The sequence below is a fragment of the Macaca mulatta genome, chromosome 10 (genome assembly GCF_049350105.2).
Source record: "Macaca mulatta isolate MMU2019108-1 chromosome 10, T2T-MMU8v2.0, whole genome shotgun sequence".
NCBI lineage: Eukaryota > Metazoa > Chordata > Mammalia > Primates > Cercopithecidae > Macaca > Macaca mulatta.
This window is the reverse complement of record NC_133415.1, coordinates 113683436-113827614: the sequence shown is the minus strand read 5'-3', so window position 1 is coordinate 113827614 and position 144179 is coordinate 113683436.

Sequence of the window (144179 nt, the reverse complement as noted above, 5' to 3'; positions counted from 1 at the left end):
ACCTGTCCCCTGCACAGTGACTTTAACAGGTGATTGACCTGGTGGGCCAAGCTGCCATCTTTCAAAAAAAAAATAAAAATAAATAAATAAATAAAAGTCGTGGCTTTCTTTTGCAGAGTGAGAAAGATTGAACTCCTTTCCCCACTTATTGAAACTGTTTTGACCCAGTCATTAAGTCTCATAGTTGATCCATCTTCTCAGCAAACGTTTTGTACGGGCTGAAAATGTTTGTGTTGCTAGGAGCTCAGCTAGTTGTTACTCTTAATACAAAAGGAAAACAGTCCTTCAATGTGTGTCAATAAACCTTTCTTGTCAACGAGAGACTTGCCTTTTTAAAAAGAGGCACACAGCTGGCTGTCACACCCCGCACCCTTGGAAAGCTGCACATTCATAAATAAAGCCTGAAATAGAATTGGAGCATGAACTGCCTTAACCAAGGTGTGAAACACTTAGTGCTAAACAAATCCTCTCTCTCGTAACTGTTACCATAAACAATGTGATTAAATAGAGCAAGGGATATAGAAAGAGCTGGGGAGGAACCCAGGAAGCAGCTTGAAGATTTGGTGAATCCAGCACTCTTGGCGCTTCTGCTCAGCCTCCTCCGCAGACGGCCCTTCTCAAATACGGCATGTGGGTTTTCTTCTCTTTGCTTGAACTCAGAAAAACACAATGACAAACACAGTTTGATAGGTGCATTTACTAGGGTCAAATCTAAGCTTCCTTTGCCTTTAGTGTGAAAACGAGAATGGCAACAGGAGACTGGGGATGTCTTGGTGACTCAGGGAGGTGTTGGACGAGCCCCCTGAGGTCTGTCTGTGGGCACCCCCTCCCAAAGTGGCATAAACCCCGAAAGGCTTCTATTGCAGATGTTCCATAACACTGGCAAAACAAACAAACCAAAGACTGTAGGAAACATCCTACTTAGTTCTATGCAGAATTAAATCATATGCTTATTATTTGGGGGTGGGCGCAGGAAAGAAAGAGAGAGAGAAGAAAAGAGAGAGAGGAGAGAGAGAGAGAGGCTAGCTGACGTTCAAAGGCCTGGCTTAGATTTGAATTTCCTTACTTTCCCATAAATAACTTTTATGCAAGTTGTGTTTTTTTTTTTTTAATAGCAAAGGAATAAATTTACACTTCGGCTTTTTAACACATTGATTCTCTCTGAAAATTCATCTCCATAAAAGAGTAAGAATGTGTATAATATTAAAGCATGTGATGAAAAGGTATTTAGAATTGCCATTTTAATCCCAAAGGCTTGCCAGACATCTTGCCTGCACTCACCCTCGCAAATAGCCTAAAAAGTCATGCTCTCCTCACTGCCATCGTCCCTCCCGCCACCGGCTGCCAGGCCCATTGAGAATTTTATTACATGCCAAGTCAGAAAGCATAATTTGCTAACATTCAGTTCTTTTGTGTTGCATCCAAGTTTCACATTAAGCAGTTTGCACCTCAGAAAGCATTATTGAGTTTACGTTTCTGGAAGTATTTTTCATTATTCATATTTAAATTATGTTCCTTTGAGGAGGAGATAAAAGCTGGAAATTTTTATCAAGAGACGAATAATGTAGGTAGTGAAAAATCTTAGCCTTTCATTATTGAAAGTATAAAATGTTCCAACAGGAGCTAAAATACTTAAAGAGCATAAGGTTTGAGTATAACCTTTAATGATGGAAGTGGTTGGCGGGAGAGGTTACGTGTCAGGAAGCAATGATTTTAAGGCATTCTTATTGAAGCAGCTGGACAGAGGGTTGACGCTGAGTCTACAGGTCTACGAGCCTGTCTGCTCTGAGCCTTTGGAGGCAATACTCTTTGGGTGTGCTTCAGTCTGGCAAAGGGCATATCATCTGCCCAGCACAGACCCAAACCCAGGGCTTATCGAGGGAATTATGATTTTCTTCCCTGAAAATAATTCCCCTGTGTAAAGAAACACAACACCAGGCAATGGCACCATTACTAAAAATGTATTTTTAACTTGGATAGTATTTAATTTTTAAAAAGGATTATTTTTTTCTTTTTTTTAGTCTCATAAAGGTGGTAACTCAGAAGAAACTCTTTTGAAAAGAGAACTTTTAAAAGTAGTTGCACAATGATTTATATTCCTTTGGGTATATAAATCAATCCCAGGAATGAGATTGCTGGGTCAGATGGTATCTGAGGAGTCACCACACCGAGTGTGTTCATTGCAGCACTATTCACAACAGCAAAGACATGGAACAACGCAAATGCCCATCAATGATAGATTAGATAAAGAAAATGTGGCATATATACACCATGGAATACTATACAGCCATGAAAAGGAACAAGATCATGTCCTTTGTAGTGACATCGATGGAGCTGGAAACCATTATCCTCAGAAAACTAACAGAGGAACAGAAAACCAAATACGATATGTTCTCACTTGTAAGCGGGAGGTGAACAATGAGAACACATGGAGAAAGGGGAACCATGCACACTGAGGCCTGTTGGTGGGAAGAGGGAGGGAGAGAATCAGGATAAATAGCTAATGCATGTGAGGTGTAATACCTAGAGGATGGGTTGATAGGTGCAGCAAACCACCATGGCACACATTTGCCTATGTAACAAACCTGCACGTCCTGCACATGTACTCCAGAACTTAAAAATTAAAATAAAAAAATCGTACAAATATCCAGCCCTAAGAACTAAAAACAAGCTATGTGTGGAAGAAAAAGTCGTTGCGCTTGTTACCACAAAAATAAATGGAAATCATAGTGTGAAAAACCCATGCCCATGAGCTTCACAGAGAAGTCGAGATGCTTGAGGTGTGATTCTGGAACCCCTCCTGGAACTGCCATGTGGGCAGTAGCTACAGATGTGTCTGAGTGTTACCTAGGTACCTGGCACGCTGTTAGAAGGCAGGGACCCTCACATGTGGGTGTGCACAGAAATCACCCGAGATTTTGTGAAAATGCGCCTTCTGAGTCGATCGTCTGGGGCCAGCTGAGAGGCTGAGTTCCTAACAAGCTCCCAGGGAAGGAAGAATGTTCTGGGGCTTTATTGACACACAGCCTTGCTCATGAAACTCATTCGACTCCTTGAGGAGGGTACCGTTATTACTCTCACTTTTGAAATGCAGAGACGGAGGCTGAGTATGGTACAGCAGCCCCCTGCCGTGGGCTGAATGGTGGCCACCACCCACCACCCAAATTATAAGTTCATCCAGAGCCTGTGGAAGTGAATTTTTAAAGCAAACTAAATATGGCCTGAGAAGGACTCTGTACTTCTATATTTGAGTGCAGCCTCACTTAGTGGGTAGAGAAGATGGAAGCCCTAACTTAGGAGTAGGCACCGGTAACAGTGGCTGAGTCTTGGCTAATCCCAGCAGCCTCTCATAGACTGCTGAGTGTTCGAACTGTGTTCAAATAAGGCAAACGCCAACCTGTAACCCGTCCAGGTGTTTCTGTACCTCAGTGTCATCTCTGTACGTCATTTCCCTTTTCTGTCTATCAATTTGTTCTGACCACAAGGCGCCCCAGAGTCTCCTTGAATCTGCTGCGATTCTAGGGCTGCCCCCAATTCACGAATCGTTCATTGCTCCATTAACTCCTTTAAATGTAATTCGCCTGAAGTTTTTCTTTTAACAGACTTTATTTGGAAAAAAAGATCTTTACAGATGTAATTAGGGATCTCGAGGTGAAATCTTCAGGGATGATCCACGTGGACCCCAAATCCAATGACTCTGTCCTTAGAAGGGAAGACAGAGGCAGAGCCTGGGCAGATGCAGTCACACAAGCTGTGGACGCCAGGGACTGGCAGCAGCCAACGGAGGCTCTGAGAGGCAAGGAGGAGCCTCCCCGAGGGCCTGTGTGTCCCTGTGGTGGAGGGAGGTGGCCTGGCTCACACCTTGAGTCTTGACTTCATTGTTCTAAGCTCTGCCTGGTTTGTGGTCACTACTGGAGTGACTCATGAAGGTACCAGGCTTGCAAATAATGGGGTGACTGTCTGCGTGCCAGCCTGGGCTCTGTCTGCACTCCCTCTTGTCTAGGTGGGACTCCCCGACTCTTCCTGGGTCCAGTCAGGAGTCCTCTGGCCCGCATGAGCCTGTGTCCTCACCATCGCCTCTGTGGGCAGGTCTCTCTGCTGCCACCGTCTCCTTTTCGCAGCAGCCTGGACTGCAGCCTCCTCCAGGCCCTCTCACTCTGGGGTCTGTGTGGCCCTGTGGCTGGGTCGGGGGAGGAAAGGGGCGGCTTGTCTTCACTCCTGAAAGGACATTGTTGCCTCCTGTGGTTTCTGAGTTCCTAGTCTTCTTCCTAAAAGGCTGCTCCTCAGATTTGAATCATTGGGAAGATCAGATCATTCGAAATGGGGGAAAACACCAGAGACGTTTCACTGACCCACACCTTGTCTCCCAGCTCGGAGCAGTTCCGACAAGGTGGTGTGTCTGTGAGGGTGGGGGGCTCCTGTGAGTGACTGTGAGGGTGGGGGGCTCCTGCGAGTGGCCATGAGGGTGGGGGGGCTCCTGCGAGTGGCCGTGAGGGTGGGGGGCTTCTGTGAGTGACTGTGTGGGTGGGGGGCTCCTGTGAGTGACTGTGAGGGTGGGGGGTTCCTGTGAGTGACTGTGAGGGTGGGGGCTCTTGTGAGTGACTGTGAGGGTGGGGGGTTCCTGTGAGTGACTGTGAGGGTGGGGGGTTCTGTGAGTGACTGTGAGGGTGGGGGCTCTTGTGAGTGACTGTGAGGGTGGGGGGTTCCTGTGAGTGACTGTGAGGGTGGGGGGTTCTGTGAGTGACTGTGAGGGTGGGGGTTCCTGTGAGTGACTGTGAGGGTGAGGGTTCCTGTGAGTGACTGTGAGGGTGGGGGGTTCCTGTGAGTGACTGTGAGGGTGGGGGGTTCTGTGAGTGGCCGTGAGGGTGGGGGGTTCCTGTGAGTGACTGTGAGGGTGAGGGTTCCTGTGAGTGACTGTGAGGGTGGGGGGTTCTGTGAGTGACTGTGAGGGTGGGGGGTTCCTGTGAGTGACTGTGAGGGTGGGGGGTTCTGTGAGTGACTGTGAGGGTGGGGGCTCCTGTGAGTGGCCGTGAGGGTGGGGGCTCCTGTGAGTGGCCGTGAGGGTGGGGGCTCCTGTGAGTGACTGTGAGGGTGGGGGGTTCCTGTGAGTGACTGTGAGGGTGGGGGGTTCCTGTGAGTGACTGTGAGGGTGGGGGGCTCTTGTGAGTGACTGAGGGTGGGGGCTCCTGTGAGTGACTGTGAGGGTGGGGGCTCCTGCGAGTGACTGTGAGGGTGGGGGCTCCTGCGAGTGACTGTGAGGGTGGGGGCTCCTGTGAGTGGCCGTGAGGGTGGGGGCTCCTGTGAGTGACTGTGAGGGTGGGGTGTTCTGTGAGTGACTGTGAGGGTGGGGGGTTCCTGTGAGTGACTGTGAGGGTGGGGGGTTCTGTGAGTGACTGTGAGGGTGGGGGGTTCCTGTGAGTGACTGTGAGGGTGGGGGGTTCTGTGAGTGACTGTGAGGGTGGGGGGTTCTGTGAGTGACTGTGAGGGTGGGGGGTTCTGTGAGTGACTGTGAGGGTGGGGGGTTCTGTGAGTGACTGTGAGGGTGGGGGCTCCTGCGAGTGACTGTGAGGGTCAGGGCTCCTGCGAGTGACTGTGAGGGTGGGGGCTCCTGTGAGTGGCCGTGAGGGTGGGGGTTCCTGTGAGTGACTGTGAGGGTGGGGGCTCTTGTGAGTGACTGAGGGTGGGGGCTCCTGTGAGTGACTGTGAGGGTGGGGGCTCCTGTGAGTGGCCGTGAGGGTGGGGGGCTCCTGTGAGTGACTGTGAGGGTGGGGGGTTCTGTGAGTGACTGTGAGGGTGGGGGGTTCTGTGAGTGACTGTGAGGGTGGGGGGTTCCTGTGAGTGACTGTGAGGGTGGGGGGTTCTGTGAGTGACTGTGAGGGTGGGGGGCTCTGTGAGTGACTGTGAGGGTGGAGGCTCCTGTGAGTGACTGTGAGGGTGGGGGGTTCCTGTGAGTGACTGTGAGGGTGGGGGTTCCTGTGAGTGACTGTGAGGGTGGGGGTTCCTGTGACTGACTGTGAGGGTGGGGGCTCTTGTGAGTGACTGAGGGTGGGGGCTTCTGTGAGTGACTGTGAGGGTGGGGGCTCCTGCGAGTGACTGTGAGGGTGGGGGCTCCTGTGAGTGACTGTGAGGGTGGGGTGTTCTGTGAGTGACTGTGAGGGTGGGGTGTTCTGTGAGTGACTGTGAGGGTGAGGGGTTCTGTGAGTGACTGTGAGGGTGGGGGGTTCCTGTGAGTGACTGTGAGGGTGGGGGGTTCTGTGAGTGACTGTGAGGGTGGGGGGTTCTGTGAGTGGCCGTGAGGGTGGGGTGTTCCTGTGAGTGACTGTGAGGGTGAGGATTCCTGTGAGTGACTGTGAGGGTGAGGGTTCCTGTGAGTGACTGTGAGGGTGGGGGGTTCTGTGAGTGACTGTGAGGGTGGGGGGTTCCTGTGAGTGACTGTGAGGGTGGGGGGTTCTGTGAGTGACTGTGAGGGTGGGGGGTTCTGTGAGTGACTGTGAGGGTGGGGGCTCCTGTGAGTGGCCGTGAGGGTGGGGGGTTCCTGTGAGTGACTGTGAGGGTGGGGGTTCCTGTGAGTGACTGTGAGGGTGGGGGGTTCTGTGAGTGACTGTGAGGGTGGGGGGTTCCTGTGAGTGACTGTGAGGGTGGGGGGTTCTGTGAGTGACTGTGAGGGTGGGGGTTCCTGTGAGTGACTGTGAGGGTGGGGGCTTCCTGTGAGTGACTGTGAGGGTGGGGGCTCCTGTGAGTGACTGTGAGGGTGGGGGCTCCTGTGAGTGACTGTGAGGGTGGGGGCTCCTACGAGTGACTGTGAGGGTGGGGGCTCTTGTGAGTGACTGAGGGTGGGGGCTCTTGTGAGTGACTGAGGGTGGGGGCTCCTGTGAGTGACTGTGAGGGTAGGGGCTCCTGTGAGTGGCCGTGAGGGTGGGGGGCTCCTGTGAGTGACTGTGAGGGTGGGGGGTTCTGTGAGTGACTGTGAGGGTGGGGGCTCCTGTGAGTGGCCGTGAGGGTGGGGGGTTCCTGTGAGTGACTGTGAGGGTGAGGGTTCCTGTGAGTGACTGTGAGGGTGGGGGGTTCTGTGAGTGACTGTGAGGGTGGGGGGTTCCTGTGAGTGACTGTGAGGGTGGGGGGTTCTGTGAGTGACTGTGAGGGTGGGGGGCTCTGTGAGTGACTGTGAGGGTGGGGGCTCCTGTGAGTGACTGTGAGGGTGGGGGGTTCCTGTGAGTGACTGTGAGGGTGGGGGTTCCTGTGAGTGACTGTGAGGGTGGGGGTTCCTGTGAGTGACTGTGAGGGTGGGGGCTCTTGTGAGTGACTGAGGGTGGGGGCTTCTGTGAGTGACTGTGAGGGTGGGGGCTCCTGCGAGTGACTGTGAGGGTGGGGGCTCCTGTGAGTGACCGTGAGGGTGGGGTGTTCTGTGAGTGACTGTGAGGGTGGGGTGTTCTGTGAGTGACTGTGAGGGTGAGGGGTTCTGTGAGTGACTGTGAGGGTGGGGGGTTCCTGTGAGTGACTGTGAGGGCGGGGGGTTCCTGTGAGTGACTGTGAGGGTGGGGGGTTCTGTGAGTGACTGTGAGGGTTGGGGGTTCCTGTGAGTGACTGTGAGGGTGGGGGGTTCTGTGAGTGACTGTGAGGGTGGGGGGTTCTGTGAGTGACTGTTAGGGTGGGGGCTCCTGTGAGTGACTGTGAGGGTGGGGGGTTCTGTGAGTGACTGTGAGGGTGGGGGGTTCCTGTGAGTGACTGTGAGGGTGGGGGGTTCTGTGAGTGACTGTGAGGGTGGGGGGCTCTGTGAGTGACTGTGAGGGTGGGGGCTCCTGTGAGTGACTGTGAGGGTGGGGGGTTCCTGTGAGTGACTGTGAGGGTGGGGGTTCCTGTGAGTGACTGTGAGGGTGGGGGTTCCTGTGAGTGACTGTGAGGGTGGGGGCTCTTGTGAGTGACTGAGGGTGGGGGCTTCTGTGAGTGACTGTGAGGGTGGGGGCTCCTGCGAGTGACTGTGAGGGTGGGCGCTCCTGTGAGTGACCGTGAGGGTGGGGTGTTCTGTGAGTGACTGTGAGGGTGGGGTGTTCTGTGAGTGACTGTGAGGGTGAGGGGTTCTGTGAGTGACTGTGAGGGTGGGGGGTTCCTGTGAGTGACTGTGAGGGCGGGGGGTTCCTGTGAGTGACTGTGAGGGTGGGGGGTTCTGTGAGTGACTGTGAGGGTGGGGGGTTCTGTGAGTGGCCGTGAGGGTGGGGTGTTCCTCTGAGTGACTGTGAGGGTGAGGGTTCCTGTGAGTGACTGTGAGGGTGAGGGGTTCTGTGAGTGACTGTGAGGGTGGGGGGTTCCTGTGAGTGACTGTGAGGGTGGGGGGTTCTGTGAGTGACTGTGAGGGTGGGGGGTTCTGTGAGTGACTGTTAGGGTGGGGGCTCCTGTGAGTGACTGTGAGGGTGGGGGGTTCTGTGAGTGACTGTGAGGGTGGGGGGTTCTGTGAGTGACTGTGAGGGTGGGGGGCTCTGTGAGTGACTGTGAGGGTGGGGGCTCCTGTGAGTGACTGTGAGGGTGGGGGGTTCCTGTGAGTGACTGTGAGGGTGGGGGGCTCTGTGAGTGACTGTGAGGGTGGGGTGTTCCTGTGAGTGACTGTGAGGGTGAGGATTCCTGTGAGTGACTGTGAGGGTGGGGGGTTCCTGTGAGTGACCGTGAGGGTGGGGGTTCCTGTGAGTGACTGTGAGGGTGGGGGCTCTTGTGAGTGACTGAGGGTGGGGGCTTCTGTGAGTGACTGTGAGGGTGGGGGCTCCTGCGAGTGACTGTGAGGGTGGGGGCTCCTGTGAGTGACCGTGAGGGTGGGGTGTTCTGTGAGTGACTGTGAGGGTGGGGTGTTCTGTGAGTGACTGTGAGGGTGAGGGGTTCTGTGAGTGACTGTGAGGGTGGGGGGTTCCTGTGAGTGACTGTGAGGGCGGGGGGTTCCTGTGAGTGACTGTGAGGGTGGGGGGTTCTGTGAGTGACTGTGAGGGTGGGGGGTTCTGTGAGTGGCCGTGAGGGTGGGGTGTTCCTGTGAGTGACTGTGAGGGTGAGGGTTCCTGTGAGTGACTGTGAGGGTGAGGGTTCCTGTGAGTGACTGTGAGGGTGAGGGGTTCTGTGAGTGACTGTGAGGGTGGGGGGTTCCTGTGAGTGACTGTGAGGGTGGGGGGTTCCTGTGATGACTGTGAGGGTGGGGGGTTCTGTGAGTGACTGTGAGGGTGGGGGGTTCTGTGAGTGACTGTTAGGGTGGGGGCTCCTGTGAGTGACTGTGAGGGTGGGGGGTTCCTGTGAGTGACTGTGAGGGTGGGGGTTCCTGCGAGTGACCGTGAGGGTGGGGGGTTCTGTGATTTTCCTCAGAGGAAGCTCAATTTGTTCCTCCCTTGTCAGAAGCTGCTGTTAGCTCTGGGCTGCAAAGTCCCCTCAAACATCACGACTTCGAGCCAGGAGCCTGCAAAGGGTCCCAGTGTTTGGGGACGCCGCTTGGTGCCCTCTGCCCTCTGGCTGGTGAGGGGTCCTCCTGTGGGTAAATACCAGTGCCTAAGTGCCTATTGTAGTGCCTTCAGGGGCTCACAGGAAGAGCCCTGTGACTTTGAATGTCTTGATTTTGCAGCCCCATCTATGCTGCAAAGCTTTGAGAACATCACACTGACTGATGCCAACAGCTCTGCCAAGTGCCCTTCAATTCGCGTCTCTTTTAATCTTCATTACAGTGACCCTGAGTGCTGTATCATAATACCCATTTCACAGATGGATAAACTGAGGCTCGGGGAGGCTACATCACCTGTCAAAGTATTTCACCGCTGGCAAGGGGAGGCATCAGGATTTAAACCTGTGTGGTTGGCCACCGAGCTCATGGTCTGACCCCACACAAGGAAGCCTTCCGAAGGTTTGCTGATGTGTGTGATGTCTGCATGACTGTCTCCAGGGCTGGAGCAGCTTCCATGGCCTTTGTGGATAACCTTTTCATGCTCCAGGGCTTGATCCCAACAGGTGCACAGTGAATGTTCACCAGTGACAATTCAGTAAGTGGCAGGTGAAAAATATTTTTATTAGTGACATAAAATAGACCAGACAAGTTCCTGTCAGAGTGGCTTAGACCAGAGCTACTCAGAGATTCAGTGACCAACTGACCATCTCCATCAGACCTGGGAGCTGGTTGACAAGGCCCCACCCATGCTTGCTGGAGCTATAGGACTTCCCTGCGAATGCAGCCAAGATGTCTGTATTTAGCATGGTCCCCGTCAACGCTGAGGCCACTGCCTCATTCTCATTGTTGTCCTCTGGAGGCAGAGAGTGACCCTGGCCTCCATGAGGGAAAGGATTGCACCTCATGAATTGGCAAAATCAAAGCCAGGGACAAGAGGCACCCAGATTTCCAGAAGATGATGAGCCACCCTAGGGTGGAAGCTGACATCTCTTTGAAATAGCATTTAGCCACAGAGTGCGAATAAAAAGCAAATTGATCTGGGAGTGGGGTGTGCTAGCAGGGGCTCCTTGAAAAAGCTACAAGCAGTTCTAGGCCAGCCTCCTTGGACCACTTTTCCTGCGAGGAAGCTATAGTGGCAGATAAATAACCCCTCCAAGGTAATAGATCAAAGCCCTTAAGTGCAGATAAAAGGGTGAAATGCTTCTGAAATTCCTTGTTACGGGCTTTGGCGGGGAGATGAGAGGAGGACGAATAGCACAAAGTTAAATTTTTTAAAAAAAGAAACGGAGAGGAAAAGAAAGAAAGAAAGAAATGATGTAGCATTGACCAGTAAATAACACAGCAGCCTCTGAGAACAGGTGTCCCTGTATTATGGGATGTTTTCTTTGAATTTGAAGCAAAGCCAGGAACAACACAAGGGTGAAATGTGCGTGAATTTGACATCACAGGGGCAGAGGACATGAAATTCTATGGAATGAGCCTGTGAAATTTCCCGCTTTACAGGTGGAAACATGGCACGTCCTGTGGTATCCCCATGGTAAGGGCAGACTGGGGCCTGTACATAGGTCGTGGGGCATGGGAAGGAATGCAGAGAGCGGTGTCAAACAGAAATTGGGCCTTGCTGCTTGGCAGTGGGCGTCGGTTAGGTTGTCTTCATATCCCTTCGTCACTGCTCATCACCCACCCACCCTGTGGTCCAATATCCAACAACAAGAGGGCCCATCAGATGAGTTTTCAAAGCCCTGGGTTTTAACCTCCCCTCTTCTGGGTCTTGACTGCTGACCCTGCAATGCAGATTCCTTGGAGTCCTGGATCTGCAACGTGGGCTCTCAGCTGGCATCTTGGCTGGTCTCAGGGAATCACATGAAGCGGGATCTTTGTGTGGATTTTGGCCACTGGCTCCTTAAATTTGTTCTGATATGAGAATCAAAGCACTCATCAAACCACCATTCTGTTAAAGACAGACTCGTCCATGCTGCTGGGAGAGTCCCAGATCTTGTTGCCTTAAATCTCCTTCCTGACTTCCTACTGCCTGGACTAACTCCAGGGGACCCAGAGCTGCACAGATGAGTCCTCAAAAGCAGCCTTCGAGAAGGGGAGAAGCCCGGTGTCCACGCTCCTCTGAGCAAACTGTTTTGTTCCCGACTGGTCTTTTGTCCAAGTGATTTGTCTGCCTGTTTCCCTGTCTGTAAATGGGGATGCTAACAGAACCTCAGAGCACTGTTTTGAGAATTGAGGCCCATCAGGCTAAGGTTAAAGAGTAAGACACGGGTCTACGGTCTAAGTCTGATAGCAGAAGGGATTTTCTGGTGTGTGTGTGTGTGTGTGTTTCTGATAATTTAGACCCAGATTCCTTGTCTACCATGCCCCAGACAGATCTGAGAATTGAGCCATCAGTTGCTTGCAAAAATGTTGAATTTTATTTTCATTAAAAAATGAGTCGACTTTGATATAGTCTGAAAAATAGATTGTGCAAATGAATAAAGCAAGTGTAAAATGATTAAAAATTGTTTATTTTTGAAAACCATCAGAGCAGACTCAGGTCAAGGAGCGTAGCCATAAAACTGGCCTGTAAGTCTTTGTAAAACATACACAACAAAAAGGCACCTACCTTCCATCTAAAGAGGAGCTGCGTAGACACCCCACAGAGCCAGCCATTCCTCCACATGCCACCATGTGTCTTTTTAGTTTAATTTAATTTTGTTTTTGAGACAGAGTCTCACTCTGTCGCCCTGACTGGAGTACACTGGTGCAACCTCGGCTCACTGCAACCTCCACCCACCTGGTTCAAGCGATTTTCCTGCCTCAGCCTTCCAAGTAGCTAGGATTGCAGGTGGCCACCACTATGCCTAGCTAATTTTTGTATTTTTAATAGAGACGGGGTTTCACCATGTTGGCTAGGCAGGTCTTGAACTCTTGCCCTCAGGTGATCCACCCACCTCGGCCTCCCACAGTGCTAGGATTGCAGGCATGAACCACTGTGCCCAGCTGTCTTTTTAATTGTAAACTTTGCTTTAGAACACACTCCTCATTAAGAACCAACTTAGTGTCAAAAACGAGCCAGTCTCTTCGCCTGAAGGGAGGCATCACTGTTGTGCTGGGAGATGGATCTACAAGGGTTTTCATCACAGTGCCGCTTACAGTGGAGATAAACAGAAAACAACTTGTGGGTCCAACAAAGTGGACTGGGTGTGTGAGGGGCACCCTGACTCCATGGTTCCAAAATAGTATGTGCAACTCACTTTTGCTTAATTAAAAATACTCATCCATCTGAGAGATGAGGAGAAGCACGCAAGATGTTAATAATGGTAATCTTCAGTTTCACATTTCATGCTTGTCTTTTCACTTCAATTTTGAGGTAATTACAGATTCACATGCAGTTCTAGGAAATATTGCAGAGAGATCCTCTGTGCCCATCACCCCATCTCCCCAAAGGTAACATCTTGCAAAATTATAATACAATATCACACCAGGATTTGGGTGTTGCCAGGTTTTCATGCACTCGTGTGCGTGCATGTGTATGTGTGTGTGCATACATGTGTGTGCATGTGTGTCCGTGTGTGTGCGTGTGGTGCATATGTGTGTGTTTGCATGTGTGTGTGGGTGCATGTGTGTGCATGCACGTGTGTGTATGCATGTGGAGTGTGTGTGCACGTGTGTGCATGCGTCCATGTGTGTGTACATGTGCGTGTGTATGCACGTACATGTGTGTGCATGTGTGTGCATGCATGTGCATGTGTGTGTGCAATGTGTGTACATGCATGCATGTGTATGTGCGTGTGTATGTGCGTGTGTGCATGTACATGTGTGCATGCATATGCGTGCATGTGTGCACATGTGTGTACATGTGTGCATGTGTATGTGTGCATGCGTGTGTGTACACGTGTGCATGCACATGTGTGCATGCATGTGTGTGCATGTGTGCATGTGTGCGTGTGTGCATGTGTGCATGTGTTACTTCTCTGCAGTTCTATCATATGTGTAGGTTCCTTTGATCACACATGGTCAAGACACAGGACAGTCCCACAAGGATTTCTTTGCTGCTCTTTTAAGGCCACATCCATCTCCCTCCCTCTTCCATAATCCTGAGCAAAGACTAACCTATTCTGCATCTCTCATTTTGTCACTTCCAGAAGACTGTACATATGTATAGAATCATACAGTACGCAACCTTTTGGGATTGACATTTTTCACTCAGCTGAATTCTCTTGCACACCATCCCAGTCACTGCCTGTGTTCATAACATGCTCCTTTTCATTGCTGTGTAGTATTCCACAGCCTGCATCCAGGTACTCACAGTTTGTTTAGCGATTTACATGCTGAAGGGTATTTGGGTTGTTTTCAGTTTGGGACCATTATGACTTTAAAGCTGCTTTGGAAATGTATGGGTAGATATTTGGGTGAATGTTGTTTTCATTTCTCTGGGATAAATGCCTGAGAGTGAATCTGCTGTGTCCTGGGGTAAGCACGTGTTTACTGTTGTAAGAAATGACAAACTGTTTTCCATAGTGGTTGTGCTATTTGACATTCCCATCGGCTATGTATTAGTGATTCAGCTTTTCCGCATCCTCAACAACATTTGATGTTATTATATTCAAAAAAACCTTAGCCTTTCTGATACATATGTAGTAATATCTGGTGGTTTGCATTTGTGGTTCCCTAATGGATAATGATGTTGAACGTTGTTTCTGATGCTCACTGGCCATCTGAATATCTCCCTCAGTGAAATGTCCCTTTATGCCTTTTGGCTATTTTCTAACAGATTTTTTTTTTTGTTTTATGCTTGAGCTTTGAGTTATTTGTATATTCTAGATTCGAGTCCTTTGTTAGATATGTGGTTTGCAAAACTTTTCTCCCCGTCTGTAGCTTGTCTTTTCATCCTCTTAATAGGGTCTTCTTGAAAGCAAAAGTTTTACATTTTGTTGAGGTCCAAGTTGTCATTTTCCGAGTGTTGCTCTTGGTGTCAAGTCTAAAAACTTTCCACTGAGCGCAGGCCCTAAAGATTTTCTCCTTTTTTTTCTTTTCTTTTCGAAACGTCTTATAGTTTGATGTTTTTAAGTCAATGGTCCATTTTGAGTTGATTTTTGTATAAGTTAGAAGGTGTAGGGTAAAGTTCACTTTTGCCCATGGAGTCAATTGCTCTAGCACCAATTGTTAGAAAGGCTGTTCTTCCTCCATTAAATTATTTTTGTACCTTTTTCAAACTCCTCGGACATATTTGGGTGGGTCTGTTTCTAGCTTCTCTATTCTGTTCCATCGACCTATGTCTATCATTCCTCCAGAACCACACTATTTTAACTGCTGTGGCTTTATAGTACGTGTTAACATCGGGTAGCACGGTTCCTCCCATTTTATTCTTTTTTTTCAAGATAGTTTTAGCTATTATAGGTTCTGCATTTCATGTTTTTTAAATGATGAAAAGTTTTGGCTAGCATGAAAAAGGTGTTACAAAAAATCAAAGGAAACTTCTGTGTCTCCCCAAAAAGTCCTCAGCATGTAGTGGTATTGGTGGGAAAATGAGGGAAATTCTTCGATGCCAGAAATTATGATAGTAAATTAATCCTAAGAGGTAAGTGAGGTGGTGCTACTCTCTAGAGCCAGGATGGGAGGGGTCCCCAAAGGAGGAAATGTGGGCCACTCTTGGGCCCAGAGAAATGGAGCTGTAAACGGGGAAACGCTGGCCTGAAGTTGGTACCCCGGCAGACAGCATCCTCAGCGAGGAAACTAGATGAATAAAGAATCAGGTCACCAGGCCGGGCGTGGTGGCTCACACCTGTAATCTCAGCACTTTGGGAGGCTGAGGCAGGCGGATCACTTGAGGCCAGAAGTTCAAGATCAGCCTGGCTAACATGGTGAAACCCCATATCTGCTAAAAATACAAAAATTAGCCAGGTGTGGTAGTGGCACGCCCTAGTAATCCCAGCTACTTGGGAGGCTGAGGCACGAGAATCACTTGAACACGAGAGGCAGAGACTGTAGTGACCTGAGATTGACCACACCCCTGCACTCCAGGCTGGGTAACAGAGCGAGACTGTCAACAGCAACAACAACAACAAAACTCATTTGACTCACTTCACCGAAGGAGGCGCCGCGGAGTTGCTCGTCCTGGTCTTGGCACTGGATGGAGGGAAATTCCGGGAAGGGGAACCCTGACAGTCCCAACACTAAATTCACCATTAGGTACCTTTGGGGCTCAGCTGTATTGGCGCGAGGTTATTGTACTTTTTTCTTATTAACCCTTCAATTTATATTTCTAGTTCTTTCTTCTGTTTTATTTTTAATATTGTTAATCATTTGATTGCCTCTGTCAATCTTAAGGTCTTTTCACAGGACAAAGTGGGTTTTTTTTTTTTTTTGTAAGTTTTATCTTTCTTGAAATCCTAAACCATGGAAAAATGCCTAGAAAAGTATCTGTTACTAAAAACTGAATTTTAAAAAAGTGCAAAGCAAGACTGCAGTAAAACACGATTTCTCATCCTTGTCCCCAACTGACAGTGATTAGTGACTGATTATTTTGTCCAGGCTTTGCAGCAAGTGGTTCTCTCAAGCAATCTTGGTGGGAATGGAAACTGGAGCAACCCCTTTGAAAACAGCTTTGCAGGGCTTGGTAAAGTAGAAACACCTACCTGTGACTCAGCGATCCCTTCCTAGGGGAATGCTTAGAGCACACCGTGCTTGTGCACAGCAGAAGACAGGCACCCACGTGGATAACCACACTGCTCGTAATAGCAAGATACAAGGATGACCCAAATATTCAGCAGCAAGGTTAATGGATGCACTGTGGGGTCCACAGTGTAAATGAATGGACCACAGCTCCACCCAGCAGCACAGATGCCTGATTGGAGGAGATCGGTGAGTGCAATGAGTCAGTTTCAGAAGAGACAGACAGTATGGTTCTTTGAAACAGAAATTTCATAACACATAATGCTCCATAAACATTGGGGAGCCCATGTAGACATAGTAAAATGAAAAAGTCAAAGAAGAGAATGAGAAACATACATTTTAGACTGGTGGTTCCTTCTGGGAGGAGGCTTGGGAGAGAGAGGGGCACACAGGGAGTTTCCAACAACGTTCACTTCTTTATGATGGGTGGGTGCTCATGGGTGTCTTATGATGGTTACTGCTTAGGTGGTGCCTATATAGTACACATAACCTTAAACACAAGGAGGGAATAAGTCTCCTCCCTCTTCAGTGGAAAAGCTGGGGGCTAGTGAGCCAGGAATAATTTTGAAGGACTCTGTGAGTTTGCCATCGGGTCCTTGGGCCTCTGCTCCATGTAGGGTTGCAATATTATCACTGGGAAAGTCTTTGCCATTCACCTGAAACTCAGACTTAACTGGGCACTGGCATTTTAAGTTGCTGAGCTTGGCGAGCCTGGCTCCAAGGTGGTTTCATTGAACCCTGCCAAGTAGATGCCAGATTCAGGAGGCGACTTTCCTGCTTTCTCCAAAGCCTCATGTTCTCACAAAATACAAGTGACCACCCTCAGGACCGCAGGTTGGGGTATGAATAACTTATAACATAAAGGAAACTCAGGATGACATGTGATCAGACCAAGTGAACTGTCTTTGCAGCTGTCGAGTGGTGGCCAATAAGCAATTTCCTTCCACTGATATTTTTCTTACAACACATCTTTGAGGGGCAGCATCTGCCTGCAAGCTGTGGACACATAGGTTGGTGATAAAGGCTGTGGGGTTCTAACTAGGGGACTGCCAGAATTGTAAAGTATTTAAAAGGCAGGTGCCATTCAAGGTTATCCCTCTGATAAGGAACATAGCTCTTGGAAGATGCAAATCACTAACTTCTCATAAAAATGATTCTGCCAGCAGGGGATTGTTGCATTCCTGCTGATCTGGCCTGGAAGAGGCTCTGGGATACCTAGAATTTTGAAACCACCATGGGGGCAGGAGAGCTGGCCTGCACAGAGCTGTGAAGTGATGGCTGAGGCTGCAGAGAAACCCAGTTTTGGATGCTAGCTTGCTACTGTGGCTACATGTTGCAGGTCTCCTGAGCAATCCCTTCTTTGGAAGACTTCATTTGTCTCGCTTACAAGGACACTTCTAGTAGAGAGAACACTGCTCACAGGGCCTCTGGGGATCAACTTTAAAGTTTCCGCCAGTTGGTGAGCGTGTGTTCACACATGGGAGGCATTGGTGCGAATATGCAAAAAAGTAAGCACATTCTAGGAAGGTGCTGCCAGACCTACATTGCCACCTAATTTTTGCAAGGAAACGATTAACCCCTGGCTGCTAAGCCCTTGATAGACTTGCATTTGCATGATTTTCAAAGATAGCGAGAAAGCACGTCAGACAGAATATTCTTCCTGGAGAATGTAGCTGGTGCCTGAGTGTTTTAGGTGCAAAGAAATGGCTTCAGCCTGTGATTTGAAAGCTGGCTGGTTCTGTTTTCAGAGCACACCTATACTAATGAGTCAGTCATTGCCTTAAAAAACAAAAGCCAAGATGGAAAAAGATGGTATTGTCAACACGAGGACTACCATCTGTCAAAGAGAATTATTGTCCAGTGGTTCTTACCGGGGGTGGTTCTTGCTCCCTGTAAATTTGGAATTGGCTTCAAGGAGGCTCGGGGATGCTACTGCTATGCCCAGCCTGGAGGCAGGTGACAGCAGAGAATGGTAAGCACCCTGTAACGCCCACAGGGAGAATCATCCCATCCCCAGTACTCCTAGGGTTGCGGTTACAAAGCCCTGAGAGCAGCAGAGGAAAATGAACATGTTCTGCTGCTTTGTTGAGCCTCTAGTTCAGTCCCAGCTGGCTCTCAGAGGAAAAGCTTTTGTCTTGACCACGGACTGCTTGTAAATTAAAATACATTGGGGATTTTGATGTGTATTCTTCATTCATTGATCCTATATTTTACAATAGGAAGGCAGTGTCTCTGGAGAAGGCAAAAATTTTCATTTAAATAGCAGCAGGAAAGAAACTTAGGTGCAAATGGGAAGGAAGTTCATTAATGAGATTTTCCTGCTAGGCTAATAGGAGAGAAGGAGGAACCAAAAGCTCTGGACTTCAGCTACAACTTCCCGGCCCTTTAGCCCAGCAAATTTGAAAACGTCTTTTCTCTCAATGAATTCGTTTGCCACCTGTCCTGCTGAGCATGGAAACTGTTAAAGGCAAATGAGATAATGAATGTGAAACATCTCCAACAACTCACGGAGGTATCCAAATGCAAGGTAAGGGCAACAGCGCTAACATATCTCAAAGCAGAGACCGTCAGTGTCTCCTAATCAAAGAGATGTTGGAAGGTGATATGGTTTGGCTCTGTGTCCCCACCCAAATTTCATGTCAGATTGTAATCTCCATGTGTTGGGGGAGGGGCTGGGTGGGAGGTGATTGAATCATGGGGGCGGACTTCCCCCTTGCTGTTCTGGTGATACAGTTCTCATGACAGCTGGTCGTTTGAAAGCATGTAGCGATTACCCCTTTGCTCTCTCTCTCCTACTCCTCCATGGTAAGGCATACTTGCTTTCCCTTAGTCTTCCACCATGATTGTAAGTTTCCCGAAGCCTTCCAGCCATGCTTCCTGTACAGCCTGTGGAACTGTGAGTCAATTAAACCACTTTTCTTCAAAAATTACCCAGTCTCAGGTATTTCTTTATAGCAGCGTGAGAACAGACGAACAGAGCAGGAAGGACAAAAATTTAACCCTAGTAGGTGAACTTCTGGATCTATTTAGTAACTAATAATTATACTAATACTAATTACAATGACAGTAAGAGCAAAAATCACCATTAAGTACCTGCTATGTGTGCTACACCATAGGTTCTTGTTTTGTTTCTTACAAAGGTAATGTAATTGAGTCCCTACAAAAACCCATGGAAGTTGGAATTAACGTCTTCATTTTAAGATGAGGAAACTGAGACTCAGAGAGGTTAATTTGCTTTCCCAAGGTCGCCCAAATGTGAAGTGTCAAAGCAAGGATTCAGGCTCCTAATCTCACATTCCACAGCTATGCTCCCCATGAGCCCACTGAGAAGAGCCCAAGAGCGTCCTGTGGGTTCATAGCCTGGCTTTCATTTTTACATATTCAATCTTCAGTGTATCAGAGCAAAAAAAGATGTGGTCAGAAAGGGACAACACTCCATCATTCTCTAAAAACTCATTTGGTTTGGTTCCTGGGCTCAAGCAAACTGGGTGAGAGCCCTGCTTCAAGCAGACGGATGAAAAAGTCTGGTTTCCTGTGATGCCTGCCTATGGAGATGAGCATCTGTCTCCGGCTCAGCAGCAGGTGCAGAGACATTTATTTTCACAGTAGAAGAAACCACTTTGTGGCTGATATTTAGACATAGTAGAAATGGATGGAGCATTTGTACTCCTCAGCAGTAGGTCATAGCATTGAAACAAATGCTTAGATGTCTCTTTTCAAGTGGAAAAAAAAACCCAAAACATTTGGAGTATGTGTATTTTTCTTTTCTCGTATTAGTGATACGGAAGCAGAGGCTATCAAAACCCCTAGTTTACAGATTTTAAAAACTCCAAGATCTTAAGCTGAGAGTTAAATAACTAACTTGACTAGTGTCTTAGTAAAGGTTCTGAAGAGAAACAGAGCCAACAGAAGATTTAAAAATATAGACATGTATGTTTTATAAATATAAGCTCCTAGATTTACAATGAAGTTATATTCCAATAAACTCATTTAAGTTGGAAATATTGTAAGTCCAAAATGCATTTAATATACCTAACCTACCAAATATCATAACTTGGCTTAGCCCACCTTAAACATGTTTGGAATATTTGGATTAGCCTACAGTTGGGCAAAACCATCTAACGCACATCCTACTTTATAATAAAGTGTTGAATATCTCATGTAATTTACTGAATCCTGAAAGTAAAAAAACAGAATGGTTATATAGGTACTCACAGTATGGTTTCTACGGAATGTCTGTCACTTTCACACCATTGCAAAATTGAAAAATCTGAAGTTGAACCATGGTAAGTGGGGGACTGTTTATATATATGAAGAGATTTATTATGAGGAATTGACTCTCATGACCATGGAGGCTGGGAAATCCCGTGGTCTGCACCTGCAGGCCTGGAGAAATGCGATGTAAGTTCTAGTCTGAATCCAGAGACCTGAGAACCAGGAGCATTGATGCTGGAAATTTCAGCCCAAGAGCAGGAGAAGAAGACTAATGTCCCGGCTAAGCAGCCAGGCAGAGGGGGCAAGTTCTGCCTTCTTCTGCTTCTTTGTTCCACTCAGGCCTTCAATAGCTTGCAGGAGGCTCACCCTTTCTGAGGAGGGTAATCTACTTTACTCAGTCTGCTGATTCAAATGCAAACCTCCTCTGGACACACTCACAGACATGCCCCCAAATAGTGTGCAACCAATTACCTGGGCACCCTGTGGCCTGGTCAAGTCGACACATGAAATTAACCATCACAAGTAGCATTCTGGATTAGACTAAATTCATGTCAAGATTATTTATTTAACAAATGTGTTTTGAGTGCCTCATATGTGCTTGGCATTGAGCCAAGCCCTGGCAAAATAAAAATGAGCCCATGGGCAGCCTCCTTATAATCCTGAGGCTTTCGGTTGACTCGAGTCAATTGCTAATCAGACAGTCATACAAATGATGAAACACTGGACACTTCCCCTCTAATATCAGGGACAAATTCAGGGTGCCCTCTTATCACTTCCATCCATCATTGTACCAAATGTCCCAGCCAGCACAATGAGGCAGGAAAGAGGCATACTGGACACACAGAGAGAAAACAAAGGAGTAAAAGTGTTGCTGTTAGCAACTGACATGGGTGTGTACAGCAAAAACGGTATGGAGTCTGCAAAAACAACTACTAGAAATAAAAAATGAGTTTAACAAGAGCCCAGCATACAAGGTCAATGTGGTAGCCTGTTCTAATATTCTATCAATGTCGTTCCTCCCTATGTGTGTATGAATTGCCCCCATTGAGAGGTGAAGTCTATTGCTCTCAACCTCCTGAATCTGGGCTGACCTTTGTGATTTGCTTTACCAATAGAATGAGGTGAAAACGATATCCTAGGGCTATTAAATCTAGGTCATAAGAGGCACATTCTTTCTAGGGATCAGGCACCATGTGAAACGTCCAAGTACTCCAAGGCCACCATGCTGTGAGAAGCCCATGCCATATGGAAAGACATTAGAGGATGAGGTGCTATAGAGAGAGAGAGAGGAGAAGGGGTGCCAAGGAGCCCCCAAACCCCAGGCATGGGAGTAAGGAAGTCTGCACTAACACTCTGTGGATCAAAGAAGAACCACCCCAGTTAGCCCCTCCTGAAATGCAAGGGTTGTTTTAAGCCACCAGGTTTTGGGCAGTAGGACTCAGTCACATGTGGTAGTGGCTACCATGCTGGATAGCATCGTCCTAAAAGAAAATATTGGAGAATATCTTTAGGCCATCGAGTGGGCAAAGAGTCTTTTAAATAAAATGCAAAAAGCACTGGCCATAAAAGATAAAGTTGAATTTTTTTCATTTTATTGAAATGAAAAAATTTGCTTATTAAGTGATCCTGTTAAGAGAACAAATAGGCAAATCACAAACAAGGAGGAAACATTCAGTGCATACACCTCACAAAGGACTCCTGTCCAGACTATACAAAGGACTCTTACAAATCAACAATGGAGCGAAAAACAACCCCATAGAAACAGGCAAAACACTTTAACAGACACTTCGTGGAAGAAGCTTTATAAATGGTTAATAAGCAAGGAAAAAGTTGCTCATTAGTCATTAGGAAAATGCAAGTTAAAATCACAATGAGGGGCTTGGAGTGGTGGCTTATGCCTGTAATCCCAGAACTTTGGGAAGCTGAGGCGGGCAGATCCCTTAAGCTCAGGAGTTTGAAACTAGTCTGGGCAACATAGCAAGACCCTGTCCCTATAAAAAATACACACACACCAAAAATTAACCAAGCATGGTGGTATGTGCCTGTAGTCCCAGCCACTTGGGAGGTTGAGGTAGGAGGATCACTTGAGGCTAAGAGGTTGAGGCTGTAGTGAGCTCTAATCACACCACTACACTAGAGCCTTGGCTACAGAGCAAGACCCTGTCTCAAAAAAAAAAAAAAAAAACCCAAACACACAATGAGATACCATTTCACATTCGCTTGAATGGTTAATGTAAAAAGATGGACAAGGCGAGTTGTTGGAGTGGATGTGGAGCGAATGGAAGTCTCATACATGGCTGGTACAAGGAAATGCAAACTTGTACAGCCTTTTAAATAATCACTTGAGAGTTTCTTGTCAAGTTAAAGATACATTTACCTTATGACCCAGCAGGTATTTATCCAAGAAGAATGAAAACATATGTCCATACAATGAATTCTCCAACAATGTCCATGGCTGCCTTATTTGTAACAGACAAGAACTAGAAATGACTGGATGCTCCTCAGTTGGAGAATTAAGGGATGGATTCTGTGTAGTACTCGCAATATCAAGAATCTACTTACTGGAGGGGCACGGTGGCTCACGCCTATAATGCTAGCACTTCGGGAGGCTGAGGCTGGCAGATCACCTGAGGTCAGGGGTTCGAGATCAGCGTGGCCAAAATGGAGAAACCCCGTCTCTGCTAAAAATACAAAATTAGCCAGGTGTAGTGGTGGGTGCCTGTCATCCCAGTTACTCAAGAGGCTGAGGCAGGAGAATCACTTGAACCCGAGAGGTGGAGGTTGCAGTGAGCCGGGATTGTGCCACTGCACTCTAGCCTGGGTAACAGAGCGAGACTCTGTCTCAAAAAAAAACTTTAAAAACCCCCTACTTATTAGTACATGCAGCAGCATCCAAGAAGCTGGAGACAAGAGAATGGATGCTGTGTGAGTCTGTTTCTGTGAAATTTAAGAATAGACGAAGCTGATCTGTGGTGAAACAAATCAGAATGGTAGTTGCTTCTAAGGGTGGGGTTTCCCTCAAAAAGATATGAGGAAACTTTCTGGGTGATGGAAGTAGTCTATGGCTTGTTTGCAGTGGTGGCTTTATGAGTGTAGACAGTTGTCAAACGTATTGAACTGAATACTTGAGATCTGCACATGTTAAAGCATGTACATTACACCTCACTTAAAATAATCGTTACCCAGAAGAGCGTGCACTTGCCCTGTTGTGAAGAGAAGGGATGTGCTCTGTGACGCCTGCAGCAGAGGGATCTGTCCCTGCTGGTTCCTAGGAAAGGATGCCTGTGTGGAGATGTAGGGGAAGATTAGAGGCTGACTCAAGGAAGTGGGCTGGAGTGCTGGGGACTGGGGACATCCAGGCAGTGGGAACAGCACAGGGAAGTGAAGTCCTGGGGAATGCTGGAGTGCTCGGGGTGTGAAAGGACAGCAACCTTGCTGACTGACCTGATAGGGTTTGGGGGAAGATTCTGTTTTGAAGAGTGGGGGAAGGCATAGAGGGATGTGCTCAGATTTGTATTTTTTTTAAAGGTCATCTTGGCTGCTGAGAGGAGAATAGCACTGAGAGGGTGGAGAGAAGACAGAGTCAATCGATGTGAAGGGGGTTCCCACAACTGCCCACGTGAGAGATGATGGGCAGGTGCCTGGACGCTGCTGGAGAGAGAGAGGCGGAAGTGGACGCACATAGGCATGTGTGGGAGGCAAGGTGATTAAGGATTCATTCGGGATTTGCAATGGCGAGTGAGGGAGGGAGGGAATCGGGATAGGTTTTGGGTTTCTGGCTTGTAGGAAGAACAGCGATGCCCTTCACAGAAAAAGGAAACATGTATGAAGCACCAGGTTAGCAAGGAAAACAGGAGAACTGAATACTTACAGAGGAAAGTGGAAGGACAATTCATAGAATATGTGGTCACTGAGTTTAACTTAAGAAAAGAATGCCTGCATTGTCTACAAATTTTTAGAGTTATTATTAGTTCTATCTTATTGAGGAGTTGACATTTTGCCAAAAAGTTCACTCTTTTACATAAATATATTTGTGTGTGTATACATATATATACACATACACATATATGTAATATATATTACATGTATTCATATGTAGTTATAAAAAATAATGCAGACAGATCCTATGAACCCTTCCCCCGAGTTCCCCCAATGGTAACATCTAGCATAATTAGCACAAGATCACAACCAGGGTATCAGTATAGATACACTGCACTAATCTTATTCAGATTACCACAGATTCAGGTTTCATTTGTATTCACTCGTGTCTGTGTGTGTGTGCGTGTGAGTGTGTGTGTATTTCATGCAGTTTTATTCTTTATATCTTTAAATATTCTATCTCTATTGGAATTTTAGTTTTTTCCTGATAATTTTACAAATTAAGGGAAAGAGAATTGACAAAGGAATTGAACACTCATATAAACTTTCTCATTAAATTAATGATGTGGTGCCCACCCATTGATCCCTTATAAAACTTGAAATTTCTTAATTGAAATGGGGACCAGGAAGAAGAAAAGTAAAAATCCACCATAAAAGCTAATGGTATGAATGGATTTCTAACGTCTAAATTATTCAGAGCTATAATTAACTGAAATGTGGAACTATGAACCTTTCCTCTTGGATGTACAACCACCATGAAAATGGATTCTCTTCCCCATAAGGATTAGAGCCCAAATTTATTGTCTCAGTGAAGTCAGCAAAGTCGTTAATATCAGCAGTGCCAGGGAACTGGGAGGGATCAAAGGCCCTTCAGTCCTGTTACTTCAAGGACAATCATTTTCTCTGTGGACAAATCCTAAACGTGCAATATGTTTGCCCTGGAGAGAAAATAAATAATGATGATAATGATGACAATGATGATGATGATGATTGTCTATAATACTCTTTACAGAGCTATGATTGTCTACCATACCCTTTACTATGCCCTAAGTGTTTTACATAAAGAACCTCATATAAAATCAAACAACCTTACACAGCAGCTAGTTTTATGCCTGTGTTACACTGGAAGAAACTGAGGCACAGTGTTCTTAACCCATTCCCCCAGTTCCCTGGTCCTGGCTAGCCCCTTCAGTTGCTTCAGATTTCTCCTTTAATATCATCTCCTCAAAGAGTTCCTCCTTGCTCATCCTTGAATCTACCCAGCTCCACCTCCCCCCACGGCTGGTCCCTCTTCATCTGCTCACTGCACCTGTCTTCGTAGCCCTTAGACTTATCCAACTCAGGATGCATGCATTTGTCTGGAAACTTGGCGAGGGTGTGAACCTCTGTCTACTTTGTTTCTGGCTTAAACTCTGACATGGAGAACAATGCCGGTCATAAAGTAGACACTCAGTAAATATTGTGTTCTAGGTGCATGGATTCACAGGGGGCAAAGCAGATAAAACGAAGCCACAAAAAAAAAAAAAAAAAAAAGACCTGGTGGAGGTTTTCTGCCAATCACTCAGGGACCTCATTGCTGGGAAACTTTTTGGCTGTTGGGTATTTCTAACACCTCTCTCTCCTCCGCCACACACAGAACTGAAGGCGTCTGCATGCTCTTATACCCCGGGGAAGTTCTTGGGCTTCGCCTCCTTTCTCTTCAGCCTTTGCTAAACCCTAATGATTCTGCTTCTCCCCTGTCTCCTGGGATCTGATGTCTGCAGTTGCTCACTCCCTCCAATGGAGCTCCAGGCTTCCGTCCTGTTGGCCCTTGTCTCTGTGTCTCCCCAGATGCTGTCATCAACACTGTCCTACCCTGATTTTAGTCTCTGTCTTGCTGTGGACACCTGTCCAAGCCTGGATCTTGGGAGCCATCCCCACCAGGAGGAGATGGGTGTAACTGGGTAAAATTTGGGGAGCTCAGGAAGTTGACTTAGATCTCCCCTGATGGCCTGAATTTTTCTCACCAAATTAGGAGGAAGCTCTCTATCAAGATGATTCCCAAATCCTGTGTCTCAGTCTGGTCCCTTGGGCTCCTGTGTCTTCTGGAGAGGACTCTGGACACTTTTTCTTCTACTCTGTGATGCTGCAGAGTCAAGTGACCTCAACAGGACGCTTACTGAGAGCAAGCTCTGTTATCCATAATGGCTCCAGGGTTGGGTGGAGGGGAGCCAGGCCCGCCCAACAGCTGAAGTTTGTGTGGATTCAAAGAGAACCTGGAGGGCAGCCCAGAAAAGGAGTGCAAAGCAGCACATTTTCTTTTTTTGACCCAGGTCATCAATGTTGTCAAGTGTTTTCATTGAAGAGGAAGGAGTTTAATTGGAAAGGGCATCCACAGTTAGTACAACTTTACCTACCAGAATCTAGGAACGGGTATTTACAGAGCACTGAGACAAGATATGGGGTTTGGGGACAATCTTGGCAGACAGGCTTTCTTCTGATTTGGTGAGAAAAGTTTAGGCCATCAGGGAAATCTAATTTAACCTCTGGAACTCTCCAAATTATACCCATCCACTCCCGTCCCCCTCTCCTTCAGTTTCACAGGCTCAGTGTGTGGAGCGTGTGTGTTTGAGCCTCCAGCCATCTTTCCTTTCTTCTCCTCATCTGAACATCCTCCAGGTGTGGTCTGTGGTCTGTAGACATTGGCTCCGGGTCTTCACCTCCCATTCAACTCTAACACAGCTCAGACAACTATTATTATCTGTAGCAGTAGTAGCAGCAGTAGAGTACTAGTAGTAGGAGTAGTTATTGCAGTGATAGTAACTAGTATCGTTTCTCTCTTTGATTTGCATAAAGATGAGCCTGAAAGGAGGTGTAAGGGGCTTCCTGAGGGAGAGATCTGGTATTGCACCACAATTTAAGGAAAGAAAAATTCTTCAAAACATTATCACCAAGAAAGAGCAGAAGCTACTTTATGTAAGATCTGAACAGGCTTCCCAAAATTAGTTCCCCAGTTAGCTCAATGAATTCCAAGGTAAGCATGTAATTCATTAAAAATAAATATTACCATGGAGATGCAATAATTACAATAATTTTAGAATGTGTATCCTACATAAATGCTTATTAACTGTATACATTTTACCATTGTGTAGTAAATTCCAAAGCATTCTAATGAGCAAGCCATTTAATGTTTACATTCTTGTTAGCAGCGGCGAACTGTATGGGTCTGCAGCCACTTGGTTCCTGCCTCCTCAAAGGAAATAATTCAACTGAAGGGCATAAGACAGAGTGAGAGTTTAAGTTTTCGGAAGGAGTGAGAGTTTATTAAAAAGTTTTAGAGCAGGAACGAAAGAAAGTAAAGGACACTTGGAAGAGGACCAAGCAGGTGAGTTGAAAGATCAAGCTTGACTTTGACTTGGGGTCTTATACATCGGCATGCTTCTGGGAATCTGCATTTCTTCTCCCCTGATTCTTCCCTTGGGTGGACTGACTGTATGTGCAGTGACCGGCCAGCACTTAGGAGGGGCCACAAGCACAGGGTGTTTCCTGAAGTGGTGCACATGCTTATTTGAGGCATTTTCCCCTTACTAGTCCAGTGTTCCTAGAGGAAGGCCACATCCCAGTCAAACTCTGCCATGTTGCCTCTTAGAACTCACGCTTGAGCCCACTTGGCTCCTGAGAGCTTATTAGGAAGCTGCTCATCACCAGCTTCAGGTATTTTCTACCTGTTGGGAGACTGCCATTCCCTGGCACCAGCTGCAACCAACTATTATTTTAGAGGAACAGTTTAACAGCCACCTGACTGTCACCTGATACTTGCCTGAGACATTCCTGGGGTTGTTGGGGGTGTTTTCCTCCCCTGTCCATGTAGGCCAAACTACCAGCGTTAATATTCTGATGATTTTCATCATAAGCAAAACCTAGCAGACAGAGTAGGGAAACGCGGTGAGAGCTTGGGAATATCTGAGACAATGGTCCAGCTGATTCTTTCATTTCAGCTCAAGTCAGAAGTTCTCAGGGGTACACGAGGGCAAAATTACTTCCATAGAAACACTAGCGGTTACATTCATTTCTTACTCTCATTTTTTTTTATGCGCGTGTAGTGGAGTTTTACAGCAGTCATGTGAAGTGGGATGACGTCATTGCTCTGATGGTTAACGGCACGCATACTTGCATTTTCTTGACTTTTAACATTTTCTCAGCTTTTCTAAAATGATACATACTGATACACATCACCCACATAAGCAGAAGCTCTTTGAGGTTACTCTTACTAATTTAAAGAGTGAAAAGGGTCCCGAGACCACAAGGTTTCGCAAACATAACCTAAGCTGTGTCCCCCACCTTCCTGTCGAGATAAGACTCCTCTCCCATGAAAGTGCTACAGCAGATCTGGGGCTCCTTGGCTGAATTTATGAGACTGTGGGAAGTGAGAGATGGAAACAGAGATAGAAAGATAGAAATGAGAGAGGGAGATAAGAGAGACGTAAAGGTGTGTATGTGAGAGAGAGAGAGACACTGTTATGGGGTCTGAACTAGTTAGACCCCATGAAGAACTAATCTGAAGCTTAATGGCATAAACCAATTGTCTCGGAGGCTTAACGCTTTTAATTCTTGGTTCTGAGGCCTGGCGATTTGGGCTGAGCATCACTGGATAGTTCACGTCGTCTCAGCTGGGCTCTCTCTTTCCTCCGTGGTCTATAGTGATTGCTTAGACAGCCCTGTTTCTGGGGGTTTGCTGGTGTTGGCCATATAACCTCAGTTATCCTCCACATGATCTTTTCTCCTCCAGCATGCCAGCCTGAGCCCGCCCTCGCAGTGAAGGCAAGGTTCCCAGAGCACAAACAACCTGTGTCAAAGCTTCTTGAGACTTCAGTGTGAAACCGTTGTGGCCCTAGCAAGTTGCAAGCCCAGCCCACATTCAAAGGCTGAGGACAGAGATTCCACCTCCTCACAGGAGGAGGTGCCAAGTCACATTGGAAAGGGCGTCATTACAGCACGAAGTGGAGCCACTGGTACAAACAGGCTACTTCTCTGCCATGGTCACACTGACCCCTCTGTTGTTCTCTCAGGATCCCAGCCCGTTCTCCTTCCAAAGGTGCAAAACAAGGATCACGCCACTGACAACCATTTTCCCGTAGTGCAATTGTTGCAGGCAAAATCATCAGACTTTATCTTCAGAATGTGAACTCTGTACTTCTCATTTAAGTGGTGTTATTTGTAAGAAGCAGATGTTTGGAATTATAACCTATTTTTCTCTGAATCAAGGACAATTCAGGTTCCTTAGATTGCTCTCTAAAACGTGCATTGTGTTGACAGGATTTGGACATTAACCAGAAATGTGCACCTGTATGTTCTGATTCATGTCCTTTGACAGGAAAGTCCACAGAGTCTCATGAGCATTAAGTTTGACTCACATCAGTCATTTCCAATTATTTTTTTATAAATAAATGCAACTGTAAAAGTGGTTAGGGAGATGTAAAACCTCTGAGTAGCGAGATTGTTCTTTTCTCAGTGACACAGTGGGGATTTAAAGGGAATGTCAATGTAGCAGGCCCCATTTGTTCTAAACTAGATGTTAAAACTACAAGTGCCCCTGTGACACTGGCCAGAGAATAGAGTCTTAGGGCAAGAAATTAGAAGGATTTAATTGTCTTTATTTCTATGCTTTTTTTTTTTTTTTAAAAAAATCAGGCTTTAGATTTTAAAATAAATGTCAGCATTTGTAAAGGCGCCATGTTGTCAGCTCACATCAAACCCCTTTTTTTCAATTTCAAAATTACCGAGAGTCTAAACCCCAGATCCCATTCTGTGCCGTCGTTCAGCTCCACTAAGCACTCAAAGTGTCAATGACAGAAACCTGGCTGTCGATCACCAGAAATCATTAAGAGATTCCATAAAAATATCCTGGGAATGAACTCCTCCTCAAATCATGATTCAAAGAAAATTCCCCACAGGATCTTAGTGCACAGAAATTATGAGCCTGTTCAAAAAGAGCCTCATACCTGTGTCTTCCAGAAGACTCTTCTGGACTCGTGAGTTATGCTGAGATTAAGACTGATTAGCTGCATCAAGCTGTAAGTGGAATGAAATATGCTTTTGCATCTTGAGGAACCATCCATTTGAGTTGCCACTTGTCTGATCCATGGCTGTAGCAGAATTTATCACATCAGCGTGAAATCCAGTGGTAGCTTGTTTCCGACTGCCTGACTCATAATCAACAACCCACTCTTGGAGAGTTTTGGCTGCCTCACCTGGTTATGCCAATAAATCTGAGTGAATAGCTGCTTGATTTGTTATTGATTTCCCCACGGATGAATTTGAGGCTGCGTTTTCAGTGATAGGTCTTCAGAGTGGAAACTCAGGGCAAAGGAAAAGCTTTGCCAATATTGAGAGACTCAAGGGCTCACTCCTTCTTCGGGCTGGAAAACTCACTATCAGTGCCGAATGAGTCCTGTTGGTGCAATATTCCAGTGCAAAGGAGGAGAAAAAGGACCACGTGAGGGTGCTGGAGAAGTCTTGTCCTGTTAAAGAGCACGGTCATGCTGTGATGTGTCAGTCACCATTTTGGAAGTCATGGACACTGATGAAAGACAGTATCCATAAAATTGTTTCCATATTATTTGCAATTATGATTAATTTTATCTAAACTTATCTCGTTGCAAATTGAGGTTCCTTTAGTAAAAAAAAAAAAATTGCAACATATAAACTTCCCATACCTTGTGGATTGAGTATTGGTAAAAACTGGAATGGTCCCAGGGAATCTAAAGGGATGGCTCAACTTTTTCAGGATTCTGGCCTTGAAAACTATTTTCATTGGAATTCTTAGACTCTTGTCAGAGGATATTAGTCTTGGGATTCTCTTTGGAAATGGGTTGTGCTGTGAAAATGGAGGAGACTGGGACGGATCTGCCAACTGAGACTTGAGAAGCTGAAATTGCATCTCATCTTACAACTTGCAGGGGCACCATTACATCACCCGTCAAAAGGAACCACCCTTTTTATACGGAAAAAAAAAATCAGTTTGGAAGCCCTCACTTGTTTTGCTCACCAACCCCTGGTGCTGAGCCATTCTTGTTTCTCAGACTTGCATCAGCTTCCAAAACATCTTCTCTATCTCCTATAGTTTTATTAAACAGAGTCTTACACCATTTTCTAGTTTCCATTTATAAGAGAAAACCTTGTTCATTGGAAGAGTTTCGAAAAATTAAGCTGAGGACTGAAGAATTAAAAAGACATCTTTTGAGCAGGGAGATTTTGGAGTGTGACCCCTGGTTTCTCAGTTAGCATGTGCCTCCCATTTCTGGGCTCCCTATCGTGCTCTTTGGTTTGCATGGCGCCCACGGTGGCCTTCTCCTCCATGGGGCGCACCTGCTCCTCCCTGCTTTTTTGGTAGGTAGATCTGTAGGGACCCTTTCTGGGTGATCTAGCTGAGCTCATTATAAGAGGCTGCCAGATCTAAAACAGAATGCTCAGATATTTGGAATTTTTCATATCTACTATTAAATACCCACAGGATCTTCTAGGGACATAAATTTTAAAAATTCATCCATCAGGCGTCAGGATTTCAAAAGTGAATTCCTGAGCTGCAGCAATATGGAAGAAATGGAATTTTGAAAGCCCATCGCACTCTTGGTGCGAGCACAGGAAAAGAGCTTGTAACCCAATTCTCAGAGCTGTTGAGCTTTTATCAGCCAGCATTTGCTTTTAGAGAAACGGTTCTACAAATCTCTCTCTGCGAAGCAACCTTGCTTAAAAGAACTTGAAGGAAGAAGAGCCCTTATAATCCTTAATTCGCCTCGTGGAGATTTCCATGATATTTTTTCCCCAGTATTATTAAGGAGTTCTCCAGCACATGCCTCTTCAAAGGATCAGCCAGAGAGAGGCAGAAACCCACATTTTCACATCAGATGGGACCATGGGAAGCATCTTCCTTTCTGCAAATCACTTAATAGATGGTCAGGGTGTAAAATCGTAAAGACAATCGGATCTTCGATTTTGGTTGTTTGTGCTGTCTGACAACCCCCATATTTGTAAAGATAAACCCCTCAGTTTTATGTTCTCGATTTGCTAGATAGTTTCTGCCCAGCACAGAATGGGGTGTGCGCTGGGGGGAAGCAATATTACTCCTCCATAAGGCTAGAATTGCCACTTTCCCATTGCCATTTCCTTTTCTTTTGCAGAAATAGCCCAGCTGTGTCAAAATGTGCTAGAAACCCACCTTAAATGTGAGTGTTGCTTTTTACAATGTAAACTGAAGGTTTTAGTGCCTTCCTTTTTCCTCTCCTGATATGGACCTGCAATGGCAGAAAGAGTGTGGTTTTGAGAATGAGAGCAGATCTCCTTTTTGATGACACCGACTTTGTCAGTCTTCTCATTGGAAAATGGGGATAAGTACAATTACATTGCACAGCTATTGTGCAGATTAAAAGAAGATACATTCCCCCAACAAGTCAGTGACATAAATAAAAAGTCATGGCTCTTCTAGATTAAAAGATATTTAAGTGACAGAACAACCAAATGTGTCTTATGTGGGTTATCTGGATTTGATTGGAACAAAGCCATTATCAAAAGGCATTTGTAGGACAATGGAGGACATTTGAATATGGACGTGCTAGCAGATATTAAGGAAGACCATTTAGTTTGTTAAGTCTGATAATGGTATTGTAGTTTATAAGTAAATGTCTTTTTCTTTAAGAGGTATATACTGAAGTATTAAATTAGAAATGAAATGTCATATTGTCAGTATTTTACTTTTAAAATTCTCAAGCAAAAATCATTTGAAGGAAACATGGTAAAATACAGCTCGTCATTAAGTCAAGGCAGTATATAGAGGTTTATGCTATTCTGCCTTCTTTAGTATTTGTTAAATGTTCCACAATGAAATGTTAAAAAGTGACATTCCATATGAAGTTTTTTTTGCGCAGGACCTTTCAGATGCTGCAGACACAGGTCAGTCCGGCTGTTCTTTGGTCAATCAGTCTGTGTTCGTTGATCTCTTTTCTCCGTGCTGAAGAAAGGAACATGAAAGAGATGTACGTGCTCCCTGCCCTCAGGATTTAGCCCTTGGCAGGAAGGTGGGATTTAGTTGCTGTTAAGAAGGGAATGGTGGGTACCATTCAGTGGGCGAATTCTCTGCAGAATATGCGGATGTGATCACGAAAGATCTGAATTTGAAGCCAACACAGTTTTTATTGAGCGCCCACTGTGTGTCAGGGTGGGAGATCAGGTGGCCCTTAATTCTTCACTCCGTGGGTATCCTGAGTTCCACCCGGGATAGGTCACTTTGCAGCACCCAACACCGATGGTGTGACCTGCTGAGGCTCATGGGGTGCGAGTGAACGTGACAGAAGCTGAAGCTGAGACAGCGCATGGAGGGCTGCACTTGCTTGCTGTGGCTCCTGCTCCTGCCTGCTGTGGATGGAGCTGGGGTGGACCTCAGCCTCTCAGTCGTCAACTGAAGCTAGCCCCTGTCAGCTGATGCTCCGCTGATGTGGGGCCGAGTTCCCGCTTATTATGTAAACCTCTGAGTTTTCAGGCTGGTTATGAACACAGTGTTATTGTGGCAACAGGTAACTGGTACTGGGAGGCTGTGAACATGGCTTCCTCACATGAGCAATAATTTTCATGACAAGTACATGGATCAAGGTTCTAAGGATAAAGAAACTAACAAACAGAAAATAGGGTTCAGATGGCAGGACCATTCTGACCTCTCCATGAGGTATTTGGACTTGCGTGGACTGGGTGATTTGAATGCCCAAGTCTCTACTTGTAGGCAGCTGTCTTCTTGCCTTTCTTGAGCCTGGCGAGTGGTTCCTGAAACCATGCCTGCATATGAATCTCTGTACAGGGGCCACTTGTGCGTTACAGACTATTGCAGTGATTTTCAGTGGGTGGTTTTTTTTTTTTTTTTGGAGACAGAGTCTCTCTGTGTCACCCAGGCTGGAATGTAGTAGCACGATCTCAGCTCGCTGCAACCTTCACCTCTTGGGTTCAAGTGATTCTCCTGCCTCAGCCTACCAAGTAGCTGGGACTACAGGCACACACCATGATGCCTGGCTAATTTTTGTATTTTTAGTAGAGACTGGGTTTTGCCATGTTGGCCAGGCTGGTCTTGAACTCCTGACCTCAAGTGATCCCCCCTGCTTCAGCCTCCCAAACTGCTGGGATTACAGGCGTGAGCCACCGCACCCAGCATCTCCTACACAGGTATTTTTTCACCTTCTTTGCAACTATGTAAGTGAAATCCCAACTCCTCATACACATGGGGAGGGATATTGAGACTGAGTCGACCTCAAGGGGAGTGTGGTTGGCGGGGAGAAGAGGGTATACAGAGTTCCTGCCCCGACCATGGAGTTGTGCTGGTGTTACTGTCCTCACCCACAACACCTCCTTCCTCGGTGAGAAATTACTGCTGCTCATAGGACAGAATGTTCCCCAGGTGTGTGAGGACACACCCCCACCCCCCGCCAGGAAGTACTAATCTGCGTACAAGTCTTTTGCAAGCATACCCTTGGTGGTGGGACTCGTTTGGGCCACTCCAGTGGCGCCTCTCCTGTCCTTTAGAATCAGTGTCCAGCTACCCCATGGAAAACCCCTCTGCCCCATTTGTCATGGCAGTTGCATTCATAAGGATCGGATCACAGAACCTGGATCTGGCCAACAGGAGCACCAAGTGATGTGCTTGGGCTGGAGACGTGTCCCTTATCAGCCAGATTAAAACCATTGTGAGGCTTCCACCAGCCTTCCTGAGGGCACCAGGCTGTGGGGGCCACCACTGCTGTGGGGGCCACCCCTGCTGTGGCTCTTTTCTAAAGCCGTATACCCAGGAGCCTGACAACGAAGCCAATGGGCAGATGGAAGATATGGCAGGCAGTGAGGGAGCCAGACATGGTGAAGGGCCTTTGGAGCACTGCAGCTCAGAGTGCCTGAGGGATTCTGCTGCAGGCGCTGGGACTCTCTGAGACTCTGGGCAGCCATCTCCCTTTGTTAAGTGGTTCGAATGTGGTCTCTGTCACCAGCCACTGAGAGCCCCCTGACTCATACAGGGAACACTTCTGATGGCAGAATCCCCACAGCACAAGAGGCCAGGAGGGGAGATATTTAGACCAAGATGGCATTCTGCACCACTCTGCTAAAGCAATGCAGCAGCGAGCGACTGCCCACAGGGGAACCCTCTCGGAGTCGCTTGTTTCGTTCTTTAGATGTCTCCCAGGCTGAGGCGAGGTCTCATTTACCTCCTTCCTACAATTGGCTGAGTTTGAGGGGCACTGGATGGAGTCGGGCTGAGCTTCTGCCCTGCCTCTGGATTCTCTGGCTGTGGTTCCCCTTCCTATCCAGTGGCCAGGTGTCCCCTCCCTCCCTCCTAGTGTACTGAGAGGCGAGTAGGTCTGGGAAGACACCATGAGCAAAGTCACCTCTCTTTGAGGTCCCATGGAGCTCATGCATGGTAGCATCTCTAACAAGCCACTTAGCAGAGGCAAACAGATGAAACTACAAGGACAGATATGAAAGGGACAATGAGGGTGACAAGAACTTGGGGCAGGGACTTGCTTCTAGAGGGATATTCCAGGAAGAACTTGCAGAGGAGGTGACCTGGGGCGGGAGAGAGAAAGCCTTGTCACGTGGGTCTCTGGGCAGTGGGATTGGGGAGGAAGGCAGGCAGCGTTCCCAGCTGGGGCCAGCGTGTGCAATGGCCCCTCCCTTGCTGGTTCTATGGGAGGAACTGGGAGGAGACCAGGGTGGTGGGAACACAGTGAAGGAGCAGGACTGAGATTCTCTGAGATAGAGGAGGTGGCAGGGGCCAGATACTACTGGGCCTTGCAGCTGAGGGTTGCATTTATGCTAAGTGCAGGGGAAAGCCTCAGGAAGCTGATGAGAGCGGAGTGTGAGGGGGAACGGGGGGAGGCATGTCATGTTCTGAAGGTCCCTCTCAACCCTAAAACCCCGTGTTCTCTGTTTCCATGGACGCGCTCTTTCTTTCATTTGGCGCTGAGTGGAGCTAAGTGGGTCCCTGGATTTGTGCAGAGGGGATTGCCTTACCTAAAGATGTGCACAGGGGAGAGGGCGGTCTGGAGGTGCTTCAGTATTGATGAATCTGTTTGTGTGTGCATAGGACCACACAAAAGTAAATATTATTACATTTATTGGATGGTAACTCTATGCCAGGCTAACGCTTCACACTAATTTTCTCATTCAGTCTTCCCAAAAGTATTCCAAAAATTCACTTCCCCCTAATTTTACAAATGAGGAAACTGAAGTTCAACGATATAAAGGGTACACAGGTGGTAAGTGGTGGAGCCAGATTTGGGATCTGGGCTATTTAAAGCCTGCTCATTGTAATCCCATGTCTCCCTAGGTGTGCTCTCCAGGCATTCAGATCTGGAAATTAATTGGACCCATGGTTTATTTTGCTTTCTTTCCATCCTTGGAGAACTTTACAAAGAGGCTGAAACACCATCCAAATGGTTCGCAGATGAGACAGGAGAAACTTGGGGAGACTGGCCCTGGTACCTCCCTTTGCTACCTCAGATTCTGTGGTCATGAGCACTCTGGGCTCCAAAGCCACAAGGAACCTCATGGAGGCTCATGCCGAGAGCGCCCCCTGTGGGTGTGTGTGGTGTGTGGGGCAGGGAGAGTACACACTGCATGGATTTTGCATTTTTCATGCTAGTTAGGGAAAACAGTTTTCTCCTTTCAAATTCTCCTGAGGTGCCAGAAACCACAGCATATAGAATGAAAAGAAGAAGAAGAAGAAGGAAAAATGAAACCCTCTGAATCTCCAGCTGCAGAATCGCATCAGGGCACGTGATGTCAGGCCACAGTAGTCATGTTTGCTTATGAGGTGCAGTCCCCCAGTGATGCCACTGTGTCAGTCAGAGAATAAAGAAGGAGAAGGAAAAACAAATCATTCCACAACTGCTCAAGTTTGAAAAGTAAGGCTTTAGAAACTGAATTTTCTTCAGGTACAAGGTGAGCACCAGTATTTAAATACATCAGATTTTCTGGCTGGAGTTGAAAGCTGGGAAGATCTACAAGGATTTCTGAGTTCCTTAGATCTTTAGCTTATCATAGCATTAAGAAAAACCCTTTTTATTATGAAAAATTTCCAAAATAGAGGAACATAGGGAGAATACAATAATGAACTGCCACACACAGTTCCCCAAATGATCATTAACATCTGCCTGTGCTTACTTTGTCTTTTCTGCCTTTGGGAGTATATTAAGGTATACGTAATATATTTAATATTCATTACAAACATCATGAAATTTTGTCTCTAAATAGTTAAACAATAAATAATACTTTCTAAAATAATACAACAGCATCTAGACTCTAAGATGTTGTTATGGCTTGAATGGTTGTGTCTCTCCAAAATTCATAGGTTGAAACCCAATCACCAAGGAGCTGTCATTAGAAGGTGGGCCCTTGGGGAGGTGAGGAGGCCATAAGGAACCCACCCTCATGAATGAGATTGGTGCCCATATAAAAGGCTCCAGAGAGCCGCCTGCCTCTTTTTCACCCTGCCGTCATGTGAGGACACAGCATCATCTTAGAGGCAGAGAACAGGCCTTCATCAGATACTGAGCCTGTAAGCCCCTTGAACTTGGACTTCCCAGGTTTGAGAACCATGATCCATTAATTCGTGCTGTTTATACATTACCCTAGTCTCTGGTATTTTGTTATAGCAGCAGAAACATTCTAAGACAGAAACTGGTACCAAGCAGCGGGATGTCACTATCACAAATACCTGAAATTTGAAACTGAGTATTGGGTAGAGGCGAGAACAGTTTTGTCGTAAAATGTATATATATATCTATAGATATAGACATATAGATATATATAGATGGATAGATAGGTATATAGATAGATAGAGATATATAGATATATAGATAGATATAGATAGATCTATAGATAGATAAATATATAAATATATATAGATAGATATATATATAGATAAATAGATAGATAGATAGATAGATAGATAGATAGATAGATAGATAGATATGTATCTGTATTGCCATGAAAGAGTGTTAGGCGTGATTCTGGGGAGGGCTCAGAAGAAGAGAACTGGAGAGAGAGCCTCAGTCTTCTCAGAGATTATCTAGGTGGTCGCGGACAGAATGTTGGTAGAAATATGAGGTCTGATGAGGTCCCAGATGAAAATGAGAAAAAAGATATTGAACCCTGAGGGAAAGACTGTCCTTGTAATAAAGTGGCAAAGAGCTTGCTCGAATTTTGTTTATGTTGTAGCACTTTGTGGAAAGCAGAACTCATGAGTAATAAACTGGGTGGAAGAAATCTCTACGCCAAGTGCTGAGAGTGCCACAAGACTTCTTTCGATGACTCACAGTAAAATGTAAGAAGAGACAAACTAATGATGGAATTTATAATCAAAAGGGGAGCAACACTTAAAACTTGGGAAAATTCTCAGCCTGGCTATGTTAAGAACGAACAGGTGTGTTTGGGAGGGAAAACTGAGTGTGGTCAAGTGACACCCTTGCTATTAATTTCTCTAGCAAGTAGATGAGTATGGAGAGAGAAAAGCCAGATGTGATTCATCAAGACAACGGAAAAATGACCGTAAAGGTATTTGAGTTGCCGTGCCCATCACAGTCCCAGACAGCCAGGGCTTTCAAGGCAGGATGGTTTCAAGGGGAGTCTCAGGGTGCCTGTGGGACCTCAGGGCTTGATGGTCAGAGCTCTCCTCAGTTTCTGCTCCACTCATTCAGGCTCAGCACTCCCCAGTTGTGTGGGCCAGACCTAGATGTGGCTCGGGCTACAGCTCTGGAGGGCCCACGTACTCAGCAGATGTGCTGCACAAATGGACTAAGACGGATTCAACAGTGCTTGTCTGGATATCTACACAAGAACCACGGGTGAGAGATGCAAATGCTGGCTCCAGGGTCCCAGGCTGAACCCCCCGAATCAGGATTACTGTCATGATACCTGGAATATGCATTTTAACAGCCCCCACCGTGAATCTGATGTGCCATCCAGTTTAAGAACCCTGGCTGGGTGCGGTGGCTCACGCTTGTAATCCCAACACTTTGGGAGGCCAAGGCGGGTGGATCATGAGGTCAGGAGATCGAGACCATCCTGGCTAACCTGGTGAAGCCCCATCTCTACTAAAAATACAAAAAATTAGCCAGGCGTGGTGGCAAGTGGGTGTAGTCCCAGCTATTCAGGTGGCTGAGGAGAATGGTGTGAACCCAGGAGGCGGAGCTTGCAGAGGGCGGAGATTGCACCACTGCACTCCAGCTTGCGTGACAGAGCTAGACTCTGTAAAAAAAACAAAAAACAAAAAACAACAACAAAAAAACCCTGTGTGTGTGGATGCAAGAATCCCTTCCTCTCTGCTCCCCGATGGGTGGAGCCCACTGTGTCCCTGGACTGAAGAGGAGTCCAGCCCTGCATAGCTGAGTGATTCTGAGATGCCCATCCTCACTGAATCTAAGGGATGTAACTCTCAGCTGCGTGACAGGGACATGATGTGTCCATAACCCTCCCACTAACAGCATCCTACTTGCCACCAGCATGTGAGCAAGGTTGCCCGAGACAGGGCTGCAGCCCCCTGGGAGTGAGGACCACGGCGAGTGCCTACCCAAGGCCTCCAGATCGAGCCTGGCATTGTTGAAGGGAAGCCAGATAGATCCATGGGGGTGGATTTTGAGAGAGGAAGACCTGCCTGACACAGGGAAACAGCACAGCATGATACGCAAAGGCAGCCTTGCCTTTCATCCCTTCCTCAAATAACCGCTGAGCACCTTCTTGGAATATTATAGTGAGGAAGACAAGCAGTAAATGGAAAGCCGCATTGCAGTCGCTACTGAGAGTAATAGATTTCAGAGTCAGCCTGGCAACATCGCCAGTAGTCAATTATTACTCTTAATAAAGGAGCGGGATCGAGGAAGACAAGATCCCTAGTTACTGTTTACTTAGAACTTAATAAATGTCAGAGGCAGAACTAAGCCCCACCTATGCTTCATGTCGTTTAACCCTTCTGACAGCCCTGTGAGGCAGAAATATTTTAATTTCTGATTTTTAGATGAAGAAACTGAGGCTCCAAGGGGTTCAATAACCTGATGACAATCACCCGCTGGAAAGCGGTGAAGATGCTGGCACCTGTATCTGTAACCATTCGCATAGAACAGCCACCTGTGGGGCGGGGGTGGTGCTGGTGATTTTTAGCCAAGGATGATTATTTTTCTTTTCTCAAAAATGGACATCCTGTGCACGGCACAGCCACTGACTTCAGAAAGTGTGGCATTAGCTTTTACAGCACAAGGCAAAAAATTTAAATCAGATTAGGAAGCACGGTTGCTATGGTACCAGGAAAGTACACTTTCATGCAAAGCAATTTAATAGATGTGAAAATGTGCACCTTCTAACAGAACACTGTATTTTGGAGATAAAGGCCCCTCCAGCAGCCGTGGACTGACAGGCTCCTCGTCGGAGGCTCATCGTTGTCCACCATCTCTCCCTGCCTCCCGCCAGGGAAGGGCCTGGGTGTCGATCTGAAGGCCTTCTCTGGGCGAGCTCAGCCTGCTTCCCAAAGGGAAGGAAGAAGGCAAGCCCTACGGCCTGTATGCACTGTGTCCTTCACCGGGGTCTCAACCCAGCTAGGTAGCTCCCCAACATCAGGGCACCAACTCCCTGCGGCCCTGTTCCTGTCAGCTCTGCCTCCCTAGCTGCTCCAGGGCCCATGGAAAGGGCCACCCATTCTCCGTTCCCTGCTGTTTCCTGGATGCCTGGGGATGCAGGCTCGCCAAGCATTCAGGATCCCCACTGAGTGCCTGGGAGGATTTCATTTGTGCCTGGCGTTGGCTACATTCTGTGAGACTTTGGAAACTTTGCTTTTAGCCTAAGCCTCAGTTTCCTCATCTGTAAAATGGGTCCTCATCTGTAAAATGAACATACCTTTAAGATGATTTAAACACAGCCCCTGGTATGCATGAAGGGCTCTGGAAAGGTTAGCGGTCAGGTCAGGTCAGGCTAGCACTTGGCATGCTTGCTGAGTAAATAAGGCTCAGACCTCCTGTCCTCTGTACCCTCACTTTGGCCCCACCTCACCAGCTTCCTCATTCCTCCACACACACACCTGGAACAAGCTCCACCTTGAGACCTTCTTCTAGTTGGTCCTGTGCCCTGCATGTCCTTCCCCAGTGTCCACACAATCCTCTCCCTCTCCTTCTTCCCCCTCACTCAGTTGTCATCTTCTAAAAGAGGCCTTGCCCACCCCACAAAACAATTTCGACCCACTCCCCCAGCACTCATCACACTCTGTGCCACGCCTCGTCCTATGGAGTCAGTGATGGTTTATCTCGTCTGCTCCCTACTTTTGGGCTCTCCACACGGGACCGGAAGCTTAAGACAGAGGTATCTTTATTTTGTTCAGTGATACATCAGCGCCCAGTACAAAGCAGACACTCAAGAAATATCTGAATGAATGTTTAGCATTTTTAACACACCACCCTCTCCATTATTCCAGATGTGAATCTTGTTGGAAATTGTCTCATGTAAGGAGGAAACACGTCTAATACTCTCGCCTTCATGAGGTGGCCTCCCCTCTCCACCCCAAAACTTCCTACCCTCTGTCCTGCTTGAGTTCCCCACATAGGATTCCTGTGCACTGTGTATTTTACTTATTCATTTGGCTTCTTGTTGTCAACTCCTATGAAACTATGAGTTCCAAAAGGACAGGAATTTCTGTCAGGTTCACCTTAGTCCATTTTTTCACAGTTCAAGGGGCTGGGAAGTCCAAGATCATGGTGCTGGCAAATTTGGTGTCTGGTGAGGGCTGCTTCCTGGTTCATAGACAACCGTTCTCTTGCTGTGTCCTCACATGGTGGAAGGAGTGAGGGAACTCTCTTCGGTCTCATTTACAAGGCTCTACCCTCATGACCTAACCACCTCCCAAAGTGCCCATCTCTGAAAACCATCCCATGGGGGGTTATTATTTCAACATAGGAATTTTGTGGGGACATAAACATTCAGACCCCAGTAGTCTTGTTTATTTTATCTTAAGCACTTGGAACAGGGCCTAAAACATACTAGGAGCACAATAAATATTCGCCAAAGAAATGAGTGAATAAATGAATGAATGCGTCAACCTGGGGCATGGTCCCCAAGGTAGGAAGGATCTCGGGGTGCAGAATTCAGAGAAGGTGTGTTCTTGGGGAGCTGAGCTTCAAACCCAGGTTCTACCCCGTTCTTACCAACTGACCCATGTATGGGCAAGTGACTTCACTTATCTGAGCCTCAATATGCTCATGTGACAAGTGGATATAATAAGAGTTCCGACCTCATGGGGTTGTTTTATGAGTTATTTAAGTTACCATGTGTCAATTACATAGTGTAGTGCTAGCTCATCATAACTAATTAACTAACTATTAATTGTAGTTTCTGTTTTCCTATCTCCTCAGAAACCAGGATAACATGAAAAAGCTGAAGCTAAAGCTGGCCTTTACAAGGTGGGATAGTTTTTTGAAGCTAGATATGATTTCTTATCTTAAAACTCTGGTAGCAACGTGAAGTCTCAGGTTCATCTTCAAAGAATTTCATTGTGACCCCAGGTTTACGTAAGTCAGAGAAATTCCTTGTCCAGTGGTCAGTAGTGGAGGAGATGCCTAATGTTTATCTTTTCTGGAATTCTTGATGTCATCTGTGCCAAACAGTCCCTGTCGGCTGCCTCAACCACCTCAGGTTTTCTGGAACCGAGATCTGTGTCTTGCTTTTGGGTGTCCTGGTTGCCTAATCTATGCACGTCAACAGAACAGACTGAACTGTATGCATGGAGTCAAACCCACAGACATGTCGGGTTGCCAACTGAACAGGCCATTTATTGCAAGACCACAGGTAATAGCAATTTGGAGGCCAAGAGGGAAGTCACAACACGATGAGCTTGGCCAAGAGAAAGTAGTAAAGGAGTCGAAAGAAGATGTTTGTGGCTGTCAAGACTATTGTTCCAAAAGGAAGCTCACTTGGGCACACCTTTGTCAGCCCCTCCTTTCCTTCCTTCCTGGGGAGCTTGAGTAAGCTCTTTCCTCCACTGAGAATGTTATTTCCTCTATTCTTCATCTGGTTCATGGCTTCTGAATTTTCAGACCTCAGCTCAAATGCCCCTTCCTCCAGGAAGCTCCCCCTGACCCCCTTGACTTCCTCGAGTCCTGTTCATGTCCTCAGGGCTCCACACCCCTCGCCTTGGTAGCTCTTGTCACAGTCATTATGTTTTTGTGCATCTCAGATTCATGTCTTCCTTTCTCATCCAGATTGTCTGCTCCACGAGGGCAGGATTTGGGTCTATTTCTCTTCCTCATTTTATCTGCATCTGTTTGCAGAGTTGAGGATGTAACAGGCAGCTATGACTACTTGTTTCATAAATGCATGGGTGCATGAACACAAGGAAGAGGTGAACTGTGGATGTATTACAAAGTGTCCCTGCTAGTCTGTGAAGTTAATGGGTGTGAAGGACTTTAATTCTTGCCAGGATCAGTCTGAGTTGTGACTAACAGCATGGAGGAAGGTGCTCGCTCCAGGTAGGCACAGCCAGGTGTGGCAGGGTCTTGGGAGAGAGTTTGTTCTGAGCACTTCCCACAGGCCACAGGAATGGCCTTTGTTATTTCTGCTCAGTTTCTGTCCCTCATCCCCTTTCCACAAGCCTTGCCCAATAGTCAGGCCAGCACCTCTCTGGCCACAAGCTCCTAGAGCGCTGAGAGCTGATGGAGGCCACCTTGGGAAAAGCAAGCATCTCCAAGATCACTGAGAATGGCAGGCCTCTCTTTGTCCTGCACGGATGAGATGGGCATGCCAACTCCTCCCACTGTTCTGGGGAAGTTGGCATCCAGTGATGCCAACAAGTTGGACAGAATTCAGAAGAAATAGCTACCACACACGTTCCCGGGAGTTCTGGCTGTCACTATGTGAAGCGCCACAACTCCAGCCGAAGACAAGTAAACATAGTCAACATTGAGCCCCTCTCTCTCCATAAATTGGAAATGTTTAATTTTACTTTGGTAAGTGAGAGCCTCTGTTAGAAGAGCTTGAGGAAGCCAGGTAGCAGGTGTCAGTTGGCACCCACATGCCCCGATGATCGCTCACTTACAGACAGGACAATTGCTTGAGCTCTGCTTCCAGAACTCAGGAACCCTGTCCCCATCTGTTACAGCCTCTGTTGTGGACCGGATCTCTGATTGCATTTGCCGCTAAGGCATGTGAGACCTTCGAGGAAACACACCTTTGAAGGATTCAGCTCCACACATGTTTGACATAGAAGCAGGCGAGTAATGAACAATAAGAAGGAACATCTTTTGAGCACTTGCTCTGGGTCAAGCAGTTGACATTTATTATTCCATTTAATTGCTATTATAGCAACTCAGAGAGGTATTTTCTATGATGCCCCCCCATTTTATAGACAAGGAAACCAAGTTTCAGGGGAATGCCATTTCAAGGACACACATCTCAGACTTCCCTCCAGGGGAAGCTCTCCCTGACCCCCCTGACTTCCTCGAGTCCTGTTCATGTCCTCAGGGCTCCACACCCCTCGCCTTGGTAGCTCTTGTCACAGTCACTATGTTTGTGTGCATCTCCGATTCATGTCTTTCTTTCTCATCTAGCTTGTCTGCTCCATGAGGGCAGGATTTGGGTCTGGATTGCAATGTCCCTAGGGTGATAGGGATACTGTGTAATTTCAGAGTCCTAGAGGGTTTCCAGATTGAAGAACACAGAGCTATTACCTAGTGAGAGCAAGAGGCAGCTCCAGGAAGGCCTGTCATCAGGGCAAAGGAGGAGCAAAGGCAAAGGCCTGTTGGGGGAGGGAGCTGAGTTGCCCTGGGTGCAGGGAATGAGAAGTGGAGCTATGGTAACAGCCTTTCTACCCATGTCAGACCTGCCTCTTCTATACCCCACTGCTGTGGCACAGAGGACCTTCATTCTCAGCTCTTGTTGCTGTTGGAATTGTGCTTTGGTTTAAGTGATTAATCTGTTTATGCCAGAGTCAAATAGATGGATGGATGGATGGATGGATGGATGGATGGATGGATGGATGGACAGGCAGACCGACAGCAAGGGTAGGGGCAGTATGTGGAGGATCTTGAAGGGCATGTTAAGGAAAGAGGACTTTGAGAGTCAGTGTGGGAGTCATTCCAAGATTTGGGACTGGGTTGTGATATATGTTGGGATTGGAACACCAGTTGGGAATTCAAGATGGCAGAAATTAAGCTTTAGCATTATTGGAAATGAAATCGGTAGTTTTGTTTTTCTTTGTGCAAGTCTTCAAATGTTTCCAAGCCTAGTAATTCTCATCCAGTCCTCATTATCCACTCAATCTCCAATTCTTGCCAAGTCTGTCTCCCAAGTCAAGTATCCCTTGAATGGCATTGTTCCTCCCCTCTCCCAGACATCCAGGTCACCCAGACACCTCTCAGCCCGCCTCTCCTGTGTACTCTAACCCCCTTTTTCCCTCTGATGCGAATTCTGCCAGGCAGCCAGTACGACCTTCCTGAGATGCAGATGTGCCTGTGACTCCCATGCATCTCTGAACTTTAGCTGTTACCTGGACTCTCTTCCTTAGGGAGGTCTCCCAGGACTCCTGTATGTGTTCTTACAGCACTGATGTTTCCCCTGATAAATCTCATCACACACTGTTGTGATCAAGTTCAAATTGTTTGTTTCCCCTGCTCTTAAGTCCTTGAGGTCTGGCCACCGCTGTGTCCCCTGGCAATATGCCCAGCTCTTATGGGAAATTGAGGAACAGGCGTTGAATGAATGCATGTTGCAGAAAGAGGTGCCATGCCCCCATGGAGCAATTAGGCTGTTTAATAAAGGGACTAAGCCTGGCTGCTGGATCTAAGGTTCTGGGTTCAAACCTCGGATTCTCAACCTATTAGCTGTATGCCTTGGGGGAAGTTCTTTAGCTTATTGAATTTCTGTTTTCTCTTTATACAAGGGGGTGCTAATAACAGCGCTGATTTCAGAGGGCTAAAGTGAGGAAGAGAGAACGCGAAGTACTGTCTGGCACACAGAAACCTCTCAATGAACATCAGCTGCTATTGTCAATTCAGGGGAAGCGGGACAGGAAAGGGAAATGGCATGTGATTCAGATGAAAGCTGGAGTCACCAGCTATGCTTTACGTTGTCTGAAATTAATTTATGTGTGAAATTGTATTTCCTGAGTGAATATACATGTAGCGTGTGTTGATGTTTGGTCTATCCAGTGTGCCATTTATTTTATATTTGTGCTTTTAATCAAGATTAGAAAATAATCTCAGTGAAAAACTGTTGTAAAAGAAATGAGTTTCTGGTAAAAGCTTCCTGCTCCCATTTGGTAGGGAGTGAGATTAGCCTGTGGATTTTGGATTTTGGGAGTGTTTGCAGGACCGCATTCAGTGGAAAGATCCGTGGGCTTCTGTGTGTGATTTGGGTAACTGAGAGCGGGAGCCATGGGAGGCATAGGCTTGTGGATTTCACTACTGTGAAGCTGTGTAACTTTGGGAAAATGTCTTAGTCCCTCTGGGCCTCAGTTCTTCATCTGTCAAATGGAAATACCGATTGTACTTTTCTCGTAGCACCATTGCAGGATTAGATGAAAAAAAAAAAAAAAAGGCATTTAGAACACCCTGTGACACAGACTTCTAAGCTATTGTTTCTAAGCTCAGAAACAGTTTTTATTGTTTTCATTTCTGTTTGTTACCTAAAAGGCGTCTGATTTATTCAAGGCTAAAAACATCTTTTGTATGTGCCTAAGAATTCAGGGCTCTAGGTGGGTCTGATAGGCTCTCTGCCCTCTCCATGGCCCACCAGGAAAAATTATATATATATATAATTATATATACATATAAAATTTATATATATATATATAAAATTTAAGAAAATTCAAGGTTTTAGGGTCAAAGAAATCTTCTTAATTCAATTCCCATTCATCAGCTGTGGTTTCTACTGTCTGCAGGTCAGTTTCATCAAGTATATCGGGAAGTTAAGTTTTGAGATCCACATATATTTATCTTTTTTGTGAAGCACTGTTTTTGACACTAGCTAGAGGTTAAATTTTACTTCCTTAAAAAAATAGTAAGCCAGGTATTCTCTGACAAAAGGAAGAAGAACAGCCAGAAAAACAGCTGGAAAGAGAATCAGGATTTCTATTTTTTTAAAAAAATTATTTAAAGTTGTTGTGGGCATATAGTAGAGGTGTATCTGTTTACAAAGTATGTGAGATATTTTAACAGGCATACAACATGTAATAATTACATCAGGATAAAGGTGACTTACCCTCAATCATGTGGGTATGTGATTACCTCAAGCATTTATCCTTTCTTTGTGTAACAATCCAATTATACTATTTTAGTTATTTTTAAATGTACAATTTAAATTGTATATAATTTAAATGCAAATTTTAATTATTGTTAACTGTGGTCACCTTGTTGTGTCATCACATAGTAGGTCTTATTTATTCCATCTAGCTATATTTTTATACCCATTAACCATCATTCCCCCCAACTACCCTTCCCAGCCTCTGGTAACCATCATTCTACTATCTTTACTTGATCTTTACTTTACTATCTACTATCTTTAATTGTTTTACTTTTTACCTCCCACAAATAAGTGATAACATGCAAAATTTGTCTTTCTGTGCCTGGCTTATTTCACTTAACCCACTGAAATAATGACCTCCAGTTCCACCCATGTTGTTGCAAATAACACGATCTCATTCTTTTTTTATGGCTGAATAGTACTCCATTGAGTGTATGTAGCACATTTTCTTTATCCATCTGTCTGTTGATGGACCCATAGATTGCTTCCACATCTTGGCTATAGTGAACAGTGCTGCCACAAATATGGCGGTGCAGATATCTCTTTGATATACCGATTTTCTTTCTTTTAGGTATAGACCTAGCGGTGGGATTGCAGGATTGTAAGGTAACTCCATTTTTAGTTTTTTGAGGAACCTCTAAACTGTTTGCCATAGTGGTTGTACTAATTTACATTCCCACCAACAGTGTACAAGGCTTCCCTTTTCTCCATATCCTTGCCAGCATTTGTTATTGTCTGTCTTTTGGATAAAAGCCATTTTAGCTGAGGTAAGATATTGCATTGTAGTTTCCATCTGCATTTCTCTGATGATCACTGATACTGAGCATCTTTTAGTATACCTATTTGCCATTTGTGTGTCTTCTTTTGAGAAACATCTATTCAGATCGTTTTTTCCATTTTTAAAACAGATTATTAGATTTTTCCCCATAGGGTGGTTTGAACTCCTTATATATTCTGGTTATTAATCTTTTGTCACATGGATAGTTTGCAAATATTTTCTCCCATTCTGTGGGATGTCTCTTCACTTTGTTGGTTGTTTCCTTTGCTGCACAGAAGCCTTTTAACTTGATGTGATCCTGTTTGTCTACTTTTTGCTTTGGTTGCCTGTACTTATAGGGTATTACTCAAGAAACCCTTGCCCAGACTGATATGCTAGAGAGGTTCCTTGATATCTTCTTTTAGTAGTTTCAAAGTTTGAGGTATTAGACTTAAGTCTTTAATCCATTTTTATTTTATTTTTGTATATGGAGAGAGATAGGGTCTAGTTTCATTCTTCTGCATATAGATATCCAGTTTTCCCAGCATTATTTGTTGAAGAGAGTGTCCTTTCCCCAGTGTATGTTCTTGGCATTTTTGTTGAAAATGAGTTCATTATAGATGTATGGATTTGTTTCTTGGTTCTCTATTCTGTTCCATTGGTTTATGTGTTTGCTTTTATACCAGTACCATACTGTTTTGTTTACTATAGCTTTGTAGTATAATTTGAAGTCAGGTAATGTAATCAGTTTTGTTCATTTTGCTCAAGATAGCTTTGGCTATCGTAGGTCTTTTGTGGTTCTATATACATTTTAGGTTTTTTTTTTTCTTTTGATATGAAGAATCCCATGGGTATTTTGATAGAGATTGCATTGAATCTGTAGATTGCTTTAGGTAGTATGGATATTTTTAACAATATTAATTCTTCCAAACCATGAACATAGAATATCTTTTCATCTTTTGGTGTTGCCTTCTATTTCTTGCATCAGTGTTTTATAGTTTTCATTGTACAGATCGAGCATTTCTTTTTTTAATGCATCATTTAGAACACAAGATGAATATTAGCAAAATAAAGATAATGGACAATGACAATGTGACAGCTGACAGAACAGCTACTAATGGAGGAACCCAGGAGAATCTCAAGGTCACAGCAGCTGCAATCAGAAGGAGGCAGGGTAGGAAAACTGGCCCAAGGGGTGCAGTGTCATAACAGCCTGGTCTGCATGCACAGAGGTGCCAAGTGAGAGGCAGTGAGTGACAAGTACATGAGGCAGTTTCCCAAGACATAAGATCTCCAAGTCAAGGACAAGCAAAGCAGGAATGCAAACTAATTAAAAACACCAAAGGAGGCTGACCTGCCTTCTGCAAACTCTTACTTGGAGTAGTAAAGTGATTGCTGGGCTCTTATTACTCTCACTTTGCAGTTGAGAACACTGGGGTTCTAAAGGCTTAAATGACCAGCTCAAGCTGACACTAGCTCAAAAATGGCCAAGCCGGGGCTCAAGAGCAGATCTTGTGCTCTGAGGCACCTTGTTAGATGAACTTGAAGACCTTAGAATCAAGTGCCTCGCTGCTTGTAAAACAATCCTGTTGTTTAAGACCCAGCAGTTTCACTCCTCAGCACCTATTCAAGAGAAGCATCGCATAGGTTTACAAAAAGATTAGCTCACAAATTTACAATAGCCCCAAACTAGAAACAACCCAAATGCCCATTAACTGGTGTATGAGTAGACAAATATGGTCCATCCGTACCACAGAATATTATTCTGCCATAGAAGGAACAAAGCACAGATACCTGCTATAGGATGGTTGAAACTTGAAAACCTCATGCTAAGGAATGAAAGCCAGACACAAAAGACCAACTGTTATGATTCCATTTATATGAAATGTCCAAGAAAGTCAAATCATAGAGACAGGAAGTAGATTGGTGGTTCCCGTGGCTGGGGGTGGGCATAGGGAGTGACTGCAGGTGGGTGCGAGGGATCTTACTGGGGAGATGAAAATGTCTGAAACTGGTTTATAGTGATGTAATTTTTAGCAGTTTGGTAAAGTTACTAAAAATCATTGAATTGTATACTCAAAATGGGTAAATGTTATGAGATGTAAAATCGACCTCAATATAGTCATAAGGCAGGGGGACCCAACCTCGCTCTGTTCTATTGGGTGATTTTTCTCATTCAAAAATGAGGTCTGGTGCCTTTTGAAAATTCACCAAAAATTCACAGAATTTTCCCAGAAAATGAATAAAAACTAGTGTTGCCTTCCCATGGTGTACTTGGGTGACATTTCCTGGGAAGTAGAGTGCTAGGAGGACCGAGATGACAAGACAGCTGGCAGAAGGAAGGGCTGGCATGAGTGCAGAGTGGGCGGGCAAGATGCTTGCCTCTTGCATTTCCACACTCGTTCCCGTCAAGAGCAGCGTCTGGAGCGCTGAGTGTCAGACCCACAGGCTGTACCGCAGGCGTGACGTTTGCACTGTCTCAGTCTGTGTTTTCTAGACCGAGCCTTGGACTGTTTATAACATGATAGAGACGCTTGCTTTCTGGCAGGATCCAGCTAACCAATGTCTAATTGTTGTGGGTTCCCAGATGGTCATCTGGAATAGCTGGAGAAGGGCAAATAAGCAAGCAATCACATTTTGTTCAGTGGGAGTCTGTGCAGCACTCTCTTTGCCTCCCCTCCCATCCCTTTCCGGTTTTCTGTGATTCCGCCAGTCCCTGAAGTGTGTGGCACAGTGAGTTCTGAGGAGTCAGGAATGGAGGGGGGATGCTCTCTGTGCCCCCCAGGTCTGGGGCATCACCCTCAAGAGCTGTTCCTCATGGACTCGATCCTGTCCGCCTGTAAGAAGTGCCTGGACCACTGAAATGCATGTTCTTGCTTCTCCTAGAAAGAGACCTGGCAGGTCACCATGGTGACACCATTTAACACAAACCTATGGGACAGCGAGGCCCGAAGATGTCATTGTCCTTGGCGATTGAACCAGACAGGACTCTTTCAGTGATTAGTGACAGCAGTGACTAGGAGAGTCACAGGAGTTTGTAGGCTCACAAGACTGAAAAGTCAACTGAAAAGCTTCTGCCGCAGCTGTACCCAGGGGCTCAGAGATGTCACTCTGTCTCTAATTTCTGTTTCCTAGAGGGTAGCATCATCCTCACTCCAGCTGTCTTCTTGGGGTGACAAAGGTGACCCCCCAGGCAACAGGCTGACTTAATTTAGAGTGTCAGACAGCACGGAAGGATGGGTAATCTTCTTTCTGGGATTTACTTCCAGTAGAAGTCCCAGGAGGGCCCATCTTTGAACCAAAGGGGCTGTTCTGCTCCAAGTGGCCAGGCCTAGAACAGCCATCAGCTTCTGGAGCTGGAGAAGCCAGAGGCGAGGGCGTGTGCTCAGCTCAGCCAGAATTACAGAGGCCCTCGGGGCCAGAGTCAGCACCTGTGGAGCCTTTCTGACACCAGGCAGTCAATTCCACCCGCGCCATGCTGGACGTTTCTCTGTGAGTGGGCGTGGGAATTCATTTGGGGCCTTTCCACAGGAAATCCCGGGCTGCTGCTGTCTCTGTTTATGACCTCAAAAGGAAGGAGGCATTTTCTCTTCTTGTATCCATGTGCAGTGTCAGGGCAGGACTCTATCCACCTGGTGCTGGCCAGCCTAGGGAATTCACTGTGGCCTGAAGGATAGGCCTCAGTCCATAATATCTGGGGACTGCTAGGCACTTCCAGAAATGCCTATGATACCAGGCACAAACCAGCAGCCTGCGCTACTGAACATGAGTCAGACACAAACCAGCAACCTGCCCTCCTGAACACAAGTCAGACACAAACCAGCAGCAGACCCTCCTGCACACGAAGGCACACGGGACTAGAACAGGTGCTCCAGCCTCTCCCCATCCCATGTTCCTGCCCCCAGCCCATCCTACTTCTTGGTCAATTTCACACTCACTCCTAGGACCTAAGCTGCTTCCCACTGGCTGGAACATAACCTTTGCTCTGTGTCCTCTACCTGCCCACCACTCCCTGTGGCCCTGAACTCCCCCAGAACCCATTGCCATCCCTGAGATCCAAGCCAAATGCAGCAGGAGGCAGTGGAAGACTCCGGTGGGCTGTTCCCGATTCTAACAGTTGCTTACACGTGGGCTGGTCCCCGTGTTCTTGCCCCGTTTTGGCGGTGAGCATGCGTAGGCCCTGCCTTCCTGTCCATGAGCCAGTACACAGCATCGCGTGTCAGCTCGTCCCCACAGATGCAGTTCTAGGGAAGTGAAGGTCTCCTGGGAAAAGACGGACCCGTGAGCCAGGGTTTCAATCGTGAGGCAGACAGTGAGCCACAGCCCCTTTAGGTTGAGTTGATGATAAAGGGAAAGGCAAGTGGGGGTGGGGAGCAAGGGCCTCTTAATCCTGTAATAACCTTGAGCTCCATTTCTGACTTCAAAAAGGTGGGAAAAGCATTTTGTTTCAACGAGGAGCCAATGGCAAAGAAAGGTGGTTTTTCAGCAGCTACCTCCCTATTATTTTGCATTTTAAAACTCTGGTAATGCCACGATTTGATTCAGATTGAGCAAGATAAGGTGGCACACATTTGGAAACATATTTCTGTTTCTTCCTGCGTTTACAACACAAACAGCTGTTAGATAACTTCAGTTACCTTTTGAAAAGCTGCAAATCAAAGACTCACACAAGGATAGGTTGACCGTCTTCTGATCAGACAGGCCGCCATGGGTCTCCGGGCCTTACATTCACTCAGCACCTGGGCCCTCGTCACATCCCATCCTTATGTTTTAGGGGCCAGTGGGGTCTCGGAAGCCATCTGTGAATGCCCCACTTGTTGGCAGAGGGAATCAGATTAGAAATGTCCTGAGTCTAGCACAGTTTAACCATGGACAGCCCTGCTTTGAGTAAATCATTTTGTAGAGTGGTGCCACTTACAGTGCACCCGGCAGTGTTCAGAGAGACTGGGCCCAGTTTTACCTTTGGGGACAAAGAGGAGTAAAAAGAAATGAACTGAAATTGTTGCAAGCAGGCTAATTTGCAAATATGGAATCTAGGAATAATAAGGCCCAATTATCCTAAAAACCACTGAACTGTGTTTTTAAAAAGTGAACTTTATGGTACGTGAATTTGTGAATTATACCTCAATAAAGTTGTTATTTTTAAATAAACCAACCAAAAAGGAAAGAAAGGAAGAAAGAAGTTCACTTGACTTTTGCTCTCCAGGACTGGAAGAAATCTATTTTATCAAGAGCAGACACATTTTCGTTGTACACTGGGCTGCAACCTGGGGGATGGGAGATACAAAGGTAGGGTCAGACCCAGCCCCTGTGGCCCTGGAGCCTAGGTTCTTGGGTGGAAGGGAGGTTGCATTGGCTGGGACTAGGCTCAGCTGTGCGTTTCAGAAAGCCAAGGTTAATGGTAGCTTACACAGCAAGGTTTTCCTCTATCTCAGTTCAGGAGTCCGGCCCTACCAGGTCCCTAACCAGTGAGGAAGTGGGCCTTTCTGCAGGTGTGGTCTCCTTTGGTAGGTTCCAACGTTGCTAGTGAATGTGGCACAAGACCATGCCTAGCTCGGAGGGAGACAGCTTTGTAAATACGATTTCATCGGGGCACAGGCACGTCATTTAATTTGCAAGTTATCTGAGGCTGCTTCCATGAGCTACAAAGGCAGAGTTGAGTAGCTGTGACAGACACCATACGACCCGCAAAGCCTAAAATATTTTATTTCTGTCTCTTTTCGGAAAATGTTTGTCAACCCCCACTCTAAATGAGCTTGCCTTTGCCCATTTCCCTGGCTTCCTATCATGTCATTCTCCTCCTTACTCTGAAGCATGTCTGAGGGTTTTGTAAAATACACAGAGATTCTGATGCATCAGAGCACAGGCGTGCATTGCTGGGCAAGGATGTTGAATCTGGGAGGATCACTTCGCCTACGATGTGATCTCTCTGTGCCTTTGGCTCATAGGGAAGTAAAGCCTGGTTGTGAGAGACAAAGCAACAGCCATCCCATATGTATTCAGCTCACTTAATAGCAATAGGGAGTGATTATTATTAACATATACGGCCAAGTGCCACGTTGGGATTCTAAGGGCTTTCTTTTTTCCCAGTTGTCATGTTAGATAATACTAGGCAATGAAACACTCTGTCCTGAAGAGATTCATGCAGCTTGTTTTCTTCCTCTCTCTATGTTTTTGTAACTGTCTCCCATAGAAACTCCATCCTCATCACCATCCAGCCTGGATCATCCCAGGCACCCTGGGCATCCTGAGTATAGCCATCTCCGAGCTGCCTCATGCTGCTGCCTCGGTGGTTTCTCTTTCCCAGCACAGCTGAGGCTGTTGGGTCTCCTAGCAGCACTGCAGAGGCTCCAGGAGCCTTGGGCCAGGAGAGCGCTCAGCCATCATCCAGCCCTGTGTATCCCAACATGCACATAACTGGTGATACACGAGACGGTTTGAGAAAACCCGGGAACAAACAGTTAAGTTTTTTTTTTTCCAGGTATTCAAACAATGCTTTCAATGTGTATTAAGAAAAAAAGTCTTTAATTAACAAATCAAACCCTTACTTTTATTGATATTATAGTGTAGGATGAGGTTAGATATAGCCAAGTTAAAAAAGAAAGCATGATTTAAAGAAAACTACTAAGTAAGTAATAAATAAATATATTAAATGTGGCCTTAAAGAACTGTAATTTAAAAGCAGGAATCCAGCCTAAGCCTCCTCTGCTAGATAAGAAATGAGCCCCAGGCATGTTGCTTTTGTAAGCCCACCCAACTGGCTGCTAGCAGAATTGAGGCTAAAGCCCAGGTCACCTCAAGTGAATAACCTGAAGTTCATGGCTATTGAACTACAGATAACCCTAAGTTCACCGCTATTCCTTTGAATCCTGCCGGTGTTGAATTAGAAGGACAACCCATAGATGGGCCAACAACACTGAACCGGAGCGTCGTGTGTGCTCCATGCCGCTGGAGGCACTTCACAGGCACTAACTCACTGAACCCTTCCCGCAGCTCTCTGTAAAGTAGGTATTGTCATACCCATTTCACAGATGAGGAAACAGAGGCAGAGAGAAATTGAGTGACTCATCTACAGTTGTCCAGCTGGTAAATGGTAAAGCCAGGGTAAGAACCCAGGTTCCAGAATTTACATCTTTAACTACTAGGAAATACCATGTCTTACTTTTGATTAATGTTTGTCTTGAATTAAATAATACACACCCCCACACACACTCAGAATGTGCTCGATGGCTGTCTGTGCAGATGCATGGCAGGAGAGCTGCCTAGGTGGAGCCATGCACATGCACACAGTGCAAATGTGAGCAGCTCCATGGACCTGAGGACCAGCTGACTAGAGGGTGGGGACCAGGGCGGGAGGAACCTGGGAGGCAGGCAGGAGAGGTCATGGGGCAGCCTTGAGGTGGAGGGAAAAGTACATATTTCACTTCTTTTTTTAATCCACTACATTGAGGTATAATTTGCATTTAGTAAAGGCACAGATTTCAAGTAAGACATTCCATGACTTTTGGCAAACACGTGTGCCCTAAACAAGATAGAGAATATCCTCATCCCCTCTCATTCTTGTTTGCGTGCCATTCCCACAACCCATGTGAGAAACCAGATACAATTTTGGTAGTCACGGCTTTTTTTCCCCCTCTTCTGGACCTCCTGCAGACAGAATCCTGCAGAGGGTGCTCCTTCAAGCCTGGCTTTGTCCACACAGCATGATTGGTGACCTCCACCTGCTGCAGGTACTAGAAGTTTGTCCCTTCTATTGATGAGCTGTGTTGCATTTGTCCTACATTCACCTGTCGATGACTTCTGGATTGGTTCCAGTATTGGATCATGAATAAAACAAGTCTTTTGTGTGGATTTATTCTCATTTCTCTTGGGTAAAATTTAAGAGTTGAATCATTGGGTGATAGGCTAGTCCTTTTTACTTCATAAAAATGCCAAGCCATTTCCAAGTGGTTTCCCCATTTTATGTTTTTGTCCTCAGTGCCCAAGAGTTTCAGTTGCCCCCACGCTTGCCAATACAAAAAAAAAGCGCCATCCCAGTGGGAGTCAACGTCTCTTTCCCTGAACTTAGAGCATTTAGCACAACTGCATGTATTTGTTGGACATTCATATATGTTCTTTTCTTAAAACATCTATTCCGGCTAGGTATCGTGGCTTACACCTGTAATCCCAGCACTTTGGGAGGCTGAGGTGGGCGGATCACGTGAGGTCAGAAGTGCAACACCAGGCCTGGCCAACATGGCAAAACCTCGTACCTACCACAAAAATTAGCCAGGCTTGGTAGCGGACACCTGTAATCCCAGCTACTGGGGAGGCTGAGGCAGGCAGAATTGCTTGAACCCAGGAGGTGGAGGTTGCAGTGAGCCAAGATTGTGCCACTGCACTCCAGCCTGGGTAACAGAGCAAGACTCTGTCTCAAAAACAAAACAAAACAAAACAAAAACAACAACAACAACAACAACAACAAAACAAAAAAAAAGAGAAAAGAAAAAGAAAATAATGTCAATTCAAATCTTCTACTTTTTTTTTTTTTTTAATTGAGCCCTTTTTATTATTGATTTACAGGGGATTTTCATTAGGATATGTGTACTGTGAATATTTTTAAACTGATCTGTGGTTTACCTCTTCATTTTCTTAATAATGTCTTCTAAAGACCTGAAGCTTTTAATCTTGAAGTCCAATTTATCATGAATGCTTTCTGGTGCCATTCAGGAAATCTTTACTTCTCCTAAGTTGATAATGTGATTCTCCTTTGTTTTCTTCTAGAAGTTTTATAATTTTAGCTTTCAGGATGAAGTCTATAATCCATCTAATCCATCTCATATTTATTTTTGTCTATGGTGTGAAGCAGGAATTGAGATGATGATGATGATTTTAATAAACTTGGATATGCAATTATTCCAGCATCAGTAGTGGAAATGATCATTCATTCTCCAATGAATTATCTTGACATCCTTTGGAAAAAAAAACAAACAAAACCGCTGTCTATATATGGGTGGATTGATTTCTGTTCTCTCCTCTGTTCCATTGATCATTTTGCCTGTCCTTAAGCAAACACTACACTGTGTTGATCATTGTAAGGTAGTAAATCTAGGCAGAGTCCTCTGTTTTTTTCTCTTCTTTTAAAGACTGCTTAGGTTATTCTATGTTCTTTGCATTTTCACATTAATTTTAGAATCATTTCATAAATTTCCACGAAAAGGTATACTGGGGATTTTATAGGGATTTCTTGGGCTATATAAATCAATGTAGAGACAAATTGGCATCTTAAAAATACTGAGTCCTGTCCATGAACACGGCCACCACAACTGGCCTTTGGGAAACGTTTTGATAAACAGAAGCAAATTCCTTAAAACATATAGGACATTCGGATTATATATCTACTGAGGTCTACTGTAGTTTTTATCTGCAATGTTATCTATTTTGGGGTATAGAAGTCTTGCACATTTAATTAAATGTATGCCTAAGTATTTTATATGTTCTAATGCTATGATAAATGGTATTTTTTAACAGTTTGTAGCCCACAGTTTGTTGCTAAGATGTGGAAACACAGTTGATTTCTGAATGCTGATGGCAGGGACTGCAGAGGTACAGCACCTCGATCCTCCCTCGTCAGAACCCAGGCACCAAGTCCCTGGGCTGCTTGGAGTGTTCGTGGCTGCTGGGTTCTGGCCACATGCTTCTCTGAGCATTGCTTTCTGCAGGAGGGTGCGGTCCTGGCCAAAGCTATGCTTCCAGCCTCAGGCAGCCTCATCTAATCCCTGGTCAACACAGGAGTGTGGCCCGTTGTGCTGGGAGGGATGACTTTGCAGAGTTCTCCCAGCTGCAGAGCTTGGGGAGTTTCAAGACCTGGGCAGCTGCATCATAGTTCAGCTTCTCCCTCTATCCAATCCTGGCCTTTTCACTCTCTCACAGCGTGAATTCGGCGAGAACCTCCCTAGACCTCTCCGGTGGGGGCATTCCCAGCCGTGTCCTAGCTAGGAAAACTTACTTATGACAGTTGATACCAAGAACGAGCCAACGAGGCAGATTCTAAACTGGGATTTTGGTGCTCATTCGTGGACTTTCTGACCTGGCTGCGAGAACAGCATCGTTGATGGGCATAGCATTGTCAGCCCCTGAAATGTGATAACACTAAATATTTGGATTATTCACCAGTGGGATGCCAGTGGAAGGAAATGCACTGGGGAGAGGGAGGCAGCACCCAGCCTGGAACTTTCTTTGTGGGAAATTCTTTTTTTTTTTTTTTAAAGTTAGAGTCTGGCTCTTTCATCCAGACTGGAGGTGGAATGGCGTGATAATAGCTCATTGCAGCCTTAAACTCCTGGGTTCAAGCAATCCTCCTACCTCAGCCTTCCAAACAGCAAGGAATACAGGCACCACCACACTCAGATAATTTTTAAACTTTTTGTAGAGATGAGCGTCTCGCTATGTTGCCCAGGCTGGTCTCAAACTCCTGGGCTCAAGCAATCCTCCATCCTGGGCCTCCCAAAGTATTAGGATTTCAGGTGTCAGCCACAACACCTGCCCTGTGGGAAACTTTTTAGTAACAGATTCAAATGCCTTAAAACATACAGAACATTTACATGATACATGTCTTCTTAAATCAGTTTTTATTGTTTCTTCTTGTGCAGTTTTGATGCATTATATTTTAAGAATTTGTAATTTCATTGATAGTTAAGATTTATTAACCTTAATTAATTCATAATATTCCTTTATCATTACATGACTTCAGTATCTCAGTGAAGGCACTCCTTTTATTTTTAATTTTGGTAATTTTTAATTTCTCTCTTTTTTCTTCTTCTGTCTAGCTAGAAAATTTAACTTTTTTTAGACTTTCAAAACATTGCTTGCCTTTTTAATTTTCTTTATTGTCTACTTTCTATTTCATAGATTTATACTATTTGTTTTCCTGTTACTTTGGGTTTCATTTATTCTTTTTCTAGCTTTTTGAGGTGGAAGTTAAAGTCATGGGTTTCACACCACCCTGGGATTCTATTTTAAGCCTCTGGGGAGCTCTGAGCAGGACATAGTATGCCCTGGTTTCCATTTTAACAGAGCAAAAGCACAGTGCTGGGGCCTCAGACGGTAAGAGTTAGATCTGGTGGGGAAGGCACCGAGGCTTCTGCAGGTAAGGCTGGAGGTTGGGTCTTTGGACAGCGGTTTTTTCTGGCACAAATTTATGGACACAGAATGGACCTCTGTGTTGGGCAGACCTCCCTGTCGAGAGGTGCGGAGCGGCGGGAGGAGTGAGAAAGGCTGACAGGGCTGTGGGTCAGCTCCGCAGGTGCGAGGTTTGCCTTTGGGCGTCAGGGGTCAGAGAGCGGGATCACAGCACCACCACCCACCGCCATGCCACCTTGGGAGAGGTGTGCACCCTCTCACAGCTCCTCATCTGGAGAACTGTGCTAAGGACCAAACCCTCCTTGTGGGATTCCTGGGGGATTCGATGAAACCATCTGAATAAAGCTTTGAGCTGAGTACTGGCAAGCCCTGAGTGCTCTGTGGGCAATCGTGTTTACATTCAGGGCCCATGTTCAGGGACGCTTCTGGACTCAGCACAGAGGAAGTGGGAAAACAGAGCACAAAGCCCAGCCCCCAGGAACCTGGGTGGCGTGGTCAGCGGAGAGGACACATGCTTCCATGAGGAACCTCCCAACTCCCCTGGGGAGACGGGGTCATCTTGGTTGTTGTCGTTGGCATCTTCTCTTATATTCCAAGCATATCTTGGAGGAAACATTCACTCTTTGGCAAATTTCTTTCAGCCCGTGGTGAAAACTCCATGTGCAAGAAGAAATGGAGGGGAACGCTGCCTGTGCCTTGCAGCTGATTCTGCTTTTAGAGCTCTGCTTAACTCTTGTGAAGGGAAAGGTCCACCTTCAAAGCTATTTTTGAATCTAATTTTATATTAATCTTTTAATGCGATCGGATTCAATCATGAGTCTTACACCTGTCATGTTGAATGTGTGAGCATCCATCACATTCTCCTCTCGGAAACATCTTGCGGTGAGTTTCAAGACTCAGCCCCTTCATGCTCTGAAAAGCCGAAGTCGTCGGCCACTTCCCCCTACCCCTGTTTACCAGGCCTGGAGCTGGCGTGTGCTGATGCGCACTCTTTCTCAAACGCTCGCCAGCGCCGGCCGCCAGAGGCAGCTGCTATGATGCTGCTCCACTCAGAAAGAGGAACGGGATGCATATTTTAGCCTGGGCCTCTGCACAAAGATGTTTAAAAGCTTTGGGGACATGGAATTTGGGAGTGTCTCAGTCAACAGCCGTGGGTGTCACTGCTCCTGTCTAACAGCACGTGCAGCTCATTGTCCACATTAAATTAAAAAAAAAATCAGAAGCTAGCACTGTGTGAATTGCCCTGTTTCCTTTAGAGCAGTGGCTTTCAACTGGGCAGGGGGCAGTTTATGCTCCCAGGAAGATTTGCAATGTCTGGAGATAGTTTTGGTTGTCACACCTGATGGAGGTGGTACCAGCTCCTCCTGGATGGAAGTCAGGGACGTTGCTAAACATTCTACAAAACACAGGATGTGCCCTCCGCCTGCCCGATCCTGTAACACAGAATTACCTGGTTCAAAACGTCAGTAATGCCGGGGGCGGGGGAGAAATCCTGACTTACAGTGCTTCTGTAAATTTTAACTCCACAAATCTAATTCTGAAAATGTCCGTCCTAATCGGCAACATTAGGGCCTTGTAATCACTTTATTATGAAAATGCTCCTTTGGTTCTTTTGATACCTAAAAATACCTAACCAGGAAAATTTCAGGGCACGCCTAATTTAAGACCCACCTGCCTCGATGATGCAAGAATGACTCTTTTTGTTAAATTGCACAGAGTTCTACAGTGAGAGGATTTTCTCCTCAGAACCTATATGCTGTGAGTTTAGTTTTGTGTGTTGTGATGGTTAATTTTGTGTGTCAACTTGACTGGTTCCTGGGGTGCCTGGACATTTCTGGCTGAGATTAGCAAATGAGTCGGTAACTGAGAAAACCAGGTGCTCTCCCCTGCGTGAGTGTGCCTCCGCCAATCCATGCACAACCTGGATACAACAGAGGGACGGATCCTCCCGCAGGTAAGAGGGAGACCCTCCTGCCTGACCACTGTAAGCTGGGACTTGGGTCATTTTCTGGCTTTGGAACCGAAGTCTCGGTGCTTCTCGGGTCTAGAGCGAACCTGCTTTTGGATTGGAGTGAAAACATCCACTGCCCTGGGTCTCAGCTTGTAGACTGTGGAGCGCAAGCCGGCCTGCCTTCATCATGATAGGAGCCCATTCCTTATAACTAATCTCTTTCTCTATTTTTTTTTCCGATACAAATACACCCATGCACACATCCTGTTTTTCTGGAGAATCCTAAGACATGTGCGTTGCTTTTTAAATCCACATTTATTTCTGCCCATGCTTCCATTTTCACCCCTGTACGTTGTCTCTGAGCACGTGTATTAGGCGTGGTTTCCGGTTTTGGGGTTGTGAGCCGGGACTCCTTCTGTGGGAGCTCCAGTGAACCCCACTCATGCCCCTTGTCCCATAAGCCTCCTTGCACAGCCATCAGTCAGGGATCTATGGGCTACTCCTGAAATGAAATAATGTAACCTACCTACATGCACAATTTAATAAGAAATGAGTTTTATGCCCTAGCTGTAATATAAAGGTCACTTGAAAGGAAAGCGATTGATAATAAAATATATATTTCAAAATGAAAATGTTCTGGAACAACCCCACGGATGCTCTGTGACTGACTAGCCGGCTCCGAGTGGGCGAGGGCCTCATTCACAAAGCAGGGAGGGTGCCAACAGGCCCTGGGCAGCTCCAGCCCACCAGTGGTATTGCTGTAATGATATCCTTTGAATGTTTGTCCCTGCCCAAATCTGTTGAATTGTGATCTGCAATGCTGGAGGTGCGGCCTGGTGGCAGTGTTTGGGTGGTGGGGAAGGATCACCCATGGCTTGGTGCTGCTTACCTGATAGGAAGCTCTCGCAAGCTCCGGTCATTTAACAGTGTGCGGCAGGCCTGGCGCAGTGGCTCACGCCTGTAATCCCAGCACTTTGGGAGGCCGAGACGGGCGGATCACGAGGTCAGGAGATTGAGACCATCCTGGCTAACACGGTGAAACCCCGTCTCTACTAAAAATACAAAAAAACTAGCCGGGCGAGGTGGCGGACGCCTGTAGTCCCAGCTACTCGGGAGGCTGAGGCAGGAGAATGGCGTAAACCCGGGAGGCGGAGCTAGAAATGAGCCGAGATCCGGCCACTGCACTCCAGCCTGGGCGACAGAGCGAGACTCCGTCTCAAAAAAAAAAAGAAAAAGAAAAAAGAAAGAAAGTGGATCGGTGGTTGCCTGGGGCTGGGAAGGGTAGGAGGGTAGGGGTGATAGCTAAGAATATCGAGTTTCTTTTTTATTTTTTTTTCTTTATTTATTGATTTAGTTATCTGCAGGTATCAGGACATTAATACATGACCCCAGTTCTCCTCTGACCTCTGTGCACCCAGGTATCAGGGCAAACAGTCTGCACGCTTGCACCCACTCAAGGCGGTTTAGTTAAGAAGTGTGACCTCCCAAGTCACTGAACTTGAGGATGTCCCAAAGACGTCAAGTCATCCTCTTAGGAAGATCTGGCCTCGGCCATAATGGGAAAGAGAACAGGAAACATCCAGCATTTTGGAGCCCTGGGGGAGGTCAAGGCTCTGTGCTGGGTCCCAGAAGTCCAGACAGGCCTGCAGGGGTGGAAAGAGGAGGAAAGTGAGACTCTGTGTAAAAAAAAAAAAAAAAGAAAGAAAGAAAGAAAAGAAAGTGTGCGGCACCTCCTCTCACTCTCTTGTGCTCCCGCTCTCACTACGTGACGTGCCTGCTCCCCCTCTGCCATGACTGGAAGCTTCCTGAGGCCTCCCCAGAAGCAGATGCCACCGTGCTTCCTGTGACGTCTGCAGAACGGTGAGCCAATTAAACTCATTTTTAAAATAAATTATCCACTCTCAGGTATTCCATATACCCATGCAAGAAGGGCCTAATGCACGGCCACAGAAGTGACTCTGAAACGGGGAGCAACTCCTGCTGAAGGCAGGCCTTTCCGCTTCAGAAAATACAAATTCACAGAGGTCTGTTTCGGGAACACCCGGTGTGTGTTACAAGTTCGTTGCAAACCAGCATAGGCTCCTAGGCTCAGAAAATCAACAACCTTCTTTTCTCTGGGAATCTCTGGCTGGACATGTAAACATACACCGTGGAGGGTGGGCACAGGTCTCAACTGTGCAAGGTGGTTTAGTGTTCCTGACTCCCCCCATGCCAATCCTGCAAGCACCCTCCAATCATTGTGACACCAGCGACAACATTCTCCGAAGGGCTGTGCAACCCCATTGAAGACTACTGAGAGGGCAGCTGAGGTCGCCTTAAGGTGGAAAGCTTGGACTGCACCTCCTGCTGGGGCTGCTAAAGCGGGGGTCAGGGAACTTGGGTCACTGTTGGTCCCTTTGTCTCCATGTTCAGGAAGACAGGGAACCTACACATGTCATGATACCAAACTGAGGTTAAAAATTGCAGAGAGATGCAGAGAGGAGAATGTGCCATCCTTGCAACCCCTGGGTCCAGGCGTTCCTGAAGAGGCTCTCTCCTTAGACCCGGCTGAAGGAGCTGGTCGATGACTAAACTGATTCAAATTCAGTTTCTGTCACTGCAACCAAAGGAGGTAACCAGTAGCCAGTGTTACAATAAACCTTCTGCCAAAATAAATAAATAATAAATAAATAACATCTATCAGGATGTTCAGATTTAGAGCGTTGAACAAAAGCTTCCTCCCCCCAGCCTCTCTTTGCACAAAAGCTCCCCTATCATACACGTCTCAAGTACAACTAGCTGGCCACACTGAAAACTGCCAACTTGATTTTGTCTAATGATTTGTAGTTATGCTTTCTTCAGGCCATGTTTTCATCTTCAGTATCAATTAGTATTCCTATTTATTTTCATAAAACCTTAACAAATCAGTCTGGTGGTAGATAAGACCCAGGATTAGTCAATCAGTTTTGAAGTCAGGAGAAATATCTGTTTTACTCCAGAATCTATACTTCATCAACAATTCCTTCAGAGAATGCATATTAATATTTTAATGCAGAGAGAATGACAAGAAGACAAAAGGCCCATGGTAGCTGCCTTGGAGTGAAAACATCATCGCAGCATTAAAATGGGCTCTGGCAGTGGGCGACAGCTGTTCTCAGATAGAAAGGAGGCAGGTTTCAGCAGGGAGGTGGGCTGCGGAGTGCTAATGTCACCCATCTCTGTTTGTACAGTGTTTGCATTTGTTTCCCTGAGAGATTATCCTAAATCCCCAATCCTCAGTTGCATCTCTGCATCAGGAAAAGCTAAATTCATCTTTAACAAAATTCGGCATTAACAGTTTAACCTTCCAGCACGATACGTGTACAGAAGCCACACCTGTGCTCCCCAAAGAATCCTGTGTTCTTTCCAATAATGCGGTAACGAGAGGTCGTGCCAAATGGTTACTGGAAAGCCACAGGAGCTAACACCACATTTTCTAATCCTTCCCAGAGAACCAGGGAAAAGAGGAGGGAATTTTCTCCAGGTTTCCTCTACTGGTAATTAATCGCTATGCAGAAAACCACAGCCGAGTGAGCGTTTTGTAAATATTGCTTTCAAATGAAATGCAACTTTCAAAAGTACTCATGAGAAATTGGAGATGTTAGTGTCGGCACATTGTATTGCATATGAATTCAGAATCACGAAAGAAGAATAATATAATCATACTGTTCTGTTGTGCATATGTGTAACTGCGTTTTGAAACTGGATTGAGAAGAGCTACTGTTTTTAAATGAAATTTTCTAACATTTAAAAATCACAACAGCAAACCTCCTACATATACAAGTCAGACCACAACATGCCTGGGAGTCGCACAGTCTATTTTCAACAATGTAAATAGTACTTAGGAATCTGTGTGCATTGCTTAGCGATGGAAATACAGTGGGTATCTTTTAATTCTGTAATCAGTATCTTCACAGGAAAGGGTTTCTCAGTAAAGGGTAATTTTCTCTGTCTTCCAAGGACCAGAATCCAAACACATCGCTGGAACTAGGTAGAAATTGTCCAGGTTCTCAACAAATTTGGGGACTTTCCCAGAAAAGTTTACATAGGCATATAAACCAGGTGCTTGGTAACTTTTCTAATGGCAATTTTGAATGTGCTTCTTACTAGTAAGTTCACTTCAACACTTCTCCTGATGTTTTTACACCTATTCGATCATGGCAAGCAGGTATAAAACTCCTGGCTGACTTCTTATTGTCATTAGGGTGCTTTGCGTTGGGTTCCACATGAAACAGTTGCTTTTCTCAACACTCTCGCTTCTCCAGCATTGCATATCTAAAAATATTCGAAGCTCCTTATTGTATCTTGCATATGACTTTTAAAAACATCAAGTCACTGAGTGCATTTCTAAGATGAGAGAACTGTGGAATTTTTTTTTTTCTTGCTACTGGCTCTCTGAAAATGATTGTATCAGTAGAGAATCTGAGACAAGAGAGGAAAAAGTCTTCTTCAGCCCTAAATGAGATTCTTTATCTCACCAAGTTTCACAGAATTTGCTGATGTTTCAGTTTGAGGCCAGTGTCTCAGCCTCTGAGCTGCTAATTGGCTTCAGTCCTCACCTGGGAAAGGAGACTTCAGTTACCTCAACAAAACCCACAGTGGCCCTCCTGTGAGAGAGTCTTTTTCAAACTCTCCTCCTGAGAACATTTTTGTTATGCAATTTGCTGCCTTCATTGAGGACCCTAGGATGATCTCCAGGGATACTGAGAACTGGCCTGAGGGGAAATGACCGATTCCCCAGGGAAGCTGGACTTGCACCCTGCTGCTCTGGGAGGTGGGTGTTGGAAGCTGCACAGACAGTCCCGCCATTGTTGGGGTGAGGGCACCTGCTTGGGTCGCATACCTGGCTCTGGTTTCCACATGGAGGAGCCTGTGGCTTTGTGGAGTGAGCAACCTGGACAACCATGCAGTGATGTTCAGTAAGAAAAATGTCTTCAAAGGCTACCAAAACAGCCCAAAGCCACACAGAGTTAGCTGAATATGAAAGACGGTTGGGCTGACATCTTCTTATTAGGTGAACATTGGGAGACTGGCCACCTCCCTTCCTGAGTTGCAGTTTTTTTTTTTTTTTTTTGAGAAAAAAGAAAGAGCCTGCTCTTCCTACACACGCTTGCCTCTTCTGGAGGCCATCCTGGGTAACTCAGTTAGATGACATTTAGGAACAAGGAAAGCAGGTTTGAGTTTCTGCTCTGCCACATCCCAGCCTTGGGGCCTTGATACATTCCTAACTCTGGAGTCCTCAGTTTGCTTATCTGAGAGATGAAGATGACAAACACCGTTCACTGTGCGGGGAGCACCTGCAATTTCTGTGCTTGCTTCCTGTCAATGTCCATCCACTCCTCTTTCTGACCTTGGCCATCCTCTGATGCACCTCACCTCTCTCCACTCACAGCCCACCTGTAGCCGTGACGTGGCCAAATCAGAGTCAACGATAGGCTGAGCTCCTGGATCCAGCTGAGCCTGAAGTTGTCCTTCTGCATTTTCCTACCTGTCAAGGTCACAAACTCCCTGCGCTGTGCCGAAGTGAATTTGGGGCTTGTTTCTCATCACCTGCAACTTTAAAGAACTGGCTGATCCAGTGGGTCTCAGACTTGAAGATGCCCCAAGGTCACCTGGAGGCCTTGCCCAACCCCACACCCGGTATTTCTGATTTAGCAGATCTGGGGAGAGGCCTGAGAGCTGGCCCTTCTAACAAAGCCTTAGGTGACACTGATGCTGCTGGTCTGAGGACCACACTTTGAGAAGCACTGCATCAATTCTTCCTGTGCTCTGTGACTGTGGTGAGAATTCCATGAGTCAGTGTAGAAGATATCTGTGGTCTAGAACAAAGTGCCACAAATATAGCGACTTAAAACGGCAAGCACCGATGATCTCAGGATACATTTTCATGGTCAAGCGTGGGGTTTCAGCTGGTGGCAGAGATGTCAGCCAGGCAGTGCTCCTCTCTGATTTGTCTTCCCAACTCACGTGGCTGTTGGCTGGAATTCAGTTCCTTGCAGCTGTAGGACTGAGGTCTCTGTATTCTTGCTGGCTGTCAGCCAGGAGCTGTTCTCAGGTCTTAGAGGTGCCAACTCTCATAGACTCTCTGATGATGCGGGGGCTTCTTCAAGGCCAGCAGGGGTTTCTTCCAGTGTGGTCTGTGAAGATGACACCTCTGTGGGGTGCTGTGTAGCCAAGAGAGACATCCCAATGCCTGTGCTGTGTTCTGTTGGCTGGAAGCAACTCGGAGGCTCTGCTTATGCTAGAGGGTCAAGGTGAGGGGATTGCACAAGGGTAGGACTCACTGGGGTCCACCTTAAGACTCTGCTTGCGCCAGAGAGCACATGTAACATCTTCTGTGTACTCTCAGGGTCATGTGATAATGCCAAGAAATGATAGGTGCTATTAACATTAATTTGGATGGCGATGAAATGATTCTGAGGGTTTGGTGCCCAGGAAAGTAGGGGGCACAGAGAGTGGATGAGCAGCCTCATCTTCATGTGGGTGCACCTGTGGTGCAGGTGTGAATGTCTTTGCTGGCAGACAAGGAACCAGAAGCTTCCAGAGCAGAGCAGGTGGCACCATCGATGGGAGAATCAGAATTGTGAGCCGAGTCAGCTGCCTAGACCAGTGATAGAATCCAAACTCATGTGCTCAGAGCCAGGAGTGAGGCCAGGGTGCCCAGTGACACTGTGGGGCAAGGCAGTGTCACAAACAAAATAAAACAAATGTCAAATTAATCAAATAACTCTTCAGTTGAGGCAAAGTGTGAATGCTTGAGAAGAAAAATGCATGAGGTGGGAAGAAAAGATGAACACGAATCAATCTTCTATTCTTCCATTTCTATGTAAGCAAGACCCTAGAAATTATTAATCTTATAACAAGCTGGGAAAGTTTCTGGTCTCCTGGATGGTTTCTGAAGTCACAAGGAACTGAAGCAACCGAGTCTATTGTTTTTCTTCTCTGCCCTTCTTAGGCAGTGATTTACTAAAATACTGGGAATTTATTTCTTTCCCAGAGGAATGAGTGGTTTAAAGTGTGTCTCCAGGTGCAGGATCCTCTGGGAGATACACCTGATTTTCAAATGCAAGACATGCGTTTGATGGACCCCGGCATTCAGATGTGGCTTCTTCAGAAGTTGTAATTTTCCCAGGGAAGCTGGTTTATTTATGTTCACACTGGCAGATTAGAAAGTTCACTCATCTTAATTCTTGAAATTCTCAGTATTTCAAAACTGGTTGGAGACTGTAGAAAGTGACCAAGAATCTTACTAATGAGCTGATGCAAGAAAACCCTTCAGAGGGAGTTAGCTTTGGGGCCTTAGAAAAGTTTTGATGCCCTCAGGTGTCCTGAGAGCATTGAGATTTCCATCGGGTGAATATGCAATGACGATAATGCTCCACATGTCTATATCTGTGCTTGTATCCATCAATCCCTCTAATCTCGTCCGTCATGTCTATGACTTTTCACCCCATAAAACATTGTGTTACTATATAAAGGTCTTTGAAATTTTCTCCTTGTTGGGGAGGTTTATCTTTTTAACAAGTGTTGTTCAAAAATTGCCACTTCTAGGCAAAAGGCTGTGCTCTGCTCAACAGATTCACACCCAACAATGGTGTGAATTTGCTTAAACTATTCAATCCTGTAAGTACATGGTTTTTGTTTCTTTGATATACATTGTATTTCCCTTCAAAATACTCAGTGCCATCTATGTCTCCGTATTCATTTGTGTTACCCAATAATGACAGTGAAAAAATGCATTCCATTTTGGTATCATGGTGATTGATTAAAGTAATAGAATTTCAGGAATAGAATGTGTCTGTTTAAGGAACCTCTAGTCCAAGGCCCATGTAGTTGATTCTTTTATTTTCTCCATAACATCCTCAATGAGAAGGAAGAGCAGAGAGCATGGATGTTGGTTTCAGGAGAACCTGGGGTTGAACTTAGGTGCTTCTCTGGGATGCCTGCACCTGTTAGGTGGAGTTGGAAGGGGTCTTTTGCTCCCAGGGAATATGGATGGTAGGTAACCTCACACTATGGGAACCTCACATGGACCTGGGAAGGGTCTCCTTGACTTACCATGCTGAACAGTGCTGGGTTACCTGCCTGTGGCCATTGCTACTCCCCTTCCCAGCTCAGGAAACCCTACTCTGGTTCAAGCAGCTACCTGCTGAGGGAAGCTGGGCCCTTGATGAACCATGCATTTCCACCTTGACATCATTCTCACTTGCCACAGGAAGGGCTCACGGTGAGCATGGAACCATTTCTGGCCAATGGTACATGAAGGGGAGACTGCTGTGGAGGCTCAGAAGGAGCCTACTCTCTGATTAAAAGAGGAAAGGAGAAGCTGATCCTTCCTTCTTCTTGTCTTGAATTTGGTTATCATTGCTTGGGACACTCAAAGCTGTGCAAACAGAGGGCAGAAAGCCCCAGGCTTAACCAGCAACATAGGGAAGATGGCAGAGCAGAAGGAGAGGAAGAGGCTGGGTCCTCAATGGACCTCTGCATCAAGCCCAAGATCCTCTCCCTCCAAACGTTTTGTTATGCGAGATAATTGCATGTCTTTGAGTTTGATGCATTCTTAGCTGGTGATTCTGTTTCTTGCAGACGAATCTATCCCAATAGACAGAATCACAAATCCAACCTCTTGTTTTCGAGCAGGCAGTCCTCCTTGGCATTCTTCCATCCATCTCCTGGAAATACTTCCATGTTTAGAGCCCTAGAGATATGACTGAGATCTCTTCAAAGCTGGCCCCTCTTCATCCCCAGCAACCAAGATCCAAGAGGGCAAAAGAGGGAGCCCAATGTGAGAGAGTAAATTAGGAAAACATGGCTTTCCAGCTTCCCTGGTCATTTCCTTGTCCCTTTTGAGCTCTCTGCATTTTTTTTTTTAAAAATATTTGCCTTGGTTCTGAATGAAATCGTTACTTGGGCAAACTTCCTAGAAACTTCAGTTGAAAATTTGACCCTGGAAACTTCCTTAATGAGAAGCAATGTAATTAATAACTAGGCTTATATATGCTAATAATTAAACTCTGGCTCAAAATAAAATTTTTTGAGACGCAGGGGGAAAGGGTTAATGTTTTGTTTGCCTGGAAAGGCTGAGTGCATCTTCTCTCTTCTGAAGAGCAGGACACTCAAGGTAATGAGCCCAGGGACCAGCACATTAGTGTGCTTAATAAGTGTTCAATGAATTGATCAATAATAAGGCAGGACACATCTTTAAAATCTGGGGGGCAATGAATACAAAAAGAAACCAGGAGGAAGACTTTACAGTTTCCTGACTTGGGGCCTTGGGGAGGGGGCGTTGGGGCTTTTGGAGTGACTTTTCCAGTAGGCACCCATTGTTCTGGTACAGGAGAGCATCAGAAATGAGGAACAGCTGGAGCAAAGTCAAGGTGATGATGACAGTCTGTAGGACCATGGAGAGCAACAGGTTGACTACAGCAGGTTGATCCTGATTCTCTCTGAGAGAGCTGGAGAGCTAAGGTTAACTAGGTCAAGAGGAAGCTATGTTCTTACCTTCTGACAGTGGTTCCCAATGTGTACTCCCTGAACATCCAGGGTACCTCTAGGGTACCCTTTTTTAAAGGGTTCATAAAGTCAAAACTATTTTCACAATCATTCTAAGACATCATCTGCCTTTTCCACTAGCATTAACACTGACATTAACACTGATGGGGCAAAAACAACTGTAGGCAAAAGTGCTGGCACCTTTGCACAGACCGAGGATGTGGCACTGAACAGCATGGGCCGTCCCTGCGTCCTTCATCACCACGCACTTCAGGAAAATAAAGCAATGCCGATCTCACTTAAGAACTGACTCACAGAAACAGTAAAAAGTATTAATTTTATTAATTCTTGACCTTTGGGTGCTCTGAGCAAATGCTTTGTGTGATGATGAGGGAGACAGGCCTGAGGGTCTTCTGTGGTTTACCAGGACCCAATGGCTGCCCCAGGGAAAAACTCGGTGCACTCGTTTGAGCTGAGCACTGAACTGCTTTGTTTTTCAAGAAACAGCAGTTTTACTTGAAAGATTAACTGACAGATAAACTGTAGTTGTTCGGATTTGGATATTTTTCAAATCTTCGCCAAAATAAATTAGGTCCAATCTCCTGTGCCAAAGAATTCCAAATAATTCATGTAGGTGCTCCAACCTCAAGGAGGGGGTGCCTCACTCCCACTCCCTAGGTACAGGTTGCACCCTGCCTAGGGAGTTCCCTCCAAAGAGCACAGTGTGCAGTGGGTGACAGAAAAGGGAAGGTTTTTTGGGGAGAAAGCTGATGAAAGCTCCTTGAGGCAAGTAGGTGATTAAGGTCAACATCAAGAGTTGATCATACGCTCCCTGGATAAGATGTGGTGAAAATGGCACTTTGCCTCTGTGGTCTTCCTCCCCAAAGCCCATAATCCCTGTCTAACCACAAGAAAGAAAGTCAGGCCGGGTGCGGTGGCTCACGTCTGTAATCCCAGCACTTTGGGAGGCCGAGGCGGGTGGATCATGAGGTCAGGAGTTCGAGACCACCCTGGCTAACATGGTGAAACCCCGTCTCTACTAAAATTTTAAAAAATTAGCCGGGCGTGGTGGCGTGCGCCTGTAGTCCCAGCTACTTGGGAAGCTGAGGCAGGAGAATGGCGTGAACCCGGGAGGTGGAGCAGAGCTTGCAGTGAGCCGAGATTGTGCCACTGCACTCCAGCCTGGGCGACAGAGCAAGACTTCGTCTCAAAAAAAAAAAAAAAAAAAAAAAAAAGAAAGAAAATCAGACAAATCTCAACTGAAGGACATTCTACAAAATACCTGACCAGTTGATGTGGTTTGGCTGTGTCCCCACTCAAATCTCATCTTGAACTCTGGCTCCCATAACCCCCACATCTCATGGAAAGGACCTCTTGGGAGGTGCTTGGATTATGGGGGTGGCCCCCTCATGCTGTTCTCATAAGAGTGAGTTCTCACGAGATCTGATGGTTTTATAAGGGCCTTTCCCCCTTTTGCTGGGCACCTCGCTATCCAGCCACCCCATGAAGAGTTGTCTTCCACCGTGACTGTAAGTTTCCTGAGACCTTCCCAGCTATGCTGAACTGTGAATCAATTAAACCTCTTTCCTTTGTAAATTACCCAGTCTTGGTCTATGTCTTTATTAGCAGCATGAGAAAAGACGAATACACCAGTACTCCTCAAAACTGCCAGGGTCATCAAAAATATGGCAAGTCTGAGAAACTGTCACCACCAAGAGGAGCTTAAGGAGACACGATGGCTAAATGCCTTTTCTGTGGAAAAAGGACAATAGGTAAACACAAAGGACATCTGAATAAACTGTGGGCTTAAATTAATAACAATGTGTCAGTATTCACACCAGTGGAAACTGGGTGTGGGGTGTATGGGGGCTCTCTGCATTCTCTTCACAACTTTTCTGTAAATCTAAACCTCTGCTAAAATAAAAAGTGTATTTAAAAATATAAACGAAGGAAGCCTGTCACTTTGAGGAAAATAACGCATAATATTTGTTGCCAGTGATAAAATTTGAGCTTCTAAGTTCAAATTAAAATTTTAGAAAACTTGTATCTACACTCATTGGCTTGGCAGTATCCCCAGACTTCAAGCCTTTTCTAATAAGATCTGGTGATATTGACAAATGTGATTGATTTTTTGATATTGAATAATGGAAAATCTGCATAACATAGTGAACTTTTGTTTTCCCGCTGACCAACATGATGTTACCAAATTATGCATTGGTAAAAGATTCCCTTACAGTTCAAATAGGCCAGTGAATTTTCACTTAATAGAACATGAAAAGTTAATTGGTGTAACTTCAGACTTGTATTGCATGTGACCTTTAAAAAAACGACTGCTGCTGAGTTATGGTATAGTATCAAAAAAGAATGTGCACAATGAACTGAAGAGATCTGTAAACACTGTTGAAATCCATCTCCCCTCCAACTGCATAAATGTGAGAGACTGGACTTTTTCATCCATTTCCACCCAGCAACATACCACAGCAAACTGAATATGGAAGCAGCTACAAGAACCCAGCCTTCTTGGATGGTTAGATTTCTCTAATAAAGCTGTGTTCTCTTTTACCTTCTGAGTAAACTTCAGGATGAATTTAGGATCTAGTCACACCTCCTTCATAACAGTGTCCATTCTATTGAAATTGCCCATTTATGTGTCTGTCTTCAATGCAATAAGACAATTAGCATTTCTGGCTCTGGAATAGGACCACTAGAGTCTTATTTTGGGATACCCAGTTCTGAGGTCTGTGTTGCTGTTCAAGTTAATTCAACTTTCTAAGCCTCAATTTCCTTATTTTTAAAAAGCACATGATGACAGGATGGATAACAAAGTCCCATCTTAAGTTTTATGTGAGATAAAGCCCATAGATATATATACACATATTTCCATATACATATTACATATACAGTATAGGAATATGAATTTATATGCTTGTTGTATGCACCTACTCATATTTATATATTTATGTATATGTATCATGTATTTACATTACCACTTCTGCACTGTTTCACTGTGGGGTCTGGCAGGTGGAGCCTTGTCTTAGGTGCCTGGTACCCAGCGCTTGGCCCAAAGTGAGTGTTCAGTGTTTGTTAACTTAAATTGCAGTGGGGGTAGAATTTTGCTATGTACATAAAATACACATGATATACATATTAGTTTTGCAATGTACATAAAATATACTATATTATCATGATAAAGTCCCTTTCCTCCTCTTCCTACAGGAAAAGTTGATTCTTTAACTATACTTTTAAGGAGGTTTTTTGAGGTACAATTGATAAAAATTGTACATATTTAACTTACACATTTTGATAAATTTGCACACATGTTTGCACCTGTGATGCCATCACCACAATCAAAAGACAAAGCAAGTCCATCGCCTCTAAACATTCCAGTGTGTTCCTGTGTGGGAGATTTTTTTTTTTTCCCAGTAAAAACCCTTAATGTGAGATCTGGCCCCTTGGCATATTCTAAAGTGCACAATTCAGTGTCAACAACACTAACCACTGTGTGGTTCAGCAGATCTCTGGAACTTATTCACCTCTCCTGACTGGAACTTGAGCCTATTTCCCCATTTCCCTCCTAGCAATATAAATGAACACAGAAGACACTGCACTAAGTGAGATAGGCCAGACACAGAAGAACAAACCCTGCACGCTTCCACTCTCAAGAGAGATGTCTGATAGTCCAACTCCTAGACACGGAGCCTAGAACGGTGGCTTACCTGTACATCCTGTGGTCACTGCAAACTGCTCCAGCCTTGCCATTACTTGGTCAGAGCTGTGCAGGAGAAGGCCACCTCTGGTAGAAGTGGCTGTGGAAGGGGAGCAGGACAGAGAGAGGAGACAGAGAACTGGATGATTTTGTGTAGGGCAGGGCACATCCAGGGCTGTGGCCTCCTGATTTCACTCTCATTGTGGGGTGTCAACCTAACTATAGGGTGGTGTGAAGAAAGCAACACTCACTGCTCGTCAGACTGACCAGGGGCTGTAGATACAGGTGTGCACACACTCCTGTGTGCCTGTGCACATGTGTGATGCTGTGTGTATGGAGATGTGTGTGCCTGCATCAGCTTTCCTGGGATTGCCCTTGTAAGTGTGATAATCTGCAAAGAACATGAAAGCAGGGGTCAGGTCTGGCCCAGAGCTTACCACTTATACTACCTAGACTTAGTACAATCATTTCACCAGCCCTGGACTGAATTTGCTCACAAGCAAATAACAAGATTGGACTTATAACTTCCCATAACCCTTACAGCTGGGGGATGTCAAGATTATGTGGGTGTTCAAGTCTAGACCTATGGAAGGAGAGATGTTATTTGAAAAGACTATCACAATTGAAGGAGGGGACTATGGCAACTGGGCTCACTCTGACCCTGAGATCTGCAAGGGTCTCAAATGCCTGGTAGAAAAGGGCTTTTCTTTTGTAGAGAGGAACAAGCAAAGCTCGTGAAGTGTGCTGTTTGTGTCAGAGGCTGTGTGCTCTGTCTGGCGGAGGGTGGGTCGGAGTCCAGGGTCCTGTGGAGAAGAGAGGCTCTTAACTATAGCGTAGCTGAGTCAGTTAGGGAGCACTTTGTTCTGATTGACCAGTGGAAACAACAGGTCAGCTAATCTTTTATGAGACAAAGCATGGGAATGTGGAGGCTCTATGTCTGACCCGGTCATGGATATGAGACGGCACCTGTAAGTCCTAAGTAAGTCATATTGCAGTAAGCCATTTCCTGCTGCACCAGCGGATTGGGAATTTCTTCCACCGTTACTGTTTCCCAGGAGCTCCAGTAAAGCCTAACTTGGTTGCCTCAGAGCCAAACTCCTCTCTGAACTCTGTCTTTCAGAAACTTCTGGAGAGGTGACCTGCCACCCGTTCTGAGTTCTGAAAATCCCCGATGGGACCTCATTGTTGTGCCTCCTGTTCTGGAGGCCAAATGAGGCATTTCCATTCAGGACCGCACTCAGCTGTCAGTTCTGGAAAATTCTACCACGGGGTCCCGGCCAAGGGGAGGGGTAGCTTCTCTGGTTACAGCAAGTTCACAGTTGGACAACCTCGGGCCAGGGCTGTTGGGTCAACGGGCAAGGTCCTTCCACCATCCTGCTTCTCCTTCCTGGTCCCACTTTCATCTGCATGGCCACGTCATCACCGCACGTCAGGCAGGAGAAGGCGCTGTCATTTTATTCACGACAGTACTCTCTTCCCGCAAACTTCTGAACCAAACTCATTGGCCAGAACGATGTCAAACGGTCACTCCTAGCTACTGGGATTTCTTGAAAGCCAAATACAGCACAGAAGAGTCCCACCTCATTGTGAAATGTCTCGAATATTGAAGCCTTTTCATTAAAATCTTAGTGAATTTACTCTGCAAATCTGTATTTGTCTTAATACGAAAATAATAGGTTAATGACTTAGCAATAAAATAAGCTTCCCTCCACCATCCCCATCACTGGATTAAAATTTGGCCTTACCATGTGATGGTCTTGAGTAAAACTTGACTCAAGCCAAGCTCTCCTGGAGAAGCACTTGTGTGGACCCTCCTAAGATGTGAGAGATAATGATCATTTTCTTTTTTTTTTTTTTTTGAGACGGAGTCTTGCTCTGTCGCCCAGGCTGGAGTGCAGTGGCCTGATCTCAGCTCACGGCAAGCTCCGCCTTTCCAGTTCACGCCATTCTCCTGCCTCAGCCTCCCTAGTAGCTGGGACTATAGGCGCCCGCCATCACGCCCGGCTAGTTTTTTGTATTTTTTAGTAGAGTCGGGGTTTCACCGTGTTAGCCAGGATGGTCTCGATCTCCTGACCTTGTGATCCGCCTGTCTCGGCCTCCCAAAGTGCTGGGATTACAGGCTTGAGCCACCGCGCCCGGCCTGATAATGATCATTTTCTAAACTCATGTTTAATTAGATTTTATAGAGTTGAAAACCTGGAACCTGGGAGACCTGAATTTAGAAACACTGGATTTCCAGTCCAGAACAAATGCACATTGAGATAAAATAGGTTAAAATAAAGTCATAAAACTGTCCTGAGGGAGATATTGATTATTGTTTGATACATCAAATATTAACAAAATGGCCAGAAATCTCAGGATTTTCAAAAACAAAACTTATGATTGAAATGCACACCTCTCAGCCTCGAATCCCTGCAGGCCGGAGAACCGGCTCAGGTTTGAAGTGCAGCTGCAGGCTCTGCTGTCTTGCTGCTGTGGGTGAGGCTTCTTCTCTCTTGTGTGAAGGTGATACAGCTGGTCTTTTGATTTCTGAGTGGTGGGGACAGCATTGCTGTGATCCTGCCGGAGCATCTCTGCTCTGTGCATATTCATGCACTCACTCAGTCAGTCACGGCTGAGCCCCTTCTGTGCATCAGACACCCTCTTAGGAGCTAGGCACAGGAGGCCCACGGGAGAGCTGCAGCCCCTGTCTTCATACACGTTAAGCGAGGTAATGAAGAAATAAACGCATACACAAGTTTGCTTCAGAGAGTGATAAATGCTGAGAATCAAAGGAACCCAGGTGATCACAGCATCAGAGAGTGTGACCCTGGGGGGTCATCTCAACAATGGTGGTCAGGGAGGACTTCTCTGAGTAAAGATTTAAACCGGATCCAGCCCTAGTAAGGGAAAGGGGATTTCATTTCAGAAAGAGACAACAGCAAGTGCCGATGTCCTGAGGCCACCAAGGACAAGGTGTGTTGGAGGAAATTCTATGATTGTGACTGGAGCAGAGCAAACAAGGAGAGCATTAGGAGAGGTTGCTCCTAAGGTAGCGGCCACATGGTCCAGGGCTCGGTCAGTTGCAGGGACAAGTTTGGGCTTCATTTTCAAAACGTGCATCTGTGAAACTTTTATCAGTTAGCCTGAGTTCTACCCTCTGAAGTCACAAAAACTATTCTCTCCTACGTTGCTGCTCTTTAAGTATATGAATGCCTGTCCCAGCTGCTGAGTTGCTTTACTCTGGGCTTCTCATTCTCAGTCCTTTCTCAGTCCTGCTAGTGTTTTGAGCTTCTCACTGCCCTGGTCACTCCCATCTGGAGACCCTGAACTGGTAACCATGGTTCCAACTCCAGCCACTGAGACAAAAGGGGCCGTCGGGCTACGTGCCGCCCTCCCCATACCTCCCCAGCCATCCCCAGATCCATCACGCATCATGTACATATATTAATCTGAACTCTTCTAAAGACTTTCATTTGTTAGGTTCAAACCTACACTTATAAGCAGAGGCTCCAGAGGATGCCGAGCGCCTGAGGCTTTGTGCATGCTGAACATTCAGATTTTCCCAGTTAGTTTCATTCTTTATACTTCCACTCAATTCGAATAGAACAAAACTTGTAAAAAAAAATCACTGTAATAAAAAGAGACTGAAGAAAAACAATCCATGTGTGCAAGACACAGAGAGCTCTGGTTTAGTGTGATTTCCGTCTGGAAAAGGTTCAGGTAAGATCCCACTTTATCCAAACTAGGTCAATCTTTGCTTTGCTCTTTCTTGCTCAACCAGCTGCCGGCTTGCTTGTGGTTTCTCCTGGTATCTGTGATGAGAAATGGGTCCCAGCGTAATTACAAAGATGAAAGCTCAGTGAGCTCAGCCAGGGAGAGCACACTTCAGAAATCACCACATTGCTCAGGGGCTGCTCTCGCCACTCAGCCCCAAGTGCCCCATCTAACTGGAGGCATGGAATGAGGTCCTGGCAACCCGCCTGGAGTACTTTTGTCTGTGAAGCCAAGGATGGCTTTTCCTCATAAAGTTGAGGTTCTTTGCATGATATAAAATGAATTTGCCTCATTGTGAGAACTAGCATCAGCACGAGGCTGGGAGACATTTTACCTGGAAGACAGAAAGTCCTAGGAGAGAAGCATCTGCCTCCCACTGGCTAAGTCATCAACCCAGGCATTTGTCTATCCATCAATGTATTCCCTCCATCTATTAATTCACTCAACCACCCACCCATCACCCATCCACCCATCATCCACTTACCCATCTGTCCATCCACCCATCCATCCACACATGCATACCCTCATCCACCCATTTATTCATTTATTCCTCTATTCATCCATGTACACATGCAGATAGGCATGCAGTCATCTGTTCATAATTTTTTTCTTTTTCTTTTTTTCTTTTTTCCGGAATCTTGCTCTGTCACCCAGACTGGAGTGCAGTGGCGCGATCTCGGCTCACTGCAACCTCTGCCTCCCAGGTTTGAGTGATTCTCCTGCCTCAGCCTCCTGAGTAGCTACAGGCACGTGCCATCATGCCTGGCTAATTTTTTGTATTTTTAGTAGGGACGGGGTTTCACCGTGTTAGCCAGGATGGTCTCAATCTCCTGACCTTGTGATCTACCTACCTCGGCCTCCCAAAGTGCTGGGATTACAGGCATGAGCCACCATGCCCTGCCCTGCTCATGTTCATCTGTCCATCCAAATACCCATAATCCTTCCTTTCTCCCTCCCTCCCTCCCTTCCCCCTCCCTCCCTTCCCTCTTCCCTCCCTTTCTTCCCCTCTCTTCCTCCCTCCCTCCCTTCCCCCTCCCTTCCTCCTTCTCTCCCTCCCTTCTTTCCTTCCTTCCTTCCTTCCTTCCTTCCTTCCTTCCTTCCTTCCTTCCTTCCTTCCTTCCCTCCATCCATCCAACATCTATGCTTTTTATGTCTCAGGCATGTTCTGGGCACTGGGGAGTCAGTGATGAACTCAGCTATGAAAATCTCACCTTCATGGGGCTTTCACTCTAGTGGGAGAAGACAAACAGCACACAAGCAAACTGTAAGCAAGGTGATTTTGGAAAGTGGCTAGCGTAACAAAGCACTATGCTAGGCTGCAGCACTGGGGTGAAGGGCCTCTGGTCTGGTGCCATGGCAACCAAGACTTGAGTCCTGTGCTGAAGTCATCAAGGGCAATGCCAAAGACAGGGAACTGCACCAGCGAGAGCAAAGGCCGGGCTCAGGGAGATCCTGGCACCTTTGGGGAACAGGAAGGATTCCAGGGAGCAAGGGAGGGGAATGCAGACATGGTGGTCAGGCCTGTGAAAAGGGAAATCAGAACGCAAAAGGAGTTATTTATGACAGCAGCTCCCCTGGGAACTGCGTGGTGCGGGGGTCCAGCATGGCCTTGCTGTGAGCCTCGCCTGCAAGTCACCGGTCTGCTCCATTACTTTCTGTGTCTCTGGGTTGTCTGTATGTGGTGTCAGCCAGCCCGGTGAAGTGGAGAGCTATGGGTACTCTAAAGGTCATTCGTTAAATCGCTCACTCAATACATACATATTGAACAATTTCCAGGGGTCAGGCTGACTCCTCGGTCTCTCTTGGCCTTTGCCTCTCCCTGCAGTTAGGCTGCTCTTTGGGTGCCCACCAGGGCCCCTCTGATGGGGTCTCCTTGGAGGGGGAGTTCCAGGATCCACTAAGGTCTCTGCCAGGAGAGGGTGGAACCTCGCCAAGGATGCCCACCAGGTTCCTGTGCATTGACACCTTCCCTAAGGTGCTGTCTCGGAGTCCATCCGCCCACCTGTCTGGGACCCCGAGATGTGCTGTGTTGGTGGGGGCAGGGCAGCCTGTAGCCCAACTCAACCACAGGGCTCGGTGGTTTGAATGGACCCAATGGGCACGGGCATGAAGTTAATCATAGCTATCATTGATTTCTCAGTGTGGACCCGGCAGGGGACTGATGCTGTGCTCACATTTGTCAAATCATTTCAATACATTTAGGGGATAGGTGCTACAGTCTGCCTTTTACAGAGAAGAGCTCAAAGGAGTTAAGTGCTTGTCTAGCCTCCTGCAGCCACAAATGAGGGGTTAGGAGTCAAATCCCGCAGTCCCGCTCAAGCCCAGGATCAAACCACTCGACTGCATTCCTCCCAGGAATGAGCGAGGCCCCAGCGAAGGGTGTTTCAGGGACCCCAGAGTCAGTAACAGGCTCTCTCATTAGCCGCCTCTTACTAACAAGCCGTGGTGCTCGCTCCTTGCTGGGCCTGCCAGCCTATGAGACACTGAAGGCCTTGGTGTTGTGTCTCCATGGATACTGCTCCGCTCCTCAGGTAGGAATATTTTCGGCGCGCTGCTTGGAAAACAGCGATTCAGCCATATCTGCGGATTAGAGAAAAAGCTGTCCTTTATTAGAATGAAAAGAAAATTTTAAAATAACCAAAAACCGCAGATGAACATGCTCTGAGGCATCATACCAGTTTGGTTTTTTGTTTTGTGCTGAGAATTCTTGCCAATTTTCAGGCAGCCCCATGGTGGAGGGAAATCCCTGAGTGCTGACTTCTGGGGCAAGTGCAGCATCAGGGTGATACGTGCAATGCCATCCCCACCCTCCACGGGACAGGAGGCAGGAGGCCCAGCCCTGCAGTGTCAGCGTGATGTGTGTGCAATGCCATCCCCACCATCCATGGGGCAAATGCAGCTTCAGGGTGATGTGTGTGCAATGCCATCCCCACCCTCCACAGGACAGGAGGCAGGAGGCCCAGTCCTGCAGTGTCAGGGTGATGTGTATGCAATGCTATCCCCACCCTCCATGGGACAGGAGGCAGGAGGCCCAGCCCTGCAGTGGAGAGGTGATGTGCGTGCAATGCCATCCCCACTCTCCATGGGACAGGAGGCAGGAGGCCCAGCCCTGCAGCATCAGGGTGATGTGTGCAATGCCAACCCCACCCTCCATGGGACAAGAGGCAGGAGGCCCAGCCCTGCAGTGTAAGGGTGATGTGTGTGCAAAGCCATCCCCACCCTCCATGGGACAAAAGGCTGGAGGCCCAGCTCTGCACTTCCCTCCCTCTAGAGTGGAGGCTGACAGTCTACACAGACAAGCTGAGACAGGGTCTCACCCTAGGAAGGTGCCAGCCCGGCTGGACAGTCTGGGGGGTGGACATAGAAGCAGTCCAGGAAAGGGCTTTGCTAATGAAAACAGCAGGGTTCAAAAGTAGGATTTTAGAGAATCTGCTGCATTCACCTTCCAGGAGGGTCCCAGGTGAAAGATGACAGAGAACTGGAGATCCAGAAGTGGCTCAGTGAGGAGTTAGTCTACGGGTCTCCAAACTGGGAGCCAGTCTACAGGTCTCCAAACTGGGCTCTGTGAGACCTGGTGGTGGCCCAGGATCTGACTGGAGCACCTTGGGAAGCTTGGGGAGGTAGACTTCCAAATCTCAAGTAAAATCAGTCTTGCTAGCTTTAAAAATATATTTTCTCAACCAGTCACGGTGACTCACACTGTAATCCTAGCACTTTGGGAGGCTGAGGCAGGCAGATCATGAGGTCAAGAGATTGAGACCATCCTGGCCAACATGGTGAAACCCCATCTCTACTAAAAATACAAAAATTAGCTGGGTGTGGTGGCATGCATCTGCAGTCCCAGCTACTTGGGAGGCTGAGGCAGGAAAATCGCTTGAACCGGGGAGGTGGAGGTTGCAGCGAGCCGAGATTGCACCACAGCACTCCAGCCTCGCTACAGAGCGAGACTCTGTCTCAACATACATACATATATATTTTTTCCTAAGATATAATTTAGATACAGTCCACTTCAACCTTTTTGGAATGCAGTTCTGTGAGTCTTGACAGATGAGTACAGTCATGTAACTAGCACCACAATCAAGATACAGAACATTCCATCCCCCCCGCCCCCAGCCCCTGGCTATCTCTGTTTTAGTTTCTGTCTCTGTCATTTTGCCTTTTCCAGGATGCATGTCGTATACATTGAAACATACAATATGCAGTGTTTGGGGGCTGGCTTCTTTCAAGTAGCATAATTCACCTGAGATTCTTCCCTGATGAATCAAGAGGTCTTTCCTTTTATTTCTGACTTGTACTGTAGGCCATCGTTTGTCCTTCAGTTCCCCGATTAAGAGACATTGGTACTGTTTCCAGTTTCTGGAGATGTTTACAAAAGCTGCCCCAAACATTTACATTGCAGCCTCTTGTGTGAACAAGATTTTTTATTTTCAGTCCAATAAAGTCTTAAGAATGTGGTTCCTGGGTTATGGTAAGTTTAACTTTATAAGGAACTCTTAACTGTCTTCCAGAGTGGCTGTGTCATGATATGTCACTCATCCCATCAGCAAGGAGTGAGGGCTCCTACTGCCCCTCGTTCTCCGCAGCATTTGGTGTTCCAGTGGGATTTTATTTTAAATTTAACCATCCTAATAGATTGCAGTGTTACCTTATTGTGATTTTAAGTGACTAATGATGTCGAGTATCTTTCCATATGTTTATTTTTCAATTGTAGATATTCTTTGGTGAAGTGTCCATTCAAAATTTTGTTTCTCCGGCTTTCATTTATCTTGCATATTGAAGTGCATTCTAAGGTTTTATTGAGAGGAAAATAGAGAGTATAAGAAAACTTACAAAGCTAATAAAACAGATCAGAGTACAGGTAGAAACATGGCCTTGCAATGCTGGTCTACTGCCTTCTCCAAAATTCCACACTGAGAAATATGTCCAGTTTATTTTAGGACAATAGCATTGGTATTGTTATGGGATATTTGGGGTATCTCTTTTCTGGGCAGAAACCTCTGTGAATAGTGGCACCTTTCCCCAAACTCTTGTCATGGGTTCAGGAAGAATGAGGTACGCAGATAAGTGGAGGGTGAACAAGACAAAGAGAAGCTTACTGAGTGTCAGAACAGCTCAGGGGAGACTTACGGTGGGTAGCTCTTCTCTGTGAGCAGATTGTCCCATCAAGTGTTCAGTGCTCAGCAGAGAGACTGGAGAGGGTGGCTCTGCTCTGCCATCAGGTAGTCCCATCATCTCTGCAGCTATCAGCTGCAGTGGTTGTCCCACTCCTCTCTGCTGCTGGTCATCCCGTCGTCTCTCCATTTTCTGCCTGCTCTGGTTAAGCCTGGGGCTTTTATGGACCACAGAGGGGAGAAAATATGTGCCAGCTAGTTCATGGGCAGCCATGGGAGGGCCCAGAAAAGGCACCACAGGTCTTCACTCCAGTCCATGGGATTGGCCTTACCAGGGAACCATCCCCTTCTGCCCAGGAACCTATCTGCCTTCTGCTGCCATTCATGATGCCCAGGTTTGGTCCCAACTTTTCTGAGATTGGAGCAGACACCAATAGCAGGAAGAAGCCAGGCAGTGAGAGCAGGCACTTCTGAGTCTGCAAGGGCAGGGGGCCCTTCCCAGTCCCCCAAGAGTACAAGGATGCCTGAGTCTTCAGCTGCAGTTTGGGTGGCTGCAGTCATGACCAGGAGGGCGGGGCTCCTGCCTTCTCCATGGGGCAGGGCCCTGGGTCTGCAGCGCAGTTTGGGCAGCTGCAGTGGCACCCAGGGAGGTCCCACCCCAACTCAGAAGGCATGGGGCTCCTGCCGGCTCCATGGAGCATGCAACCCAGGCAATGCCTCCCTGCTGCAGCCAACGTGATGGCAGTGGTAGGGTGTCTGAAGCAGCTCTTGCCATCAGCGTGGCAGGCACTCCCCAAAGCAAAGGCCACAATGCTGGTCACTTTCAACTCCATTTCCCAGGTTATACTTAAAGCAAGCAATTGGTAACTGATCATCGCTATTTTGCTTAAGACTATAGAGCTTTAATCATGCCAGTTGACTTCATATTATTTAAGTTACAAATAATGAACAACTGATGTTAGTCACTTCAACAAACACTTGTTGAATAAATATAAAACGCAGTCCATGATCACTGGTTTGGGAAACCAAAATCTATGTACTGAAAGAGAGAATTAGGCCAGGCACGGTGGCTCATGCCTGTAATCCCAGCACTTTGGGAGGCTAAGGTGGGTGGATCACTTGAGGTCAGGAGTTCAAGACCAGCCTGACCAACATAGCGAAACCTCGTTTCTACTAAAAATACAAGAATTAGCCAGGCATGGTGGCTTGTGCCTCTAATCCCAGCTACTCAGCAGGCTGAGGCAGGAGAATCCCTTGAACCTGGGAGGGAGATGTTGCAGTGAGCCAAGATCATACCACTGCACTCCAGCCTGGGTGACAGAACAAGACTCTATCCTAATAAAATAAAATAAAATAAAATAAAATAAAATAAAATAAAATGAAATAAAATAAAATAAAATAAAAAAATATATATATAGAGAGAGAGAGGGAAAGAGAGAATTAAAAACAAACGTTGACATTTACTATTGAAAATGGGCACTAAGAAGTTTGATAGGAGGTGGGTTTACAGAGGTTACAAGGGTCTACTTGGGAGAAGAAGTGCTTGAGTTGGGTGTAGAACGATGAATAGAAATAGGACCAGTAGAAAAGACAGTGAAAGAGAACCCAGGCTGAGAAAGAGAGGTCTGAAAGATGATGGGTTGTGCAGTGTGGAGCAGGGAAGACCATGCTCTTCAGAGCAGAGGCTGACACCAAGAGCAGTGTGATGGTGTCGGTAGTGGGAGCTGAAGTTAAAAAGTCAAGCAAAGGAGAGTCCCGTGATAGAGGGGCGCTGTATTGTGAATAGGGGCTGCCTTTGGTTTGACCAGGGTCTATACTCTTTATGGTCTGCACCTGTTTTGGCAAAAGACTGTCTGGGATCACTGGGGTCAGCTTGGCAAATACTCTTGGTACATAAAGTGTTCACCTGTCAGGTTTTGTTAATAGTAAGACCTCATTCCAACCAGAAATTTTCTTTTATTCATTTATTTATTTTTTTTTGATACAGAGTTTCCCTCTGTCACTCAGGCTGGAGTGCAGTGGCACCATCTCGGCTCACTGCAGCCTTCACTTCCCAGGTACAAGCCCTTCTTGTGCATCAGCCTCCTGAGTAGCTGGGATTACAGGCATGTGCCACCACACCTGGCTAATTTTTGCATTTTTAGTAGAGACAGGATTTCGCCATGTTGTCCAGGCTGGTCTCAAACTCCTGACCTCAAGTGATCCGCCCACCTCGGCCGCCCAAAGTACTGGGATTACAGACGTGAGCCACCACACCCGGCCTCATTCAGAAATTTCTAAGAATTTATCAGAAAAATCAGCTCAAACTAAGAATTTTGAGATGTTGGACAAGAAAAGAAAAATTCTCAGGCTTAACCAATGAAGAGGCTGAACATGGAACTCTCATTAATTGACCTAATTACTGTACAAATTTTCCTAATTGTATACCTTAAAAACTACATGCCAGTGTCTGCAGTTAAACCATTTTTGCTTCAGATTTTCTGAATGCTTCTCAAGTTCCTTAAATATCTCCTACTTAGTTTCTTTTTATTGAACAAGCAACCCATATGTGCATTGACTGGACTGTAACAGAAACAGAGCCTCTTTCAGCTGGTTGGGGAAACTAAATCTATTTGCCAAGACTAAATCCATGATCTGTCCAATGACCAAGGCCCCCAGGGGTCCCTCTGTGTGGGCTGACATGAGACAAGTCTGTGACTGGATTTTTATCCCTTAAAGTCAACATGTCATTTATGGGCTGTACAACTGAGAAACACGCAACAACAGGGCCATGAACAAAAAGCACAACATTGGTCTCTTACTGTGCAAGAAGACGTCTGGAGCTCCTCTCTCATTCTGTGATTCATGCCCTCCCACCGCTGTCCTACCCTGCAGTCACAGTGATATGTGCCTTCTACCTCCAAGGCTCCTGTGTGCTCTTGGTTCCTGGCCTCTGTTCACACACCTGGCTGCTACTATGAAAGCTTTGCTTAGTTGTGTCTGTAGAGGTATACGGAAAGGACATTCCCAGATGGCTTTAGTGACACTGGGTTCCAAGGATAGTCTTGTAGTTGCATGATTAATCTGTGCTTTAGAAATTCAAAAACTGTGACTTACAGCAGCCCCATTGCAAATCACAAGATTAGAGTATAGTTGCCAGGAGTAGGTGTGGAGCTCCCAAAGCTTGTCCTCTTGGGAACACCTAGCCTTTATACTTCCAAAGAAATATCCAGTTAATAGATGAGTCACCATCCGTGTGGTCTTCTCCATTTGTGCAGAGGCCAATTCAGAGCTTCCCCATGTCCAGCCCTTACAGGGTGAACTTTATCTCAGACGCTGGTCTTCATGCAGAACAGGGGAGCTCCAAACTGGGGCTTAGCCCGTGAGGATTTTGGCTTTGTCCAGGAAAGAATTCAAGGATAAGCCAGGTAGAAGAAAGCAGCTTGATTGAGATGGCAGTGTTACAGCTCCGTGATTGCTCCTTCAGAGCAGGGCTACCCCGTAGGCAGGAGCAGCTCAGGGCAGTTTTGCAGTCACATTTGTACCCACTTTTAATAACATGCAGATTAAGGGGCAGCTTATGCAGAAATTTCTAGGGAAGGGGGAGTAACTTTTGGGTCATTGGATCATTGCCATAGAACGGGGCAGTGATGTTGCCTTGACAACACTAAATTGACACACTGGTGGGCGTGTCTTTTTGGAAAGATGCTTTTGCCCTGGCCCTGTTTAGCTAGTCCTCAATCTGGTTCAGTGCCCAAGCCCCGCCTCTGGAGTTGAGTCCCACCTCCCACCTCAGTCTGAGAAGTGAAACTCTTAACTAGACCCATTGTTCCACTGAGGTCACTATGAGTGTTTGACTTCACATCTCTCCAGTAGACTTGATCAGGTGTTTCTAAAACTCTTCCAGTGATCCCTTATATCAGAGGTTGTTAAACCGTGGTCCTCAGGCCACATCCACCCAACACCTGGCTTTACCAATAAAGTTTTATTGGACCACAGACGTACCCATTTGTTTATAGATGGCCACAATGACAGAGTTGCACAGCTGTGTTAGAAACATCTGGTAAGCAAAGCCTAAAATGTTTATTGTCTGGCCTTTTGCACAAAAGTTTGCCAGCCGTGATTCAGAAAGCAGTGAGCCACCTCGTAATGACATATGTTCAGCTGCCCTATCCTTGTAGCCTGTGGGTGCTCAGTAATGATTGCAACAGGGAGTGTGACTAGAGGACCACTTTGCAGGGACTCTGAGACTCAGGTGGAAGTTTTCTCCACCTCCTCTCCAAGATGCCTCTTGACCCTGGATCACTTGGGTTCTAAATGCCTCCCAATGATTGCTCCTGGTGCATACAACAACCTGGTAGAGACAATGCTTGGGGCCTTTGGCAAGTTTCCAGTGGTTCGGGGAAGCTTAGAAAGAACTAGAGACTTCTCGGCTCTCTGATGCCCTCTCCCACAACTCAACCACCTTGGTTCCTGGCTTTCTCTTCATTTGCATTCTTGCAAAATTCGTAATTGTGTGAAATTGCATGAAAGTATGAAATGTGCAGTGCATTTGATTAGCTCCTGTGGCTATCAATAGGTACTACACACACACACACACACACACACGCGCGCACAGAGAGAGAGAAGGAGGGAGGGAGAGAGAGATAGAGAGAGATTTTGAATTTAATGATATTTGCAGTTAAGCCAGCTGGAGCTGGAGGGAATGTACAATCATCAAGGTGAAGGCAGCAATTTACTGGGCAGCCAACTTCTGCTCCATTTCATTCTAGTGCTTGGTGATCCAGCAGCCTCCATGTAGTGATGCTTAATTGGGAAAGAAAGAGGAGGTTTTGAGCAACTCATTTCTATTCCAAAGGTAGTCCTCATTTTTATTCATTCTGCCTATTCCTTTCTTCTGTCCTGTTGAGGTAAGTGAAGGGCATGCCAACAGGGAAGATGTGCGGACCACCCCAATTATGAACAGTTTCCCGGTTCGAACTCCAGAGTCCGCATGGACTGAGTGCTGAAGGGCCGGGCCAGCGTATCACAGACTTGCCTTGTCAGTTAACCAGGTTTGGGGAACACTTAATTCATCTGCAAGTGAATAACAGTTTCAGGTGACGTGCTTCCTCTGCTTGTCTCATTAATCCACACCTCCATCCTCTGAAGTAGCACCTCCATTTCAGAGATGAGGATATGGGCGCCTCATAGAGGGTCACTTGTCCAAAGTATACTGGCTGGGATGAACCTGGGAGGAAGGGTGGAAGCAAGTGAAGCCTGAGGAGTGTCCTCTCACTCATACATTCAGGCTGCGACTGCAATATCTGTATCTGCATCTATATTGGTGTCTATGTGTGTATCTGCACCTGTATCCGCAGCAACATGCATCTCTGTGCACATGACATCTGATAGTCTCAATATCGATATCGTTTCCCATATTGGGATCTGGATCTGAATCTACATCAATGTCTACTTCTATCTCCATATCCCTATCTTATCAATATCCATATCGTGTCTCTACTCACGTCCATATCATAGCATATCAATATCCATATAAGTCTGTATCCATATTACTGTCATATCCATGTGATATCATCTCTATATCCATGTTTATATCATATCATACCATACCCACATCCATGTCATATCCACACCCATGTTATATCCATGCCATATCCACACCCATGTTATATCCATGCCATATCCACACCCATGTTATATCCATACCATATTTTATCATTACCCACACTGTATCTAGATCCATATTATAGCATATCCATATCACCTATATCCATAGTCATATAAATCTATATCCATATTAACTTCATATCCATACCCATATCATATCGATATTCCTATTTATATCATATCCATATCCTTATCAAATTCATATCTATATTGTATGCATATCCATATATATTTATACCATATCAATATATCTATATTCACATCTAAATATATCTATATTCATATCTATTACATCTATAACCCTATCATACCCACATTCTATCTATATCTATATTGTATCTATAACCATATTGTATTTATAACCATATCTATATACATATCCATATAATATCCATATTCATATAAATCTATATCCATATTAATTTCATATCCATACCCATATCTATATCCCTATTTATATCATATCCATATCCATATCAAATTCATATCTGTATTGTATCCATATACATATCATATTTATACTGTATCAATATATCTATATTCATATCTATTACATCCATATCCCTATCATACCCGCATTCTATCTATATCTATATTATAGCTATATCCATATCATATTTATAGCCATATCTATAATATCCATATCCATATAATATGCATATCCATATCACATCTATATAATATCTATGTCCATATCAAATTCATTCCATATCAAATTTATATTCACATGACATCCATCTTCATCTCTATATCCATATCTTTATTATATATCTATCCATATTATATCTGTATCCATATCCATCTTATATCTGTACCCATATCATATACATATTGATATCATATCTATATTCATATGTACTTATTTTATTGAATCCTATGTCCATAGCATATTCACATCCATATTTATGTTATGTCCATACCCATATTCAGATCCATGTCATATCCATTTTATGTGTATATTCATATTTGTATCCATATCTATACCTCTCTCTTTATAATTAAGCACCCGTGTGGCAGGCACTCATGGTCCCCGTCTGCAAGGTGTACAGAGTTCCTAACTGCGTGGAGCTCACCAGCTACCTGGAAGTCAGACATTTATGGTCTGGACAATCACTCAGTCACAATCCTCTTATATGTCGCAAAGGAGAAACACATAGGAATTTATCTGGGGGTACAGAGCTTGTCAGGGAAGAGTTCCAGAGAGGAGATATGCCAGATAAGACAAGGTGGGGCCTAGACCCTGGCACAGGCACTGGGCACAGAGCCCCTGGGAAAGTCATCCCAAAGGCCTTGAGGGTGAGCAGAGCTCTGTGCTTTTGGAGACCTGCAGGGCTGTTTTGCTGGAGCCTGGGCTGGCTGGAGACCAGGGGAGAATGAGCGGATCACCTGCTAAAGATCAGGGGCTCCATGCTGAGTAGGGGCCTTAAGCAGAGAGAAACGGGGGACGGTCTGCAGGTATCTGTTTATCTGCAGAGTTGAAAACACCTGAGATGATACTTATTTTCCAAAAGTATACAAGCTTCTCAGACCCGCAAAGCCCGTCTCCAGTTCCTTATTCTTCCTGGCTCATGGTCTCTGGGACCATGAGTATCCCACATCTTTTCACACCGTACCTGTCAGAATGTCAAGACCCTGACAAGTTACCAGGATGGGCAAACTTTATGGGAAGGAAGAAAACACATCTCCTGATGGTGACGTCAATGCAGGAGTTCAGGGGTTTAACCCCTTCCACCACCTGAAATTCACAGGTGCCCAGCACCACAGCATTCAGTCAATTTTCAATGAGGAAATGGCACTTAATCAACATTTTGAGCCTGAAAAACATATTTAATTTAGGGGCTCTGTTTTCATCTGTAAATTAAATAATGAGAAGACCCTTATGATGGCCCCCACACACCCAGTGCCCAGGAACATGCCTTTCCTCTGCAAATCACCACAGCTTGCCTCGGAACTCACACACAGTGACTGTAATTACACCTCATGTCAGAAGGTGTCTTTGGAGAACTCGGGTGCAGAGAAGCTGTGTGGAAGGCACATTCTGAACATGATAGATGGAGAATTTGTGGACCTTCTCTTCCTGAGTGATAGGCCTTTCTTTGCTCATTTCTGAATCCTTCTTTTTCTTTTAAGATTTTTCTTTTCTCATTGCACATTGACAGAGGCTTCCACTTTGCAGCTGACACTAAAATTGTCTGAAAACTTATTTTTACCATCAAGATGAAGGTAAAAGTGGGTTTATATTGAACTTGTGGACATAGTTTAAAAGGCTTCCTTGTCCTAGAAACGTGAATCATTTGGAGAAGCGAGTTTCACACCGCGATGAAGTGAGTATCTTGGCATGAAAACCCCAGCAACTTGCCCTCACGTCTCCGCAGCAGGAAGTGGCTTTTGAGTCAGGATCAGGGATCATTGGTAATGCCAAGGGGACTCAGTCCTCTTTCCCAGTGGCTTCTAGGGAGCTGACTAATGGAAGATAAGACCAAAGGGAAGGATCCTACTATTTTCCCTGACACCCCCGCCTTTCCCCTTTCGCTTTGAGAAGAATAGTCCTGAACAGAAGTGGGTGAGAATGAGCAGGAGACCACCTTGCCAGCTGCCCTCCCTGGTTGTCTCACGTGGCAGGGACTTGGATCTCCCTGCAGCAACATGGGCGGGTAGATCAGGACTGCAGTGTGGACATGTGGCTAGGGGAACTTTGTCTCTAGGGGCTCACCAGGACTTGTAGGGGAAGGGCATTCTGAAGTAGCCAAGCAGGTCTCAAGCACTGTTTACATCATGCTGTTCCAGAAACAGGCTCTGAGATAAAGATTTGAGGGCTGGTGGGTTGTGTGGGAGAGGTTCCAGAGAGCCGCAGGGGTCCTAGGGAAGTGAGGTGGGGAGGGACCCAAGCCAGCACAGGTAAGTTAATGAGCAGGAGGGCACCCAGCCCTGTGGGGACTCTGCAATCACCAAAGAGAGTGTCTCTGAGCTATCGCATGAAGGGGTGAGGAACACAGAATATTTACTGATTTTTTTTTTTTTTTTTGCCCAGCAGTGGCTGAGAGCTGTCCCTGAGAGCACTGACTTCCACACGTTCAGAAACTGGTGCCAAGTAGAGGTGGGTGGAGTCCCAGCTGCACAGCCCATGCCCTTCTTTGGTCCTGGTCTCTCCAGCCCACACACCTCTTGAGAGTCTCTCAGGCCCACACTCTGAGTTTCCATGTTACTATTTTTAAGAATGCATGGTCTTAGCCGCTCTCGGTCACCCAGTTTTTCTCAGTGGTGATGCTATCAGTCACAAAGCTGGCGGGTGTCTATGGAAGTGTTCCACATACTCACTTGTGACCAAAACTATGCAAAATTTGGAAATTTCCTTCCTTTTGTCTTTCCCTGTGAATATTAAGCTCATAATCTATTTTTCTGCCTTGTTATTTTTATAATGACAGATACCTCCTTCCCATAGTTAAATCTTATTTGTAAAATATGATACATTTGAGCATATCAATCTATTGTCTATCCTACTCCCCCTACGATGTGACTAGACATGGTTGGAAGTCTGTTTACCTCAAGGTGAGAACAAACTGAGAAAATGTGCATGAGCTCTTTTGACAGAAAAGAATCTGAGTTCATGGACACAGTGAGTCCAGTCACATGTGGGGAGCAGCACCCAGGACAAGAAGTGGCAAAAACAGGATTCAAACCCAAACTTCATGCGGTGCAAAGCCCGTGAACTCTTGCTACACTGCACAAAGCCCATGAACTCTGGCTATACCGCAAACCAAGTGTCAGAGGAAGACTTTCCATTCTGTCTGCCCTGATGTGGGAATTAAAAGTCAAGGCAGGGAAATGTCTGAAAACCAAGAATGAGGAGAAGCTGCAGAGCTGAATATTTAAGAAGCATCCTGATCTGTGCTTGGGATGCTTCCTGCCATCCCTTAATTCATTGATGTAAGGAGTGTTTGCAGGTGCCCCCCTGGTGCCAGATGTTGAGCTGGATTCTGGCTCTGCAGCAACGAATGAAATAAAAGTGGTCCTACCCACGTGGAGCGCAGAGAGAGGAAAACGTCATGGAGGAAAAGGTCATAAACAGCTAGCGGACAGGGACCTATGAACTTGCACATTTGGAGAGAAGTAAGGGGAACAGGGTGTGGGGACAGTGATGAAACTGGCCATTAGGTCAGGTGGGCAGGGGACAACTGAGGCTTGAGGGTGTCTCTGCAGGGCACGAAGCAGCCACTGAGATGAAGAACACCCTAAAGGGACGGGTTGGCATGTGCAAAGGTCCTGGGGGTGAGAAGGGCTGGAGGATTTGAGAAACAGACAGATGGGAGAGTGTCTGGGGCTCGGGCTGAACCCATCCAACCCCACAGCTCCAGGCTGAAGCCAGCAGCCCACACAAGAGAGTGAGCATTGTTTAAGTGAAAAGGAAGAAAATGAATTTCTTGAGGCTATTTTACTTTTGCTTTATTGTGACCCTAGAAAAGACAAATGCAGATCCCCAGGGTCCTATCTTGCCTCAGATTCTTCTCCACAAATAAAGCTCTCCCTAGGAGTGGCAGGTGTTTTTGTTTTTGTTCTTACTAATTTCTTCTAGAAGTCTACGTTAGTCCACGTCTGTATTCATCTGTACATATTTTTCATTTATTCCAAAGGTTCACACTATACCCATGATTTGGAAACTTGGCTGGGATCTTCCCACATCAGCATCTCATTTCATTTCCAAGGGTGTCATTGAGTTCCCCCGTGCCCACCCCAGCACGGATTCCTCCAGCCCTTTCCAGACAAGCTCTTCAGCATTCTTCAGCGTCTTCCCACCATCAACAGCGCTGTCGGGAGCTCCCCTAGTGGACTGTTGCCCGTATAAAGCCCCTCAAGGGAGCTGTTATATCAAAGGATTTGTGTGGACAAGCTTTGGGGATGCATCTGGGACAAGGCTTGTGCTGGACCTCTCGGTCCTGGGTCCTAGAGTCAGTCATGACAAAGAAGAACGCCTGCAACAACTGGGAAGGTCTTTGCAGGGGAGTAAGAAAGGACAGTGCTAGACTTCCCACTGTGTTGCAAGCTCTCCCCTAGCATGGAACTAGATCAGGGCCAGGCTGTCTTCACTGGGACAAGTGGATTTCAGAATTTGTAGAATTGTGGACCTGGTAGGTTTGGAGACTAAGTTGGAATTTAGACTTATCTGCTTAGCAGTTGTGTGACCTTGGGCAAGCTATGTCACTCTCTGAAAGGCAGATCATCTGTACAAAGGGTGTAATTAAATTAACAATAAAGGATGATTGGAATGACAATATATGGCCCTTAGTAAAAATGCAGTAACAGATGTTGGCAGTGAGGATACTGAAAAATTGTGGTACTAGAGAAGGAGGAGAGGAGGGAAGGGGAGAGGGAGGAAGGTAACGGGGGGAGGGAGAGCAGGAGGACAAGGAGGAGAGAGTTCAGGAGGAGGTGGCAAGGTGTGCAGATTCACCAAGCCCAGGAATTAGCTGTCTCTCTTTAGCCTCATTAGTTATGTTCTTAATGAACTGAGTTAGAACCAGACCTAACTGGAACAACAAGAAATGCAACAATATAAAAGTGCCCAGAGAGAACTGTTTATGAGAAGTCCTGATTCACTCCTTGACCTTTTTCTAAAAGTTGGAGTGGCTGTGCCCGAGGATCCCCTTTGGCTCCTTGGATAATTACCCAAATGTGGATCTGTTTGCTTTAAGGTACTTTTTTTTTCAGGGATCTCAGGAGAGAAGCAAGTGCCAAAGACATTTCTATCATCGCAAAGCTGATCACATCTATAATTTTCCACAGCATCTCTCTATGAGATCAGGTACAAGGAGATTTCACAGTCTGGGAGGAACCTGCCGGAAATGCAGCCCCGTGGCTTCCTGTTCCCTTCATTGCCATCATAGTTTCCATTTTTGCCTCTGCTCTTGTTATTATATATTCAAAGTATTATGCTAACATCCCTGATGTGTATCATGCTTTCACATATTTAACTTGACTGTCATGAAATTCACAATCACCTAGACTAGGACAGGGAGGAGGAAAGGGGAGGGGTGGATGGTGCTGAACTTGCAATGGTAGGGTTGAGTCAGAGCCCTGACTCAGCAACTTAGAAGTTTGGAGTCTTAGCCTCCTACATGTCACCTTTCTGTATTTGGGGGCTGCAGGACCTGTTTTACTGCAACCCCTGCACAGGATAATTGTGATGATCAAGGAGAGCCAAGCTTTGTGCAAACAGTTTAGAGACTGCAAATGGAAAATGGGGATGGCATCCTAGCTCGACAGATCTGCCCAAGGCTGCAGAGCTTCTAAATGTTAGAAACAGGTCCAGATTTCGCATTCATTTATCTTTGGTCCTGTTCTCCAGAAGCAGACCCTGAGATACGAGATTTATTAGGAGACAGTGCTCAGCAGAAAGGGGTGGGGTAAGTGGGACACGACAGGAGGCAGAGCTGAGCATGGATGTGGTCATAGCCAGACCCTGAGAGGAGCTCTGGGGCATAGAACACTTCACAGAGCTGGCCTCCCCCTTTGCACACCACGCTCAAGCCCTGCATGGTGACTTGAGTCCCCTACATGTTTCCTGTACTGGTGTTACCATTGCGATCCTTCTGGCCCATGGCTTACTGCTGCCCAAGGCTCAGGACTCTTATTCATGATCATCTAATTCTCTTTCTTTGTGACACTACATCATAATTACCTATGGGCCGCCCTTCTTCAGAGGCCACAGCAACCTGAAGTCAGGGGATGTTGCTTATTTATTTTGTGTGTCTTCACACCCCAAAACTCTTACCCAGTGACCTGAGACATGAGGGGCCCAACACCAATGTAACTGAATGTTAATGACAGAGGGTTCCTGACTTCTCAACTCCATGCCAATCATTCCCAGCCCTGCGCACCATGTGAGGCCGTTTGATAGTCGTAGCCACTCCACGGTGAGAGGTTCTGTTTCACAGATGAGCAATCTGAGACTCAAGGACATTAAATGCCTTTCCTATGACCACACCACAGGGGAGAGACAGAGGATCAGGTTTAATCCAAGCTGTCTTGGAGTCCTGATCCCCTACTCCTGACCCCTGGGCTTCATGGTCACCAAAGAATAAGAAAATCAAGAGACTGAGAAGAGGCTGCCCTGGGCGACGACCAGTGTGGGGTGGCCATTTGAGAGGCGGTCATGAGCAGGTGGAATCTCAAAATGAGACAAAGAGGAGTAAGGCAGGGAAGGGCGATACTGTCCCTCCACCCCCCTCTGTCCCTAGGGCACAGCCTTGCACTCGGGTCCCTAGGAAGCTGCTAGTGGATAGCTGATAAATGAATATGGGCTAAAAGCCACCTAAGACACTTTCTCTGTTCTTCTTCCCAATTCCATGGGCTGCTTTTCACAATTGATGTCAATAGCAGCTTGAAGGTATTATTACCTACTAAGTATTCGTCTCTTGGACACCAGCGAAAGTACAGTTTCCACACGTTTCTCTCTCTACGTGAAGTGCAATAGTCAAGCATTAGACCCTCCCTGGCAGTGTTTAAATAGTTCCACTCCAAATCTACAGAGTCAAAGTCTCCAAAGGTGAGGTGGGACTGTAGAGAGGTCCTGGCAATCTGTGTTTTCCAATAACTCCTAGGGTGACCCTGATGCCGCTTTCCTGGATATGGAAATCCCTATGAGTTACACGGGAAGATCTAGATTTTTCCAGACTTGAGTCATGCACAAATGTGGAGATTTTCTTACTATTTAAGAAAAATCAAATTATGAGTACAAAGTTAGGGAAATGCCTTGGGAGAGCCATCTCCAGGAAACACCATATGTGAAGTCCACCTGCGACAGCATAGAAGAAGTCCCTGGCCCTGTTCTGAGATCCTTCAGTCTGGTCAGCCACATCTCACAGACTGGATGGTGAGGACGCAGGTACCCTCGAGATGCCACAGTGGAAGGAAGACTGTGTCAAGGACTGTTTATGAAAGTTTAATGAAACTTGGATTTGGTCCCGTATTGGGGTACAGGGATGAGCGTCCCATAGCAGGGAAGGCACACAGGTGACTAAGAGTGTCGTCCTGGCACCCAGCACCTCCTCCTCTTTTTCTGCTTCTCAGACGTAGATGCTGGAATGCCTCAGTTCTACTTTTCCGTCTTGTGTCATCCCCAAAGGACCGTCCCCTTTCATGGTGAAGCTCATAATCCATAGTCCTCCAGGGAGTGTGGGCGAGTCACACGATCTGACTAAAGACAGAGCCAAAGCAACATCTCACTCCAGCAGTTGGCTCTCAGGCAGTCCCAGATGCATTCAGAGATGCTCCATGCTGTCCCCACCTCCTTGCATATGTTATCACTGCAGAAAGATTTATAAGGCCCAAGAAGAAGAAAAAAAGGGGTATTTGAGGAGAGGCAAATCTAGGGACAAGAAAAGAAAGAGGTTTGATTGTGGTTTGCTTCTATGATGCTTGTACATTCACCTGATCCCTAGCCACAGTGACCTCCAGCAGAGTTCAGCAGAATTAGATCACAGGATGGTCAGGGTCTCAGCCACTCCCATAAAACACCATGGCATCATCTCTAACAGGAATATTTCTTTTTTGGGATGGGGGATGGTGTCCCATTTTCTCAGCCCTGCTTTGTCTTGCACAGACGTGCTGCTTGATGCAGCATACATGGATGCCAGTCAGCGAGATTTCCTCTTGGCGCCATATTCCTACTGGCCAATGTATGAACCTCAGAGCTGGACCATTGGTCTCATGCAAACAACCATTGAAAACACTTTCCATCACTCATTACATGCCAGGCATTATTTTAAGTTGTATCTGGGTTCACCTTTTTAACTCTCATAACGTCGCTATGAAGCAAGATCCCCGTGATCCCTCAGTGTATAGACAGAGAAACTTGAGATTGAGTCACCCACCCAAGGGTGAAGGTAAGAAGTGGCAGAACTGGAGTTAGGACATAGTGTGGAAGCTGTGTGTGCAGTCACCATACTAGCCTGTCACTGGGAAAAAAATGTTCCTAGAAAAACATTACTTAAGAGAAACTAAAACAAGAATAAAAACAAATCAAAACACAGAACAAGTGGCATTTCCAGGCCCCTGGAAGGGAGCCAGTTGCTCGTCTGCATCAAGTCCTGTATTTTAGGCTTAGAATTCTGAATCAGGCAGGTCCCTCCTGCTACAGAGGAAGTAGGGAGAGCAGCTGAGATCAGGGTAGAATGGTGCCGAGAAGGGGGCAGGGGAGGGTCCCAAGCTGAGTAGGTCCTGGGAGTGCTGCCCAGATGCAGAGGTAGACCTGAACAGGGAGCTGGCTTCTGGGATGAGTTAAGCCTCCTCCTGTTCCAGGCTTGAAGAGGGAGCTCAGCCTCCTCCCCTGCCATTCCCCTTCCGGCCCCATTCCTACGATGCTCTCACCAGCTTCCTGTTCACGCTCTCACTGTACCAGAGGCCCTGACCTGGTCCTCAGGCTGGACAATTCCTCATTTCGGTATCCGAGGCCCTGCCGGGGTCCCCACCCTGCAACTGCTGCAGCCTCATGGAGACCTCCATCCCAGGCTGGACCCAGCCACCATCTCACCAGTCCCTTCCATGCAGCAGAAAAGTGCTCTCTGGAACAAGGTGGTTCTCACACATTCTCCATTGCTTTGGGACCCTCTGACAGCCCCTACCATGCCCTCTTCCCATGGAAGCTAAGCCCCCATTGTAGTTCATCCTTTGGAAACACTCACCAAATGTGCCATTACTTATCCAAAATCTGTTTCCTTAACAAGATTGTCAGCTCCAAGAGTGCAGGGACTGGCATGTTCACTAACACTCTCTGTGTCTAGTACAGTGCTGGGAACACAGTAGGTGCTCAATAAATGCTGTTGAGTTTGAATGCGAGAAAGAACACATGAAGAGAAGACTGGAGCTGAGTGCCAATTAGGACAACTCAGGGTTATCATCCCTGAGTCCTCTGCAGGGAGGGAGTGGTGGGAAAGCTTGACCTTCCAGTCTTTACTCTGTCCTGGGGGTTTGTGGAGGGCCAGGGACTCTCAGGGGCCTGGAAGCACAAGGCTCAGAGGCACAAGATTCCCTTCTGTTTCCTCCAGTGGTTCCTGTTCTTGTAGAAAGGTTTCCCTGTGGTTCACTACCTCCTGCGGTCCTCTTGGCTTTGAGATGATCCAGATTCTCAACCTTTATGAGCCAAGATTGGGAACCCCTGATGTGTCAGGGAGCAGAGCTGTGAGGCCACGGAAGCCTCTCATTTTGAAGCCTCTTCCTCTCATTACTCGATTTTTGTCCTCTGACTCGCACTAGGACCTGTGGAAGATGGGAAGGAGTTGCCCCTTTTCCATGTCTCCTTTGGTCTTCCTCTGTTTACTCATCCAACAAAAATACACCTGATGCTTAACATGTGCCAGATACTCCACTGAGCACTGAAGATGCAGAGATGAGCGAATTGGAGCACTGCTCTCTGCACCTAGGCTTCCGTGTTCCTCGCTGGCTGCCTGGAAACACCCCCTTCACCCAGCCATTCCCTAAAGATGTACTGAGCCAGGGTTTGCTAGAATCACTGCTCTGCCATCGCCCAGCTCCCATCGGCAACTCCTAGGAACCACGTCTCCCACAGCTTCCATCAAACCACCCACCCTGGCAAGAAAAACCGCAGCCAGGGAGACCCTCTGGCTTCCAGTGTTTTACAACTTTCCTAATAAGAGGAAAATTACAAGTGAACATTGTCAGTAAATTCCCCGGCAGAGAGAACCCTCTGATTGTGCAGTAGGCTCTTCCTCCATCCACCTGGGAGCATGATGGATGGACCTGCAACGTGGAAAATGTGAAATGAAACTGAATTTAGCAGCAATGTGGTTCATTAATAGAGGCAAGATTTTTGAAGAGGGCTAAGGAAAGGGGCTAAATCCTCGTTTTCGTGACACTTCAATTTGAGTATTCTTAGGAATATGCCCGTCTGAGTACTTACCCTTTTGCTACCAAGAAAATGTTTCAAGGTTAAGCCAAACACGAACACTGACTCTTGAAAACTGCCTCCAGCTTCTGCACTTGAACTCATAAAGTCAGGATAGAATTGTAATGTATCCCAGTTAAAGAAATAAGAAAGAGAGAAGAGAAAAGGGGACACACATCCTAGAGAGAATTAAATGTTGGCAAGTTCAATTTTAATACTGGGCTATGGTGAAACAATTGAGGGATGTGGGCACCGTTTTATTATTTATGCAGCAGACTAAAAGTCATCTGCAAAGGAAATTGTGTGATAGACAGTAAATTAAGCAAAGCTGCCCTACAAATTTGGATTAAGTCTTACACTGGTTTTAAAATTTAATACATCCTCATGAATCACATTTTCACAAACTGCAGTAGAAGTTCAGGAAAGGCTTTAGAATGTGTTGGTTTATTATTACTATTTTTCTTCCACTAAAACCTTTCTTTAAGTAAAGCATGGAGTTGGTTGCATTTTATTTTACAATATAAAGCACAAAATCAAATCTCATTGACCAATGGTGTTGCTGGATTTAGTCCAAAGCACAATTGGTGACTTAAATTCAAATATTACAAGAACAACTCAAATTACATCCCATCAGAATCAAGTGCATATGCTCATTCCCTCTTGGTTTACTCTGTGAGTTTAAGGAAAATTGGCTGGAAGGTTCATAATCAAATGTACTATGGCATAAGAGGAAGGTTTGTAGAACAGAGAACTCAAAGAACAGAAGGGGAAATGGTTTAAAATCCTGTATTTCTGATTGCATGTTTAACACTCTGTAAGCTACCAGCTGACATGAACACATTTTAGCTGATCAGGTGTATATAGTGGTGTTGCTTCATGCACTCCCAAAATATGTATGAATGCAAACCTCATAACTCAGCTTTACACTCAGATGAGTGAATCAAAGTCTAGATACACGAGTCAGAGAGGCACAAAGAAGGAAAAAATATGCACCACAGAGTGACCAACTTAAGAAACTCATGATTTAATGAGAGAGTCATGGTTAAATGATACATGAACAATTGGAGGAGGGGGATGGGATAGCTTCATTTAGGCTACTGCTCACCAGGTAGCAGACACCTCTAACTGATCCAAATAAGCTCGAAGTCAGTCTCAGACTTCTTCTCCACATAGTTGCTTCCAACAGATCAAAGTTAGCGTAGGAGACCAAAACCACTTTCCATTCATGAATGGAACCAAGAGGATTGGCTCCATGAAGAGTCACGGTGGGAGCAGGGATGGTACGGAAGGCTCCAGTTGCACCTAGGGGGATGGCAGGTGGGTTTGGGTGGTAGGATAGGGGCTGGAAAGGAGACTAATGTGAGCCATGTCACCAAGGTAGGAAGAAGAAAGGGACATGCAGGAGCCAGAAGAGAAGAGTCCGGGTGTGCCCGAGATCATTTCATGCAGTGAGGCAACCTGTAATGCTGGACCTGCTTAAGGCCATCTGGAGAGCTCAGCCAAACAGCCAAAGCATATGAGGAAACTGGGGCCACTTTTGGGCTGCTGAGTATCCTGCTGGTGTGAAGCCAGCAGTGTTTTGGCAGAGGATTTTTGTCCAAATAAAGAAAGTTCATCTTTGAAGGGCGCTGCTGAAAACCTGCAGTATATCCAAGGGACATCCAAAGAGACAGCTGCCGTGTCGCCACCCAAGGGACCCTGGAGTCTTCCTGAAGCCTTGTCCCCAACCAACCTGCAGGGGCAGAGAAGACCCAACAGTGAGGTCAGGAAAAGAGTAGAGACAGAACTTCAGATCATCCTTAGGCAGATGGCCTGGAAATTCTCCCAGGCCCGAGATATGCTAGGTTAAGTTGGGCTCCCCTGGAAGCAGACTGAGAAATGAGGATGTGAAGGCAAGGAGATTATTTGGGAGGCAATGGAGGTAAACCTAGGAAACACTGAACCTGTGCATTCATGTGTAGAATAATATACAGATGGTTACATGTAGGAATATTTGTAGTTAGGTGCATATACACTGTTAGTATACACATAGAAATCTTTGTTGATAGATGCATATACACAGTACACACATAGAAATCTTTGTAGATAGGTGCATATACACAGCATACACAGAAATCTTTATAGACAGGTGCATATACACAATTAGCATACACACAGAAATCTTTGTAGATAGGTGCACATACACAGTATACACATATAAGTCTCCTTACTCTGTCAGCTGAACAGGCCAACAGCAATGAGTATTCACAGTGAGCACACCTAGATCTCAGTTACTGCTCTCTCATACCATTCTTCCTTAAAGAAACCAGAGCTCCTAGGAGAAATGGCTGATTCTAGGACTGGTGCCAAGAGTATAAAAGATGAGTCTGTAGCATCTTATAGCATCAGAAAACAAAGAAATGCTCAAAAAATAAAACTTTAAAAGTTAAAAAACAACAACACATAGATGGGGGTATGTCTAAGGGGCACAGGCATCCACTGACATAGCTCCCAGCAGCCAAAGCTGGAACAGTTTAAACTATATATATATAAAATTTTGAGACAAATGAGTTAGACTAAAGGAGTTAGATAAGTGGAAATTCAGGGTCCTGGGAGCAGAAATCACGAACACGTTTTGTGAAGAGAAATGAAGTAAAGAGGATTGAAAGAGGCCAGCAAAAAGTAGACTCTGGGGCAGGTGATTTGGGTGGTTAGGGCACCAGCTTGGGTTTCACTGGGTTTCACATACAGACCACGTGAGGAGCTTCAGAGGAAAAGTTTTGTCTACTCTGCAAAATATGGCACTTCCATCTCAGATCTCTCATTTTCCTGAAGATTAAAGTTAACTTCTATTTTCCTTTCAGAATAGTCATTTGACATTTTCCTGAGAACCAGGCTGTTTTTCCATCCACAACTATGTTACCTAAACGGTAGGATGGTGCCCTTTCAACCATGGAGCTGCTATGATTTTCTCTACAGCAAGCCTGTGAGTCCTGCCCATGTAAGACAACTGCGGGAATGACATGGCCCCTGCTCCACACGTTGTAATGTGCCTGCTGCAGAATCAGGTGATAATTAGTCTGGGAAACCCTACAACTGCCTTTGCTAGAGCAGGTAAATAGATCAGGTGGCCCCAGGGCAGGAACCCAGCCTCTCCTGGGATGTGCCCAGGGCTGAGCTCTCCCTCCCCAAGGCCCTGAGCTGGGGGGAAGGCCAGTTGTCTGCTAAGGGGCACAAGGGCCATTTCAAACTCCTAGGAGAAAGTTGAACAGTTTGCGTGTGAAATTAACATGATAATTAACATCATAGTAAGATTTCTACGAGGTCTAAATCTAGATGTAATTTGGGTCATCTTTTCTAAATGGGTGTGCTGGTTATATCTATATCTATATCTATGTCTCTATCTATCTATCTATCTATCTATCTATCTATCTATCTACCTACCTACCTACCTATATACACACACATATATTTAAAAGCCCAGGTATCTTCAGGAAGTTTTTTCCTGAAGAGCTGTTAATTTTCCAGGTATATATCATTCTGAGAAAAAGCAAAACTGTATTGGTATTAAGTTTATGAGTGGTTTCCAGGTGTTCAAGGGGAGAGGGGTGGTGAATAGATGAAGTGCAGAGTATCTTAGAGGAATAAAACTATTTTGCCTGATACTGTAATGTTGGAGACATGACATTATAAATTTGTCAAAACCCATAGAACTTAAGAGAATGAAGAGTAAACCTTAAGATACAAATGTTTTAAAGACCATTTAAGAGGTTTTTCATCCCAGGGAGGAACCTTGTGAGAAGAGAATCTAATTGTGCTGCAACTGTAGAAATCAACCCTGAACAAGGCTTTGGGAGAAAGGTCCTGATCTATATAACTAGTCTGTAAGACTAAAGGCCAAAGATACACAAGCACTGTACTCTAGTTGGTGAAATTATTTCCCATGGAGTCTGGGTGATAATCCTGAGGTCGCTCTACATGTATAAATGTATACTGGAATTGAACAATTAACTAAATGACTGTTGGATAGGGAAGCCAGGTTGCTCACTGCTGGAGTGGATGTTACAGAGGAGCAAGGGAAGGAGCCGAGAATGACCCACATGATTGTAGATTAGGGTTGCAGACGTCAATGGAGCTCATGTTTAGCTTAATACAGATATAGGTGAAGTATTCATAGGTATATGTATACACATGAATTAGCATACATACACATATTCCCTTGCTCTGTTAGTTGATAAGGCCTGGAAATAGTGGCATCCAAGTAGTAACAAACACATCTAGTGTCCAGATCTTCATTTCTAAAGGCATTCTCCAATAAAAGTAACCAGGGATCCTCAAACAAATGGCTCATTCTGGGACTGGAGCAGGTAATATACAAGATGGGTCTGAAGCAGCTTGTGGGGCCAAAAAGGAAGAAAGTGCTTAAAACAAACAAACATATGAAACATAAAACAACACAAACATTGACAAGGCTATCTCAAAAAGCACAGGAGCCAACTGAAAACTCCTAATGACCAAAGCTGAGCCAAGGAGGCCAACTAAATGAGCAATAATGGCATGGGTTATAACTCAACTTGTAAAATAAATCTCCACTAACCTATTTGGATATAAATTAGTGGTTAAATGAATGAAAATATAAATAAATAAGCAGAAAAGACAATTTTCCAATAAAGGATAATTTTAAATAATTTACCCAGATACCCTGCCTTCATGAGCAGGATCCCATGAGTAGAAGCAAGACTCCTACCCCATAGGTATTAACTACACATAGTGGCTTCCTTCCATAGAGTACAGGATGGAAGTCATCAATCCATAGGATGGATTATCGAATGGAAAGGGGGAGATGGAGTAAGTACAATAGAGAAACCTGACCATCGCTACCTCAGCCACGTGATCAAGGTTGATGCAGGCAGTAATACCATGCAGATACTATGCACCCTTGATATGATGGGATAGGAACTCTTATTCACTGCTGTTGTGAATGCACAATGGTAAAGCTACATTGCCAGTTTCTTACAAAGCCAAAGATGTTCCTGTAATCAAGAATAGGAAAAACATTTTACCTCTGTGGTTTTCTTCCCCCAAACCCATAATTCCAGTCTAACCATTAGAAGACATCAAACGAATTCCAATAGATGGGTATCCTCCAAAACTGTAGTTAATGATTTATCAATACTAGTTCATTAATTGTGACAAATGTATCATGGCAATGAAAGATGTTAATTAGACAAAAAATTGGATGTGGGGTATATGTGGACCCTTTGGATTAGCTTCTAATTTTTTCTGTAAATCTACAACTGGGATAAAAAATAAAGTCTAATATATAACTGTTCTCTGTTAGACATAGTTGAGATAGATGTTGCTCAATGCCAGATAGATTATTTTGGTAAATAAATTTTGAGTTTTATTCTTGTATCTATCATTCATTGAATGCCTGTTTACATGCCACATGCGTTTCCCAGCTCTGCGAATAGAGCAGAGAACAAGGAGACGAGGTTCTCGGGACACTCATGGTCTTTCCTTTGTGCCACTGCTCTGCATTTCTTGTGACATGGAAGTTGCTTTGCCAAGTGTTTTACTTGTGGCTGAATTTGTCTTACTCTCTCTTACTACAGTAAGAGAGCTGCTATGGAGCTGCTATGATTGTACTAACAACTTCAATGGGTCACATTCGACTCCCAAATCCCAAGGAGTTGTACTGACAACTTCAATGGGTCATATTCAACTCCCAAATCCCAAGCCTAGTGCAGTACCTGGCAAAAAATAAAGCATGTAATGGATCAACACATTCCTTCTTTCATTTCCAAATTATTATTAGATTTCTATTCTGTATTACACACTGTGTTGACTCAAAACTCATGGCTGCAAGATGTTGAAGATTTCCACCAACTTCCCCCATATGGGGCAACATGCAAATACAAGAACCATCTGTGGAACAAGCTGTGGGTAAGTGTGATACCCACTAAGAGTTACAGAGAACAAGCAGTGCTTGGTAATGATCTGTGTGCGGGTAGTTCCCACGGAAGGGAATTAGGCATTCAGCATGTGCTATGCCCCCAAATGTAGTGAATTGTTTGGATAATGACCTTTTTTTTTTTTTTTTTTTTTTTTACAAATAATTTGCACCAATAAGAAGAAAGATTGCACTAAATTATTAATGGTGCTTATGGAGGCGGGGAAGGGGAGGAAAAATCTCCACATATTAACTTTTCCTTCTCCCCGAATCAAGAAAGGACTGTAGCTGAAAGGGAAGGGATGGGATTAGGGGAAATTTATTGCAGTGTGATTCCCTGCCTCTGCCATTTTCCCCATTAATCAGCCCACGTGTCTCAAGGTTGTGATTGACTTGTGTGCTGAAAATGATTTTGTCTCTAATATATGTTCAGGTAGGCTGCTCTCTTTCCACATTCAATAAGTATTTATTGCGGTGGACCACATGCGGATATGACTCTAGGTGTGGTGGATGCATGAGGGACATTGTCCTTGCCTTCATGCAGATTGCATTCTTCTGGGGAAGACGGAAAATGAACAAATAGGCAAACAAATGAATATTTTAACATAGCTATGTATGTTAATAATGACTTTAGATACCTTCCCATGACCACTAACTCAGCACCTCTAGCTAAAATAACAGCCCTTTCTCTGCATCTACTCCTTCCCAGGATGGTCATTTATGTTCGCTGGATGCCTTTTAATCTCATCTCCATCCACTCTTCTACATGCTCACCAGGATCCAGGTGCACCATGACCTCCTGTCTGCCTTGAACATGCTCAGCTACCCCATCTCCCACCTCAGAGTCTTCATTGCTATAATTTTCTCTGCCTAGAATCACCTTCACCACCTCAGACCCTTCTCATTCTTTTGGTTTCGGATTAATTTCCACCTCTTTGTCAGTCTCCATCTAGGTTTTAACTCCCCTTTACTCCGAGGTGAAAAATGCAGGCTTCTGGTGACACTGCTGTCCAGTCCACACTGGGCTGAGGGTGCATGCGGCCTCAGCATTGAGGTATGCCCAGTTGTATTCAAACTATTCTGTGAGATAATTCTTTGCACCAATCCCTGTAGGGTTCCCATTGTCTTTGGCAGAGAAGCCTGTGCGTGGCACTGAGTTGGGGCCAGAACATGGTTTGTGGAGAGTGGGTCAGCACTGGGGTGGGGCAGAGGAAGATAGCTGGGCCCAAATTATAGTTTATGCAATTAGCCAGCATCAGGCAGAGTGGAGGTGGGGGGAGGTGGCTGGCGTTGTGGAGCTGAAGCCAGAAAGCAACGTTCAGGGCAAGCAGAAGCTCAGAAGCAGGAACTGTTCTTTTACCATCATGGAACTCCTAACAGCAGCATCCGTTCAGCACCTTGGACAGCTCACAGACAGCCAAGAACCTGGACAGCTATGAAAGGACTTCTCACTCCACTTTCAAAGGAGTGGTATCCACCTTGGGGTTAAAATGCAGACCCGGGAGTTACAACCTACAGCCCCCCAGGAGCTGTCAGTTCCTGACATAGGTAAAATCATTCATTCATTCACTCGCGGCACACTCTTTGAGAGCCTCTTCATGGGCTGGGCTCACACTTACAGGATGCTCCTTGGGTGTGCCTGCATCTACAGTGGCAGGGACTTGGTGCAGGTGGGTATCCCTGCTCGAGACACTGCTTCATTGCGGAAGGGGAGCCTTTGCAGCAAGGGAGGCAGGTTCACCTCCCAGCTCTGCCATTTACATGCTGTACGGTGTTGACACAAAAGGAAAATGATAATAAAGACGCAAAGTCAAAAAACACTTCATTCCTCCACTTTCAAGCTCATCACCATCTATGCTGCTGAATTGTTAAAAGAACAATAATTAATGCCCATGAAGGATCTAGCACAGAGCCTGGCACCTGGACCTCACCCAGTTAACAGTGAGTGTGAGGACTGTGGAGGGCACCAGCTCCCAAAGCCTCCAGCCCATCTTGTGGAGAACACAACACAGGCCTCATTCTCGGGCCCTGAACAGAAAGGAAATATTGTTTTGGTTTCATTTCATGGGCAATGCCCACAGAATGTACCTGCCTTGAAAAAGCAAAAACAAAACCTCCATTTCTTTCTAACCTGCTACACTGAATTCAGTGCAGCCCCTCCATGGGAAATGGCAGGTCAAGCTGGCCTGACTTCTCAACACCACATAATTAATATACAAAGCCCGTCACACAATAGTGCCTTCCTAGGGCTCCATCCATCTTGTGAAGGCAGAAGGCTGGCAGCTTCCCCGTGGTGAGACTATTGGAGGTGTTCACTGCAGTGGGTATTCCACCTTCCTTCCCTGTCAACGGTAAGAGGCTGTCTCTGCAAAGCCCCTATTCTCTTTCCTTTCATGTTCCTGTCACTGCAGAGTTTGCACGGGCGCTATTGTGAAGCACTCTAATTGTTCCCAGGAATAGGTGATGTTGCCTTAGAAAGCTAAAAACCCCACCATGTCCCTATTGAGAACACTGGAGGCTCATTCCCTTTAAATATGTAAATATGTCACACTCTCTCTGTGCAGTGCACAGCCTGGAGCGCTCCAGGCTGATTGCTTAGATTTGAGGACTTTCTGATAGTTGGAGCACTGGAAAGAATGACAGAGGGAGAGAAAGATGGAAAAGGAGAGAGGAGGAGGGGAGAGGGAGAAACAGAAGGAGAGAGAGACCAAGAGAGAGGGAGAGAGAGGCAGAGAGAGAGAGAGGAGAGCAGCACAGAGCAATACATTTCTCTTCCGTAAAAGAGACACAAAAGTTGACAGAACCATCCTTTTATTTCTATATTAGACTCTCCAGAGCATTCTTATTTAGGTAACAATCTTTTAGAAAAGATACCACTTTCTGCAAAACACACAAACACCTAATTCACTGGGGTGATATTTGCCATAGCAATTTTTTAGATAAAGAGCTATTTTGTAGTGTTTTGCGAACAAGGCATTTTTAATAGTTGTAGGCTGATCCTTTGTTGGTGGAAACATTCTCATTCCCAAGGCTCCTGGCAGAATGTCTGAGCTTTTATCTGTATTTCTGTAGAACACCAGGACCAGGACTCATTCCATGAAAGTCCAAGAATGGGAGGTCCTACGTGGTGGTGGTCAGATCATTTTGGGCATCTGAGTCTCCTGAGTCAGGCAGCTTGTCTTGAAGGGCACAGGTACTGGTAGTCATAGACTTCATGGTCATAGGTGGGACCGAGTTGAGGTGCATCTCCCAATCCCCTGGTGTCCCCAGAGTCCGCTTGTGCTGTGGGTCTTTCATAGCTTCTCTGTCCTACCTTTCAACCACTTCTTGCTCACGTGCTCAGAAATGGAATAAGAACTTGTTCGTGCTACATTGTCCATGGCTGGTAATAAGGTGTGACCCTTCCTAGTGGATTTTTAATTTAACACGTCTTAATAAAAATCTATGGCTATTTCATTCTTATGGATAGTTTTACTCTTAAATGAAATGGTAATGCAAATCTAAGCAAAAACATTACAATCTCATTTCCTATGCTATTATACACTTAGCAAATTTCTGGTGGAGATCCGTTGGTGTTTCTCTAGAATGTAAGTTTCACAACGTATAAGACTATTTTATTCACACTAATTCAGTGTGTAGAAAAGCCTGGCACCCAGAAGGTTTTCAGACTGAACTTATTTAGTGAACGGACAAATGAATAAGTGAATGTAACTATTCAATTTTTAGTATATCTGTGGTAGTTTAGTCCGTAACTTTTAAGTTGCACATTTTATTTCACATTACCATGCTTATTTTCCCAGTTTCCTGGAGTACTTTTTTAAGCTACTTTACTCTCTTTTGCTACTCCTGTGTAATAGCCAGTGCTATAAATATCCTTACATAACTTTCTCAATGAACATGCATTCACAGACAAAAACACATCCACATAACAGAGTTTTTAATTATTTGTCTTTAAGTGGATATTGTTAAACTGCATTCATGTCTACAACCTATATACTCTATTCTTCATACTCAGCTGTTTTATCAATGACAGTTCTCCAAATTAAGAATAATGGGAATAAATCTCTATAAATAATTATATAATAAGCATATCATATACTTATAATTGTGTGCAACATTTTAATATCCACAAAACAAATAGAAATGAAGATTCTTGGTCATAGGGGGCTGTAACTTTTTTAACCAAAACTTAAATGGATATTACATGATTCCCTTACATATAATATATATCAATTCATGTCCTGACCATGAACCTTAGATCATTTCACATGGAGTAATAGATAAGGCACAGGTATTATCTGGGTGTCTTAGTCCACTGGAACTGTTACAACAAAATATTGTAGACTGGGTGGGCTTAACACAGAAATTTATTTCTCCTGGAGGCTGGAAGTCCAAGACCAACCAAGCTACCAGCTTTCTTAGTTCTTGGTGAGTGCTTTCTTCTTAGCTTGAAAAGGGCCACATTCTCCAGGTGTCTAACCCAGCCTTTCCTTGATGCGTGTACCTGGAGAGAGAGCGAAGCCTTGCTCTTCCTCTTCTTATAAGGCCATCGATTCTAGCAAATTAGAACTTCATCTTTATTTAACGTTTATTTTAGGTCAGGGGTACATGTGCAGATTTGTTTTAAGGGTAAACTCATGTCATGGAGGTTTGTTGTACAGGTTATTTTGTCACCCGGGTACTAAGCCTAGTACCCAATAATTATTTTTCCTGATTGTCTTCTTCCTCTTACCCTCTGCCTTCAAGTAGGCCCCAGTGTCTGTTGTTCCTTTTTTGTGTCCATGTGTTCTCATCATTTAGCTCCCACTTATAAGTGAGAATATGCGTTATTTGATTTTCTCACCCTGTGTTAGTTTGCTAAGAATGACGGCCTCCAGCTCCATCCATGTTCCTGCAGAAGACACAATCTCATTCCTTTTATGACTGCATAATATTCCATGGTGTATATGTGACACATTTTTATTATCCAATCTACAATTGATGTAAAACTCCACCTTTATGACCTCTTTTAATCTTAATTACCTCCTAAAAGTCCTATTACCAAATAAGGTCACATTGGAGGTTAGGACTTTAACATATGAATTTTGGGGTGATGGAAACACACAGTTATCTATAAAACAGGGATAGAAGAAATGTGCTTTTCTGGACTGCAAGCCTTCTAGGGAAACTCTCTTCTCCAAGACAGCCTGGGGGACAGGACTTCAGAAATAGTAGAGCAAGCTTGTCTGACCCACCGCCCAGGGGCCATACGCAGCCCAGGACAGTTATGAATGCGTCCCAACACAAATGTGTAAACTTTTAAAAAACATTGTAAGATATTTTTTGCAATTTTTTAAGCACATCAGCTATCATTAGTGTTAGTGTATTTTATGTCTGGCCCAAGACAATTCTTCTTCCTCCAGGGTGGCCCAGGGAAGCCAAAAGATTGGACACCCCTGTGCGAGGATATTTCATGAAATATTCCCTTTCATGAAAGCAACAACGAGTCTGACAAAATATTTCAATATTAACTTTTTCAGAATTCTAGAGATTCACCAAAAGGTGGAAACAACCTGAGGAGGATTTGATCAGGAGGAACTCCTGAACTTTCATGGGAATAGCAGGGCTCGTGGCTTTTAAGTTGACCTACTTCCATCCCCTTCTACCTGGCTCCACACTCATCTTAAAAACTACCAACTCATGACTACAATATCTGTGGGAAATAGCAGCTTTGCAGCCAATGTAAGAAAAATGTTGGGTTTAGGAATCTTCAAAAATTCCATACCCAGAACTTTGACATTATTTGGCCTGTCTCACCAGGAAAAGCCATTCTCAGAACTTTGGAGTTATGTGACCCGACAGAATTCACTCCATTGAATAAAGCCTATCTCCTGGGTGTTTGTTGAAACAATCAGTGGCAATTGTTTAACAATGCAGCTGTAAGAGGTATTAATTGAGACAAACAAAAGTTTGGCCAAAAGCTTACAACAAAATACCGGGGATAAAAGATGTCCACAGAGGGCTTTAAAATACTTAGACATGAAGAAGAATAATATAGACCCTTATTTCTCACTGTATATAAAAATCAACTCAAAAGGAATAGGAAATTTAAATGTAAGATCCTAAACTATTAGAAGAAAACATAGGTAAAACACTTCATGGCACTGGTCTGGACAGGGATTTTTTGAACAAAACTTCAAAAGAACAGGTAACAAAAGCAAAAATAGACAAATGGAATTACATGAAACATGAAACTAAGAAGCTTCTGCACAACAAAGGAAACAACAGAACAAAAAGACAACCTGCAGATTAGGAGAGAATATTTGCAAACTATGCATCTGACAAAGAGTTAATTTCCAGGATATATAAGAAACTCAACTCAGTAGCAAAAAAAAAAAAAAAGAAAATAATTTGATTAAAGAATGGGTAAAATATCTGAATAGAGATTTCTCAAGAGAAGACATACAAATGGCTAACAGTTGTATGAAAAAAATGCTTACCCATTGCAGATCCAGGAAATGCAAATCAAAGCTGCATGAGATATCATCTCATCCCAGTTAGAATGGACATTATCAAAAGGCAAAAAATAACAAATCCTGGTGAGGATGTCAAGAAAGGAACTCTTAAACACTGTTGGGAGGAATGTAAATTAGTACATTAGTACAGTATGGAGATCCCTCAGAAAATTAAAAACAGAACTACTATATGATTCAACAGTCCCACTACTTGGTATATATCCAAAGGAAATGAAATGAGTATGTCAAAGAAATAACTACACTCCCATGTTTATTGCAGCACAATTCGCAGTAACCAAGATGTGAAATCAATGTACATGTTCATCAACAGAAGAATGGTAAAGAACATGTGGTGTATGCACACAATGGAGTACTATTCAGCCATAAAAAATAGTGAACTCTTGTCGTTTGCAGCAACATGGATGAACCTAGAAAATGTTATGTTAAGTGACATGAGCCAATCACAGGACAAGTATTGTGTGATCTCACTCATATCAGAAATCCAAAAAGCTGACATCATAGAAGTAAAGAGTAGAATAGTAGTTTCCAAAGCCTGGAGGGGTAGGGAGGAGGAGTGATGGGGAGAGGTTGACCAACAGGTATAAAGTTACAGTTGGGCAGGTGAAATGAGTTCTGGCATTCTATTGCCCAGTAGGGTCACTGCAGTTAAAAATAATGTATATTCAAAAATAGCAAGAGGAAAGGATTGAGCACTGTTGCCACAAAAAGTGATAATTGTTTGAGGTGATGGATATGTTAATTACCCTGATTTAATCATTATAGATGTATACATGCATCAAAACATCACCCTGTGCCTTGTAAATACATGCCATTATTGTGTCAGCTGAAAACAACATACGACTTATAAAAAAGGATACAATGATAGTCCTTCAGGCTGAAAGGAAAGGACACTAGTCAGTAACTTGAATTCACCTGAAAAAATAAAGAGGCTGATAAAGGTAGCTATATAGGTAAATATGAAAGACAGTATAAGTGCTTTTTTTGTAACTCCTTTCTTCTCCCATCTGATTTAAAAGACAACTAATAAAAGTAATAATTATAAAACCATGTTGACGGGTTTATAATGTATAAAGATGTAATTTGTATGACAATAGTGGCACAAAGGAATAGAAAGAGAACAAAGCTTTATCGAAGCAAAGTTTCTTTGTACAATGGAAATTAACTTGGTATTAATACAAACTAGATTGGTTTAAGTTAAGATGCTAACTATAATCCACAGGGAAACTACTGAGAAAAAACTGAAAAATATATTTGAAGAAATAATAAGACAATTTAAATACTACACTGGGAAACAACTGCTTAGCTCTGAAGAAGGCAGTAATGAAACAAAGAAGGAATAAAAAAAGATGTGAGACAGAGCACAAATAGCAAAATGGCATGTGTAAATTCTACTTTGTGAGTAATTGCTTTAAATTTAAATGAATTAAACACTTCAAATAAAAAAGCAGAATGGCTTAAATGGATAAAAAATATGATCCTATATATTCTGTCTCCAAGAGACACTTTAGATTCAAAGACATTAAAAGAAGGGCAAATTATATAACAAGCAAATGGTGATTGAAAAGGAGAAAGAGTGGCTATATTAACATCAAAAAAAATTGACTTTAAGAGAAAAAAATTGTTACTGCAGGTAAGAAGTTACGCTTTATAATGCTAAAAGGGTCAATCCTCCAGAAAGACATAACGATTATAAACATTTATCCACCTATCAATAGAGTCCGAAAACACATGAAGGCAGGCAGAGGGGAAGTGAGAAATAGACCAGCCAACAATAGTTGGAGACTTTAACAGCCCACTTTCAATAATGGATAGACCCAGAAAACAGAAGAACAGTAAGGAAATAGAAGACTTGATCAACACTATAAACCAAATAGACCTAAAATAAATCCACAGAGCACCCCAGTCAACAACAGCAGAATACTTCAGTTTTCAAGCACACATGAGATCTTCTCCAGTATAAGCTACACGGTAGCCCATAAATCAAGATGTAGTAAACTTAAATGGATTGAAGTCATTCAAAGTAGATCCTCTGACCACAGTGGAATTAAATCAGAAATCAGTGACAAAAGGAAAAGTGGGAAATTCACAAATGTGTGGAAATTAAACAACACACTACCACATAATAGGTAAAAGAAGAAATTACAAAAGAAATTAGAAAATACTCTGAAATGACTAAAAGTAAAAACACAATATGCCAAAACTATAGACTATAACTAAAACAGTGTTTAGAACAAAATTTAAACTGTAAACACCTATGTATTTTTTAAAAAGTCTCCAACTCATAACCTAACTTCGCACCTTAAGAAATTAGAAAAAGAAGTGTAAGCTAATCCCAAAGGAGGCAGGAAGAGTGAACTACTAAAGATTAGAGTAGAACCAAATAAAATAGAGAATAAAAACACAATAAATAAAACAAACAATACAAAAACGGAAAAATTATTCTGAACATCCCGAAGTAATGGTGCAATGTATCATTTAGGGTCATTTCATGAAAATCGGTCTTTAAGAATGTGATAGGAGCGGGTGGGTGTACACAAGGAAGCTTTCAGAGATTCGACAATCCCAGAGGAAATCACTTCTAAAAGAAGCACAAAACAGAGTCGTTCTGTTTCCTGTGCATGTGTGGACAGGGTAAGCATGTGTTCGTGGAGACAAACCACATGCAGGAAGACGACTTTTCTCATGGCAAAATGTTTTCTTCAAAACTTCGCATCAAAATGCCTTATGTCCCTTTGGCTTGTTTCTGCTGGTCACTCTTAATCTTCACATGTTTTTGTACCTATGTGTGATTATGGACAATGTAATTGCTGTATTTAAATAAAGGCATGTATTAAATTTTGATAACGTTTTACAAAACCACATGCAAGGAAGGTTGCCAGCTTGTGATTTTCATTCATTTTGAATTTTTTCAATCTGATGGGTGAAGATAGTTTCCTTACTTCATTTGTAGTTACTTCTTCTTAACTGATCTTTATGAATAGGTTAAATGTATCTCCTCTTTTGTAAAACAAATATGTGAGTTCATGTCACTACACATGTTGAGAATATCTACGTACTAAGGATGTTGTTTGTCATACACGACGTAAGTGTATTCCCAATTTGACTTATACCTTGGATAGCTTTGTGTGTGTGTGATGCAAGGTTTTTATTTCTATTTTGTCAAATCTATCAATACTTTATATTTGGTATTTCTAGCATCATGCCTTAAAAAATGTCCTCTTTCAGCAATGTTGTCTACTACACAAGTAAATTTTCTTCTATCACTTTGATGGCTTTTTTGTTTGTTTGTTTTAGACGGAGTCTCACTCTGTCACCCAGGCTGGAGTGCAATGGCGCAATCTTAGCTCACTGCAAGCTCCGTCTCTTGGGTTCACGCCGTTCTCCTGCCTCAGCCTCCTGAGTAGCTGGGACTACAGGCACCCGCCACCACGCCCGGTTAATTTTTTGTATTTTCAGTAGAGACGGGGTTTCACTGCTTTAGCCAAGATGGTCTCGATCTCCTGACCTCGTCATCTGCCTGCCTCGGCTCTTTTTTACATTTAAGTTTTAATGCATCTGAATTTACTTAATGTAAAATGAGATTTTAAACAAGTTTCTTTTTCTCTAAGGCTTGATGTATCCCATCACCATTTGTGCCATGGTTCCTCCTCTGTTAACATGACAGCTAAACTGTATTCTGTACTTAATTCTTCTAATGTGCTGGAGTATGTTCTTATTCCAGTGATCTATTTTTATAACTTTGCTACAACTTTTATATATGGTGGTAAAATACACACAACCTAAAATTTATCATCTTCACTACTTTTTTTTTTTTTTTTGAATTGGAATCTTGCTCTTGTCTTCCAGGCTGGAGTACAATGGCATAATCTCGGCTCACTGCAATCTCCGCCACTCAGGTTCAAGTGACTGTCCTGCCTCAGCCTCCCAAGTAGCTGGGATTACAGGCACCTGCCATGATGCCCAGCTAATTTTTATATTTTTAGTAGAGACAGGGTTTCACCATGTTGGTTAGGCTGGTCTTGAACTCCTGACCTCAAGTGATCCACCCACCTCAGCCTCCCAAAATGCTGGGATTACGGGTGTGAGCCACCACGCCTGGCCCCATCTTCACTATTTTTAAATGCATTGTTCAATGGCACTAAATAACTTCACACTGTTGTGCAGCCATCACCACCATCCATTCTCCAGAACTCTTTCCATCTTGCAAAAATTTCATTATTTTGGAATATGTCTGATAAGATACATACAAGTTATCTTTTTTAGCATATCCATTTCTGCTACTTATTCTTTCTAATTCTTTCTTATTCTGAAATTTAGGAATAGTTTGTTAGCTTCCCCCACCCCAGAAAAAAATTCTATGTTAGGAATTTGGTTAGAGACAGATTATTGGGGAGAATTTGAATTTTAAAAATATGTATTGTTTCCAATCCAAGACATGATATCCTAAATTTTCAGTTCCAGGTTATTGATAACATTTTGTTGCATACATGTATTTAATTATCTTTTTGAAAGTCGTAAGCTTTCAAGGGGATCAAATGTGCCCATCTTGTTCTTTGTTGTGTTTCTACCACTTGGCTCTAAATGGTACGTGATAAGAATTCCATATATACTTCCTAGATTAATGTACGATAGATGGCATTTTTATATATGACTTGAAGTTATTATTATTATTATTTGAGACGAAGTCTCGCTTTGTCACCAGGCTGGAGTGCAGTGGCATGATTTTGGCTCACTGCAACCTCTGCCTCCTGGGTTCAAGCAATTCTCCTGCCTCAGCCTTCCGAGTAGCTAGGACTACAGGCACATGCCACCGCATCCTATTAATTTTTTGTAGTTTTTTAATAGAGACAGGGTTTCACTGTGTTAGCCAGGATGGTCTCGATCTCCTGAACCCATGATCTGCCCGCCTCAGCCTCCCAAAGTGCTGAGATTACAGGGATGAGCCACCGCACTCGGCCTGAGTTTATTATTTTATTTAATGAATATTTACTGAGCTATTACTTGGTGCAATGTACTGATACTACTATAGTGATTGAGGCATGTTTTCATGAAGATTACATTCCAGTGGATTTCTTAGCATTTTGAGAGGCCATCTCTTATGGATTGAATTAGGTCCCCCTCATCCCTCCCAAATTTATACGTGACAGTCCTTGCCCTGGTACCTAAAAATGTGGTATTATTTGGGAACAGGGTCATTGCAGATGTAATTAGTTAAGATAAGATCATACTGAAGTAGAGTAGGCCTCTAATTCAATGTGACTTGTGTCTGTATAAAAAGAAGAAATTTGGACACAGATACACACACAGGGAGAAGCCCCAGGAGGAGGCAGGCAGGCGCTTCCACAAGCCAAGAAATGACAAACACAGGCAGTAGATAGCAAGAAGCTGGGAGAGGCATGGAACAGATTCTCCCTCAGAAGGAACCACCCCTGCCTACACTTTGATCCTGGACTTCCAGCCTCCAGAACCATGAGACAATACATTTCTGTTGTTTAAACCACCCAGTCTGTGGTACTTTGCTATGGCTGCCCAAGAAGACTAATACAGTTTTGGTTTCTCCTGAGACCTCTCTTTTTGCACATGGCTTTTTCTCTATATGCACAGGTGTCCCTGGGATCTCCCCTTTTCTGACAAGCACACCAGTCATAGGGGATCAAGGCCCCTCCCTTAGGGCCTCAGTTAACCTTAATAACTTCCCTGAAGGTTATATCGCCACAAACATTCACATTGGGTATCATGGGCAAAAATGCTATCCTTAACAAACATCACTCACCAAAATGCACACATGTGTCTGAAAAGCGTCTTGGATCAGGCAGTGATACTTTAGCTGGTGCTTACACCTACAGAGTCCTTGGAGAATTGAAAGTTGAAAGGCACTGGTCATTAGAGAAATGCAAACCAAAACCACAATGAGAGAAATGCAAACCAAAACCACAATGCGATACCATCACACACCAGTTAGAATGGTGATTATTAAAAAGTCAGGAAACAATAGATACTGGTGAGGCTGTGGAGAAATAGGAACGCTTTTACACTATTGTTGGGAGTGTAAATTAGTTCAACCATTGTGGAAAAGTGAGGCAATTCCTCAAGGATCTAGAACCAGAAATACCATTTGACCCAGGAATCCCATTACTGGGCATATACCCAAAGGATTATAAATCATTCTATAAAAGACACATGCACACTTGTTTATTGCAGCACTATTTACGATAGCAGAGACTTGGAACCAACCCAAAAGCCCATCAGTGACAGACTGGATAAAGAAAATGTGCCACATATACACCATGGAATACTATGCAGCCATAAAAAAGGAGATCATGTCCTTTGCAGAGGCATAGATGAAGCTGGAAGCCATCATTCTCAGGAAACTAACACAAGAACAGGAAACCAAACACTGCATGTTCTCACTCAGAAGTGGGAGTTGAACAATGAGAACACATGGACACAGGGAGAGGAACAACAGACACCAGGGCCTATCCGAAGGTGGGGGCCAAGGGGAGGGAGAGCATAGGAAAAATACCTAATGCAGGCAGAGTTTAAAACCTAGATGACAGGTTCATAGGTACAGCAAACCACCATGACACATGTATACCTGTGTAACAAACCTGCACATTCTGCACATGTATCCTGGAACTTAAAATAAAATATATTAAAAAAAGAAAGGTTCCTTTAGGATGTGGGGGCAATAGCAGAGTTGGGAGAGGAAACTAAGAAACCAGTGGGTCTTGCAGTGAAAAGTCATGAGACAATTTACTATTCCCCCTAAATTACTCAAGGAGAGCTCCCTAGCTTTCATCTCTTCCCTGGGTGCTGGTTTTCCTCCCAGTTGTGTCTGTTCATTTCATAGAAGTGTCCAAGTAACTAAGCCACACCATGTACTTGCATTAGTAGAACGACTCCTTATCAGCTGCAAAAAGGAACGAAATTCCAGAAGAGGATCATTTCCTAAGACATTTCTCATAGCCTTCAAGTTTGGGACCTTAAAAATTAACTACATAAGGCTGGGCTCGGTGGCTCATGCCTGTAATCCCAGCACTTTGGAAGGCTGAGGCGGGTGGATCACGAGGTCAGGAGATTGAGACCATCCTGGCTAACACGATGAAACCCCGTCTCTACTAAAAAATACAAAAAATTAGCTGGGCGTGGTGGTGGGCGCCTGTAGTCCCAGCTACTTGGGAGGCTGAGGCAGGAGAATAGTGTGAACCCTGGAGGCCAAGATTGTGCCGCTGCACTCCAGCCTGGGCGACAGAGCGAGACTCCATCTAAAAGAAAAAAAACAAAAATAACTACAAAAGTAAGAGAGGAATAAATTATCTTAAAAAGACATATGGATGCAGCTGGAGTCCATGATCCTAAGAGAATTAATGCGAGAACAGAAAACCAGATACTGCATGTTCTCACAAGAGGGAGCTAAACATTGAATACACATAGACATAAAGATAGGAGCAATAGACACCGGGAACTACTAGATAGGGGAGGGGGAATAGGGGAGCGTGGGCTGAAAAACTTACCTATTTTAAGTTTTTCCCGTCACCTGGGTGACGGGATCATCTGCATCCCAAAGCTCAGCACCACACAATACACCCGTGTGAACACTCTGCACATGGGCTCCATTTCCAAAAAAAATGTTGAAAGATTCAACATAAATGAATGGTTGGCAAAAAAAAAAAAAAAAAAAAAAAGAAAAAGAAAGAATGATAGAAACTTTCGAATAAAACTAAAATTTCCCTGTGTATTTTTCTAAACTTTAAAAACTTTTACGTATCAATATATTCCTGTAGAAAACACAGTCTAATCAATTAGAATCAATCTGAAAATCCACCCTCTTTTACTCTACAATTTAGAGATCTATCCATGTTAATAGACAGATGTTGTTCTTTCTTTTGGAATTGCATATATTCTCCCGTTGGAAAACATATACTAGTTTTAATTTAGTTGTCGCTTTCTGCCATTGTTCCCCTCTCTAAGCAGTGATGTGTATGTTCCAAGCACTATTTCACCACCAATGCAATTAAATAGTTATAATATATATTATACTCATCTTGCTGTAATGCTTGGGTGAGAGGTTTTCTTTTTGGTCTTGTAGTAATTTTGTGCAATTTGTTCGATTTTCTTTTTCATAAAAGAGTTGCATTTATTTCTTAATTCAAAAGTGTGCTTGGTTAGAACCAAGGGGAGCCGAAATTGTTTAAAGCCCTGTACATGTTATTTAATGCTTGGATTTCCAGGGCAATCAATTTTCCAGGGTCCTATGTGGCAGGGAAGCCTGAAATGTCCCAGCTCACTTGAAAGGAAGTTGCGCTGTGAGGTGACTACTCTGGCACAGACAAACAAATAACCTTCAATAAATCCACTCCAAGAAAAGCACGCAGGAGTCAAACCAATCAATCAAGCCCCACAGCTCTAGAGTGAAGCACTGGGCATATCCCCTCATCCTCCAAGGTTCTGGCAGCAGCTTCTTTTCAACAGCGGTTGTAGCAAGGACACCAGTGACGGCTGAAACAGAAGATCTGCTTTCCTCATGTCCATTCAGCAAACCAAGGGTGCTGGGGCCTGCAGTCATGCATCCTCAAGAATGGGAAGCTCCATGTATTCCACCCAAACACTGGCCTGTTACTAATCTATGTTTGCAGACACGATTCTCTCTGTATTGAGTGATTACTTTCTTCCATTTGTTTGCCTGGTATGCTGTATGCTTCCTTCCAAGCCAGGCCCACCTGTTGCCTACTTTTTGATGCAAGTGATAAAATCACTCACTTTTCTATGGTCACACAACATATTTGACTGAATATACAGAAAATCATCATTATTACCATAACCATCATCATCTTCACCCTCATCACTATCACCGTCACTATGATCACCTTCATGACCGTCATCACAGAATCATCATAGGCATTATCATCATCATCACCACCACCACCAGTAACATCACCATCCTCATCATTGTCAGCTTCCTCTTAATATCATCATCATCAATGTCATAATCACCATCACCATCATCACCATCACTATCATCACCATCATCAACATCATCACTACCAGTAGCACTGTTACCATCCTCAACACCATCCTCAACACCATCATCATCTTATCATCATCATCATCATCCTCATCACCCCATCACTAGTTTTATCATCACCATCATCATCATCACTAGTTTTATCATTGCCATCATTATCATCACTAGTTTTATCATCACTATCATCATCATCACTAGTTTTTTTTTTTTTTTTTTTTTTGAGATGGAGTCTCGTTCTGTTGCCCAGGTTGGAGTGCAGTGGCGTGATCTCGGCTCACTGCAAGCTCCGCCTCCTGGGTTCACGCCATTCTCCTGCCTCAGCCTCCTGAGTAGCTTAGACTACAGGCATGAGCCACTACGCCCGGCTAATTTTTTTGTATTTTTAGTAGAGACGGGGTTTCACCTTGTTAGCCAGGATGGTCTCAATCTCCCTACATCATGAACTGCCTGCCTTGGCCTCCCAAAGTGCTGAGATTACAGGCGTGAGCCACCGCACCCGGCCCATCATCACTAGTTTTATCAGCACCATCATCATCACCATTATCTTCATCATCAGTTTTATCATCACCATCATCCTCATTACCGTGGTTATCATCCCCATTATCACCACCATTTTTATCATCATCACAATTGACATCGTCACCACTACCAGCAACATCATCATTTCTCTCGTCAGCAATTATCCTGTCATCTAGAACTTACAGTGTGCTCATTCTGTGTAAGACATTCTGTTCAGAGATTACATATATTTTTTCAGTTAAGCCTCACAATTATGATACAAGGCAGATGCTATTAATGTTACCCCTTCTATAAATGAGGACACTGAGGTACAGAGAGGTGAAGTAACTAGTCTAAGGTTATATGAAAATCTGGGTTTCTTGATTTCTATTTCCATATGTCCATTGGATAGGTAATGCATTTGTTCAGTTCATGACTTAATTTGAATACTGTCCTCTCACTTTGACTAAGTTTTGATAGAAAGCTCAGCTATAATAATATCATCTAGGCCTTTGAACCAACATCTTCGGCTTTATCTGAGAGTTTAGTGGAAAGGCTGAACCTTAGGCTGCCACCCCAGAACTATGGAATCTGCATCTGTATTTCAACAGAATGCCACCCGGTGATTTGAGAGCACACAGTAGTGCAGGAAGCAGTGCCCCAGCACACATCGCTTTGTTTTTTTGCTGATATAGACCTGAAACAGGCATATGGTGTGGTCCTACAGGGGGCTGGAACACTTGTAACACTGACTTTCTACTGTCTCAGTCTCTTAGGCAGTGTGCAGAAACGTTTTGGGGGTATCACCAATTATTTGCACTTGGAAAGCACAAGGTCACATAGCCAGCCAGTATCTCCAGAATATCATGGAAGGCTGGTGGGGGAAATGCTCCCTGGAATTGGGGTTAGGCATGAGCAACTTGCAGGACCTCACCATCCTTTCATCCTATGGGAGGGGTCATCGTTAGCTGGCAGCTCTCATGGATGCCAGCTTGCCAGCTGGACTTCTGCTCTGTGCAATTGTTTCTGCACAGATACACAGAATATTCTACCTGCATCAAAGGAAATTGACTACTGGCTGTATTTGTTGGGCTCCTTGAGTCCTTTTGGGTCCGTTTTTCTTCATGGACAAATTAAGATAATGAACAGAGTCTGTCTCCATTATCAGGTTATGACAAAGACTAAAACACAAATCAGAATTTACATAATAACTGCTGACAATTGAATAGAATTAAAGCTATAACAGAGTTAATAGTATTGTGCTTATGCCAATTACTTGGTTTTGATGTTGTGCTACAATTGTATAAGATGTCACCATTTGGATAAGCTGAATGAGGGATTCAAAGGACTCTGTACTATTTTTGCAACTTCCTGTGAGCCTCTAATCACACACACAGGCAATGGTATCATGCAGGGAACTTTTCCAGTAAACAGCATACCTGGTTCTAGCCAAATCAAGCAAGGAAGACCAGAAACTAATGAGCAGTCCTGTCTGGGAGCCCCTGTTGGAGGCATGATCTCCACTCTTTGCTGCTCTTCCATTGCTCTGCCTGTGACTCAGATTCCAGGCAGGGAGCAGGCTACCGGCCCAGTACTAAGCACCTGCTAGACCTGAGGTTGGAGAGGGCAAGATGTCTGGGTAATATTCCCATTGGACAGAATTCAGGGGAGTCTTCAAAAGGATTTGGATGTCTTGTTACCAAAGCTTGATACGCAGTCAGATAAGCACCTGAGCATTACATGCGTGTGCCTCCGTGCTCACTGATGGAGCGAGTGAGCTTCTGTGTAAGGCAGAGACCCGTGTGCTCCCAGCCACTCCTGAGAACAAAGGCACCCTGGAGCAGGAATAGATAGGATTTCAACCCCTCTATGTGCTCTGTACGCTTCCGTGTTTGTACATACATGTTACACCCCTATGAGGAATTATTTCAAAAGTATAGTGTTGAATTTTATATGCACAGTTTGTTTTTTTTCAAAGAGGAGAAGACAGTGACCAGCTATAATTCTCCATGGCTAATATTAATATAGTTGTATTCATGTTCTCTTAGCTCTTTTTCAGGCACAAATTTATGTTTTCTCAAGCATTTAAAGCAGATCACAGAACTTTACAAGTGACTTCTCTATCACTTTATCACAATTTTTCAGAATTTCTGACGGAAGCATCCTTGTCCTCATTTTCCAGCCCGGTATCTCCAGGGTGGATGAAGATAGACGCCTCTGTCAGTTGACACACTGCTCAATGACAGGTTGCAGAAAACTCAGATGCTTCCCTCATAAATAAAATCTAATAACTGTGTGACACACGGTCTTCCTGTTGTTGAGAGTGACGGGGGCATCTCATTTGTGAAGAGTCTCAGGAAAACAGTCTTCGGAAAACACACGAAGGTCTCACCTTTGCCCTATTACTTGTGACAGCCAGGGCTGTTTGCAGATGAGCAATGCTGATGCGGGTGACCCAGTGGCATCACACAGTTCATGAGAGCTGAGCAAATTGCCTGTGCTGAGGTCACCTGCGCCTTGCTTGGCTGTGATCTCCCCACCCCCACCCCATACTCAGTTCCACAGCCAAGCCCTGGAGCTCTGGGGAAGAATAATGTGCTTGGTCAGGATGTTTCACTCTTGGGCTGCTCATTCTCCAGTCCTCAAAACAGTCCCCTTCAGAAGTGACTTCCTGGAAATGTCAGTCCATGGCCATGACCATGGTGCCTGTTGGTGGAGAGTGGCCACTCCTACTCATGGACATGTTCCTGGGGCTCAGCTCTGGGTGTGGGCAAGGCTGACTCCACACCACTCAAGACAAAGTGACTGCACACTCACCACCTCCAAACCCTATGAGGGTGGTCAGGATGTGGACTCAGGAGCCGGGCTGCTGATGTCCAAGCCTCGGTCACTCTCACGTAACCCTCCTGTGTCCTGAATTCCTGTCTACAAAATGCAGATAATATTAACAAACTCACAGGGCTTTTGTGCAGACTCAAGGGGCCAGGGCTTGCACAGCCCTGGGTGCCCCATCCAGGCCAGCTGCATGGTGGTTGAGCTGCTTGTGCTGTGTGAGATGATGAGAATGACTCTTGCCCTGGGGCATCAGGCAGCTGGGGCTGGAATGTGAGCACTGGTGCATCTGACAGTCCATTGGCTGTGAGAATCTGGGTGTGGCTGGTGAATCTGGCTGTGCCCAGGTGAACATGAATAATCACAGGTGAATCTGGATATTCCCAGGTGAATCTGCTATGCCCAGCTGAATATGAGTGCTCCCAGGTGAATCTGACTGTGCCCAGGTGAATATGGGTGCTCCCAGGTGAATCTGACTGTCCCCAGATGACACCAGGCTCTACAGGACCTGGCCTCACTCACTTGTCCCACCTCTCTCACCTCCTGCCTCCCTCCTGACTGCTCCGCCTCATTTGCCCTAGACTTCTGTTTTCTCAGATCCTTCCCACTTGCTCCACCCTCTTTGTGGATTGCTTTTCCTAGAGCTCTTGAATGGCTCATTCTCAGCCCTCAGATCTTAGTTCAAATGATGCTTAGCAATCCTCCATTGCCTTAGTGTGTTTTATTAACTTCATAGCACTTGTTATCATCTAAAATTATTTTAGTCATTTGTGCCTTGTTTATAGCTTTCTCCTCCAACTAAACCACATGCTTCAGAAAGGGAGTGGTTTTCATAGTTTTGTTTGTTCACTTGATCTGCAGTGCCTGGAACAGAATCAGTTGTACCAAGGATCATATTAGGCAGGGCATGCAAGACTGTTAGCACAGAGACTCACGTTATGGACTCGACCTACTAATTTCATTGTTATTAATGTGGGTAAGGGAAGTACACAATTAACCATAATATATGGTAAAATGAGAAAAATGACAAAGAGGGACAATGTACAATTGGAGCGTAAAGAGAGAAGAGACGAGTAGGGAGAGAGGGAGAAAGAGAGAGAGAGTATGCAAAGCTGGAATGAGTAGTCAGCAAGGTCGTAGAGGGTGAGGATGCTTGCAAGCCGCCTCGTGGCAGATGGAGGGCTGACTGCAGTAAAGACATTGGTGGGAACAGACAGAGGGCAACTGCATTTTTAAAGGCACCTTTCGGTAATGCATATGCAAAGGGGTGCAGAATTCCAGCAGAAACAGGGGATGTCCAGTGTCAGAACCAGACAGACTGATAAACCAGGGCTGCTTCTCTCTTTGGAGTCAGATGTTCAAAACAAGCCCACAAAACAAAAGTTCCTCCCCTTGCTTACGCTGTGCACGGGAAAAGCCCACGAGCCGTGTACCTGATCTGAAAAAGGACTTGTAATTTCTCAGCACTGAAAGGCCTCCCCTGGACGAAAAAAGCACCATGAAGAGTGAGAAGAAAAGTAATGACTGAGTTACTCAAACAGTCTCATCTCTCAGCAGCCTCCCTGCTCCAACAGGAACCACCGGAGTCTTTGGAAGGGTATGATTTAAAGGGTCGTCTTTGAACTCAAGGTTTGCACCTGCAGATTTTGCATATTGGGCAAGCTGCAGGTGCATAGATATAATTGCATGTCAGATGCCGGGGTCTGGTTGGCAATCCATCTTTCTTTTGGATGAAAATGCTTCATCAAACACACACACAGGGGAGGCGGCTCCCCTCCTCACTGCACACCTCTTCCCTACCTTCCTTTCATATAATGCAGGTGCGTATTTGAAGACCACCTCCTTGTGAACAACTGGGGCTCAGAGGCATATTTCCAGCATAAACTCTGGGAGGAGAGCCTCTGTAAGGTGAGCAAAAATTACTGAGTGCCTCGGGAAAGCCAGGGGTTGAAAAGGGTGAGGCTGCGGATAGGCAGAAAGGAGGGATAGATGCTTGGGAGCCATCAGCTGCCGCACCGCCCCTGCCTTCCTGGTTTCCAGCTGAGCAGAGATGATAGTTGCCTGATGTGCAGACGTTATCTCAGAACATAGCTCTAGAATGCAGCCGCCTTGGCCTCAGCCTACTCTGGGTCCTGCTGTGAAACCACAGTCCCTGCTATCATCCATCTTTCAGGGAGCTATGGAACTGGGGGGAGCAACAGCTTGTGGAAAGCCTGACCATGTGGTTCCTCAGTACTCGCTCTGCTCAAACCATCACAACAATAACTCTTTGTGAGAGCCCCAGTAAAATTACTGCAGACTTGCTATAAATCAGGGGCATTTTAATGACCTCAAGGCAAGAACACTTACAGAGAAGGAAGGATGTGCAGCCGAATCCGGGGGGGAGGAGGCACATCCCAAAGAGGGGACCCCTGTGCTTCTGTTCTGTATTCGACCTCCTTCTCTTCCTATCCTCCTCTCTCTCCTTGGCTTTGTGTGACTTTCTCTCCCCCTCTTTTAGAAACACAAGCAACTGGGGAATTCTGAGTTCCCTGGACCTCCAGCTGAATGGGCTTTTCCCCCCAAGAGTGACATTCTCCATCAGGAAAAAGAAAATGGAATTTACAATACAAACTTGCAAATAATTTTTGACGGAATGGGGAGCAGAAACTAAGGCTCACATATTTTAAGGTGTAATTTGAAACTCAATGTGTGTGTTTGTGTGTGTGTGCCTCTTTCTTTTTTTAAAAGAATAGAATTGTTTTAAATCCACTAGGGCACTTACATTCTCATAGCTAAGTTTATATAGATTACTTTTGGTTAACTTTTTATTATGAAAGGCTTCAAATACACATAAAAGTAGAGAGAATAGTATAACAATTCCCCCTGTACCCATGACTGGACTTCAGCGATTGTATTTAGATTGCTGGTAAGTAATTTTAAAGCTCTCAGCCTGCCTCTTAAAATCGGGTCTTCTGAAATCATTGTGGACTTACTCTGTATTGAGGCTTCTATGTTTTCCTCAAATACAAGCTGATGCCCTGGTGTAAAGTCAAATTACCAACCCTTATTCATCCAAGAGTCTCTAAGGCTGAACAATCAAAGAAAAATTGCCACTCTCGAGAGATCCCCTGGCAACTCCTTGGAGAGGGAATGGAGCCCCGGCCTGGTGATAAGGAGAGGAAAGTCTGGATGCCCCACGGTGGACATACCTTTCCCTCCTTCATGGAGGGTTTGTGACTCGGACTTCAGCAGGTGTCTGGGAACCAAGGGGCAAGGCTGCGTGCCCTGGAATCCAGTTCATCTGTTAAAGGAGTGACTTTAAGGAAGGTGGATTAATCCTTTGCCTACAGGAAGACAGGCCCTGTTTGCCCCACAGTGGCAGAGAGAAACTTTGTGCTATCAGGTGTGAGGCATTTCTCCTGTTTTCTACAGTCCAGATTAAGTGGAAGGGGATTTGGGGGGCAGCACAAAGGGTGCTACAGGAGGTAAGCTGAGGAAGCGCTGGAATGCCTCCTTAGTGTGCCCTGAATCAGAGGGGTGTAGGCAGAAGGCGTGGACAAGTGGAAAGGTCTGTGAACAGTTCTATTTGGGCTTTTCTTCCCATTGTGTGGAGGCAGCTGCCAGCACTGTGGCTTGGGGCCGGAAGGGGGACCGTGAAGGTATGGCGTTAGTCTCACCCTGACACCTTTTGTGATAAGAAAAGGTTGGACCAAGGTTGCCATGGGTGCACATCTGGTGGCTCATTAGTGAAACAAACCAACCCTGGGAACATCTTACATGTCCCAAATAGGCCATTATTTAAATTGTGATTCGTTCACTCAATAGGATATCATGCATGCTATCATTAAAAAGTGATAACAAATGTCTGTACGTAGTAATTGGAAAACGTTTCCATGAGATACTGTTCAGATGGCTTGGGTTGCTGAGAAGCACAAGATCCAATTCTGTGATCAATCTATGTCTCTATCTAGATACTTATTGATACATGGGAAACAGCCAAAAAGAGCATAAAACATGAAACATTCACATGGTTATATGTGTGTTTTGGGAATTTGGGATATTTTTACTTTTTTATATATAAATTTCTCTGCTTTCGGTTGGGTGTGGTGGCTCATGCCCGTAATCCAGCACTTTGGGAGGCCAAGGTGTGGGGATGGTTTTGAGTTCAGTTCAAGACCAGCATGTGCAACATGACAAAACCCAGTCTTTACAAAAACTACAAAAATTAGCCAGGTGTTGGTGGTTTGTGCCTGTAGTCCCAGCTACTTGGGAGGTTGAGGATGGACAATCACTTGAGCCTGGGAAAGTGGAGGTTGCAGTGAGCTGAGATCATGCCACTGAGCTCCAGCCTGGGTAACAGTGAGACCCTATCTTAAAAAAAAAAAAAATCTGTGTTTTCTGAACACACACACACACACACACACACAGAGACACACAGAGAGAGACACACACACACATACCACAATCAACATACATTAGTTTTATGTATGGAAATAGCAGGTCTTTTGAATGAAAATGTCTTCAAATATTATTGGAAAGCGTGGGGTCAACGAGACACTCAGATGGCACTGTATCAGGAAACTGAGCAAGTGAACATTCTGGGACTCCTATTTCTTATAGGTATTATATCTTCCTTCAACTCAAATCCTGAAGTTGTTTTCCATAAAGCTCTTTTTCAAGCTGAGGTGTGTTTCCCCTAAGCCCATCTGCCATTTTTCAGCATCTGTCCACTCCGACATAAGTTTCCACATCAACCCGCTCTGATTTACCTGTGTCTCATTATCTCTGCTTTTACAGTTGACTAATCCAAGAAAGATAGCTCCCCTTTGCCTGTGGATTTAGTGGTAAGGGAGGCCAGAAAGAGTGGAATTGTTATAGCCTTTTTGGCCAACATTCCTTTCCCACAGAATGGCGGGATTTCTGCCTCTGTCCTCCCTCTCTCATTTAAAATGTCAATCCGAAGCCACAGCAGGTGGCTGGAGTTAGCTTCATGCATCTGTCTCACTTCATGAAAAGTCAGCTCAGACTTCAGGAACATTATGTGGAAATCAGTAATATCTGTTTCAGAGACAGACTCCGTCTTTCTGTGGCATGAGAAACAGCAGCTTAAACCAGAGGGAAGCAGACTCTGAATTGAGGAATCTATTACCTAAATTAAGCCCTTTTAGACCATTTTTAATGGTGATAAACTGCAGACGTTGCTAAATGAGATGGAGACCATAACTCATGTTTGGTAGCATGAAGAATAATTTAATTTAGCTGTATCTTCTCAGAAAAATTTCGGAAAAAATATTGCAAACTGTAAACAGTGGTTTCTTGAGACAACGTGTCTGAGAATTGGAGAATGAACTGCCTGGAGACAATGGTGAGCAGTTAAGCTCCCCTGGAAATCACAGCAGTAAATCATTTAAAGGCAAAGTGCAATTTTCTCCAGTGGGTCTACTTAGAGACTGACAAACTTAAAATTCTATATCCTGGTCTGTGCAAGAAGCTTGAAGGTGTTTATTTGTTAAGGAGGATTGAGCTGGCTTAATTCTACTTGAATTTATGTAATGTTGAATTTTTAAACTTTTCATCAGTTCGATTTTCCAATACCTCTAGATCAAATGTAAGCCTCATTTGATAGACTAGAGGATAAGAGGCACTTAATACTGTCTCAAAACCCACATGGCTGGACCCCATAAGGTGTTTATCAAAGAACTGTCCACAGACAACTGCCGAGGAGTCTAATCATACAAGCCCCCTGTGAGGAAATATCAAACTGTCTGTCTCTATATATTCTCACACTTCGCTTCTGGTCACCAAAATGTGTGGGTTTTGTCCCCATCAACAACCAATTCTCTGACATCAGCTGGGTGTCATACAATTCAATTCAATCCTCACACTGACCGGAGTTAGTGTAGGTCTCATAGGATAAGGGCTCGGTCCCACAAGACCGCCCCCACTCCAGACGCCAATTGCAAGTCTCAGGTAGTCACTTGTGCTTCTGACTGACCAGCTGTACATCAGTATCCCCATGCTCCCCTCCTCAGGTTCAATAATTTGCTAGTGCACTCATAGAACTAAGGAAAATGCTTATGCTTATCAGTTTACTGTATAATAAAGGCTACGATAAAAGACACAGCTGAACAGCCAGATGAGCAGGTATGGGCAGTAAGATCTGGAAGCGTCCTGAGTGCAGCAGCTTTTGTCCCCATCAAACTGGGCTGCACCACTCTCCTTGCCCTGGAATGTATTCATCAACCTGAAAGTTCTCTAAACCCTGTAGTTAAGGGATATTTATGCAGGCCTTGTCACACAGGCATGATCAATTATTGACTCAATCTCTAGCTCCTCCTTTCTTCCCAGAGGCTGCAGGGTTGGAAATGGGGCTGGAACTTCCAGGCTTCTAATCATGTCTTGTTGCTTCTGGCTACCAGCCCCCATCCAGGAGCCCACCAAGATTCACCTCCTTAGAACAAAACATGCTCTAATCACCCAGGAAATTCCAAGAGACTAGGAACTCTGTCTCAGGAACCGGGGTCAAAGACCAAATGTCAGGACAAAATAAGCACCTAGCACACATATCACACAAGCAAGTAAAAGTGATTTAGTAGCTCAGTGCCAGGAACCAGGGATGAAAACCAGTATTTACATGTCTTAGTATAAATCACAATAGTGTACCCTCTAAGTAGTTTTTATGTGCACTGAAGCTTGAGTAAAACTAGACTGGTGAATACCTTCCTTTCTCTACAGCAGAAGTTTTCATACTTTACCTGCAAAGGATCAAATAGGAAAAATGTTAGGCTTTGTGGCCCCTACAGTCTCTTGCAACTATTCCACTCTGCTGTTGTAGTGTGATGGTAGTGAAAAACAATATGCAAATAAATGGGTGTGGTTGTGTGATCAAATTTTATTTACATAAACAGAAAGTGGGCCAAATTTAACCCATGGGCCATCGTTTGCCAATACCTCCTCTACAGGTAGCCTTCAATAAACTTCAGGTTTCTATCATCATCATCATCACACCATCATATTTCACTATCACCACCACCATCATCATCATGAAGCTATCGCCATCACCATTATTATCATCCCTAGCATCACCATCACTACAATCACCATCTCCATCATCACATCATCGTCATCACGTCATTAAATCCTCATCAGTAACGTAACTACCACCATCACCACCATTATCGTCATCACCATCATCATCATTTATCATCATCAGTAGCATAACTATGACCATCACCACCACCATCATCATCACCGTCACCATTATCATCATTCCTACCATCATCATTTCTACCATGACCATCACCATCTTCATCATCACATCATTATGTCATCATCAGTAGCATAGCTACCACCACCACCACCATTATCATCACCACCACCATCATCATTATCATCACCATCACCATTACCATCATCCTTACCATCATCATTTCTACCGTGACCATCACCATCTTCATCATCACATCATTATATCATCATCAGTAGCATAACTACCACCATCACCACCATTATCATCACCCCCATCATCATTTATCATCGTCAGTAGCATAACTATGACCATCACCACCACCATCATCATCATCATCACCATCACCATTATCATCATCCCTACCATCATCATTTCTACCATGACCATCACCATCTTCATCATCACATCACTATGTCATCATCAGTAGCATAGCTACCACCATCATCACCATTATCATCACCACCACCATCATCATTATCAGTGTCATCATTGTCATCACCACCATCACCATTATCATTATCACCACCACAATTATGGTTACTGTGTTCAGTGTCAGCCACAGTGGCAACTAGAATCAACATGTTGTTAGAGCTCAGTGCTACACTTCTTGCTTAGGATGCTCATCCAGCTCTTTTGGAATACTGTCACCTTCTTCTGTACAATATGCAAATTGTTTGGCCTTTATTACTACTCCTACCTAGCCACTCTGAGTAGATGAGACTATCCTCTTCAAGACCATGAGATTTAATCTAGAAAATCTGGATTGCTCTAACACAAAAATCTTAAGAAAATTTTATTCATGTCATGTAATGAATTCTCCAAGCCTAGATGTCAAAGCCCTTCAAATTGGGTTGTTTGGATGGACTTCCCAGGCACAGGCCTCCTGATCTTATTTATAAACTCCAGTCCAAGTCCCTATCCCAAGCCAGGAATGAATGAACAAATAAAAATTTAATTCAACAGTTTACTATTATTTGAAGTAGCACATTTACTACTTCTACGACTACCCTAGCTCCCATCTCAGATATCATATGTGGTTATTTTTTATGTAACTTGCCAGCAGGTGGCCAGAGTAAAACATCCCTCGGACCACATGACACACAATCTGGGTTGGAAATTTTCAAAAGGTTTCTTGCCAGGCACAATTTTTGAGGGCTAAAAGTTGTTGGTATCTTCACTTGAAAAACTGAAATCTCTAAACATCTTGAAAGAAGTCAATGAGCATCACATGGACTCTTCATCATGACGTAACAATACCTGACATTGTCTAACACAGTGCTGAGCATTGAATCATCCTTCAATATCGTCTCTGTTGTAACAGAATTACTGCCTTCTCTGACCTCGCTCTTTTATATACTCAACAGGCAAAGTGTTCCACGTTGTAGTACATTTCCATGATTTTTCTGTAGGGCCTGCTTAACTGTTGTCTTGCAAATATCGCTTGCTCATGACAATTTGAGAATCACCACAGAGGTATAGCTTGACCCCTTGGCTCAATATTGCTCCCACTAGTATTGCTCTAACAAAATGCACCTGCTTAATTTTTAGTCTGCACCAAAGTTTGCTGGAACATCTGTGGAGGGCACCATGATACTCTAGATTGCCATGGCAACTGGATGAGAGTCGATGATCAAGGCATGATTGAATCTTTGTTCCCATGAGATTTCCCCATTACCGACACATGATTTTGAGAATCAGAGCTACTCAGACACTTTTTAATGAATCAAGTCCCTTAAAATTAAATAAGAAATGTAAATAAAATTAGATTATTTGAAAGCCCAGGAGAGAGAAGCAGCTGCTTCCTGACCTAACCATGGTGCCCAAAATTTAGTGGAGTATTTTAATGAAATGCACACTATAGTTCTGTGCAGATGACATTATTATTTTGGCATTATGATGTGTTATTTTGAAATTATTATTACTTGATGGAAGTTGACAAGGGTTAAGCAGATCACACAGCCAAGTACTGGTGGGGGAGCTGGGAATCCTCCTCAATTTCTTCCCCCCACTGTTCAGGCTTCCCCTTTCTTCACCATGTCATAAGGGGATTCCAGACCACAGGAAACGACTGCACCAGTGAGCTCTAGAGCCTCTTTGAATTTTACCCTTACAGAATTGTGGGATAGCTATGGTACTGTTGAAAAAATTGGTGGGTATTTTTCTCTCATACGATTTTGACCAGGTAAGAAAGGTGACATAATAAAAACAGGAGGGTGGAAACCTTAATAGGTGTAGAACATTCCCTACCATCCTCCTCTACCATGTCTTAATAAGATATATAAGGCATTCGTGTCTCATTCAGCTCCATATTAGTTCTTTGAGCCAAGTAAGGTGCACTCTGGAGATGAAAAGACAGGCCCACGGGACACCTCTGGCTGCAGCCACCCCAGGCCTGGTGCATGCAGCGTCTCCTAATCCCAGGCTGGGGACCCACCAGAACCTGGAACAGATGTGGAATTCCAGGGAAGTGGATGAAAGGAAGGTGTTGGAGAAAGGTCAGCTTAGATTTGAATCCAGGATTCTGCCACTTGCCATGTGACCTTGAGCAAGTTATCCCCACGTTCTGAGCTTCAGCTGCCCTGACTACGAGGGGGTGGTAGCAGTGATTGTATGGAGAGTGTTAAATGCCACCATGTGGAACTGCTCAGGGCAGTGCCTATACAGTGTTAGGGCCCATTAAAATTAGGGGTATCGATATGTTTATTGAATGAATGAATGATGATTTTTAAAATCATTTTTGGGAGGTTGAATGGTATGCATTTCCTGCAGCTGCTGTAACAAATGACCACAAACTGGGTGGCTTCAAACAACCAAAATTGAAGATCCCAAAGTTCTGGGGGGCAGGCATCTGAAACTGAGGTGTGGACAGGGTTGTAATTCCTCCAAAGGATTGTGGGGAAGGATGCTTTCTGCCTCTTCCATCTTCTGGGGGCTCCAGGCATTTCTGGACTTGGGGTCTCATTACTCCAATCCCTTCCCTCACCCTCACGTCATCTTCTCTTCTGTGTGTCTGTCTTATAAGGACGCATGTGATTATCTTTAGGGCCCACCCACACATTCAAGATAATATTCTCCTCTCAATATCCTTAACCTACTTACACATTTTTGCCTTATATGGTAATATTTACCAGTTCCAGGGATTTGGATGTGGACGTATTTTTGGGAGGACCATCATTCAACCCACTACAGGTGGTAGTGGAAACCAGAAGAGACTGTGAAGCTACAGAAATATGCAGATGATTGAAAATAATCTAAAACAAAGAGCGGCAGGTCTTTGACCACATAAATGCTGAGTAAGGTTGACTCTGGGCCCCACACTGGTTCTGCAGAGGAGGTTGGGAAGGGCTGGAAAATAAGTAAGCCCTGAAGTCCTAGGCTCAGGGGCCATGTTTAGACCAAGGCCATGAAGAACACACAAATAATTTCCTGCTAGAGTCTCCATAGTGCATTACTTACCCAGCTTCTCATTTTCCTCCTAGGTCCCTCTGTGCCCCAACATTTGTGTGGGCGTAAATTGCATAGTTCTCTTCTGGGGGTTGAATTGGAAAATGAGGAAAATGATAGGTCTTCTAAAGTTTGGTTGATTTTTGCTTATGGAAGCACATTTCCTACCTGAGGCATACTGGGAGTCCCTAGAGGACTATCACTTACTTCTTAAGCTAGGAGACATATTTATGGTTGGCAAGAATGGTCCCACATCATCAGAGGATCCTCCCTGCTGGCTCCCTGGGTGCTCATTAGTTTGGTGTATCAGAAACTCCCCACCCTTTGCAGAAATGAACAGTTCAGCAGAAACCAAGCTCATCGAATTCAAATTTAATTAAATTTGGAGCAATGTATTTTAGTCTTTGGTTCTAACTACAGTAATGTTGCTGTGTATGACAGCACAGAAAACAAGTGGTTAGTTTTAGAGGAAGGAATTTACAGAATGGCACTGGCTGATACAGATGGAATGCAGAGATCCATATCTAAGTTTCAAAACGTTCTAGTGATCAAGGGTTTTCTCATCAGGCAGCCATCTAAAATGGAAACCACTCTTCAGGCAAACAATCACATCCCCAAAAATGAAGTTAATAAAAATATGTGTGTAAAGGAAAATAAAACGCTACAAAACAGTACAAAGAAGATAAAAGAGTAACAATCCTAGTCAGGGTAGACTGCATTTCATAGTCAACAACACTAACTCTTGGTATCTTTCTTAATCCAATTAAAGTGATTTCTTACAATTCAGATGTCTGGAAGGAGGCCTCCCAAGTGATGACTCAGGAGTCCGAGATCCTTCCATCTTAGGGTGACACCTCTTATAGGTCAGAATTTGGCACACTGTAACCTGCCAGCCAAATCTGGCCCCCAGCTTGCCTTTTGTAAATAAAGTTTTATTGGAACACAGCCATGCTCATTTATTTATGTGCTGTCTGTGGCTGTCTTCATGCTACAATAGCAGAGTTGAGTACTTGCTATAGAGGCCAAATGGCCTACAAAGCCTAAAGAGTTTACCTCTCATCCCTTTATAGAAAGCAAAACAAATAACACACACACACACACCCACCCACCCACCCACCCCAAAAAACCCTCTGACCTCTGCCCTAGGGCCTCGGATTTCTCAGTGGGAAAGAAGAAGAGAGAGAGCAAGCATCACACTGGAGGCTATTTTGGGTCAAACTTGGAGGAGTTTGAAGTCAATTCTGCCTATACTCGAATGGCCAGGCTCAGCAGGAGGTAAGGGAAAAAGCGAAGGAGGGAGAGATGACAGGGAGAAAGGAGAAGAGAGGAAAGAAGGGAGACAAAAAGTTGACTTCAAGTCAGTAATTATTTGCTTAAGACCTCACAGACCAGAGCCTTCGAAGCATGGAGAGTAATCAATCTTTATGCTCAGTAACAGACTTGTCTGGCACCAAGATGAAAGGCATCAGGCTTTTCCCTGAAGGAGGTGTCTGTCCCCAGTTCACCTGAAGGGCCCGGGGCTCAGTGTTTCTTAGTGTTAACCTCAAGCAGGACAGGAACTCTATGGAACATAGATGAGTTCAAGCCTGCAAAACACAGGTGCTGAGGAGTAAGTTCTCTGTCCTCTCTTCCCTGTCACCCCATTGACCCCGGGTGCTTGCAGGACTCCCCCGACCCAGATTCCCTGACCCCTGATCTTTTCCTTGTACTCAGGTCCCAGATGCTTTTGAGAGCAGGGTCTGGGAGGTAAGCCTCCCTTAGGAGTAAGGCTTAAGAGTCAGAAATATTTGGATTCACATCTGTGCGGGGTCCAGCCCTTACTAACTGCATGACCTTGGGCCAATCACTTAACTGGCTTTCACTCCTCATTTGCAGGGTGGAGATAGTGAGGATTAATTTAGAAAGTGTATGTTAAGGGCATATTGTCTGGTAGATAGTGTCTACCCCATAAGCATTAGCCCTTTTTATTATTCTCAGCAAACTCCAATGTTGGAAGGGGTCAGAGGAGGTTGGAGATCATTTTATTATTGAGAGGTCCAGGGCTTGTGGCAAGAAGAGGGACCCAGTTATATCAGCTGCCCTTGTAGTTGGCATCTTCTAACATGGTGGTGATCACACTGATGGATACTGTGTAATGCGTTCATTCATTCATTCATTCATTCATTCATTCATTCATTCATTTGACATGAAAGTACAGAGTGTCACTATGTACTAAATTCTGTGTTAGGAATTAGAGTTACAATTCTAAAAAGACATCAAAATGTTTGGAAAAACGTAACAATTGTGACAAAGACATGCATGCCATGTGAGTGGTGCACAGGGCCATGAGCCTGGGGCTTGCAGGGAGTGGGGGGATCTCCTGAAGCAATGGAGCCTGAGCAGAGTCAACCCCTGTGCTTGGCACCCCTCAGCCCCTTGGGACTTCTTGTAAGTTGAACATGCCACACTAGTTCCCATCTCAGGGCCTTTGCACTTCTGTTTGTTCTGCCTGAGTCCACTTTCCCCATGTCTGTGCATGGCCAGCTTCTTATCATCCTTTAGGTCCCAGTTCAAATATCTCTTGCAAAGGCCACCCAGGACAAATGTCTTCACTTCATCCCTCCTTCTTCTCTGCCCAGCTCTCACTCCAGGGCACGGAGCCTTTTTTGTTCTCTTCATAGCGTTTATTACTAAGGATGACCATTGTGTCACTAAATTGTTTCTGCTTTGTCTCTCTCCCCCCTGTAGAAGGCAAACCCCATGAGGGTAGAGCCCTGAGTGGCTTTTTTGCTCAGAGGTGGATCCTCAGAGCTGAGGGTTGGCTCCACATGGAGCAGGAACTCAGCAGACCTTTGTTGCCTTGCCCAGGCAGAGGGTGTGAGGCCAGCAGAAGGACGGACACCTGAGTTACAGGGCAGAGCCTGAACCAACGAAGGGTGTCATGGAGCCATTTGGCATGTGGGGAAAGAATGAAGGACACAATAGTCAAGTCTCTGTTCTTGGTCCGAGGGGAGGGGAGTCATGGCTGCGCAGCGCTGCCCAGGACCTCTGCATGTTCTTCTCCAAAACGATGCAATATGTGTTTTCCTGAGTTCCCTCCTCTGGTGCCTCGAGCTGTTTAAAGTAGAAATGTTCTCATTCCCTGTCAGAGCTGCATAAAGAGTGAATTATCGGGCAATTTCAGAGAGGACATTTAGGAAGAAGACATCAAATTTAAGAGGTTGCAATGAATGTTCAGAGGTCAAAATAATTGGGGAAATGACTCCATGATTTTTCTTTTATAAAGGCAACACAAATAATGAAATAACAAATGTGTGAAGCCCAGGCCTTTCTTCTCCTCTGTGTATTTTATGCAGCATAAAAATGTGTCTTTGGAGTTTACTTTGAGTGATTTAAAAACCAGATGGAAGCCAGCAAACAGGCTGCATCTGTCCATGTAAAGCTGTCATTTATCTCCGGGGTAAGTGAGTAGAAATGGCGGCCATGTGCTTCTTTCCGAATGCGGAATGCAGAGCATTTAGCCTCTAGGTAACACACAAATAATTCCTATGCATGATGAATCCCTCCAATAACAAGGCCCTGCAAAGGCAGGATCAAATCATAGTCATCAGTTCCTGGTATTCTTTTCAAATGGATGCCTCAGAGTCTTCACAGCGAGCACCCAGACATGAGTTGAAGGAACTACTTGCTATTTAGTCTGCCATTTATTCTTTTGTTGTTGTTGTTCTTTTGGAAGCATAATAGATTAAGCCCAAACTCCAAATGTGATCTTTGAGAAAGGCAGAAAACTGTCAACTGAGCAGAATTCATCACCCAGAAGTGTGCAGCAGGGGGGACTACCCCCACCTGCAAAGCACTCAGACTTTAGTAGCTAAAGGCAAGGAAAGATGCATCCAATTCATATCAGACGTTTACCCCTGACCCGTTCATCCTTATGCATGCAAAACTGGATTGGTTATAATCCTCAGTTTGCAGCACAATACTGCCATCATGCACATAGTTTTTATTTATTTTAATTTATTTATCTCCCACCCTCAGTTTCAGCCTTCTTCCAAAGAGGCTCCCTGTCTTATATACCAAAAAAGCGTATTTCGTCATGTATTTCATTCTGCTTCTCCTGTTTTCACTTAAGGTATCCTTCAGGTACATTGTGTTGATTTATACTTCCTAGTCTTTAACAGATAGACGGTTTTTGAATAATTCTTTGAGTATTTCACACACTTTATCTTCCTTCCTTCCTTCCTTCCCTCCTTCCTTCCTTCCTTCCTTCCTCTTTCCTTCTTTCCTTTCTTTCCTCTCCTTCCTTCCTTCCTTCCTCTTTCTTTCTTTCTTTCTTTCTTTCTTTCTTTCTTTCTTTCTTTCTTTCTTTCTTTCTTTCTTTCTCTCTTTCTTTCTTTCTCTCTCTCTCTCTCTTTCTTTCTTTCTTTCTCTCTTTCTTTCTTTTTCTTTCTTTCTTTCTTTCTTCTCTCACCCAGGCTGGAGTGCAGTGGTGCGATCTGGGCTCACTGCAAGCTCCACCTCCCAGGTTCACACCATTTTCCTGCCTCAGCCTCCCGAGTAGCTGGGACTACAGGCGCCGCCACCACGCCCGGCTAGTTTTTTGTGGTTTTAGTAGAGACGGGGTTTCACCCTGTTAGCCAGGATGGTCTCCATCTCCTGACCTCGTGATCCACCCTCCTCAGCCTCCCAAAGTGCTGGGATTACAGGCGTGAACCACCGCACACGGCCTATCCCCTCCTTTCCTAATGCTCACTTAGATTATCTCTAACTTTATTATCAAACTAATACTATGATGAACATCCTTTCATCTATTTACTTGTGTTTTTACCTGTGAAAGCTTCTTTTTTTGTGAAAGAGCGAATGTGGGACTGAGGTTCTCTGAGTCACCAGATACTCCCCAGCTTTTCTCCACAGCAGTTTTCCTTTCCACCAGTAGCTGACTGCGCTCCTCCACGACCCTTATCATCCTATAACTTTCAAACCTCTGCCTGTTGGGTATACAGTCGTATCTCACGGTATTTCAATGTTCGTTTTCTGGATGTGACTCTGTGCAACTCTTCAATCCCTATTAACTAGGATTTTTTCTTCTTTAGAGTGTCTATTCCTAACTTTTATCCATTTCCTTATTAACAGCCTTTCCTTTTTCCTGCCAATTTGCTGGAGTTTTCTCTGTATTCTGGATATTAATATTTCTGTCAGTTATTTACATTGTAAATTTCAAGGTTGGGTATTTATAGATACTCCTTGACTTACGATGGGATTATGTCCCCATCAATCCATTGCAAATGGAAAATATTGTAAATGAAACCACAGTAAGTCGAGGATCACCTATGTTCATCCGAAGATAAAAATAACTCACAGGCAAGACCTGAAGTCCTGGTAGTTTCATGTTTCATTTTCTGAGTGCGCAGTACAGAATAAACACTCCACATGTCCTTCCTTCAGCCAGTGAATCCAGTGAAATGCAAATAAATGGAGAAGTAGGGTAGATTCATGGTGAGAGCAGGGCTTGGAAGTCCAATGGCCCTTTCTGTTTCGTAATCAATTCTAGCTCAGCCGCTGCCCAGTGGTGTGACTTGGGGCAGGGTGCCCATCTCTGAGGACCTTGTTTTGCACACCTGTCTCACAAGGTGGAAGTGGGTGGTGGGTGGGTCAATAAAGGGCTGATACAGCATAGAGACGAGATTCTAAACAGGAAGCAAGGACTTTTCCCTTTACCTGGAGCACCCGGTAGAAGAGAATGGATATTTGAAATAAAAACCGTGGAGCCTGCAATAATTTAAATAGGCAGAGCAAAGGAGCTACTCCCTAATCAATCTTTTATCTTTTTTATTTTTTTGTCTTTCCCTGAGAGAAATGGAAGTAAACTTGGCCATTAAACAAAACTCAACATTTAATGGCACTTTAATCAGATAAAGATAGTGTGTGACTTATGATCCCATTTTGTCTACATACAAAATATATGCGATGGGTGAAGTTGCTCATGTCTGTATCCGTGGATGTGTCTGTATCTGTATATTAGCCCTTCTTCTATGCATATTGAATGAACACATGCCTGAATAATAGTGCTTATTTTTAAGTCTTGAAATTATAATTCAATTTTAGTTTTCCTTTTGCATAACATTTGTTTCTACCTTCTCCAGAGTTAATATGTAATTATAGGCACAATAACAAAAAGTACAATGTATTAAAATAACATTTATAGAGCATAGCAACTTAGAAAACGCTTACAATGTGTTAATGGAAGTAACCTGTTGCAAAGCTGTATATCCATTCTGATTACAATTGTCGTAAAAACAAACTTAAAAAAAATCCATAAACAGAAAATAGATCAGAAGGAAAATGCCCAAATGCTAGTAAAACTTATGGCTGTACATGGCTAGCTGTGAGTTTCTCTTTTCACTGTTTTTCTTCCTATTTTATTCTTTTTTCTCATCTCCTTCATTCTTGCCTTCTTCCTTTTTTCTCCTTCTGAAATATGTTTATTAACCTTATATTGACTTTTTAAAAATTATACTTTAAGTTCTAGGGTACATGTGCACAACATGCAGGTTTGTTACATATGTATACATGTGCCATGTTGGTGTGCTGCACCCATTAACTCACCATTTACATTAGGTATACCTAATGTTATCCCCCCTCCCCCCACCCCACAAGAGGCCCCAGTATGTGATGTTCCCCTTCCTGTGTCCAAGTGTTCTCATTGTTCAATTCCCACCTATAAGTGAGAACATGCGGTATTTGGTTTTCTGTTCTTGTGATAGTTTGCTGAAAATGATGATTTCCAGCTGCATCCATGTCCCTACAAAAGACATGAACTTATCCCTTTTTATGGCTGCATAGTATTCCATGGTGTATATGTGCCACATTTTCTTAATCCATTCTGTCATTGATGGACTTTTGGGTTGGTTCCAAGTCTTTGCTATTGTGAATAGTGCCACAATAAACATACATGTGCATGTATCTTTATAGCAGCATGATTTATAATCCTTTGGGTATATACCCAGTAATGGGATGGCTGGGTCAGACAGTATTTCTAGTTCTAGATCCTTGAGGAATTGCCACACTATCTTCCACAAGGGTTGAACTAGTTTATAGTCCCACCAATAGTGTAAAAGTGTTCCTATTTCTGGAACTTTATATTGTTTAAAACACCATTCAAGTCTGGAAAACCTTCAATAATATGTAGAACATTTTTTAACAGAAATCCTCCTTTAACCAGAAAATTCTACATTCCATCCCTCCAAAACTCAGGTTAATCATGGATATAAAAGGAATTTTGTGAAATTTTTGCAAAGCAGAGAGTCCCATTTGGGAAGCTGCTCATGCCTGTTCCAGGGTATGTCACATGCATACACCAATACACCATGTGTACACACATGTGGGCCATTACACACCACACACACACATACACACACACACACTCTTCCTCTAGTTTGAGCCACTTAGGCACCAAGTTGTCACCAATGGAGAATTGCCCAGGTAAGTGGACCCAGGATTATTCTGTTGGTTTGGTCAGCACTGTCCTCAGGTAGAAAGGCTGCCATCTCCTTGTACCTGTCCACTTTATTCCCTGATCCTTGTTGTGGCTTCACCCTTTATCCCTGCTTGGACCATGCTGCTTGTCCCTTGAGCCAGAGCATTTGCTCTGTCCCCTGCATAGAACATTTGGGGTCAAGGGAAGGTGGAGAGAACACACAGTCCCACTTGACCAGAGGGGAGGGCCTGACCATCACCAGCCTGACGACTCCAGGGTAGCTTCTGCCTCTGACATCCCAAAGCTGGTGTCACTGCTTAACCCTAAAGCTGAATCCCCTGGTCTGGGTGGAAAGGTTATGCAGGCAAAAGGACCCAGCCTGAATTGATCACAAAAGCCACCTTCGAAGGAGCCTTGGAGCTGAACTTTCTCCCCTCTGTCTACCAGCGCTTTCTGGTCCTCCTGTGTTTAATCAACAGTGTTCTTTGAAAGATGGTGGTCAAAGACCCCAACTTCCTTCTGAAAGATTATTATCACCAGGTGAGTGCTCCCTAAGGCCAGACGCTTCCTTAATCATTTGGAAAAGTGTCTTTTCGGTGTGAGCCATTGTTTCGCCCCTTACAATTTCATCAGGATGTTTTAATTATTTTTTTCTTATCAGTAGTCAGTCTATATTCTTATTATGAGACACATTAGACATTTGAGCCAGGCAGCCTAGATTTAATCCCCACTCTGCCAGTCATTGGTAAACTTGGCAAACTAAAAATGCGCTGTGCCTCAGTTTCCTTAGCTCTAACATGAGAACAAAGACAAGTCACTGTGGGGACGAAACAAGTTGTTCATTAAAAGTGCTTAGAACAGTGCACAATACATAGCATGTGCCAAATAAATGTTAACTACACATCATTATCAATGCCAACACCATCATCTTCATTACTGTAATTACTATCAACATCTTATTATCATCAAGAACATAACCTTTATCATCATCATTGATATCATCACCATTATCATTATCATCATTACTATTATCATTGTTATCACCATATCATCAACATTACATCATCATCATCACCACAATTATTATTTTCACCATTACCATCATCACCACCATCATCACACACCATCATAAACCTCACTATCATCATCACTATCATCACCCTCATCACCAAGATCATTATCATCATCACTACCACCATCATCACCATAATCATCACCATAATCTCCATCAACATCATCATCACCATATTACCATCATCGTCACTGTCATTATCACCATCACTATCATCATCATCATCACCACCATTGTCACCATCATCACTATCACTATATCATCAACATT